This window comes from Melanerpes formicivorus, unplaced genomic scaffold (genome assembly GCF_026170545.1).
Source record: "Melanerpes formicivorus ecotype bairdi unplaced genomic scaffold, bMelFor1.0.p_v2 SCAF_147, whole genome shotgun sequence".
Lineage (NCBI taxonomy): Eukaryota > Metazoa > Chordata > Aves > Piciformes > Picidae > Melanerpes > Melanerpes formicivorus.
The window spans coordinates 133,468-276,920 of record NW_027142499.1 but is presented as its reverse complement, the minus strand read 5'-3'; positions in this window follow the sequence as shown (position 1 = coordinate 276,920).

Here is a 143,453-nt window from a genome sequence, read left to right as displayed (position 1 = left end):
AGCATTTCCTGGCCCATAGAGCACCTCATTATCCCTTGGTGCTGCATAAGCACAACACAGTGATGCTCCCTCTCCTGAGTCTACTACCTTCACAAAGCCCCAGATGTGGTAAAACAAACTATGTGTGGGATCACCTGGTAATCTGGTTAGGAGGAAGGCTGGGGACCAAGTTCCTTGGTTGTCCTGCACACTGGCCAAGGTCTTAAAATCACAGCAGAGCAGAGATTTCAGGGAGTCTGGAGAGGATTGTGTCTGAAAGTACAGGATGGAGTCATTTCCACTTTGGGTTGTCTTGCTTGACAGGTTAGCAAAACAGCTTGGTGCTTGCTCAACTTCATGGCACCAGGTTCCACTGCAAGTGTGGAGCCTCATCCCCTCCTGGCTGTCCTGAGCCTCTCCCTCCCTACTCATTCCTACACAGCTCCCTCTGTTCCCAAGGTTGCAGAGTCCTGGGACCTTGCTACTCCCTGAAGTCACACAGGGTTTTGCAGGCAAGGCCCGTTTCCCAAGGTAATTAAAATAATTAAGGTTACAAGGCCCCAGGACCTTCTCACACTGTTGTATCCCAAAGCCTTCCCTGAGCTCAGGTTTCTGTGTCCTGGCTGGTGAAGCAGCAGTGCTGAGCAGGTGGCACCAAAGTTGGCTATGCTTAGCAGTTGGTCCTGGCATGGCAGGGCTCAGTGCCACCCTTGCTATCTCCCCTGATACCTCAGCTCTTTCTCACCATTCTTCTGGGGTGTCCTATTCTAAGGCCCTTTTTGGCAGTGTCCTTTGCCACATCTGGGGAAGTTCCTCCGGCAAACATTGCAGGAAGGCAGGTGAAGGCTCAAGCAGAGCCCCAACAGCGTGTTCTCTTGCTGCCTCCCTCCAGCCCCTCAATGCTCATGCAAGAAATGGCATGAGAAAAATCAGAGATGGTCAAGCACCTTTGGCTTTGTGGGGTCATGGTCCCTCCCAGTGTCTCTGCAACTCATTGCTGGAGCTCAGAGCTCCCAAATCAGAAATAACTGGAAGGGTACTGGAGTTCTGGTAACAGTCCCTCAAAGTGCCACTGGAGATAGAATAGAATAAACCAAACCAGGTTGGAAGAGACCTTCAAGATCATCACGTCCAACCCATCAACCAATCCAACCCACCCAAACAGCTAACCCATGGCACCAAGCAACCCATCAAGTCTCCTCCTGAACACCTCCAATGATGGTGACTCCACCACCTCCTTGGGCAGCCCATTCCAATGAGCAATCACTCTCTCTGTATAGAACTTCTTCCTAACATCCAACCTGAACCTCCCCTGGCGCAGCCTGAGACTGTGTCCTCTTGTTCTGGTGCAGCCTGCCTGGGAGAAGAGACCAACATCTGCCTGCCTACAACCTCCCTTCAGGTAGTTGTAGAGAGTGATAAGGTCACTCCTGAGTCTCCTCTTCTCCAGGCTAAGCAACCCCAGCTCCCTCAGTCTTTCCTCATAGGGCTTGTGTTCCAAACCCCTCACCAACTTCGTTGCCCTTCTCTGGACTTGTTTCAGCAAGTCAACCTCCTTCCTAAACTGAGGAGCCCAGAACTGGACACAGTACTTGAGGTGTGGCCTAACCAGTGCAGTGTACAGGGGCAGAATGACCTCCCTGCTCCTCCTGGCCACACTGTTTCTGATGAGGGGAGCAATCTGCTCCCTGCCCATGCCAGTCAGATCAAGGGCAAATGGCCTGAAGGCATGGCCAGAAGAAAGGAGATTAATTGCTGGGAAAACCTTTCTAACAGCAAAGCTTGTTGGGGCAGGGTTGGGAGATGGCCACCATCCCTTCCCTCCAAGTGCAAAAGCCTTGGCAGTGAGGAGCAGGCATCACTCACTGATGGGCACAGCTGAAGGGGCATTACTGAGGGGCCCAAAATCTGAGGTTGTCCAAGCTGAAGGAGAAGATTTAAGATGCCATTTCTTTGGTGCTTCAAGGAGACATTAGGTTGGGCTGATCTGTACCTGCCCTTGACAGGTATAAGCATCACTGAAGGCTATGATTTTAAAAAATCAATGCAATTCTATCCCTGTTGTCTCTCCCACAGTCACATTTAGCCCAGTATAAAGCAGCTTTATAGCACCACAGATTGTTCTCCTGTTGGACCAGCTGTAGCAATGCCAAGCACCTTCAGACAGATGAGTTTCTACCACTGCCACCAGATCATTCTCATTGCATCAGCAAAGCTTTGTTGTGCACACAAGCTCAGCTAGCACGTGTGCCTTTAAAACCTCTTCCCAGCTCACTGAACTCAGCTCCACAGGCACTCTCACAGTATCACAGGGGAGTGGGCTTGGAAGGGACCTCTGGAGATCATCTAGTCCAACCCCCTGCTCAAGCAGGGCACCCACAGCAGTTTACCCAGGAGCACAATGCCCAGATGAAGTTGGAATCTCTCCAGACAAGGAGACTCCACAACCTCTCTGGGCAGCCTGCTCCAGGCCTCCAGCACCCTCACAACAAAGAACTTTCTCCTCATGTTCAAGTGAAACCTCCTGGGCTCCAGTTTGTGCCCATTGCCCCTTGTCCTGTCCCTGGGTAGCATTGAAAAGAGCCCAGCCCCAGCCTCTTGGCCCCCACAGGTCCTTTAACTCTTGCTGAGCATTGCTCAGCTCCCCTCTGGGGCTGCTTGTCTCCAGGCTCAACAGCCCCAAGGCTCTCAGCCTTTCCTCCTCACAGAGATGTTTCAGGCCCTGTAGTGGTTTGAGCCTTAACTGAGAGTTAAAAGCTCAAATGGGGAAAAGGCTGAGAATCTCTTCCCCACTCCCCAACCCCCCCCCCCCCCCCCAAACAGGGAGAGGGGTTAAAAAAAAGGGTAAGGAGCAAATCCACTAAACAACAATCTGGAGTCAGCTTGGAAGTAGAGAGGTGAATATTTTTTTTTCTTCAAATTATATATATGACAATAACAGGGAAAAAAAAAGGTTCACAAGGGCAAGGAACAAGAATGGATGGGAGTGGGACAGAAAAGAATAATACAAAACCAGTCTTTCTCTGAGGAGGTGCAGAGGCAGCAGGGAAAAGGATCAGGTCCGGCCACGTGGCTGAGGAGCAGGAGGGCAGCTGCAGTAGCTCTCATCCAGCAGAGGCAGGAGCCAAAAGGAGATCCAACAGCTATGATGTCCTGCTTTTTATACCCTAGCTGGGCAGGGAGGGGGGAGTGGAACAGGCTCAGCTTTCCCAGGGGAAATGCCCTGCAGGGCGGGTAAAGTACCCGCAAGCCCTCCCCCTGCTTTCTTCTTTTGTTTTCAGAAAAAGGCAGTAAACCACCACAGGCCCCTTAGCATCTTTGTAGATTCTGTTGGCCTGTCTCCAGTAGTTCCCTGTCCCTCTTCAACTGAGGAGCCCAGAACCAGACACAGGACTCCATCTGTGGCCTCACCATGGTAGAAAAGAGAGGAGGAGAACCTCCCTCGACCTGTTGGCCACAGTCTTGTTAATGCACCCCAGGAGACCATTGGCCTTCTTGGCCACAAGGGCATATTGATGACTGATGAGGAACTTGTCCACCAGCACTCCCAGGTCCTTCTCCATGGAGCTGCTTTCCAGCAGGCCACCTCTCACCTGCACTGCTACAGGGAGTTGTTCCTGCCCTTGTTGAACTTCACAAGGTTTCTTTCCCCTAAACCCTTCAATGTTTCACTTCCACCAGCTTCTGAGGGTTTGATTTCCTTGCTGCACACCCAGTGGAACTACAGTGGTGTCTCAGACTCTAATTTGATTCTTTTTTTGATCATAGCCATAAGTAGTTTTGAAAAATCCTTCCATGTATGAACAAAGGCTTTTAAAAGAGGCTATGCAATCAGGTTCCTTTGAACTGCTTTGAACTGCAGTGACATTGAAGCCTCTGAACTCTTCAGGGTCCTTTTAAAATCCAGACATGAAGCTTAAATTATTTTATCCTCAAGAAGAATGGGAAGTAAGCTATTGAAACTATTGAAATTATTCATCAGGAACAGTGTGGCCAGCAGGAGCAGGGAGGTCATTCTGCCCTGTGCTCAGCACTGGTTAGGCCACACCTTGAGTCCTGTGTCCAGTTCTGGGCCCCTCAGTTTAGGAAAGATGTTGAGATGCTGGAAGGTGTCCAGAGAAGGGCAACAAAGCTGGGGAGGGGTTTGGAGCACAGCCCTGTGAGGAGAGGCTGAGGGAGCTGGGGTTGCTCAGCCTGGAGAAGAGGAGGCTCAGGGGAGACCTTCTTGCTGTCTACATTGCCTGAAGGGAGGTTGTAGCCAGGAGGGTGTTGGTCTCTTTTCCCAGGCAAGCAGCACCAGAACAAGAGGACACAGTCTCAAGTTGCACCAGGGGAAGTTTAGGCTGGAGGTGAGGAGAAAGCTCTTCACAGAGAGAGTTGTTAGCCATTGCAATGTGCTGCCCAGGAAGGTGGTGGAGTCCCCATCCCTGGAGGTGTTCAAGAGGGGATTGGATGTGGCACTTGGAGCCATGGTTTAGTAGTCATGAGGTGTTGGGTGATAGGTTGGACTTGATGATCCTTGAGGTCTCTTCCAACCTTACTGATGCTATGAGTCTATGAAAACCTCATCCCTCCTAGCCCTCCGGTCCTGAGCATATGTGAGGGGACAGCAAAAGTCTCAATGAATAAAAAAGAAACTCTCTGCTAGGGGTTGAGTTATTCTTTTTTTTTTTTCTGAAGCAGAAAAAAGAAATCCACACAGCAATGATGAGAAACTAATTAAGTGCATTTAAATTCTTCTGCTTCCAACAATCCAATGTGCCATTAGGCACTGATGAACCTTGGGCTTATAAACCATGCAACATTTAGATGTGAGAACATTTGCTTTAGGAGGGGAAAAAAAAGCAACACACACACACACACACACAATGAATAGCAAAAACCCATGAAACATTCTGTTGAGTGCCAAATTCATCAGAAGGGAGGAAACTTTTCACACTGAGAGTGGTGAGACCTTGGCCATAGGGGTGGGTGATCCCTGGAACCATTGCAGCCAGGTTGGTTGGGGCTCTGAGCAACCTGCTCTAGTTGCAGATGTCCCTGCTGACTGAAGGGTTGGACCAGCTGAGCTTTAAAGGTCCCTTCCAACCCAACCCATCCTGTGATTCTATGACCTTGAAGCAGACAGACACATCTCCTTCAGCTCTCCATTTCAAGCACTGCCCAGGTACCTTTGATCTCAGGCAGCAGATCTCTGTGGGTCCATACAGCACCTTGCTCAGCCCAGCCCAAATAACAGGGCACCTGTCTCGGACCAGAGAGGGAAAAGAGACTCAGTTCTTGAGAATATTCCCATGTTATGAAATTAGAGGCACAAATGAGGCCAACATATCAACAGCTAGGCTATTTATTTCACAAATGTAGTGGATGGATCAGAAGGGGAGAGAGAGAAAATAGAGAGGGAGAAAGAGAAGAGGGAGAAAGAGAAGAGGAAAGGAATTATATTACCACACCACTCACCCCCCAAGAGAGTTTGGGTCTGTGGAGGAAGGGTGCTGCAGCTTTGGCATGGAGGAGATGTTGGGTCTGTAGAGGAAGGGTGCTGCAGCTTTGGAAGGGTGCTGCAGCTTTGGCATGGAGGAGATGTTGGGTCTGTAGAGGAAGGGTGCTGCAGCTTTGGAAAGGTGCTGCTGCTTTGGCATGGAGGAGATGTTGGGTCTGTAGAGGAAGGGTGCTGCAGCTTTGGAAGGGTGCTGCAGCTTTGGAAGGGTGCTGCAGCTTTGGCATGGAGGAGATGTTGGGTCTGTAGAGGAAGGGTGGTGCAGCTTTGGCTGTAGAGAAGAGGTCATCCTTGTTGCCTGCACTGTCCTCTGAGCAGCCTCTTCAGCTCCATGAGTTGCAGCAGGCCGAACTTAGGACACGGAGAGAGGGTTCCTCTTGGTCTGCTTCTTCCAGGCTCTATGGTGATGTCTCTGTCCTTTTCTCTCCTGGTATTCTCTCTGTTTTCCTTCAGAGCAGCATTGCCCAGGTCTTTTCCTTCTCTCCTGTTTTACTTCTCAGCAGCATTGTCCAGGTCTTTTCCTTCTCTCCTGTTTTCCTTCTCAGGAGCATTGCCCAGGTCTTTTCCTTCTCTTGAGCCAGTAGTTGCTCAGATCTTTTATACAGTTTTTAGGTATGTGTATTCCAGAGAGGATGGATAGCAGTGGCCTCTGTCCATTATTTCCAGGGCAGCTGCAGCCTGGTGAGCAATCTTTATCTATGCACCTTCCAGAGAGTCCTTCCAGTGGTGTCTGCCCCATACAGCTGTTGTTTGGGCAAGCAGCAAAGGTGATTTTATCTTTGTTGAGTCACCACAAGAAGAGAGACAAGATTTAGTCTCTCACAGCACCACAGCCTTGGTGTACACCAGGAGCTTTGAAGCAGGGGTGCTGAGCACAAATACTGCCCCCCAAAGTCTTCAAAACTCAGGTTTATCTCCACTGATGGGGACATGCTTTGGCACTGCCTTGGAGAGGCCCGTTCAGAAAAGCAGCTGAACCTGAGACATCCCCTTCAGCCAGGGAGCAGCCCAAGCCTGATCTCAGGGAACTTTGCACTGTGTTTCAACTGCCCACACCTGGAAAATTGCAGAGAAATGGGGATTTCTTCACCCCTTTGGCAAGACAAAGCCCAGCCCCTCTGCTGCTGCAATTTACACCACCCTCATTCCTGTAAGGGCAAGGAGCAGACTGCTGCAGCCACGCTGTAGTTTGAGATGACTCTGTGCTGTGGAGGATTTCTTCAGCTCCTAAGGAAATGCTGCCACCCAATAATCCATGCAGTTGAATGGGATATAAACACCAAGGTGGCAAGAACCTGCAGGAAGGCTGGGGAAGGACTTTTCCTAAAGATGCCTAGCAATAGGGCACAGGGGGAACGGTTTGAAGCTGAGGGAGAGAAGGTTTGGACTGGATCTGAGCAAGTTGTTCTTCAGTATGAGGGTGGTGAGACACTGAAATGGGTTCCCCAGGGAGGTTGTGGATACCTCCTCCCTGGAGGTGTTCCAGACCAGGTTAGATGAAGCCTTAAGCAGCAGAGCCTAGTTGAGAGGCATACATACCCATGGAAGAGAGGTTGGAGTAGGCAATGCCTTCCAACCTAAGCCATTCTATGGTTCCATGATGATTCTGTGAAGAGAAGTGTATGGGTCCTCTATGTGGTATTCAGGGTGGTCTTTGGGGTGCAGCTGCCCAGGAAGGTGGTGGAGTCACCATCACTGGAAGTGTTTAGGAAGAGGCTGGATGAGGCGCTCAGTGCCATGCTTTAGTTGATTAGATGGTGTTGGGTGATAGGTTGGAGTCCATGATGTCAAAGGTCTTTTCCAACCTGGTTAATTCTGTACTAGATTCTGTACTAAGTCAGATTTCCAGCAATGATGGGTCAGTCACTCCAAGAAGGACAGTGAGGTGCTGAATGTGTGTCCACAGACAGGCAACAAAGTGAAAAGTCTGCAAAGCAGGTCTGGTGAGGAGCAGTTGAGGCACCTGAGGCTGTTCAGCCTGGAGAAAAGGAGAAAATGAGGTTGAGAGAGGAGAAAAGGAGGTTCTGGCTCTCTATAACACCCTGAAAGAGGTTGGAGCCAGGTGGAGGTTGGCCTCTTCTCCAAAGAACAAGTGATAGGACAAGAGGAGAGAGGCTCACCAGGGAAGATTGATGTTGGACATGAGGAACAATTTCTTCCCCCAAAGGGCTGTCAAGCCCTGGAAGAAGCTGCCCAGTGGTGGATTCCCCATGCCTGGAGGGATTTCAAAGCAGTGTAGATGTTCTGTTGAGGGAGGTGGTCCAGTGGTGGACTTGGCAGTGCAGGGTTCATGGTTGGAGGTGATGATCTTAAAAAGCTCTTCCAACCAAAGCAGTTCTGTGGTTCTATGATCTGGCCATACCTACCCTGCTCTGAGTGATTTGGACTAACACATGGCCTCCTTGGTTCTCCCCCAGTCACACAAGCATCTAGCATGTTAGAGCTCCACATCAGGGGGGAAAAAAAGCCAATTAACATTGCCCTTTCCCTTAACCATTAAACCAACCTAATGGTTTCTGAGTTTTCTCTCCTCCCTCCCTTCCCTTCATTTGCTGGTACTGTCACCTCTCTCTCCCCCCCCTCCTTTGGTGCTATTTCAGCATGAACCAGGCTGATTTTCATTTCATTTAAGAATAGAAAAGCACACATTTAATAAAGTTTACGGGTACTGAGAGGCTGTGCTCTCTTTTTGCTGGCAGCAGCAACCTGGAAAGAGTGGGCTGGCTTCTGAAAGGAAAAAAAAGGGGGGAGAGGGGGAGCAGGGAGAAACACAGAATTCCCTGCTTGTGTCTGATTTTATGCTCCTAAAGCTAATGAACACATCCAAGTGCCGGGTTCTGCACACTGGCCACAGCAACCCCAGGCAGTGCTACAGGCTGGGGTCAGAGTGGCTGAGAGCAGCCAGGCAGAGAGGGATCTGGGGGTGCTGGTCGATGGTAGGCTGAACATGAGCCTGCAGTGTGCCCAGGTGGCCAAGAAGGCCAATGTCATCGTGGCCTGCATCAGCAATAGTGTGGCCAGCAGGAGCAGGGAAGTCATTGTGCCCTGTGCTCAGCACTGGTCAGGCCACACCTTGAGTCCTGTGTCCTTTTTCTGGGTCCCTCAGTTTAGGAAAGATGTTGAGTTGCTGGAAGGTGTCCAGAGAAGGGTAACAAAGCTGGGGAGGGGTCTGGAGCACAGCCCTGTGAGGAGAGGCTGAGGGAGCTGGGGTTGCTTAGCCTGGAGGAGGCTCAGGGGAGACCTTCTTGCTCTCTCCAACTCCCTGAAGGGAGGTTGTAGCCAGGTGGGGGTTGGTCTCTTCTCTCAGGCAAGCAGCACCAGAACAAGAGGAAACAATCTCAAGCTGCACCAGGGGAAGTTTAGGCTGGATGTTAGGAAGAAATTCTTCCCAGAAAGAGAGATTGTAATGTGCTGCCCAGGGAGGTGGTGGAGTCACCACCCCTGGAAGCTTTTAAAATAAGACTGGATGAGGCGCTTGGTGCCATGATTTAGTTGGTTAGATGGTGCTGGGTGATAGGTTGGACCGGATCATCTCTAAAGTCTTTTCCAACCTGGTTAATTCTGTATTCTATAACTCAAAGCTGGGGAGGCTCTGCCTGCTCTGTGGTCCCCAGCAGCATCGCTGGCACCACCTCCTATGCTCTACTTCATGTTTCCCCAGCCAGCCGAACTGCACATCCCTTTCTTTAGGCTGCATAAAAAAACACTCCTTCAGAATTCCAGCTTCCTACCATTCACTCCATCACCTTTGCTGCTCCTGCCACCTCCCCAGCACTTCACCACCAGCTCCATAAATCCCTGTTTCCTCCCAAGCTTGGACAGGACAGGAACAGAGCCAACTCAGGGTGCGCTGCATGAAACCCAAGGTGAAAGCAAGTGACCAAGAAATACACAGAGTGGAGCAGCGCTCCCCCCGCCCTGGCCTGTATCAGGTTTTCTGTGTGGCCAAGTAAAGTGATATTCCATTTATTTATTTATTTATTTCCCTCCTGGTGTATAAACAGATTGAGTCCCAGGGAAAATAGGCTCCCAAACTTCATAAGGTTTTATGAAACCACTGAAGTTTAATCAAATCTTTTGGCTTCCCCAGGAAGAAAAAATATATATATATATATATAGAATACAATCTTTTGGCTTCCCCATTTCTTTTCTGAGCCCCTTTTTGATTTTATTTTCTTTTAATTACCCTTATCCAGAGCTTTCTTTGCACTCCACCCAGCCAGGACTACCCAGATCAGCAGAGGGGAATGCTGCCGAAGCACAGAAACGCCGATGCGGGAATGGGAAGAGAAAGGCAGCGGCGCCTGGGCAGAAAAACTCCGGAGGAGCCAACGTGCAGAACAAATTCCCCTCCACCAGGCAATAACAAGGCTGCATTCCTCAATTCAGAGCAGTTTTATTACCTAAGCCATTGGCCAGCCGTGGCTTTTGAACAAAATTATACCTCCTTCATCTTCTGCCTGTCCGCGCTCGGCGCTGCCCCGGCTCGCTCCAGCCCGGAGGTAGCTCAGCTCATTGCTCCGTGGGGATTGTTCTCATTAATCCAGGTCCAGCTCTGCCCTCGGGCTCAGGACTGCACCATGTGAAAGCAGCTTTGGATGCAGACATCCACCTGGGTGTGAAGTTGCTAGCGAAGGCCAACGCTGTGCTCAGCCTTGAGCACGCTGCTTGGCTCGGGATCTTCCAAAAGTGATGACCAGCCCTGCAGACAGCCTGGCTCACTGTGAGGGCTGCTGAGAGCCAAGCAGAGCTCTTCAAGAGAGGCTTAGCACTTGCATTGCAGCATCATTAAATAGGAATCATGATGATAATCAACATCTCATGGTTCTTAAGACAATCCTGTAACTTCTGGATGTGTGAGTTGTGTGAGTGCTAGCCAGTGAGAAAGGAGCTTCAGACACAGCTGAGTGCTAGCCAGTGAGAAAGGAGCTTCAGATAGAGCTGAGTGCTACCCAGTGAGTAAGGAGCTTCAGACACAGCTGAGTGCTACCCAGTGAGTAAGGAGCTTCAGACACAGCTGAGTGCTAGCCAGTGAGTAAGGAGCTTCAGACACAGCTGAGTGCTAGCCAGTGAGTAAGGAGCTTCAGACACAGCTGAGTGCTAGCCAGTGAGTAAGGAGCTTCAGACACAGCTGAGTGCTACCCTGTGAGTAAGGAGCTTCAGATAGAGCTGAGTGCTAGCCAGTGAGTAAGGAGCTTCAGACACAGCTGAGTGCTACCCTGTGAGTAAGGAGCTTCAGACACAGCTGAGTGCTAGCCAGTGAGTAAGGAGCTTCAGACACAGCTGAGTGCTAGCCAGTGAGAAAGGAGCTTCAGACACAGCTGAGTGCTACCCTGTGAGTAAGGAGCTTCAGACACAGCTGAGTGCTAGCCAGTGAGTAAGGAGCTTCAGACACAGCTGAGTGCTACCCAGTGAGGAAGGAGCTTCAGACAGAGCTGAGTGCTATCCAGTGAGTAAGGAGCTTCAGACAGAGCTGAGTGCTAGCCTGTGAGTAAGGAGCTTCAGACACAGCTGAGTGCTACCCGGTGAGTAAGGAGCTTCAGACACAGCTGAGTGCTAGCCAGTGAGTAAGGAGCTTCAGACAGAGCTGAGTGCTAGCCAGTGAGTAAGGAGCTTCAGACACAGCTGAGTGCTACCCGGTGAGTAAGGAGCTTCAGACACAGCTGAGTGCTAGCCAGTGAGTAAGGAGCTTCAGACACAGCTGAGTGCTAGCCAGTGAGAAAGGAGCTTCAGACACAGCTGAGTGCTACCCGGTGAGTAAGGAGCTTCAGACACAGCTGAGTGCTAGCCAGTGAGTAAGGAGCTTCAGACACAGCTGAGTGCTAGCCAGTGAGTAAGGAGCTTCAGACACAGCTGAGTGCTACCCAGTGAGAAAGGAGCTTCAGATAGAGCTGAGTGCTAGCCAGTGAGTAAGGAGCTTCAGACACAGCTGAGTGCTACCCAGTGAGAAAGGAGCTTCAGACACAGCTGAGTGCTAGCCAGTGAGTAAGGAGCTTCAGACACAGCTGAGTGCTAGCCAGTGAGTAAGGAGCTTCAGACACAGCTGAGTGCTACCCTGTGAGTAAGGAGCTTCAGACACAGCTGAGTGCTACCCGGTGAGTAAAGAGCTTCAGATAGAGCTGAGTGCTACCCGGTGAGTAAGAAGCTTCAGACACAGCTGAGTGCTAGCCAGTGAGTAAGGAGCTTCAGACACAGCTGAGTGCTAGCCAGTGAGTAAGGAGCTTCAGACACAGCTGAGTGCTACCCAGTGAGAAAGGAGCTTCAGATAGAGCTGAGTGCTAGCCAGTGAGTAAGGAGCTTCAGACACAGCTGAGTGCTACCCAGTGAGAAAGGAGCTTCAGACACAGCTGAGTGCTAGCCAGTGAGAAAGGAGCTTCAGACACAGCTGAGTGCTAGCCAGTGAGTAAGGAGCTTCAGACACAGCTGAGTGCTACCCTGTGAGTAAGGAGCTTCAGACACAGCTGAGTGCTACCCGGTGAGTAAAGAGCTTCAGATAGAGCTGAGTGCTACCCGGTGAGTAAGGAGCTTCAGACACAGCTGAGTGCTAGCCAGTGAGTAAGGAGCTTCAGACACAGCTGAGTGCTAGCCAGTGAGTAAGGAGCTTCAGACACAGCTGAGTGCTACCCAGTGAGAAAGGAGCTTCAGATAGAGCTGAGTGCTAGCCAGTGAGTAAGGAGCTTCAGACACAGCTGAGTGCTACCCAGTGAGTAAGGAGCTTCAGACACAGCTGAGTGCTACCCAGTGAGAAAGGAGCTTCAGATAGAGCTGAGTGCTAGCCAGTGAGTAAGGAGCTTCAGACACAGCTGAGTGCTACCCAGTGAGAAAGGAGCTTCAGACACAGCTGAGTGCTACCCAGTGAGAAAGGAGCTTCAGATAGAGCTGAGTGCTAGCCAGTGAGTAAGGAGCTTCAGACACAGCTGAGTGCTACCCAGTGAGTAAGGAGCTTCAGACACAGCTGAGTGCTAGCCAGTGAGTAAGGAGCTTCAGACAGAGCTGAGTGCTAGCCAGTGAGTAAGGAGCTTCAGACACAGCTGAGTGCTAGCCAGTGAGTAAGGAGCTTCAGACACAGCTGAGTGCTAGCCAGTGAGTAAGGAGCTTCAGACACAGCTGAGTGCTACCCAGTGAGTAAGGAGCTTCAGACACAGCTGAGTGCTAGCCAGTGAGTAAGGAGCTTCAGACACAGCTGAGTGCTAGCCAGTGAGTAAGGAGCTTCAGACACAGCTTACCAGGCAAAGAACATCTCCCTTGACAAACTTCTTTGCTATTTCCCCTCCTGTAACTTGGAACAGTCACAGAATCACAGAATCAACCAGGTTGGAAGAAACCTCCAAGATCATCCTGGTAACAGAGGGTCCTTCTTCACAGACACTTCAGCATCTGGCCTGTGTGAGTCCCTCCACTAATGCTGGGGCAATGGTGATGCTGTAGACAGGATTAGTCCTGCTGAGCCCCAGTCCCTCCAGCTCATTTCTTTTGTTCTTTCACCAGCAGCTGTGATTTAGGGCATGTGAGCAACATCTGAAGGAAATGACTAGAGAGGTATTGGCTGGGGAGCACTTACCTTCTGTTGCACAGGGCTTATGGAACACAATCAATAGATTTCTGTACTGCTGGCTGCTGGAGACCCCCCATGGCTGGGCACAGAGGAGATGGCAGTGGAGTGGAAAAAAATTTCTCCTGAGAAGGACAAGTTTAAGAGTAGAGGAGAGCAGCCAAGTGCATCACACTGACAGGGCAAAGGCAGGCATGAATCTCATGACCTGTTTCTGCCCTCCTGCAGCTGCACCCTGCCTTGTCTGCAGCTCCCCAGGGCTCACCTGGTGCAGAACAGCCTCAACAGCTTCTTCAGGGTGGGCAGAAAGGTTTGTGTTTGCCCATGGGCTCCCTTCCAGAACTGGGGCAGGCTCCAGCAAGGCACAGGGATGGGAAGGGCTGGTGAAGGCAGAGCAGAGCATCCAGCTGAGGCTCTCCAAGCACATTCAACAAGTTCAGCAGTATCAAAGATTTCCTGGCTTGCCAGGAACTATTTCCTTACTGCTTTTTCAATCAGCTCTTCTGGCCAAAAGAGTGTATCTGCTAAACCCAGACGGGGTCTATCATCCAAAGTGGAGCCACAGCCCAAGAACCCCAGCACAGGGGCAGCTCCTACCCCACAGACAGGTCCCTAGCCACCTGCCATGGGAATTATCCCAGTATCACAGTACATTAGATGTTGGAAAGGACCTCCAGAGATCATCAGGTCCAACCCCTCTGTCAAAGCAGCATCACCCAGGGTAGTCCTCACAGGAATGCATCCAGGTGCGATTTGAAAGCCTCCAGAGAAGGAGACTCCACAGCCTCTCTGGGCAGCCTGATCCAGTACTCTGCTCCCCCTCACTGTAAAGAAGCTTCTGCTCATGTTGAAGTGAAATCTTCTATGTTCAAGCTTGAACCTGTTGTTCTTTGTCTTACCATTGCATACCCCTGAAAGGAGCTTGGCCCCCTCCACTTGACCCCTACCCCTCAGATATTTATACACATTGATGACATCCCCTCTCAGCCTTCTCTTCTCCAGACTATCAGACCTCCCTGGCCCACAGCTACCCTGGTGAGCACAAGCCTTGTCATCTGCAGCACATACTCATGTAACAAAATCTGGGAGATGATGCTGTAGTAATGGACATCTGCCATCAGGATCACATCTGGGCTTTCACAGTTTCAGAAAACCTTATCAATGGAAGGGCTGACTTGTGTCCAGCAGGACCCCAGGTGCAGATCTTGTCTGCATCAAACAAGCCAGGGCTCATTTTGCATGCAGTGTGAGAATCATAGAATCATAGAATCAATTAGGTTGGAAAAGACCTCAAAGATCATCAAGTCCAACCTGTCACCCAACACCTCATGGCTACTAAACCATGGCACCAAGTGCCACATACAATCCCTTTAGAACACCTGTAAGGACAGGGACACCACCACCTCCTGGGCAGCACATCCCAATGGCCAACAACTCTTTCTGTGAAGAAATTTCTCCTCGTGTCAGTCCCAAGTTTCATGTTTGAACCACCCAAACCCCTCTCAGATACAACACACCCAGAGCTGAGGAGCTTGTGGGGAGCTCACAGGGAGGGGTTCATGGAGCACATGGAAGCTGGAGGTGGGGAGATTCAGGCTGGATGTGAGGAGGAAGTTCTTCACCATGAGAGTGGTGAAACCCTGGAATGGGTTGTCCAGGGAGGTGGTTGAGGCCCTGTCCCTGGAGGTGTTTAAGCCCAGGCTGGATGAGGCTCTGGCCAGGCTGATCTAGTGTGGGGTGTCCCTGCCCATGGCAGGGGGGTTGGAACTGGATGATCCTTGTGGTCCCTTCCAACCCTGACTGATACTATGATACTATGATACTATGATACTATGATACATTGGACCTGAGCTCAGCACCAGCATTGCAGAGGGAAACGCTGCAGAGGAGCCTGCCTGGACACAACCACTGCCTGGACACAACCACTGCCCAGCCAGCCAAATTGGCTGGAGCAATTCATCCTGCTTTGACAGCCCATATTTTACCAGCTTTGCTGAAAAGAAAATTGTCATATGCTTCCATTCTTTTTTTTTTGTGGAGCTAAGTTGTCCTTTGCATAGCAGCTGCCAGCACAAATACACACGAGAAACAGGTCTGGAGTTCCTGAGAGATGCCTACAAATGGTAAACAATTCTCAAGGCAGCTGGGGAGAAAGAGCCAGAATTTCAATATTGTTTATACTTGGGGGGGAATAAAGCAAGCAAACAAACAAACCAACCAACCAACCCCCACCCCAACCAACAGTCACTGGAGTTCAGGCAAGCCAAGAGCTTTGGAGAGAGAATTTTTCAACATTTGGTTTCAATTCCCCCAACCCTTCAGGAAAGAAGCCCCATTCATGCTGCACTGAGCTGGCAATTCCACATGAGAAGTATTGATGGGCTAGAAAAGTGGGGGGAGGGGGATGCTACCTAGAAAAAAAAATAAGAAATGGACTCAGGCCCCCTCAGTTTAAGAAGGACATCAAGAGACTTAAAGGTGTCCAGAGAAGGGCAGTGAGGCTGGGGAGAGGCCTCAAGCACAAGCCCTACGAGGAGAGGCTGAGGGAGCTGGGGTTGCTTAGCCTGGAGAAGAGGAGGCTCAGGGGAGAGCTTCTTGCTCTCTCCAACTCCCTGAAGGGAGGTTGTAGCCAGGTGGGAGTTGGTCTCTTCTCCCAGGCACCCAGCACCAGAACAAGAGGACACAGTCTCAAGCTGTGCCAGGGGAAGCTTAGGCTGGAGGTTAGGAAGAAGTTCTACACAGAGAGAGTAATTGCCCATTGGAATGGGCTGCCTGAGGAGGTGGTGGAGTCACCATCATTGGAGGTGTTTAGGAGGAGACTTGATAGGGTCTTGATAGGGTTGCATGGTTTAGTTGATTAGGTGGTGTTGGATGATGGGTTGGACGTGATGATCTTGAAGGTCTCTTCCAACCTATTCTATTCTATTCTATTCTATTCTATTCTATTCTATTCTATTCTATTCTATTCTATTCTATTCTATTCTATTCTATTCTATTCTATTCTATTCTATTCTATTCTATGCTATTCTATGCTATTCCATTCCATTCCATTCCATTCCATTCTATTTGTTGGAATTTATTGTGTTGGAGGTGGTGGAGTCCCCATCCATGGAGCTGTTCAAGAGGGGATTGGATGTGGCACTTGGTGCCATGGTTTAGTTGTGAGGTCTGTGGTGACAGGTCGGACTTGAAGATCTCCTGAGGTCTCTTCCAACCTTGGTGATTCTGTGATTCTGTGAAAGAGTTCACAGATTACAGGATGTTAGGGGTTGGAAGGGACCTCAGGAGATCTTCAAGTTCAACCCCCCTGCCAGAGCAGGACCATAGAATCCAGCACAGGTCACACAGGAACACATCCAGACGGGGCTGGAAATTCTCCAGAGAATGAGACTGCACAGCTTCTCTGGGGAGCCTGTACCAGTGTTCTGTGACCCTTACAGTAAAGAAGTTCCTGCTCATGTTGAGGTGGAACTTCCTGTGCTGCATCCATTGCCCCTTGTCCTGTCGCAGGACACAAGTGAGGAAAGGCTGTCCCTGTCCCTTCCTTCCAGACCCCCAGCCCTCAGATATTTATAGACATTTAGTAGATCTCCTCTCAGTCTTCTTCTCTCCAGACTAACAGCCCCAGGGCTCTCAGCCTCTCCTCACCAGGCAGTGCTCCAGTCCCTTCAACATCCTTGTAGCCCTCCCTTGGACTCTCCAGCAGATCCCTGTCCCTCTTGAACTGGGGAGCCCAGAACTGGAGCCCAGTTCTCAAACTGGGAGAGGAGTGGTTGAATCCCCATCCCTGGAGGTGTTTCAAAGATGCAGAGATGAGGGGCATGGTTAAGCACCAGGCTTGGCAGAGTTAGACAATGGTTGGACTGGGTCTTAAAGGTCTTTTCCAAACAGAAAAAAAGATTCTGTGGACCCTCTTGGATGACCCTTTCTGAAACAGAAACTCCAAGAGCTCTTGCTCAAGAAGTTTCCCCAGGCTGATCACTTCCCGCTCGAAGCTTCGGTTCAGTAGATTTAGCTGTTTGCTTTGCTTAGCAAACAGAAATATTCTGTCATGACAAAACCCATCCTGGCAAGGACCATTTGGCAGCCTGAGAGCAGGAATGTTCCTCCTCAGCCTGGTCCTGCACCCACAGCTCTCCCCGAGCCTTCCTTCCTCCTCCCTGGCACCGGCCCCCCGCTCCCCGCGCAGAGGCTTTACAACTGGGCCGGGTGGAAGCCAGAGTTCTTTCATTTCCTCTTTGCATTAGAGCTCATTAGGAAAAATCCAGAGGCCCCCTCATTGAGCAAATGTCTGCATTTGCATCTCTTCTGTGCATGTTTAAATTATAATTTCCTGTAAGTACGGGGGGGGTGGGGGGTGGGGGGTTGGAGTTGGTTGGGCTTTTTTGTTGTTGTTTTTGTTTTGCTGCTTGTTCTTTCCCTTTTCTTCCTCCTTTCCTGCAGCACTGACCCTGGACTCGTTCTCTCCTCACAATTCATTACTGAAATAATTCCCCCCCCCTATTTCCTGTCACTGTCTCTCAGCTGGATGGCTCACAGGAACATCGTTTGCTGGGTCTGTTGTTAGGGAATTATCTATTTAAGTTGTTTGTTGGTTTTAGTGATTCCCCAGCCAAACTCCATGGCAGTACTCCCATTGCCAGGCTGGAGAAGATATCTCTACAAAAGAAAGGAGGAGAGGAGAGGCTTGAAGAGGAGAGGAGAAGTTTGGAGAGGTTCAGAAAGGAGAGGAGAGGTTCAAATAGGAGAGGTTCAGAGAGGTTCAGAGAGGAGAGGTTCAGAGAGGAGAGGTTCAGAGAGGAGAGGAGAGGTTCAGAGAGGAGAGAAGAGGAGAGGAGAGGAGAGAAGAAGAGAGGAGAGGAGAGGAGAAGTTCAGAGAGGAGAGGTTCAGAGAGGAGAGGAGAGGTTCAGAGAGGTTCGGAGAGGAGAGGAGAGGAGAGGAGAAGTTCGGAGAGGAGAGGAGAGGAGAGGAGAGGAGAGGAGAGGAGAGGAGAGGAGAGGAGAGGAGAGGAGAGGAGAGGAGAGGAGAGGAGAGGAGAGGAGAGGAGAGGAGAGGAGAGGAGAGGAGAGGAGAGGAGAGGAGAGGAGAGGAGAGGAGAGGAGAGGGGAGGGGAGGAGAGGAGAGGAGAGGAGAGGAGAGGAGAGGAGAGGAGAGGAGAGGAGAGGAGAGGAGAGGAGAGGAGAGGAGAGGAGAGGAGAGGAGAGGAGAGGAGAGGAGAGGAGAGGAGAGGAGAGGAGAGGAGAGGAGAGGAGAGGAGAGGAGAGGAGAGGAGAGGAGAGGAGAGGAGAGGAGAGGAGAGGATGGAATGGAATGGAATGGAATGGAATAGAATAGAATAGAATAGAATAGAATAGAATAGAATAGAATAGAATAGAATAGAATAGAATAGAATAGAATTGAATTGAATTGAATTGAATTGAATTGAATTGAATTGAATAGAATAGGTTGGTAGAGACCTTCAAGATCATCGAGTCCAACCTATCACCCAACACCATCTCATCAACTAAACCATGGCACCAAGCACCCCATCCAGTCTTTTCCTAAACACCTCCAGTGATGGAGACTCCACCACCTCCCTGGGCAGCACATCCCAATGGGCAGTCCCTCTTTCTATGAAGAACTTCTTCCTAACATCCAGCCTAAAGCTCCCCTGGTGCAGCTTGAGGCTAGTTACTAATGAATTTTCTCTGGGTGAATTTTGGATGCTTCAGTGGGATAAATAACAAAGGGAGGCCAGGAAGAGCACCAGTAAGAAATGTAGCCACCAAACCATGCAGCTGTGGGAGCTGAGGTTGTTCAGCCTGGAGATAATGAGGCTGAATGGAGACCTTCTGGCTTTCTGCAGCTCCCTGAAAGGAGTTTGGAGCTGGGTGGAGTCAGTCTCTTCTCCCAGTTATCAAATGATAGGACAAGAGGAAATTGCCTCAAGTTGCACCAGGGCAGGTTTAGGTTGGACATGAGGAACAATTTCTTCCCTCAAAGGCCTTAAGCAGGCTGTCCAGGGCTGGAGGGATTGAAAAGCTGTGTAGATGTGGTACTGAGAAACATGGTTTAGGTGACCTGCCAGTGCTGGGTTTATGGTTGGACTTGATGATCTTGAAGGTCTTTTCCAACCAAACCAGTTCCATGAGTCCATGACTCTGTGCAGGATCCAGCCAGAGGTTTCCCACTGTTTGCCTCACATCCACTCAGGAAGCCCATGGCTGTGGTTACCTGGTGGCAGAGGCTGCTAGCCATGGTTTCATGAGAGTAGAATTCAGTGACCATGACCAAAATCGAAGTCAGGGTTTCTCTGAGCTCATCTTTGCCACCAAACCTTGCACTCTGAATGCACAAACAAAGGATCCTGTGATGTTCTTCCTGAAAGTCCCAAAAGGCATCAAAACTGGGCACTGGCCATTCTGCAGACCACCAAGCAAACAGCAAGGGAGCCCTGAGTGAGGCAGTCCCACCCCTGCTTGGCTAAGGAAGGGTCCAGCAACATTCTCATCATCAGACCACCCTTTGGACCAGAAAGGAAGATTTAAAGCTCTTCTCCAAGCTTCTGGCTCTTAGTAAGGTATTTAATTTCAAGCCAGGACAAGTGGGAACTCGATCACCTCTCACTGCCATGTAGGGGGCAAATATGGCCCCAGTCAGGGGAATGGAGCTCTGTGGGCTCAGGAAGCCAACCTGTGGGTCTATCCCTGACCATGATGCCCAACACTCTTGCCCTAAATATGCTCAAAGTCTTGATCCTCCTTGGCTTTTTCCTTCCTTTCCCATCACCTCTTTTTCCATTTGTTTCCCAGCAGCAGCCTGCTTCTCTGCCTGAGCACTGGGTATGAGGAAGGCTTCTGCTCATCTCCATCCCTCCAAGGTTCTCCATAGCTCATATACACACCAGGAACACCCACCCTGAACAAGCTGCTACACTGCACAGCCCTTTCTCAGTGCTGACTGCTTCCAGACCAGAACCCTGCTGCTCACAGGGAGAGGAAGACTGCAGATTCCCAACCCTTCCAAAGCTGTCCACTGCCCAAGGCCATCCAGGATGAAGATGGGAAAGCAAATTAACTGTCAGTCTGATGAACAGCAAAGAAAGCCCATTTCCCCCTTGCCTGGACCAGTTTCCTTCTCACAGGACTGGTTGGGCTCATCTTCCTTCATCTACTAGCTGCAGCTTTAGACTCTTAGGGGAGGTTGCAGGAGAAACAGAAGGGAGAAAGAAAAGATCTCTGAATCAGTTGTCCCCAGCCCATTCTGCAGCAACACTGAGGCTGAACAGAGAAGAACCACACAGAATAGCCTACTGCTTGTTCTCCTGCCTCAGGGTCTCACAGGCAAGATACTACTTAGGACCATAATTGTTGCCCTCAGATCCAGGTTTCCTGGACAGACAGAGGCTTGTGTCTGAGCACACGCAGGGGTGTCCATGTGGAGACTGAAGCATTCTGAGCTTTGGCAAGCCCTAGGTGCACATCAGAGAGTTCCCACTCTGAAACACAGGGGAGGCAAGTGGGAAATGCAAAAAAAAAGGACTCCCAGATGTTGCACTTGACTTTCTATCAGGATCTTTGCTACCTGTGTGGCCCTGGCAGAGCACTGGGGCTGCTTGGATGTGAGCTGCTGTGCTCCTGCTGGATCCATCCTGAGATATGGAGCTGGCTGGTGGTCAGAGAGAAGCAGCCAAGCTGCAGCTATTCCTTCCCTCCCTCCCTCCTCTCTCAGCCTGTGGGCTGTGCTCCAGTATCTCTGCTGGGAGGAGGAAAGAAGGTTTTTGTTAATCAGATGAAATAAAGATTGAAGGGATGAAAGGGAAGGTTCAAGGCAGCTGCAGGTGGGCAGGCACTGAGTAACCAGAGCGCAGCAGCTGTTTTTATAAGGCTTACTCCAGCAGAAGTGTTGCTTGTCCTTTACACCCCTTCTGTGCTCCATGCACAGCTTGGCCTTGGAGCAATGTGGCTTTTTCACCCTCCTTTCTCCAGCCCTTCTCCCCACACACTCTCCTGATGTCTCTGGGCACTGGCAAGCACTAGCCATCACACTCAGAGCTGCCTACACAAACTGCTCAGTGAAGGGAAGTGAACAGTTCTGCCAGATTCAGGGGTTGGAGATACCCATGCTCAGCCCCTGGCCACCATCCCTTCCTGTGCCAGCCCCCCCAAACCCAGAGTTAGGCTCAAATCTGCAGAGCACAAGAATTAATCTCTGCCTTTGCAATCCCAGATCCCATTTATCAGCACAAACCCTACCAGTTTCCCTTGGCTGCTCCCTGTTGAAAACTCCTAAGCTCTCCTTCCTTTTCAGCACCACCACACCCATCTCCGAGCAGAAATGACACCAAGAACTCCTGCAAGCATCCATCCACAGTGGGTGTAGCTCCATCCTCAAGCCTAGCTGTAAGCACTTTGCACCATGGTCAATTGGAAACAGAGACACTCAATCATCTTCCTTTTCTTTTTCTACCACAGCCCACAAGCACTGAAATGCAGCCAAGTTTGGGAGGTACTGGTGGCTTGGTGGACAGCTGATCTCTGAAGCAATTACATGAGCCAGCTCAGGAGGATATTGCATTCCAAGGCAACTGAAGCATGCTTCTGGTTTTAAATCAAATTCTCTGCTACCTTTTGGCAGAAGGCTTCACTATACATGAGGTCTTGTTTGAAGATTCATGCACTTGGCATCCTTCTGCTCAGGTTAGGTGCTGCAGAGCTCTTCAGGTCTGCAAGGGTCTTTATTTGTGCATCATCCACACAAGCCCAGCATGGTGGAGAAGGGAAGAGACCTCTGGAGATCATTCAGGCCAACCCTCCTCTTAAAGCAGGGTCACCCACAGCAGCTTTCCCAGGTGCACAATGGCCAGCTGAGTTTGGAATCTCTCCAGACAAAGACTCCACAACCTCTCTGGGCAGCCTGCTCCAGCCCTCCAGCACCCTCACAACAAAGAAGTTTCTCCTCCTGTTCAGATGGAACCTCCTTGGTTCTAGAATTTGCCTGTTGCCTCTTGTCCTGTCACTGAGCATCACTGACAAGAGTCTGGTCCCAGCCTCTTGCCCCCCACAGGTCCTTCAGCTCTTGCTAAGCATTGCTCAGATCCCTTCTGGGGCTGCTCTGCTCCAGGCATGACAGCTCCAGGACTCTGAGCCTTTTCTTCTCTCAGAGATGTCCCAGGCCCCTCAGCATCTTCATAGCCTCTGCTGGGCTCTCTCCAGTAGTTCCCTGTTTTTCTTGAACTGGGGAGCCCAGAAGTGGACCCAGTCTTCCAGCTGTGGTCTCACTGGGACAGAGTAGACAGTGCTGAGAGTACATTCTGTGCCTTCATCCAGTTCACTGACTCTGATGTTGAACATGAAACTCACAAACTCACATCAAGCACGTTTAGGTCCTGGTGACGGATGCCCTCTCCATGCTGTCAAGCAAGAGTTGAGCTCTGGGTCCAGCCAGCCCTTTCATAGTCACTGGAGCAAGTTCAAGCTGAAAGGTTCAGACTCCAAAGAGCCAGAGGAGCCTGTGGGTGGAGCTGGCTGGGACTCAGGACTGCATTTCCATGTCGAGTCAGTTGTGATGGGAAATGACAGCCGATGAAAGCTGCTATTCATGGACTTCCAAACAGTTTGTAACCCACCTCCCAGCCCCAGCCCCTTGATGAGATTCTCTCTGGCATGAATACAAGCCCAGAGGCCAAAGTTCCTGGAGAACCCACCCCAGCCCATGGCTGGTAGTGTCACAGGGCAGGGATTGTACAGCTGTGCATCACAGGCTGGGTCCTGCCCCACCAAAGTCATGGCCCAGCCTTAGCTCCCCTTCCACACAGCTGAGACCATGCTTCAGGTGGGACACTGGCAGTCACCAAGTCCCCATCTGTGCATCTGTGAATGGCACTAGCGCCATGGAACACTAACAGGACATTCCCTGCAGAAACAATTGTGCTCCAGCCACTCTCATGACCTGAGGGGGATGTATCAAAGGAGTGTCATTAACTTCCCAAAGCCAAGTGCTAACACTTTGTCAGCCACCAACCTGAGAAGAATCACAGAATCACCAAGGTTGGAAGAGACCTCAAAGATCATCAAGTCCAACCTCTCACCACAGACCTCATGACTAGACCATGGCACCAAGTGCCACATCCAATCCCCTCTTGAACACTTCCAGGGATGGGGACTCCACCACCTCCCTGGGCAGCACATTCCAATGGCCAACAACTCTCTCAGTGGAGAAATTTCTCCCCACCTCCAGCCTAAACTTCCCCTGGCACAGCTTGAGACTGTGTCCTCTTGTTCTGGTGCTGCTTGCCTGGGAGAAGAGACCAACCCCCACCTGGCTACAACCTCCCTTCAGGGAGTTGGAGAGAGCAAGAAGGTCTCCCCTGAGCCTCCTCTTCTCCAGGCTAAACAACCCCAGCTCCCTCAGCCTCTCCTCACAGGGCTGTGCTCCAGACCCCTCCCCAGCTTTGTTGTCCTTCCCTGGACACCTTCAAGTCTCTCAATGTCCTTCTTAAATTGAGGGGCCCAGAACTGGACACAGGACTCAAGGTGTGGCCTGTTAAAAGGCACCTTGGGATAACAATCACAAGGCAGCACTGATCCACTCCCCAGGTCTTCAAGAACTCAGCAAAGCTTCTTTTTTGTGTCTGCTTGTGGCATAAGACAAATCCAACACCTGTGGCACACACTTATCATAGAATCACAGAATGGCTTAGATTGGAAGGGACCTTAGAGATCTTCTGTTCCAACCTCCCTGCCATGGGTGGGGATGCCTCTCAACTAGACTTGGCTGCTCAAGGGCCCAGGTTGGGAAAGACCTTGAAGATCCTCAAGTCCAAGCATAACCCAACTACCACAATTACTAGCACTCTGTCTTCCATCATGGGGTGAGAGGAATGGGGGCCCAAGCAACCATCCCTAGGCCAAATACTAGGCCAAATACTGTTTCATTGGTTTTGTGCCTGCTTGTATCCATCTGCCACCTATGTTCCCTTCAGCCTTTTGAGCTGAGTTTTAGTCATCACTGTTTATTGCTCTCGTAATATAAACATTCATGCCCTTATGAGCAAGATGTGGTGCAGCTGAGATTCACAGCAGGGCTGGTAGGACCATGAGCTGCTGCTGCCCAGCCTCAGAAGGAAGGAGCAGAAGATCTGTGTCTCCCTGGAAGGATTTTGGAGCACAAGCCCTGTGAGGAGGGGCTGAGGGAGCTGGGGTTTTTTAGCCTGGAGAAGAGGAGGCTCAGGGGAGACCTTCTTGCTGTCTACAACTCCCTGAAGGGAGGTTGTAGCCAGGAGGGGGTTGGTCTCTTCTCCCAGGCAACCAGCATCAGAACAAGAGGACACAGTCTTAAGCTGTGCCAGGGGAGGTTTATGCTGGAGGTGAGGAGAAAGTTCTTCACTGAGAGAGCTGTTAGCCATTGGAATGTGCTGCCCAGGGAGGTGGTGGAGTCACCGTGCCTGGAGGTGTTCAAGAGGGAATTGGATGTGGCATTTGGTGCCATGGTTTAGTAGTCATGAGGTGTTGGGTGACAGGTTGGACTTGATGATCTTTGAGGCCTTAGGAAGGTTAGGAAGAAGTTCTCCATAGAAAGAGTTATTTGCCATTGGAATGTGCTGCCATCACTGGAGGTGTTTAGGAAGAGACTGGATGGAGTGCTTGGTGCCATGGTTCAGTTGATTAGATGGTGTTGGGTGATAGGTTGGACTTCATGGTCTCCGAGGTCTCTTCCAACCTGGTTAATTCTATTCTATTCTATTCTATTCTATTCTATTCTATTCTATTCTATTCTATTCTATTCTATTCTATTCTATTCCTGTTTCCACAGCAGACTTTCCAGACATCACCAGCCACAGCCTAGGAACCCAAATGTCTATTTGTGGGTAATCAACCCAGACAGATGCCTCCTGCACGCAAACAGCCAGTGCCTCTGAGACAAGGGGCTCTAAATAAATAATGGACACGGCCTAGAGCTGAGCATGGCTGCTGTTTGCATCATGAATAAATGAGGAGGCTTTTATTTACTCCTTCTGGGGGCAGAGCACACAGCAGAGATGTTCCCACACGAGAAATTGTCATTACTTCAGCACAACCATTGGGTTCCCACCAGCTGTTTGCTCCTCAGGAGACCTGCACGGCTCGCCAGTGAGAAGGGACAACAAACATGAGATCTCCATCACCGTGGTCAGCTCGCTGCTGGTGAGGTGGGGACTGCACAGAGACAGTGCCCAGGGACACAGCTGAGCCACAGTTGTCTTGCTAGTCAGGGAGGATGGAGGATGGAGGCTCCATCACACCAGGAAAGTCTCTAGATAGAATCATAGAATTGTTTTGGTTGGAAAAGATCTCCAGGATCATCAAGGCCAACCATCAACCTAAGGCCACCATGGCCATTAAACCATGTCCCAAAGTGCCTTCCACCAAAAGACAGCCACATTTTTCAACATTTGAGAGCCAGAATCCATCTCTAAGCTTGAATAACTGGTTGCAGGACTTGCACACACAGCTGTGAGAAGACCATGAGTTTGTGCACCAAGCCTGCTGAGATGGTCTCCTCTGTTGGCTTTGCATAGGAGGCACCATGGCCCACAGTGGGAAAGGCCTATTGCCAGCCTCTGACTTGGTGCTAGGGTATTGCTACCTCTTTCCTACATGAGCTGCTCCAGGAACACAGAATCAGAGAATTGTCAGGGTTGGAAGGGATCTCAAGGATCAGCCAGTTCCAACCCCCCTGCCATGGCCAGGGACACCTCACACCACAGCAGGTTGCTCACAGCCACATCCAGCCTGGCTGCAAAAACCTCCAGGCAGGAGGCTTCCACCACCTCCCTGGGCAACCTGTGCCAGGCTCTCACCACCCTCCTGGGGAACAACTTCTTCCTAACGTCCAATCTCAATCTACCCATTTCTAATTTTCCTTCCATTCCCCCCAGTCCTATCACTCCCTGACACCTCCAAAAGTCCCTCCCCAGCTTTTTTGGAGCCCCTTCAAGATACTAGAAGGCCACAAGAAGGTCTCCTTGGAGTCTTCTCTTCTCCAGACTGAACAACCCCAACTCCCTCAGCCTGTCCTCATAGCAGAGCAGCTCCAGCCCTCTGCTCATCCTCGTGGCCCTTCTCTGGACACCTTCCAGCACCCCCAGATCCTTCCTGTAACAGAGGCTCCAGAACTGGACACAGAGCTCCAGGTGGGGTCTCACGAGAGTGTAGTAGAGGGGGAGAATCACCTCCCTCCACCTACTGCCTATGCTAAAGTATGAAACCATGCCCAGTATGGGAACCTGCTGTGGTGCTCACTATAGCAACTGACCTGGCAAAAGTCAGACAGGATGGGAGGAGAAGGGAACAGCCCCAGCTCTTTCAGTCTGATGAGCTGCTCCATCACTCCTCGAGCTGGCACCAAACTCCTACTAACACTACTCAGAACCAGGGCTGCTAGAAACATGTGTCAGAAAAATTTATTTTCAGAAGGAAAAGTTCATTTTTAGATTTTTTTTTTTCCTGGTGTTCCTTTTTTTAAAAAAACATTTTATTTCCTTAAGGTTTGTTTGATTTTTATTATTTTAAAGCAAGTTATTTCTTCATCCTTTCCCCCCCTCACCATTCAATCCTCCCCCACCCCACTGAAGTCATGTCTCATCTTGCAGAGGAAATTTTGATTTTTCATTGGGGGGAAAAAGAAAAGAAAGGAAGAAAGAGAGAAAGGAAGAAAGAGAGAAAGGAAGAAAGAGAGAAAGGAAGAAAGAGAGAAAGGAAGAAAGGAAGAAGGAAGGAAGGAAGGAAGGAAGGAAGGAAGGAAGGAAGGAAGGAAGGAAGGAAGGAAGGAAGGAAGGAAGGAAGGAAGGAAGGAAGGAAGGAAGGAAGGAAGGAAGGAAGGAAGGAAGGAAGGAAGGAAGGAAGGAAGGAAGGAAGGAAGGAAGGAAGGAAGGAAGGAAGAGAAAGAGAGAAAGAGAGAAAGAAAGAAGAGAGGAGAAAGAAAGAAAGAGAGAGATAAAATGAGAAAGAGAGAAAGAGAGAAAGAAAGAGAAAGGAAGAGAGAAAGGAAGAGAGAAAGAGAGAAAGAGAGAGAAAGAAAGAGAGAAAGAGAGAAAGAGAGAAAGAGAGAAAGAAAGAAAGAAAGAAAGAAAGAAAGAAAGAAAGAAAGAAAGAAAGAAAGAAAGAAAGAAAGAAAGAAAGAAAGAAAGAAAGAAAGAAAGAAAGAAAGAAAGAAAGAAAGAAAGAAAGAAAGAAAGAAAGAAAGAAAGAAAGAAAGAAAGAAAGAAAGAAAGAAAGAAAGAAAGAAAGAAAGAAAGAAAGAAAGAAAGAAAGAAAGAAAGAAAGAAAGAAAGAAAAAGAAAGTTAGTCAAACAAGCCTGAGTGAATGATTTTGGCATGAAGCCTCTGTGTTTCAGCTCCAACATATTGCCCCAACACCTCCATCATCGAGTACCCCAACCAGGGACCAGCAGCTGCCATGAGAAGAGGCAGCACAGCCAAAGCAAACTGCTTGGGTTTTTTTTTCCAGTCAAACCTGCCACTTTCCAGCTCAAAACAACAAAGGTTGGCCTCTCGTCCCTGCGTGTCAGCGCACAGCCCCTTGTTGCAGAGGATGGGCAGGGCTCCAACAGAAGCTTCCACAGGAGTTGGTGGGTTCTCTGCTGCCAGGGGTGAGCAGACAATTCCACATCATGGTGAGGATGAGCAGACAATTCACAGCATGGTGAAGATAAGATGCTGGTGGCTCCATGGGATGGGGTCCTGCTTCTGCCGCTGCATCCCGGGTTCTACACATTAGCCACAGCAACCCCAGGCAGGGCTACAGGCTGGGGTCAGAGTGGATGGAGAGCAGCCAGGCAGAAAGGGGCCTGGGGGTGCTGGTTGATAGTAGGCTGAACATGAGTCAGCAGTGTGCCCAGGGGCCAAGAAGGCCAATGGCATCCTGGCCTGAATCAGGAATAGTGTGGCCAGCAGGAGCAGGGAGGTCATTGTGCCCTGTGCTCAGCACTGGTTAGGTCACACCTTGAGTCCTGTGTCCAGTTCTGGGCCCCTCAGTTTAGGAAAGATGTTGAGTTGCTGGAATGTGTCCAGAGAAGGGCAACAAAGCTGGGGAGGGGTTTGGAGCACAGCCCTGTGAGGAGAGGCTGAGGGAGCTGGGGTTGCTTAGCCTGGAGAAGAGGAGGCTCAGGGGAGACCTTCTTGCTCTTTCCAACTCCCTGAAGGGAGGTTGTAGCCAGGTGGGGGTTGGTCTCTTCTCCCAGGCAACCAGCACCAGAACAAGAGGAGACAGTCTCAAGCTGCATCAGGGGAGGTTCAGGCTGGGTGTTAGGAAGAAATTATTCCCAGAAAGAGAGATTGGCCATTGGAATGTGCTGCCCAGGGAGGTGGTGGAGTCACCATCACTGGAGGTGCTTAGGAAAAGACTGGATGGGGTGCTGGGTGCCATGGTTTGTTTGATTAGATGGTGTTGGGTGATAGGTTGGACTCAATAATCTCCAAGGTCTTTTCCAACCTGGTTAATTCCATTCTATTCACCCCAGCATAGTTTCTGCCATGGCATCCTCAGGGGGAAGCTTAGGAAGTGTGGGGCAGATGAATGAGCAGTGAGGTGAGTTGAGAACTGGCTGGAGGACAGAGCTCAGAGAGCTGTGATCAGTAATGCAGAGTCTAGTTCAAGGCCTGCTGGTCATGGTGTTGCCCAGGGGTCAGGACTGGGTGCAGTCTTGGTCAACACCTTTGTGGATGACTTTAGCCAACAGGCAGAGTGCAGCATTAGCCAGAGGGCAAGGTTGGTTGTTTTGGCAGGACCAAAGCTGGGAACAGTGGCTGCCAGCCTGTCTGGCTGCGCTGCCTTTCAGTGGGACCTAGACAGAAGGGAACCTCCTGAAGTTCAACAAGGGCAAGAGCAGGGACCTGCCCCTGGGAGAAATAAACCTCTGCAGCAGCACAGGTGAGGGGTGGCCTGCTGCAAAGCAGCTCCAGTTGAGAGACCTGGGAGTGCTGGTGGGCAAGCAAGTTCCCCATGAGCCAGCCATATGCCCTCATGGCTAAGAAGGCCAATGGTCTCCCTGGGTGCATGAAGAAGAGTGTGGCCTCAAGGAAGTTTCTCCTCCTCCTCCTCTGCTTTGCCCCAGTGAGATCATAGCTGGAAGACTGGGTCCAGTCTTCCAGAATTTTTTTCCTCATGCTGAGCTGGAACTTCCTGGGTTTCAGTTGATATCCATTACCCTTTTCCCCACAACAGAACACCATTGAAAAGAGTCAGTTCTGGGTTCCAGTTTGTGCTGTTGCCCCTTGTCCTGTCACAGGGCACCATTGCAAAGAGCCTGGCCCCTTCTTCTTGGCATCCACCCTTCAGATATTTGTGAACATTAATGAGACCTCCTCTCAGTCTTCTCTTTTCCAGGCTAAATAACCCCAGGTCCCTCAGCCATTCCCTCATAAGAGAGATGTTCCAGTCCTTGGAGCCTTGCAGCCTCCAGTGGACTCTCTCCAGTATTTGTCAGACCCTTTTCAACTGGGGAGCCCAGAAGTGGCCACAAGAAGGTCTCCTTGGAGCCTTCTCCTCTCCAGACTGAACAGCCCCAATTCCCTCAGTCTGTCCTCACAGCAGAGCAGCTCCAGCTCTCTGCTCATCCTCGTGGCCCTTCTCTGGACACCTTCCAGCACCTCCAGATCCCTCCTGTAATAGAGGCTCCAGAACTGAACACAGTGCTCCAGGTGTGGTCTCACCAGGGCAGAGCAGAGGGGCAGAAACACCTCTCTAGACCACACTCTTCTTAATGCAGCCCAGGGACAAGCCTCTGCAGGGCTCAGGGCTGTTCTTTTACACACAGTACCTCTAAGCACAACCCAAGAAAGGCAAGGAAACCCTTCCCCAAACTTCTCAAACCAAAACCTAAACGAGGTGATTAATTACTCTGAAGAAGGCTGTTTATAGTTGGCCCTGCACAAAGCAGAATGCCTGATTTAATGCACTATCTGGGGGTGGGCTGGGTTTCATTTCAGCACAATCAGGACCTAAATCTGTGTCTCCCTCTCTCCCCTCATCCAAGCTGGAAAGGGTTTTATATTCCAGGGTGCTTTAAATTACACACAGCACGTTCAGGAGGGGACGTGGGCTATCCTGTTGCCAAAACCTGCTCTGGAAGATCATCTATTAAACTGTATTTATTTTTTATGACAAACAAGATAAATGACAAAAGAGCTACTGAGGGCCTGCTAATGAAGACCAAATGCCTCCCCAGGCACTGCTCCTATTACCAGCATCCACACAGGAGCTGCCTCAACCTCCTCCCAACCACCAGCGATGGCTGAAGGAAGGCAGGGGGCTGTGTAAACCCCAGTGTCAGCCCCCAGGGGATGATCACAGAGGCACAGCATCACAGAAACATTCAGGTTGGGAAAGACCCTCAGGATCACCAGTTCCAACCCCAAACCCTACTGTACAAGGTTCACCCCTAGACCATATCCCCAAGCACCACATCCAAACCACCTTTTAACACATCCAGGGTTGGGGACTCCACCACCTCCCTAGGCAGCACATTCCAGTCCCTGATCACTCTTGCTAGGAAAATGTTTTTACTACTGTCCAGTCTAAACCTATGCAGTGCCAGCTTGAGGCCATTCCCTGTTGTTCTGTCACTAATTACCTCTGAGAAGAGACCAGCACCAGCCTCTCCACAGTGTCCCTTCAGGTAGTTGCAGACAGCAATGAGGCCTCCCCTCAGCCTCCTCTTTTCCAAACTAACCATCCCCAGCTCCCTCAGTTGCTCCTCATGAGATTAATTTTCCAGGCCTTTCACAGCTTCCTTGCCCTCCTCTTCACTTGCTCCAGCACCTCCACATCTCTCTTGGACTGTCCACCCCTGGAGGTGTTCAAGAGGGGATTGGACGTGGCACTTGGTGCCATGATTTAGTCATGAGGTGTTGGGTGACAGGTTGGACTTGATGATCTTTGAGGTCTCTTCCAACCTTGGTGATTCTGTGATTCTGTGACTGAGGTGCATTATAGCTCCTGATGTCTGCATTTGGGTGTGAGATCAGGTTGGATGGTGCTCATTTGGGTATCAAGGTCAGGTTGGACAGGACTCTGAGCAACTTGACGTAGTTGAAGTGGTAACACTTGGAGAACAAGTTGCACGAGGAGCAGCTGTATAAATGAAGTTGTTCAGTCTGGAGATGAGGAGGCTGAGGGGAGATCCTCTCAATCTCTTCTACAACTCCCTGAAAGGAGGTTGGAGCCAGGCGGGGGTTGGTCTCTTCTCCCTAGTATCAGGTGATAGAACAAGAAGAAATGACCTCAGGTTGCACCAAGGGCGGTTTAGGTTGGATATAGGCAAAGTTTCTTTCCTGCAAGCATGGGTAGGTGTTGGAACAGGCTGCCCAGGGAGGTGGTGGTGGAGTTACCACCCCTGGAGGTGTTCAAAACACGTGTAGTCCTGGCACTCTGGTCCTTCAGACTATTCTAGCAGCACAGACTTCAGGAAATATCTCCTACCCAGAAAGTCCACCCAGGGTGCAATCAAGCCCTGGCCCATACATCTCTCAAGATGCAGATCTTCACCCAGCCAGCAGGATCTTTTGATCTGTAGACCAATAATTAAGTACAGAAAATAAAGGCACATAACAATGTCCAACCTGCCTTGGTGCCCTGAGGAAGAGCACTAGAATCCCTGGGAAGCAATGGAATCAGAGCTGAGCCCAGCACACCAAAACACCCTTCAGCTCATCATGCTCCAGAACAGTTTTATTTCTCTCTAAAAATGTGCTTGGACCCCTCCACTTGGGAGCAGCCTTCACCTCAGCTTCTTCTTAGCAGATGTGAATGGTCCCTCTCCACCTTCCTGCTCCTCCTCCATGCCAGTTGCTCCCTGTCCTCCTCAGGGCCTCAGCATCACTTCCCCAGCACCCCAGCAGCTTTGCATGCAACCACAGAGTGGAGAAGGGCCGTGGCCATCCCCACCAGGGTATTTCTTCTTTCCTTCCCCACCCTCTGCTTTGCATGGCAACGGAAGGAGAGGTAAGTGAATGCAAAGGCAGTGCTCCATCAGTGTGCTCCTCCATGGGTCACCACTACCAAGGATGTTGCTGATACAGAATCACAGAATCACAGGATCACCAAGGTTGGAAGAGACCTCAAAGATCATCAAGTCCAACCTGTCACCACAGACCTCATGACTATGGCACCAAGTGCCACATCCAATCCCCTCTTGAGCACCTCCAGGGATGGTGACTCCACCACCCTGGGTCTGAAAGAGGGTCTGGCCAGCAGGGTAGGCTCATGCACACCCATTTCCAAGGTCCATGTTGTGTTCCTGGAGATGATGACAAGAAGAATACATGACAAGAAGAATACCCTCCAGGGACCAGCATGAGCAGCCCCCCAGTAGCGTGAGGTGTGTTATATGTGTGCCAGGCTCCTCAGCTTTGAAGGGGAAAAAGCAAATGCTGTAGGGAGAGTAGAAGACCTCTTGGAGAGATCCCTTCAGCCTAGAGTTTCACCTTCTCTGCCAGACACCCAAAAAACAAAAAAAAAAAGTCCTGGGATTTTCCTTTGGAGGTTTCCCTTTAGCTCAATGATTGCTTATTATGGCACTAAGCAACCGTCCTACCTGGCCCTTCGCCACCACCACCACAGCGGTGGCCACATTCTGCAGTCCTTTGGGTTCCCCCCCTTAGAGCAGAGCAGGCCTGCCCATGTTTCCTTGGCAGGAAAGCAGGCTATGACATGAGCTCTGTGGCTGGAACTCACCATAAACCTAGAGCTATTTCAGTTTGAGTGGCAGCTCCATTTCCACTACAGTGGTAATGCAGGAAGCCCTTCTCCTCCCATCCTGTCTGACTTTTGCCAGGCCAGTTGCTATAGTGAGCACCACAGAAGGTTCTCATACTGGGTATGGTTTCATACTTTAGCATAGGCAGTAGGTGGAGGGAGGTGATTCTCCCCCTCTATTCCACTCTGGTGAGACCCCACCTGGAGCTCTGTGTCCAGTTCTGGAGCCTCTGTTACAGGAAGGATCTGGAGGTGCTCCAAGGTGTCCAGAAAAGGGCCATGAGGATGAGCAGAGGGCTGGAGCTGCTCTGCTAGGAGGACAGGCTGAGGGAGTTGGGGCTGTTCAGTCTGGAGAGGAGAAGGCTCTGAGGAGACCTTCTTGTGGCCTTCTAGTATCTTAAAGGGTCTACAAGAAAGCTGGGGAGGGACTTTTGAGGGTGTCAGGGAGTGATAGGACTGGGGGGAATGGAAAGAAAACTAGAAATGGGTAGGTTCAGATTAGTTGTTAGGAAGAAGTTCTTCCCCATGAGGGTGGTGAGAGACTGGCACAGGTTGCCTGGGGAGGTGGTGGAAGCCTCCTGCCTGGAGGTTTTTGCAGCCGGGCTGGGGTGTTGGAACTGGCTGAGCCTTGAGGTCCCTTCCAACCCTAACAGTTCTATGATTCTATGGGTACCCACCACAAGAAATTCCTCATGCATTGGATGAATAGCTAGCCATGAATAATTTAGCCATGGTTTAATCAACATTAAACTCATAGTTTAATCAAGACCAACTATGTCATCTTCCCCTGCAAGAGCAAGGCTCTGGCTCTGGTTTTGCAGCAGAGGAAGAGCACACATGTCCTCAGTGACACTTCAAACACATTACTCCTGAGTTTCTCCATGGTGCTGGCAAGGCGAGAGCTGGAGCACATTAACCATCTCTTCTCCTGCTCCACCCCAAAACTCTCTGCATCCCTTCTGCTGGAAACACAGAGGGAGGTGGATGTGATGGAAAGGAGGTCATGGAAGAAAAGTCTGTGTCAGTCTGCCAGAGCCATCCTGTGCACACACTGGCATGTGTGTGCACACGTGTCTGTCCATGTCTCCCTGTTCACTTGCATGTCCATGGACACCTCTACAACTACCTGAATGGGGCTTGGTCTCTTTTTCCAGGTAACAAGCAATAAGATGAGAGGAAACAGGCTAAGGGATCTGGGATTGTTTAGCTGTGAGGGCCCTAGAGTGAGAAAAACCTGGACTTGTTGGAACAGGTCCAGAGAAGGACCACAAAACCCCTCTGTTGTTGGGACTTGGTGAGAAAGTTGGAGTTGTCCAGCCTGGAGAAGAGAAGGGTTCAAGGAGACCTTCTGGTGGCCTTTCAGGTCTTAAAGGGGCTGATCAGAAAGCTGAAGACAGACTATTAAGCAGGACCTGTTGTGACAGGACAAGGGCTGATGGCTTGAAACTCAATGAGGGAGATTCAGACTGGAAAGAAGGAAGAAGTGTTTGATACTGAGGGTAGTGAGACCCTGACCCAGCTTGCCCAGACAGGTGTGAGCTGCCCCATGGCTGGAACCATTGCAGGTCAGGTTGTTTGGGCCTGTGAGCAATCTGCTGTAGTTGCAGATGTCCCCACTGACTGCAGGAGGGTTGGACTGGATGAGGTTTGAAAGCTCCTTACTGTGTCTAGTTCTGGGCCTCTTAGTTTAGGAAAGATGTTGACTGGCTGAAATGTGTCCAGAGAAGGGCAACAAAGCTGGGGAGGGGTCTGGAGCACAGCCCTGTGAGGAGAGGCTGAGGGAGATGGGGTTGCTTAGCCTGGACAAGAGGAGGCTCAGGGGTGACCTTATTGCTCTCTACAACTACCTGAAGGGAGGTTGTAGCCAGGTGGAGGCTGGTCTCTTCTCCCAGGCAAGCAGCACCAGAACAAGAGGACACAGTCTCAAGCTGTGCCAGGGGAGGTTCAGGCTGGATGTTAGGAAGAAGTTCTTCATAGAAAGAGAGATTGGCCATTGGGATGTGCTGCCCAGGGAGGTGGTGGAGTCACCATCCCTGGAGGTGTTTAGGAAGAGACTTGATGGGGTGGTTGGTGCCACGGTTTAGTTGATTAGATGGTGTTGGGTGATAGTTTGGACTCAATGATCTCAAATGTCCCTTCCAATCTATTTAATTCTATTCTATTCTATTCTATTCTATTCTATTCTATTCTATTCTATTCTATTCTATTCTATTCTATTCTATTCTATTCTATTCTATTCTACTCTACTCTACTCTACTCTACTCTACTCTACTCTACTCTACTCTACTCTGTTCTATCTTTGCTTTTTGAAGGAGTTACAAGCTCAACCTCACCGGCACCCAGTCGAATCCTCCTCTCTCTAGACCTTTCAAGACTCTTTCTAAAGCCTTTGTGGAGCCCAGATCTCCCTCTGCCTGTGTCCTCTGATTTATTAACTGTTTTCAAGCAGCTTGTGGCTGTTTCTGCAGCCAGAGATCCCTGCGAGCTCTCAGGCCGCGCTGCTGGCTCGGAGCTACGCATTCGTTCCTCTCCAACATTCAGAGCCAGGCTGACTTTATTCCAAGCAGCTAAGGGCATCCTACAGTCCAAGTGGTTCATTATCTCTGGCTTTCTTTAAAAGGTCAAGAAATGCTCTTTGCCTGGCAGATGGATGAGCTCAGGAGTCGCAAAGTCTCAGGGTCTGTAGCACAACAAAGTTCTTAAGCTGCAAGCTCTAACCCTCGGCACAGGCAGCACCGAGAGCTCGTCTGAAGTGTTTAGACAAAACAAGGCAAAAACAAGAAAAGGCAGTCAGATTTTGAGAAAATGATTTTTTTTTTGTTTCCTTTTCCTTGTGAAAAAAAAAAATAGCCCACATAAAAATCTGAGAGAAAAAAAAAACCAACCCCAACACAACCACCAAGTTGGAGCTCAAAGCAAATAACTCAGCTCTCCAAATAACTCCGTTTCTCGTTCTTCCGCTGTTTGTTTTCTAACCTGTTGCCCTCAGGCCCTTCCTCCATATTTTTAAACCATTTTTTTCCCCCCCTCTACTGCAGCTACTGGAGGAAAGAAAAAGGCAAGAAAAGAGGAAACCCTCCCTGCCTCAAATAAACAACCAGTTCAGCAGCCCTTCAATCATTTTGTGTTATCCTCCGGAATTCAAAGCACATCAGCATCAGATTTCATAGTATCATAGTATCAATCAGGGTTGGAAGGGACCACAAGCATCATCTAGTTCCAACCCCCCTGCCATGGGCAGGGACACCCCACACTAGATCAGCCTGGCCAGAGCCCCATCCAGCCTGATCTTAAACACCTCCAGGGATGGGGCCTCAACCACCACCCTGACCATGAGCTGCAAGGGAACTGCTGCTCGTGGTGCACCAAGTGAGCACCTTTTGGCCCACAGCTGTTCTGGGTGGGGTGGGTGCAGGTCAACACCCACAGCCTGTGTTCACACCCCAGCTGGGCATTGGGAGTGGGATTGCACAGGCAGCGACGACAGCACAGCATTAAAAATCCATCCCCTCTCTTCGTGTCCTCTGCTGCAGAGTCTTGCTGACCTTTTAAGCTAGAAGAAATCAAATGAAGACAAATGCTCCAAGCACTTAACAACGAGTCCCCAAAAGAGAAAACCCTTGGGAGTTTGCTGTCACAAAGCATGGACCTGGCTGGTGTGAAATCCTGCTGCTTGCCAGCGGCCAGGCTCCTTGGCTGGCACACAAGAAGGGTTGTGCCCATTTGGCCCTGACTTCCACATCAACCAGGGTGCTCAGGAGCTCTTCCCTCACAACCCTGAGTCCTCATTACCCTTTGCAGCCCCACAGCTCTCCGTGGAGTTTTGGACAGTGTTCATGAATGCCAGCCCCAAATTCCCAGCCTGGCAACACTCAGCAGAACTCAGACTTTAAGCTCTGCAGACCTTTATGGAGCCCCAAGCTGAGTTTTATTAACTCCAGTAGCTGCCTGGACAAAGCATCCTTTATAAAGCCCATTAAGTTCCTGCTTTTAGCAAATACTTTTCCTGTCAGTGCTGTAATTATCTGCCAACGAAGCAGAAACCCCCAGACTGGCAGGATCCACTCCCAGGGCTGTAAGACCCTTTCCTGTGTCATAGGTACAAGTGTCACAGCAGCAGAACCTGCCTATTTTGGGAGCCATGAGTAGAGGCACAGAGGAAAGATTGAGTGTAGGGGCAGCTTGCGAGCTGGAGGGAGAGGAGCAGGGGAGGAGATGCTCTTTGGGATGAGGTTTTCCACTCCAGTCCTGAATTTATCTGTGCTACCCCCAGCAGCAGAGCCTGGGAACCTCTGCTTTGCCTGCTCAAAGGGTGAAGGCAGTGCCTGCAGATCCCAAAGTGCTTCTGCCAGGCAGGGAAAGGAAAGAATGGATTTGCTAGTCTGGGGTGTAGTTGCTGTGTGTAGCTGTTTGGACATTATCAGCCCAGTGCCTGTCTGCAAAGGGCATTTGTGCCACAGACCCAGCTGCTATCTCAGCATGGAAATTCAGCCACAGGCTCCCAGTTCTCAAAGTGATGAGAGTTGGTGAGAGACAGCAACCATGGCTGGTGCATCTGCACATGGAGAACATGCAGCTTGCTGAGATTTGGGGCACATGGGGCTTTGAGTGGCTCTAAGAGTAGATGCTCCCTCTTGGACCAAGGAATGAATCTCCTTAGCATGCTTGAGCCCTGCTGCTCTGCCCTGTAGCCAAGCTCCCTGCATCCACATGAGCCCAGCTTATACCAGTGGAGGATGGATCCGCACCAGCCCCTCCAAGTCTGGTTCTGTTGGACCAAGGAATGAAGCTCCTTAGCATGCTTGAGCCCTGCTGCTCTGCCCTGTAGCCAAGCTCCTTGCATCCACATGAGCCAAGCTTATACCAATGGAGGATGGATCCCCCCCAGCCCCTCCAATCTGGTTCTGTTGGACCAAAGAACAAAGCTCCTTAGTATGCTCCAAAGGATGCCTGAACCCCACTGCTCTGTCCCATAGCCAAGTTCCCTCCATCCACATAAGCCTAAGTTACACCAGTGGAGGATGAATCCCCCCAGTCCCTCAGATGCTGTGGTTGTGACTCTGCTCTGTTTAATGCCCCCCCCCCCCCCCCCCGCCAACAAGGTACCTGAAGGCTCAGTACTGCTCAGCCCCATAAACCAAACCCTTGTAGCTTTAAGGCTGTGCTCCAGAAAGAAAAGGCCTTTGAGCACAGTGAATAGCATCACTTCTTCTCCACGCACCATCTGCTTGCCAAGATGAAAAGCTCTGGGCTGCTGGAGGCTTAGTCACTGGGACAAGAATAGGTCCCACTGTACTGACACTTCCCAGCTCCCAAAATAAAAACCCTGGCAAGTCATTGACTTCAGTTCCCCTGGAGTGAGCTGGTGTGAGGAAACACCTGACTCAGCTGTTACCTCCTCCTAATGCAGCAGCAAATGATGAACACAGCCCTAGGACCCCCCTGGTCAACGGCCCCTTTGAGCAGCCTTATCAAGGCTGATTATTTATCAGAGGGGGAAGGGGAATTGCTGCTTTAGAGCACCCTTACAAACATGCTTAGCCACATACAGACCCATGTCACCCCACTGAGTGGGGGAAAAATACAGGAGGGATCCCAGTGGCCAAGACTCTGTGTTGGGGTGCTCAGAGGTGGCAGCAGGTCCCTCTAAGCTCTCCGTGTCCCTGGGGACTGACACCTGGCCCTGTGCCCAGATTTCAGCGTTTGACTCCCCTGCTTCTCAACCAGCTCGAGAGATGATTTCAAACAGCTCATGTTTCTCCAAGCCAGGGTATCTGAGGAGAGAGAGGTGGGTTTGCCTTCTGCAAGAACTTGAAACCTCAGATGCCTCCTGTTTCCCTACCCCAGCAGGGTCTGGAACGCTGCTGCCTCGCTGCGAGGGCTTGGGCAGGGCTGCGTGACGCAGCCAACCCTCCTCACACCGCTTTGCTATTGTAGGGTTGTCCAAGGACACGGTGCTGTTCCCTACATGCATGGGAAGCCTGGACCACCTCCAGCACCCCACCAGGGCTTGGGATATGGCACAGTTCCACCTCTCCAGTGCTGGAGCAAAGCAGGCATCTGTGCAGTCCCAAAATCTGCTGTGCTACACAAAATTTCAGCGCTCTTACTCACCCCTCCCAAAGTCTGGGCAGCCAAGAGGAGACAGTGGGTGCAGGGATGCAGTTCATTTCCCACGTGGAAAACAGCTTTCCCCAGAGATCACACAATCCCAGCATGGTGGGGGTGGGAAGGGGCTTCTGGAGATGGGGCAGCATGAAATAGGGGCAAAGGTCTGGTTAGCAAAGTCCTGATGTCTCTAACAGCACGGCGGAGGTTTGAAGGGACCTCTGAGGATCATCCAGTCCAACCTCCTGCTAAAGCAGGGCACCCACAGCAGATTACCCAGGATCACAGTGTCCAGGAATGTCTGGAATTTCTCCAGAGAAGGAGACTCCACAACCTCTCTGAGCAGCCTGCTCCAGGGCTCCAGCACCCTCAGGGCACTTCCTTACAGTCCTGTTTCACTGCACCTTCAGCCACCTCCCTCTGGGACACGCTGGAAGAGCAGCTGGTGCCATCCAAACAGAGCAGGCAGCAGGTATTTGAGGCCACATCCCTGGAGACATTCAAGGTCAAACTTGCTGTGGCCCTGAGCAACCTGATCTAGTTGGAAGTGTCCCTGCTCACTTGCAGGGGGGGTGGGGAGGGGTGGGTGGGGTTAGACAAGACGACCACGGAGCATCCCTTCCAACCTGCTGCACTCTGTGATTCTTTAACCGGTGACCCAACCCAACCAATACATCAATCCTACCTTCTTCCTTCCTCCCTCCCTCCCTCCCTCCCTCCCTTTCTTTTTTTCCACTCCCTTTTTTTTTTTGCCTTTGTCACCTGCAAATTTAGATTAACAAGGAGGTTTGACAAAGTGCTCCTGTATATGTTAATAAACCCATTAGTGTCGGCTCGCCTGACATATAACCTGCAGAGCCTCCAATGTTTACTAATATGATTGTCACAGCAGAGGAACATTACTTTTTAATGACATTTCATATCACTTCACTTGAAGTAATATCCTGGGACACGATAATCAGAAAGCCATTTAGCCACAAAACCGTGCACTGAGGAGAGGCTGAGGCAGCGGGGGGGGAGGGGAGGGAGTGGGGTAGAGGGGGTAGGGAGGGGAAAGGGGGTAGGGGGGAGGATGAGAGCTGCTCATTTTTGTTCAGAATTAAAACATTTGTGTTTGCTTCAGAAGTTGGAAGGCCTCCCTCGTGGCGAGGAGGAACAGGTTGTGAAATATTTACGGGCAGCAGCTCGCTGCAGGTAAATGGGGCTGCAAAAACGAAGGGCTGGGGAGAGGCTGTGAGGATCTCTGCTGTGTTCTGGTTTATTCATTCATTTCTTGCTTGCTTTCTGTCTTTCTTTTTGCATGCCATAAGTCGCTTGACATTTCAGATGTAGGCTGGGCTTAATAAAGCAGCGAGGGCCTGAGAAGTTCTCCTCTTTTACAGTGGTACAACTGGTCATTACCAGCCCTCCTGAATTTATTGCTGCTCCCAGAGCAGGGGGAGAAAGCTGCAAGACAAAATGAGATGGAGTTTGGCTTTTATAGAGCACCTCTCATGCTCCAGGTGATTCCAAAGTGCTTTATAAAGCAATGAGCGTGGTACAAGGATAGTGGTGGCAGTGTGGCTGCAGACAGCCAGGCTGCCCTTATTAATAGCTCTCTGCATAGCTTGCCTGCCCAGGGCATTCTCTGAGCCTCACAACACCTCAAGATGCAGCTGATGGAGGAGCAGAGGATGCTCAGCCATGGGAGAGGGGACAGGGGATCTGTTAGAGGGTAGAAGGGCTCTCCAGACGGACCTTGCCAGGCTGGACAGATGGGCAGAGGCCAACAGGATGGCATTCAACAAGTCCAAGTGCCAGGTGCTGCACTTTGGCCACAACAACCCCATGCAGAGCTACAGGCTGGGGTCAGAATGGCTGGAGAGCAGCCAGACAGAAAGGGACCTGGGGGTAGTGGTTGACAGCAGTGGAACATGAGCCAGCAGTGTGCCCAGGCAGCCAAGAAGGTCAATGGCATCCTGGCCTGGATCAGGAGCAGTGTGGCCAGCAGGAGCAGGGAAGTCATTGTGCCCTGTGCTCAGCACTGGTTAGGCCACACCTTGAGTCCCTGTGTCCACTTCTGGCCCCCTCAATTTAAGAAGGACATTGAGATACTTGAAGGTGTCCAGAGAAGGGCAACGAGGCTGGGGAGAGGCCCTGAGCACAGCCCTGTGAGGAGAGGCTGAGGGAGCTGGGGTTGCTTAGCCTGGAGAAAAGGAGGCTCAGGGGAGACCTTCTTGCTCTCTCCAACTCCCTGAAGGGAGGTTGTAGCCAGGAAGGGGTTGGTCTCTTCTCCCAGGCACCCAGCACCAGAACAAGAGGACACAGTCTGAAGCTGTGCCAGGGGAAGTTTTAGGCTTGATGTGAGCAGAAAGTTCATCCCAGAGAGTTGTTAGCCATTGGGATGTGCTGCCCAGGGAGGTGGTGGAGTCCCCATCCCTGGAAGTGTTCAAGAGGGGATTGGGTGTGGTACTTGGAGCCATGGTTTAGTGGTCATGAGGTGTTGGGTGACAGGTTGGACTTGATGATCTTCGAGGTCTTTTCCAACCTTATTGATTCTATGATTCTGTGTGGTCAGGCACTGAAACAGATTGCCCAGGGTTGGTGCTGGGGTCACCATCCCTGGAGGTGTTTGAGAAACGTGTGGGCATGGCACCTTGGGACAGGGTTTAGTGGCCATGGTGATCTTAGACTCAATTGATCTTAGAGGTCTTCATCAACTGAAACAATTCTATGACTCTATGATCCCCCCACCCCGCCCAGGGCCTCAGAGCTGCGCTGGGGTAATTCAATAAGGCAAAGAAATTCTCTTGAGGCAGATAAAGATGCTGAAATTAATCATAAACTGATAATTTCTCCTTTTCTCTCTGGTTTTTTTTTTTTGCAATAAAGCATCAAGAGGATCCCCCACCCACCCAACCCCCCCTGTCAATCTGGTCAGAGCAACCTTCCTGCTAGAAGCTAGCAATTGATTTAGTGGAAGTCTCCCATCAGATGGTGGATGGAGCTGATTAAAGCTGTGCCTGCACTATTAATAGGAGCAGGGTGCTGTTCTGTCATTATTATTAATTATGCTACTGTGATTACTATCTGTTCAGCTATCCCCTCCCATCCTCCCTTCTGTAATCCCAGCACTGGCCAAGCACAGATGACTACCAATTCTTACTCTCTCTTTCTTCCCAGTTTTCCAGGGGAGGGGTGAAAACAAACAAACAAACAAACACCACCACCACCCCAAAACATAAGACCAAACCCCTTAATTTACAGAGTTTCTTATTAGTGTGTGCCTCTGTGTGAGGACATGAGTGAGGGAGTGGTGGGAGATGAGGGGCTGGTGGGAGATGAGTGGGTGGTGGGAGATGAGGGGGTGGTGGGAGATGAGGGGGTGTGAGGTATGTGGGGGAGCATTTGCCTGTGAAAAATGTACAAAGGGAAAGTTGAGCCCCCCCCCAAAAAAGGAAGACTTTGTGTTTCATGTTGAAGCCACCAGACTCCCACTCCATCCTCTCCTTCTGTGGGAGAAGGCCCACAGATGGGGTCAGACCCCCTGGAAAGCCCTCTCCCACACTCACAAGCATGGACCTACCTGGAATAAAATCATAGAATTGTCAGGGTTGGAAGGGACCTCAAGGCTCAGCCAGTTCCAACCCCTTACACTACAGCAGCTTGCTCACAGCCACATCCAGCCTGGCTGCAAAAATCTCCAGGGATGAGGCTTCCACCACCTCCCTGGGCACCCTGTGCCAGTGTCTCTCTGGAAGCTAGGTTCTCCCTGAACTCTTGGCCACTAGCCCCAAGATAGTCAGAATTTTTCCTTCACCAAATAATTAGAGTGTGATAAGAGGAAACAAATGGGCCCTGGGAGCAGTGAGGGCTGCAATAAGAGATGAATTATTAGTCCAAGATGGAAATCTCTCTTGATAAATGACTGGCCCCAAGCAAGGAAGGATTCAGCAAAACACAACAACGTCCTTGTTGTGGCACGAGGAAGGGGAAGGAACAGCCTTATAAGGGGCAACAAAGCCTCTGTGCTACCACCTTGACCAATTGATTAATCAAGGGTATCCCACAGCATCAATGTGTTTCCCTCTTTGCATTAACTACAGCGTGGAAATGGGGAGGACAGCGCTGACGTGTTCGGTTCAGGACCTGTTCTGAGACCAGGGCTGACAAACACTACCATCAGGAACGAGGGTAGAGCAGAGCAGAGCCTGCCAATACATCCCAAGGAGCAGTGTCAAAAGCCAATTGATCCATGCAGTGCTTCAAAGGCGACACAAACCAGCAGAGAGCCACTGTGATCTGGGAAGAGAGGAAAGCAAGGGAGAGGGAACCAGGTTTTCCCTTTTCTGCAAGGAGCCTGGCTCAGCATGTGAAAAGATGCCTCGTGCTCCAGGTGAAGGAGCTGCCATTTATTAGCACTGGCCCCATTCCTGCTATTTTAAAGCCTAGTTCAGAGAAGGGAAAAATATCCATTGGTGTCACTGAAAATAAACCTGACAATGAGGCACCAGGCAAGGCACTGAGATCAGCAGGTTTTATCATCACAGCTTCTCCTGGACCTTGATGGTGGAGGGTCATGCTGTCCAACTCCAAGCAAGGCAGAAGAATCACAGAATCATGGCTTGGAAGGAATCTGAAAGATCATCTAGTTCCAACCCCCCTGCCATGAGCAGGGTCATCTCCCACTAGACCAGGAGGTTCAAGACCCCATTCAGCCTGGCCTTGAACACCTTCCTGGACAACCTCTTCCAGTGTCTCCCCACCCTCACCAGAAAGAATTTCTTCCTAATCTCCAGCTCAAAGTCATAGAATCATAGAATCAATCAGGTTGGAAAAGACCTTAAGGATCATCCAGTCCAACCTGTCACCCAACACCTCATGACTACTAAACCATGGCTCCAAGTGCCACGTCCAATCTCCTCTTGAACACCTCCAGGGATGGGGACTCCACCACCTCCCTGGGCAGCACATTCCAATGGCCAACAACTCCCTCTGGGAAGAACTTTCTCCTCACCTCAAGCTTAAACTTCCACTGGCACAGCTTGAGACTGTGTCCCCTTGTTCTGGTGCTGATTGCCTGGGAGAAGAGACCAACCCCCACCTGGCTACAACCTCCCTTCAGGGAGTTGGAGAGAGCAATAAGGTCTCCCCTGAGCCTCCTCTTCTCCAGGCTAAGCAACCCCAGCTCCCTCAGCCTCTCCTCACAGGGCTGTGCTCCAGACCCCTCCCCAGCCTCATTGCCCTTCTCTGGACACCTTCAAGAGTCTCAATGTCCTTCTTAAATTGAGGGGCCCAGAACTGGACACAGGACTCAAGGTCATCACCCTTTGTCCTGTCACTGCAAGCCCTTGTAAAAAGTCCCTTCCCAGCCTTCTTCTAGGCCTCCTTCAGGTACTGAAAGGAGCCAAAGACCTCTGTGGATTGGTATCCAGCCACCAGCAAGGACACCACTGGAATTTCTAAGTCCCTGCAGCCTGGAATGCAGTTATCTCTGGGGACTGGTAATTGGGCCTTCAGGTACCACTATTTTTAGTGGGAGTTTTAAGTAGAAGCAGTTAGCAGAAATGTACATTATATATATATCTATATCTATATATATCTATATCTGTGCATATATATATATATATATACTTCTAAAAAATGTGACAGAAATGGCTTGAGCTGGAATTGCTGAATGTCTTTCTTTGTCCTCCCCCAGGAACCTCTACCAAAGCACACCTCTCCATCTAATGAGATTAGCAAGGTACCGTGCTAGATCTTTATTAGTTAAAGCTGACCACAGTGCAGAACTTGGCCTGAATTGTAAATGAGCTGCTGGCCAGGGCGAGGAGGGAGCCAGTTCGAAGATTTATTCCAAGCAGGTCTCTGCTCTTTGCCTCTGGGGATTATCCTTCCTTCTCTTTAACTCCCTGAAAGCTGGTAGCCAAAGTTTGGCTCCCCTTGCCCTCCCTGAAGCTGGTGGTGCCTCTGCTTCCCACTCACACCAGCTTTCTGCAGGCTTCATTCCACTAGTGGTGGTGATTTCCATGCCTGTGAGGTAAGGGAGGAACAAACTCCTGGACTCTCCTAGCACTGAGGACATTCATATAGGGCAGTTCCTGCCTTCTCTGCTTTCCTTGACTGGCAGCTTGAAGAGACTAAAATATCAAATACCAACAGTGCAGCCTGGATGTTGGTATCAGCAGGAGTTACTTTGCCAGCCATCTTCTGCCCTTAGAGAGGTCACTTTGATCCCAACATTTGATATGGTAAAATGGGGACAGAGAGAGACAAGTGAGGAAGATCTCTCATGAGCCAACCCTCACATGTAGTGGCTGATTGGAAGTCTTTCATGAGCTCTGCACATTCCTTTCCCAGGTCACACCCAGAACCTCCTTTTAAAGGCCTCAGGAGGAGCAGCACATGTCTTGGGGGAAGGAAGAGAGACCGAAGCATGACCATGTTGGAGCACTGCACTGCAGACAGGTTTCCTGCTTTGGAGTAGAAATGGGAAGCAAAAGCAGAGCAGAGCTGGTTTCCATCAGCCTGTTATTTATAGCACTGGTTTCACACCATAGGTTATACACACTCATGCTTGTTCTTCCAGGCTCTCTCAGGGCTCTGCCACACTTCCTTCTCACCTGAGCAATGAATCTGTGTGTTCCACCCTGCCATGGTCAGGCTCTTCATGTCTCATTTAGTTGTGCCTGAGCTAAATGCGCTCCACAGAGCTTGGCTGCTCGTGAAATGGGAGTCTGCAAGCAGAGCATCTCCAAACACATTTCTGAGCCTTGGGCTAAGGTGGTGAAGACAGACTAGTTTATCAACAGTGCCCAAGGGAGAGATCTCCTGGAGCTTTTGATTCACAGGCCCCAGAGGACTAACTACCTCTCTACGGCTGAATCAATTGAAAACAACTTTGGCACTAAGAAAAATATGGTCTCATGAAACAGCAAATTACTCTGCTCAGCTGCAGCGCTCTAACAGCTGCATGGTGGCAAAGACTTGATGTGAAGTCTCACCTTGGCCAGCTCATTGGAGACTGCACCAAGGACCTCCCATGTTACCATCCATTATAGAATAGGATTATAGAATCAATAAGGTTGGAAAAGACCTCAAGGATCATCCAGCCCAACCTGTCACCCAACACCTCATGCCTACTAAACCATGGCACCAAGTGCCACATCCAATCCCCTCTTGAACACCTCCAGGGATCGGGACTCTACCACCTCCCTGGGCAGCACATTCCAATGGCCAACAACTCTCTCTGTGAAGAACTTTATCCTCACCTCCAGCCTAAACTTCCCCTGGCACAGCTTGAGACTGTGTCATCTCATCCTGATGCTGGTTGCCTGGGAGAAGACACCAACCCCCTCCTGGCTACAACCTCCTTTCAGGTAGTTGTAGACAGCAAGTAGGTCTCCCCTGAGCCTCCTCTTCTCCAGGCTAAACAACCCCAGTTCCCTCAGCCTCTCCTCACAGGGCTGTGCTCCAGACCCCTCCCCAGCCTCATTGCCCTTCTCTGGACATGTTCAAGAGTCTCAATGTCCTTCTTAAATTGAGGGGCCCAGAACTGGACACAGTTCTCAAGGTATGGCCTAACCAGTGCTGAGCACAGGGCAGAATGACCTCCCTGCTCCTGCTGGCCACACTATTCTTGATGCAGAGCTCTCCAGCTGGGCCGGAAGCAAGTTCCTGCCCAGCACAGTTGAGAGGGAAATCTGCACCCCATCCACTTGCTGATTATCCAGACAGAGCAGAGTGAGGGTGGTAGGGTCCCATCTGGTGCATTTGGAGCCATCCAATGTTGTTCTAAGTAGTGAGGTTAAACAATGGCTGTTGAATGAGATTTGTTGTCCACAAAAACGCCCAAACTTCTGGCACGTGATCAGTCATTGATTGTAAACCCAAATCACACTAAGAAAAGCCAAGATGCTGTCAAACAGCTCCAAGACATCATTAAGACAGAGACTATCCCCAGTCAGTACATTTCAAAGCACTGTGAGAAAACTGGTGCTGTCCTTCAGGTTCCACTCAGATAGAGGTGAGGGTGGTGAACATGGCTGAGGGCTCTCCTTGGAAGTTCTCCACATCACAACACAGAGACTGGGGCAGTCTCTGCACAGACACAAGGCTCTGTCCCTGAAGCCACAATAATCAGCATCAACAACCTAACCTTGCTAAATTGTACTGGCAAAGGAGAGCTTGGGTCTACACCATGAGCAAAGCATCCTCCTCCACAACCTGCAGAAGTATCACAGTACATTAGAGGTAGGAAGGGAACTCACGAGATCATCCAATCCAACCTCCCTGCCAAAGCAGCACCACCCAGGGTAGTCCACACAGGAAGGCATCCAGGTGGGTTTTGAAAGCCTCCAGAGAAGGAGACTCCACCACCTATCTGGGCAGCCTGCTCCAGGGCTCTGTCACCCTCACTGTAATGAAGCTTCTCCTCATGTTGAGCTGAAATCTTCTATGTCCAAGCTTGAACCTGTGTTTTCTTGTCTTATTACCATGCACCACAGAAAAGAGCTTGGCCCCCTCCACTTGACCCCCCACCCCTCAGATATTTATACACATTGATGAGATCCCCTCTCAGTCTTCTCTTCTCAAGACTAATCAGCCCCAGGGATCTCAGTCCCTCTTCACAGGGGAGATGCTCAAGTCCCCTAAACATGGGATAATCCTCGTGGCTCTCTGTTGGATTCTCTCCAGCAGTTCTCTGTCTTTCTTGAAAAAAAAGTAAAATAGACAGTTGCTTAGATGGTCTCTTTTTGGAGGCATGAGCTTGCCAAGCTCTCCTCCAGTAGGACCTCACAGTCATAGCAGGGGCTCCAGAGCTGCTATGATGGGCAGCAGAACAGGCACGTTATGCCAGAGTCACCTTCTGGGCACCTGCAGCTTAGTGACCAGAAAAGCACAGAAGCACTTTGAGCTAAGCAAGATGTACTCAGGAAGCTGGGTGATAGGTTCAGTCCTACTACTAAACCTGGGGGTGGTCCAACTTAGATGAGATGGGTCTTGGACCCTTCTTCTGCAACATGAGGACTTGATTTGTGTGCCTGAATGCAGATACCTGCATCTAGTGCCACTGCAGAGGTGGCCAGGGCCACACAGATGTCTCAAAGGGCACGATGAGCTTACCAGGTAAGAGAATGGTACTTGAACAGGAACTCAGGAGGGAACTGCCATTTCAGTCTGAGGGCTGTGGGGTGGTAGGAGGCAGCTGCTCTCACTGAGGTATTTAAGATGCTTAATAATTGAGCTTATCAAAGAGAAGAGGAAGAAGTACCTTATTAGCAATGAAGAGCACTTACTGAAGAGGAGCTCTCTTCTAGCAGAAGTCTCTTTAATCCAACCAAGCCATATCACCATCCAATGGCTGGAAGCCAAAATTAGACAAATTCAAACTGCAGGGATGATGCCAGTTTGTAATTGAAAGAGTAATGAGCCATTGGAATTACTCACCCCAGGCTGTGATGGATTCTCCACCATCTGAGTGGATGCTGTTCTGAAAATAGGGCCACATTGCAGGCACATATTTCTGTGTTTGGGAATTGCTGGTGAAGGCTTTCCAGCTTGCAGGAGTTGCTTGTGCTCTAAAAAAAAACACCACCCCAAACAAACAACCAAACAAAAGAAGCATTGTGCTGCTCAGTTAAAGATGGAGAAGGGAGGCAGAGTGACCTTAAGCAGGCAGTGGCAGCCTTAAGGACAGGACTCTGATCATTTCAACGCTTCCTTGCCCGCTCTGGAGCTGCCCACAGCCCCCAGGCAGCCTGCATTTTCCTGGCAGCACCATCAGCTGGGTGACACCAGCACAAGGAAACTGAGAGTTACAAGGCCAGGTCCAGCTGAGAGCCAGAGAACAGACCAAGTACTCCTCCTGGGAACACCTCCAAAGCTGCTCCTTACAAGAAGTCTGAGAAGAACAGGACATGCAGGTGAAGCATGGTTTTGCTCAGTCTTCTGTGCTCCCAGGGAAAGCTTTCTCTATGCCTTTTGTCCAACTCAGTAGTACTCAAGAGCCCTCAAGCATATAGCCAGCTACTATGGATGGGTGCTCTGCAGATGACCTCTGCTCTTGGGAAACCCCACGTGGAGTACTGCATCCAGCTCTGGAGCCCCAAGCACAAGAAGGGCATGGATCTGCTGGAGAGGGTCCAGAGGAGGCATGAAGATGATCAGAGGGCTGGAACACCTCTCCTACAAGGACAGGCTGAGAGAGTTGGGGCTGCTCTGCCTGGAGAAGAGCAGGCTCCAGGGAGACCTTAGAGCAGATTCCCAGTACCTGAAGGGAGCTACAGGAGAGATGGAGATGGGCTTTTTATAAGGGCCTGTGATGATAGGTCAAGGGGCAATTGCTTGAAACTAGAGCAGGGTAGATTTAGATTGGACATTAGGAAGAAGTTCTTCACAGTGAGGGTGATGAGACACTGGAACGAGTTGCCCAGAGAAGCTGTGGATGCCTCATCCCTAGAAGTGTTTAAGGCCAGGCTGGATGAGGCTTTGAGTAACCTGCTCTGGTGGGAGGTGTCCCTGCCCATGTCAGATGAGTTGGAGCTAGATGATCTTGAAGGTCCCTTCCAACTCAAGACATTCTATGCTGCCTTTCTCTTCCCAAGGATAATTCCCATCTCTTGCATATGACATAGAACAAAGCACATGAGAGGAATATTTTCCTCTCATTTCCAGCAGGCAGGAAAAAGAGAAAACCACAGGGGAAACAGTCATCTGCCAAGTCATTTGTGCCAGACCCCTTGTATGGGAAACCCTGCTGCCAATCATCATGACAGAGCTATAAACACCCAGGCTCAGATACTCCCTCAGTGAGAAAGTCTCTGTTGGTGACTCAAGAGCATGCAATAAAAATTAGCAGGAAGGGCAAAGAGAGGTAAAAGCATTGAAGGTTGGACTGACTCACGGCTGGGCCCTGGGAAAGAGGTAAAGCCCAAAACCAGGGGAATAAATGATTCCTTTGCTCCTCTGGTGAATAGAATAGAATAGAATAGAATAGAATAGAATAGAATAGAATAATAGAATAGAATAGACCAGACCAGACCAGGTTGGAAGAGACCTTCAAGATCATCGAGTCCAACCTATCATCCAACACCACCTAATCAACTAAACCATGGCACCAAGCATCCCATCAAGTCTCTTCCTAAGCACTCCTCCAGTGATGGTGACTCCACCACCTCCCTGGGCAGCACATCCCAATGGCAAATCTCTCTTTCTATGAAGAACTTCTTCCTAACATCCAGCCTGAACCTTCCCAGCCTGGCACAGATTGAGACTGTGTCCTCTTGTTCTGGCGCTGGTTGCCTGGGAGAAGACACCAACCCCCACCTGGCTACAACCTCCCTTCAGGGAGTTGGAGAGAGCAATAAGGTCTCCCCTGAGCCTCCTCTTCTCCAGGCTAAGCAACCCCAGCTCCCTCAGCCTCTCCTCACAGGCCTGTGCTCAAGGCCTCTCCCCAGCCTTGTTGCCCTTCTCTGGACACCTTCAAGAGTCTCAATGTCCTTCTTAAACTGAGGAGTCCAGAACAGGACTCAAGGTGTGGCCTAACCAGTGCTGAGTACAGGGGCACAATGACTTCTCTGATCCTCACCAAAACCACCTTGTGCAACCCTTTGCATGGGGTGGCAGGTGGGCCCCATCCATTCATGGGCTGAGCTTCATAGCATGTCTTGCTATGAAGCTTTGCTGTTTCTGCAGAGCAGGTGCAACACCCTCATCCAAACTAAGACTTTAGCTTTCTCCTGCCCCGTGGGCCTGGCCCAGCTGGAAAAGTTGTTGTTTTCACTAGCAGAAGGAGGACTGCCACAGCAGCTTCTGCACATCTTTTTCATGCCATTCTGCATGAAACAGTTGGTTTCATGAGTACCTGCAAGAAATCTGAGCCCCTGGATCTTTACTGGCAAGACTTAGTTTGGCTTCTCTGCTAAGAAGAGCAGCAAGACTACTAAGACCTGCCTCCTGAACAGCAACAATCTGGGATTCAGACAGGAACAAAATATTTGGAGATCATAGTCACTGGTCTGTGGATCCTCCCTCCTCCCAGACTTCAAGGCTGGCTGTTTTCTGAAATGTCTGCCCAGGTTTGGATGAGCTCAGGGATCCTGGAGGCTGAATACACACAGCTACAGATACCCCTTCTCTTGGAGCAGCCAGTGTAACACTGTGGAAACCGCTGGAAAAGCAGGATGGATGAGAAATTCTTCCCTCACAACGGGAAACAGAGCAGTCAGGATACCAAGAGGGTGGTCTGCCTGTTAATTCAGGAGACAGGATTCAAACTGAAAGCTCCATGTGGAGCAAATTAGCAGAAACTAATTCTAATCCGTCCCACGCTGGCACAGAGGCACGTCAGCCCTGCTGAAAATTGCACCTCCCTTCAGATCTGGGCTGCCCCTTGTCTTACATGGAGAGAAGAAAGGATGGGGAGAGGCTGCAATCACAATTTGTGTGCAGATGGTCCACATTATTGAGCCTCTGTTGAGTATCAGCCACTTGCCCCTGTGCCCCATGATAAATCACAGTCTCCTTCAATGTTCTCAGGGAAGAGCAGCGTTGTCCCAGACTCTGATTGAGTTTAAACTCTGACTAGTTAAGGAGATGTAAATACTGAGCCCCTATCAGCCTGTAATTGTCATCATCATCCTGTTTAAGGAACTGCTGCCATCTCTGAGCAGCTCCTCCGTGTCTCCTCCACCCCAGGAGAAGGTCTGGACCACATTTCCGGCAGCCGGCAGTGAGCTGCTTTTCTTTAGTTGACGCAAACACAGTTTGTCAGCTTGTGCATCCTCGGTTTCTGCCTGGCTTAAAGCTGCTGCAGAGTCCTTGGGAGCAGCTGAGCAGCTGGAAACAGAGAACTCAAGAACCCTCCCTACAAAGGTGCCCATTCAGCAGCCACCAGTCCCCCAGGTCCTACCCAACAAGAGCATCCTCTGTGCGGCGGCCTTTGGGACAACGTCCTTGGTCCTTGCCTGAGAGAGGGGAAGTGACACTTCCAGTGGCTCTCATGGAAGGCAGAGCCAACACGTGTGCATTCACTTTCTCCTGCAGACAGAAAACTGGAGAAACACCCTGCTGGGCCAAAATAAATACATTTGGCATCTTTCCTGTGCCTGCACCAGCACGTTCTCAGTGCTGGAACTGAAAACAGCCCTGAACCTTATTTACACTAAAGTCTCTTTCCATCACTTTGGCAGTAGGAAGGGAGCTTAGGCTCTGTGCATGCTATATTTTCTTTCCAACCTGTGTAAACGAGGACCAAGCTTTTTGCATGGTTTAAAATAGTTGTAAATGACCCTTTATGCCATCAGAGAGGTGTCGAGAGGCCTCCTTCAGCCTCGTTCTGCTTTCATAGCATCCTCCATGCACTTAGTTGTAAGTTTCCCAAACCTGGGCAGTTCCCCTTGACCTTGGCAGTCTGTGCAGAGGTTTTACACTTCTGGCACTGAAGCCAGGGGCTGAAGAAGGTGTGTGAGCTCAGACAGGAATCCATAGAATCATAGAATGGTCCAGGGACCTCCAAAAGTCATTCAGTCCAACTTCCCGCAGTCAGCAGGGACATCTTCCACTGGATCAGGCTGCCCAGGGCCTCATCCAGCCTTACCTTATACATCTCCAGGGAAGCTGCCTCAACCACCTCCCTGGGCAACCTGTTCCAGTGTTCCACCACCCTCAAAGTAAAGAACTTGTTCTTAACATCCAGTCTAAATCTGCCCTTCTCTAGTTTGAAACCATTTCCCCTTGTCCTGTCCCTGCAGGCCTTTGTAAACAGCCTCTCTCCATCCTTCATATGGGCCCCTTTCAGGTACTGGAAGGCTGCTATTAGGTCTAAAAACATCAAAAACCTTCAATCTCAATGGGACTTGAAGACACTTGGAAGACTCCTCATCCCCCTTGGGTTCTAGACCACTTTTGATGGATTTAGTCTTTATATTAGTTGTTTTAAAGATTACCTTTTGGTATATTCCACAGTTTTGGGCTTGGTGATCTTAGAGGTCTTTTCCAACTGAAACAATTCTATGATTCCAAGCCCTCTTCACAAAACCATGAAAGGGAGAAAAAAGAGGCAGAGAGCAAAAATAGCAACACATGCTGGATTGCCATCAGGGTTTTGATGCCTCACAGATGGACTTGCCATGCCTCCTGCTCAGGCCCAGGGGAAGCCACCATGACATATCCTTGCCCAAGGCACTGGCTTTGCTCAGTTGCCAGTTTGCTCTGTGCACACTGAAGGAGAGCCTCACAAGAAAGGAGTTGACATTCCCTGGATTTCTACTATTAAATATACACTGAGGTTGGTCAGACAGTGGCTTAGGTTGCCCAGAGAGGTGGTAGATGTCCCATTCCTGGAACCACTCCATGTCAGATTGCTTGAGGCTCTAAACAATCTGCTCTAGTCAGAGATGTCTCTGCTGACTGCAGGGGGTTGGACTAGATGACCTTTAAAGGTCCTTTCTAACCCAAACCAGTCTATGATTCTATGAAATGCATTAGTTTTCCTTGAAGAGGTCTCTGAGCACTGATCACACAGGCAGATGAACAAATGGCTCTATGAGCTACCCAGGATTCCGGTGGTGAAGGTTGGTGAGGTGATCCCCATCCCTTCTGCTTGATTAATACAGAGGAGACTCATTAGCCAGCAAGAGCTGACCAAGGAGCAAACTAGGTCCAGAAAACACAGCAGCCCAGGGGAAGATCTCTCTGGCTAAGCAGCCTGTGCCCTTAGGCTCAGACCTCCGAGATGCAGAGCCCTGCTTTTCCACCTTCCTGTTGCTCTGTACAGCAAGTCAGTAAATTACTGGAGCCCTTAAAAGGAGGCGATGTATTTCCACATTGGTGTCTTTTGCCAGTGAGTAAGCTGTAGAGCCAAGAAGGGCCTGGCTGTTACCTTGATTAATTTCTGCTGGTGCTCCTTGCTGCCCAAACTGCCTTCTCCCCTCGCAGCTCCTCCTTGTGCTGTGGGCTACTGAAAGGGAAAGGCTTTCATTCCACCCTCCGGGCTACTAAATCCAGATCCCATCCACACACATGCAGCCCCAATCTCTTTCATTCTGCCAATTAAGCTCCTTTGGAGCCACCATCACGTGCAGAGACACCCTGACAGGTCATCAATACCATCCCCCCCCCCAGGAACTGGAGCAAGTGATACCCAACCCAGCTCGGAGTTACTGGAATCTGCTGAAGCTGTGTCAGCCCAGCCCATCCCCAGAGCCACTCTGTGGGCACTGCCTGGCCCAGCACAGCAGCGAGGCCTCAGGATAAGCCAGCTGAAGGGTAGAACATTTACGGTAACCATCATTTTCTTTCCCTTTCAGAAGAATGCACCAGGGATCCTCAACACTTCCCTTCCTCCCTCCCTCCCTCCTCTTTTCCCCCTGTTAAACGACCCTCTCCCCGGCTCTGCCAGCTGAACGCTGCTTCACGGCTTTTCTCCAGGAGCACTTGCAGTTGGAAACACCCAGACAAATCTCATCCAAGAGTTTATGAGGGGGTGGGAGGGAGGAAGAAAAAAAAAATCACAACTCAGAGGCACCCTGAAACCTGCACCACGCTGCCTGAAGTGCTGCAGATTGTTAGGACTCTTTTAAATCTCAAGTGTAGTTCTGGGTAAGGTTTTAATTGGGCATTGTATTTCAAAGCCAGGGAGTGGGATCTATGCAAAGCACTGGAGAGTTTCTGCATTAATTGACCATCAAATCCTTCCCCTTTGCATCTGCATTCTATTATTAGAGAATGTAAAGCAGTTTATAGGGCTTTTAACCTCTTCAAGCAAACACTCCGTGGAAGTTACGCTGCTGCAGGGACCGTATTAGCTTTATAGACTTCATGTTGAATCTGAGGAGAGAGGGGGGGGAAATGGAGAAGAGACAGAGCAAATGAATGATTTCTGATGGTGTAAGTTCAGCTGGTGTAAATCAGCACAACTCCATTAACTTTGCTAGAGTTATGCTGATTTATGCCAGCAAAAGATCAAACACGCGAGCTGCAATGAGGTCCTCGTTCCCAGAAGACCAAAATGGTACCAGACAAATCTTCACAGACCATTTCTCAGCTTTCTCAGCTACATTCTTCCCTGGTGCGTGGAAAAGCCCTGATCAGATGCCAAGGAAGCATCTGGCAACCTGGGTACCACGGCAAGCACGCACACTGTGTGCTCAGTCACTTGGAGGAAACCCACCTTCTGGCAAGTCGCTTTGATGACCTCTGTGACCACCAGCCTAGCCCCAGGACTCCCATGATGATGGAGGTCAGAGAAAGGCAGAACCATGATGTGGACTGGGAGACCAAATGCAGTCTTTCAGTCTAACTGAGGCTGCTAAGCTCCACTTTCTTCGAGGCCTTGTCATCAGGCTCCTTAGGGAGTAAGCACCACTCCCAAGTCAGGAGAACCAAGCTGGTGAAAGCCCAAACTGTCATGGGTTCCTGTGTGCCAGGAAGATGTGGAGGTCAGGTGCTATCACCAAGGCAGGAAAACAAGCACAAGGAAGTGTTGTGGTGGCCTGGGCTGACAGCCCCTCCCACACATAGGGCACCGGTTCCAAGCAGCACCAGACCAAGCCTGTGGGTCTCATGGAACCTGCAGCAACTCACCCTGATGGCCCCGACCATGCTGGGCAGCCACAGCTTCCAGTCAAAACAACATGAATGCTCAGTATCTCACCCTATTGCAGGATGACAGTCAGTATCCACCTCTTCAACTCAAGCTAAGATCAGAAGGATGACCAAACTGTACATTGAAGGTCTGCCTAGTTCATCCTCTATCCAAGACAATGAAGAGCCTAGAGAAGACATCATCAGCATCACACATACCAGAGAACTATAGACTGCTTTGGATTGGAAGGGACATGCAAAGGCCAGTCCAACTCCCCTGCAGTCAGAAGGGACATTTGCAACTAGGGCAGGTTGATCAGAGCCCTGTCCAACCTCACCTGAAGTGTTTCCAGTGATGGGGCTTCTACCACCTCTCTGGGCCACCTGGGCCAGCATCCCACCATCCTCAGTGTCCAACATTTCTTCCTTCTCTCCACTCTTTCATTTTCAGACCATCACCTCTTGTCCTGTCACAACAACCCCTGCTCAAAAGTCTATCCCCATCTTTCTTGTCAACCCCTCTGAACCCACTGAATAAGGTCTCCCTAGAGCCTTTTCTTACCCTTCCAAGGATCTGCAGTCCCCTAACAGATGAGCTTGACACCTTCAGACCTAAATAACTGTTGTAGGAAGAGCAGGAAGCATGTCTGCAGGACAGAAAATAGGCAGTGGTGTGTTGTCTCCTTCAGAAGAGTCATCTGAAGGGTCAGGTTGAAATCTATCCTTACAAAGCCAGCAGGAGGCTGAGGGAGCTGGGGTTGTTTAGCTTGGAGAAGAGGAGGCTCAGGGGACCTCATTGCCTTCTACAACTACCTGAAGGGAGGTTGAAGCCAGGAGGGGGTTGGTCTCTTCTCCCAGGTAACCAGCACCAGAACAAGAGGACACAGTCTCAAGCTGTGCCAGGGGAAGTTTAGGCTGGAGGTGAGGAGAAAGTTCTTCCCAGAGAGAGTTGTTAGCCATTGGAATGTGCTGCCCAGGGAGGTGGTGGAGTCCCCATCCCTGGAGGTGTTCAAGAGGGGATTGGATGTGGCACTTGGTGCCATGGTCTAGTCATGAGGTCTGTGGTGACAGGTTGGACTTGGTGATCTTTGAGGTCTCTTCCAACCTTGGTGATTCTGTGATTCTGTGTGACAAGCAATGTTTGATCTCCTAGCTCTGTGCAGTGGGCTGAGAAGGGAAACTCACCACCTTCCTTGCTGCCTTTGCCTGTTTTCTTCACACAACTGTGTGAAGAAAACACACACCCTCAGCAGGTGGGATTCCCATTTTGCAATCCCTATCCTATTTGCCTCGTAGTAACCCCAAATATCACTAGACAGAGCCCAGGACAGTGATCATGAGCATGCAAACAGCAGTGTGAGGGCCAGTGCAATTATCTTGTTCCTAAGCACTCGACAGTGCTTCCAAGTATCTTGTATTGAGTTACTTGGTAAGGTCCTGAGCGTCTGGCTCTCAGGCACTACGGTTTTATTGCTGCAGAATGAGCCAAAAAACCATTCAAAAGCTTTAAAAGGTCTTTTTTAAATAGTCAGAATGAATTTACAGTGTTGGCTGCCTGGCAAAGGCAGCAGGCATTTCAAGTGGAAAGGAACAGTCCTTTATTGCATCTGCTGCTGGCATTTAGGGCACCCTGATCGCTAACAACTCCTCGGCTCCGGCACTTGGGATCCTGCAGGCTGCTGGCTGGGCAGAGCCAAGGGGAGCAACAGGCTGAGAAGAAAGGGTCTAGTTGAAAGCAAAGCCCAGCTTTAGAGCTGCTTGGAAAATTTCATTACAGCTCGTCAGAAAATGATCAGTTTTCACTCCGAGGGCCGCAGAAATGCCTTGGGTTTGGTCACCTGCTAGTGAAACATAAGCTGGGCTCCACCACCAACCTCTGCCTGCCCTGAAACATGCCCCACCTGCCTCTCTACGTGCCACCTCACCTCAGCTCTCCAGGTTTGCCACCCTGGCCTTTATAGAAACCAGGGCATTTGAAAAGCCCTCTGGAGCTGACTTCTGAATAGTGCGTGGTGTCCTTCAGCAGCACTGTGAGACTCAGACAGACCTTGAACCATGTGCAACCCACCCTCCACCCAAGTTCATGGCTACTGACACTGCATCTCAGCCACTTCTTGACACCATCATCATTAACCCAGCTGGTGGGAAGCTATTTATCCTCAAGCAGCCTGGGACAAGGGAAGAACTGCAGATGCCTTTTTGATGGTTTGAAAGGCCCAGAAAGGTTTTCCATTTCTTGTGACTGGGACAGATGAGAGGGACGTAGGAGCAATGGGTTCCTAGGCCAGTTTACATCTGGGTTAAAAAGCCATTGGTGAGCATCTGGAACAGCCACTGTGTGTGAGGAGTTGAATGGGGATTCATATATATTGGGGGCTACAGGAAAGGACTGCTCCAAATTCTCCATCTTGGCTAAGAATGAAGCTCACAGCACCCCTCACCATTCCCATGCTCCTATTCCTCTGGCTCGGTATCCACCAGTGCTCCTCCACCCACACCTGCAGGTTCCAACCATCCCGAGCCCAAAAGAAGTCTTTTCACTCTCATGTGCCTGTGCAATGCCCAGCCTTGGCAGTTAGGGCTCCAAAGCACAGTAAAGTGCAATTATGTGGGGAATCCTCCATCACCTTCTACCCCTCAGTTTAGGAAGGATGTTGACTTGCTGGAACATGTCCAGAGAAGGGCCACAAAGTTAGTGAGGGGTTTGGAGCACAAACCCTATGAGGAAAGGCTGAGGGAGCTGGGGTTGCTTAGCCTGGAGAAGAGGAGGCTCAGGGGAGACCTTATTGCTCTCTACAACTACCTGAAGGGAGGTTGTAGCCAGGTGGGGGTTGGTCTCTTCTGCCAGGCAAGCAGGACCAGAACAAGAGGACACAGTCTCAAGCTATGCCAGGGGAGGTTTAGGCTGGATGTTAGAAAGAAGTGCTACACAGAGAGAGTGATTGCCCATTGGAATGTGCTGCCCAGGGAGGTGGTGGAGTCACCATCATTGGAGGTGTTTAGGAGGAGATTTGATAGGGTGCTTGGTGCCATGGTTTAGTTGATTAGGTTGTTTTGGATGATAGGTTGGACTCGATGATCTCGAAGGTCTCTTCCAACCTGGTTTATTCTATTCTATTCTATTCTATTCTATTCTATTCTATTCTATTCTATTCTATTCTATTCTACCTCTTTCTCTATGAGTAAGTGTGAGTCATAGGCTGACTTACACCAGGAGCTGTCTCCAGTCTCCCAGCTCAGACTAGATATTTCCTGACTTGGTCAGTTACTGGTGTTCTGGGATCTTTATCTCCCCAAGCTGGGAACAAGAAGACCCATCAAAACTGTGTCTTTTCCCCACCACTTGGTAAAGGCTGCTTAGGGAAAATGTTTAGAAACCAGACCCAACTCCTCTGCTCTTCCTTGGCATAGCTTCTAGAAAATGCAAGGTTCCTTGGGACACTGAAGGAAGGCAATTAGCAAAGATAGTCAGGAAAGCATTTGAGAAAGGCTGACTAGAGTAAGGTGAAGGTATCATTATTAATGATGCAATTACACTACTAGAAAGCTCAGTGGTTTTTCACACAGGACTGACAAAGGAAGAGGAACAAAACAAGGCAACCTCTAGGAGAATGCAAGAGAGGCAGAAATGAGCTGTGGAAATCAAACAAGATCGGTCTCACAGCAAGCAAGCCAGGCCCTTCAGTGAACTAGTAGAGGTCCCCTGGAGTTCAGGGGCTGAGGAAGAATCAAGGCTACCTCCCCCTGACCAGGGCAGAGGATATTAAAGCTCAGCTTTCCAAAGACATTTTGGGAAGCCGGCTCAAACTCACCACAATTAAATGAGCCAAGGAATTCCCCTGAGGCTGTGCAAGAACCTCTGCTCCATTCTGCAGGGCCACCGTCCAGGCAGTCACCAAATCAAATGTCACCCACCCCTCACCCCCCTACATGCACTTTCCTATGGGCTGTCAAGCTGTCATCTTGGGACACTTCCTGAGGACCATGCAAAGGCCATGAAGGCCACTGGTCATTAATTCTTGGGAAGCACCTACTGCCTCCTCGGTAATTACTTAAATAAACTTCCCTTCCACGGTGCCTGAGCCAAGGCCTTTCTTTCTGGCATGTCCCAGCACCGTTTTATTGAAGGTAAGATAACATGAGGGCCGTGCACACGAGCTGGGCTGCACCTGACTAAACACAGAGCCCATCAGCGATGGCTAGATGGCTCCAGCAGGACTTCACCGCCCTGCTCCCCTCTCCTCTCCTCCGTGGCCGGGACAGCCCCTTCCAGCTCACAGCAGAGCAGCCTGTGTGTGATTTCCCCTTCTCCGTACAGCGCAGATCCTTCATGCAAATCTGTCTCATAAATCATTGCATCCCAGGTGCACCGCGGAGTAATTTGCTAGGAAAATACTGTTCCAGGCAGAGGACCCAGCATACCACAGTGGTCTTTATGAGGGGTAATATTCAGGATAGGGGTGACTTGGAAGCCTGCCAGGCTCCAAAAATGATTCGTCCTGCCTGACCTTAAATCTTGGATGCTGACTGCTGCAGCCGGAGCTGCCTTCACAGGCAGGAAGCATCAGTCACGGCCACGTTCACATCCCCTCCCTGCCCCTGGCTGCAGGGCCCCAGGGGGACACAGAATCAGAGAATGGTTTGGGTTGGAAGGGACCTTAAAGATCATCTAGTTCCGACCCCTCTGCCATGGGCAGGGACACCTTCCTCCAGATCAGGTTGCTCGAGGCTCTGTCCAGCTTGGGAGGGGGCATGGACAACCTCCCTGGGCAACCTGGTCTCCCCACCCTCACTGGAAAGAATTTCTTCCTAATCTCCCCTCTTCCAGCTTAAAGCCATTGCCCTTCATCCTATCACTACAAGCCCTTGTGAAAAAAAGGGCCTTGTGCCTCGAGCACAGCCCTGTGAGGGGAGGCTGAGGGAGCTGGGGTTGCTTAGCCTGGAGAAGAGGAGGCTCAGGGGAGACCTCATTGCTCTCTACAACTACCTGAAGGGAGGCTGTAGCCAGGAGGGGATTGGTCTCTTCTCCCAGGCAATCAGGACCAGAACAAGAGGACACAGTCTCAAGCTGTGCCAGGGGAGGTTTAGGATGGATGTTAGGAAGAAGTTCTTCATAGAAAAAGAGATTGGCCATTGGGATGTGCTGCCCAGGGAGGTGGTGGAGTCACCATCACTGGAGGTGTTTAAGAGGGGACTGGATGTGGCACTTGGTGCCATGGTTTAGTAGTCATGAGGTGTTGGGTGACAGGTTGAACTTGATGATCTCTGAGGTCTTTTCCAACCTTATTGATTCTATGATTCAAAACAAAACATGAGAACCCCCAGCCTGAGAACCGGGGCTCTGGGTGATGAACTACCCCAAAGCAACCCAAATGAGGGGCTCCAGAAGTGTCATTTAGCAGTGTGTGCAGAACCAGCTCTTGCATTTTGCTTCCTGCACTTCAGTAAAAGCTGCAGCCTGTGTCTGTCACACCTGCATGGTCCTAAGAAAGAGCTTACTGGTCTCAGTGCTTTATGCTTCTATCAGCTGAGATCTGGGTCCAAAACCTCCAAGAGTTTCCAACATTTTAACACTTGTGATCATTGTATCTCTGGTGCAGAATTCTACCCAGGCATCTCAGTTTGTTGCACTGAATCCAGCAATAGTCTCCAGCTCTCATATTTCACAGTGTCCAGTATGCTCCCAAACAACTTATTCCCATGTACTCTTGTGGTCAAGAAGGCCAACGGTCTCTCATGACCAGCAGATCAAGGGAGGTTCTCCTCCCTCTCCACACTGAGGCAACAGATAGAGTCCTGGGCCCAGTTCTGGGCACCCCAGTTCAAGAGAGACCAGGAACTGAAGATGTTGAGGGGCCTGGAGCATCTCTGTGAGGAGGAAAGACTGAGAGCTGTGGGACTGTTAAGCCTGGAGAAGAGCAGCCCCAGAGGGGATCTGAGCAATGCTCAGCAAGAGCTAAAGGGTTGGGGGCAAGAGGGTGAGGCCAGACTCTTGTCAGTGGTGCCCAGGGACAGGAGGAGGGGCAATGGGCACAAACTGGAACCCAGGAGGTTCCATCTGAATAGAAGGAGAAACTTGTTTGATGTGAGGATGCTCAAGGCCAGGAGCAGGCTGCCCAGAGAGGCTGTGGAGTCTCCTTCTGTTCAGAGACTCCAGACCTGCCTGGACATTGTGGTCCTGGGCAAGCGGCTGAGAGTGACCCTGCATTAACAGGGGCATTGGACTAGATGTTCCCCAGAGGTCCCTTCCAACCTCCACCATGCAGGGATTCTGGGATTTATAGATGTCAGGACTTTTCCTGCCAGCCCTTTGCCTCTCTTCCATGTTTACCCATGGGATCCTCTAGAGCTGTTTGCAAGCCTAGGACTCATTTTTCAGAGTAGGCAGCATTAAGTTACCAAAGTAAAGATCCATTTAAGTCAGAAGTTTAATGGTTTTGCTGTAGCAAGAGAAAAATCTCAGGACATCAAAGAATCAAGGGAGGAATATTGCACTCAGCTGAGAAAATGGACAAGCACTCAGACACAAAAGCCTTTCTGCAGCTGTGACAAAGAAACAATAAACTCAAGCTCCTGTAGAGCTTAGCTTAAACCCAAAGGATAGAAAAAGGAGACAAAATATGGAATTAAGGTATTTCCCCTCAATTGATATTAACTACAGTAATGGGGTGACAGATAATGGTAGGAAAAAATCTTAATGTTCATCGGGGGGAGAAAAAGAAACTAGAAAAGCATTCAGGTTGGGGGATTCATAACATTCCAGACATGGACATTGTAGAGCCTTTAGACCCCACCACAGGTAGCCAAGACTCAATCCACACTCACCACAGCCAGCACAAGCTGTGAGACACCAGCAGCAGGGATCAGGAGCCCAGAGCAGGTCTGGGTGGGTCTCTGACCCCACAGCACTGCCCACAATTATTTATAACCCTGAGGACAAAGGTGCAAGGAGAAACTGCATCGTGAGGGGGTTGGTCTCTTCTCCCAGGCAATCAGCACCAGAGCAAGAGGACACAGAACAAACTGCACCAAGGGAAGTTTAGGCTTGAGCTGAGGAGAAAGTTCTTCACAGAGAGAGCTGTTAGCCAGTTTTGGGCTCCTCAATTGAAGAAGGACATTGAGACTCTTGAACATGTCCAGAGAAGGGCAACGAGGCTGGGGAGGGGTCTGGAGCACAGCCCTGTGAGGAGAGGCTGAGGGAGCTGGGGTTATTTAGCCTGGAGAAGAGGAGGCTCAGGGGAGACCTTCTTGCTACTACTACCTGAATGGAGGTTGTAGCCAGGTGGGGGTTGGTCTCTTTTCCCAGGCAACCAGCACCAGAACAAGAGGACACAGTCTCAAACTGCACCAGGGGAAGTTTAGGCTTAAGGAAAGTTAGGCTTTTAGAATGTGCTGCCCAGGGAGGTGGTGGAGTCACCATCCCTGGAGGTGTTCAAGAGGGGATTGGATGTGGCACTTGGAGCCATGGTTCAGTAGTCATGAGGTGTTGGGTGACCTGTTGGACTTGATGATCTTTGAGGTCTTTTCCAACCTTATTGATTCTATGATATCTATTCTATGATGCTGCTCAAACACAACCAACTGCTGTCTGCTTTCCTAGCAAGCAAACCTTCTGCAGATAACTGAAGGATGGTGGCACACGTGGCCTCCCAAGCAGCTCCTGGTTGGCACGTGATGCCAGCCAGGAGGGTTTCTGTTCCTCAGTGTGTTCATTGTTGTACCTCTCAATGCTACAGGGCAGTTGATGTCCACCAGACACCAATCTTGGGGCTAGCATTCTCCAGAATGTGTGTGGTGCACACAAATAGGCAGGGCCTTGAGCAGCCTGATTTAGTAGGAGGAGTCCCTGCCCATGGTAGGGTGGTGGAACTAGACAATCTTGAAGGTCCCTTCCAACCCAAACTATTCTGGGATTCTATGATTCCAAATGTCTAGCCCACAGGTAACCCAGGAGGGAGCAGCCTTGTCCAGACACATGCTGAGGACAGGGCTCCCTGCCATTCACCAAAATGCTTTGACCCCTGCCCTGCTGGAATGAAACCAGCTCCTCGAAACTCCCCACACGAGGAACAGAAAATTGCAAATGACTTAAAGAGGGATGGAAAGCTCCAAGTTGGAGGATCACAGGCTCAGGCCTCTAATCTTCTTGTCATGGGAGCAGACTCACCCAGCAGAAGGGAATTCCTGCCTTTGACTGGACTAATTAAAGGCATCGAACTCTGCACCCATTATGGCTTGATGTGCCCTAATCCAATGTGACACTCAGCAGGCACAAGGAGCGCAGAGGCACACACGGTTCTCATTGCTCACAGGGGCTTGGCATCCGTGGGGGTGGAGCAGAGCTGCAGGCTTTCTCCACCCTGCTGGGCAAGCTGTGTGGGGTGGCCAAGTGGGACATGATTGCTTGCCCCACCTCAGAGTCTCTAACAGCCCTGGTGGCAAAGACACTCTGCAGAAGGTGCCACTTAGGAGTGGTCTGACCCTGCATTGAGAGGTTGCTTGAGAGGTGGTGATGGGACTGAGGTTTGAAGCTTTCCTCAAGTGAAATGAAAGTGGAAGGTGATGGATGAGCAGTGTCCATTCCTCTCCCATGCAGGGATGACTGGTTGCTCTGCCTTGGGGATGCAGAATGTTTCTAAGCATGATGGTACAGATCTCAAATCAGAGCAGATTTAAGATGCAAGATGAACCAGGTGGCTATTTGGATAGCCTGATGTGAATCATGCACACTATGCTTGTGCTCCTCACCTCCTGCCCAGGGCTGACCTCTTGAAGTCCAGGGATATGTCACCACACTCAACCACACTCAGGATCCAGAACCAGCCCTGAGAAGACACTGATGGGAAGGAGTCAAACCTCCTCATTCTTCAAAAGCCAAAGCTCCACTGGAGCAGTGCAGTGAGGGAAGCAGCATAGTATGGCTGGGCCCTCTCTCCATCCCCCTCCCCAACCCAGCTGAGCACTCACAGCACAATGCTGGGAGCAGCACTGGAAGGTCACCAGAGGCAGGTGAGCTGAGGTGTCTATGCCATGGAAGCTCCAGGCTCTGAAGACCTGGATTGAGACACAGGCCCTGAAAACCAATAAAGCTTTCTCAATGGCACTGCAAGAAATCAGCTTTCCTCTTCAGTTACTGGGTTTTCTGCCAAAGGGGAGAGTCCCACACCACTGTTACTTGTATTGTCATCCACAAGTGCTGGTCTGCTCAGTTGTGCAGCAGCAGGAGGTTTGTTTACATCCAAGGGTCCCAAGTTCATTTCCAGTTAATGATCCATGAGAGGAACTGCAGTACTTCTCCAAGGAAGAGTGTTTGGAGGCAACTGACAGACTGCTCAGGCTAGGGTGGAAACAAAGCACTGAAATACTGTCATGAGTTATAAACCAGGCAAAGTCAGCCATGCTCTGTGAGGAGCAGCAATGTCTGCTGCACACTGCTACCAGTAACTGCTCACTGAGAGCTCATCCAGAGTGGAAGACAAAACAAAAAAACAACCAAAATTCAGACAGTGATTTTATTTCAGAGCTGTGTAGATGTGGTTCTCAGTAGAGTGGGGTTAATGGTTGGACTCAGTCATCCTCTACTCTGCTCTGACAAGGCCCCAGCTGGAGTACTGCATCCAGGTCTGGTGACTCCAGCATAAGAAGGACATGGAATTGCTGGAGTGGGTCCAGAGAAGTGCCACAAAATGATCAGAGGGCTGGAGCAACTCCCCTGTGGGAACAAGCAAGGAGAGTTGAGGCTGTTCAGCCTGGAGAAGGGAAGGCTCTGGGGAGACCTTAGAGCAGACTTCCAACACCTGAAAGGGGTTACAGGAGAGCTGAGAAGAGACTTTTTACAAGGGTTTGTAGTGATAGGATGAGGGGAAATGGATTGAAGCTTGAGGAGGGCAGATTTAGACTGGAGTTAGGAAGAAATTCTTTCCAGTGAGGGTGGGGAGACACTGGCACAGGTTGCCCAGGGAGGTTGTGGATGTCCCCTCCCTGGAGGTGCTCAAGGCCAGGTTGGATGAGACCTTGAGCAGCCTGGGCTGGTGGAAAATGTCCCTGCCCATGGCAGGGGGGTTGGAACTGGATGATCTTTAAGAACCTTTCCAATCCCAAACCGTTCTGTGAATCTATGAATCTTGGAGGTCTTTTTCAGTTTAAATGCCTCCATGCTTCCACTGTGACTGAACTGCAGAACACCTTTGGATTCATACTTAATGCAGCAATTATTGTTTATTATTGAAGTACCAATTGATTATTAAAAACACATTTACTGAGGCTGGGCCACAAGGTAACAGATCCATACCTCTGGCAGAGCTGTGAAACCTCAGTAAATAGCAATGATTAGAACCAGACCCATCGAGGCCAACACCCTGTAAGATGTGTATCAGTTACAGAGCTCTTCAAACCCCACCAGCATGTTCTTAAGCCATTTCTGCTGAGGGTTTATAGCTCAGCAGTAGGGCTACATGTCTTCATTTAGGGTTGTTAAGCCACATGGAATATCATCTTAATGCTCATTTGATACTTAATTAAGGTGGTGTTTGCAGGGGAAAGACGGCACCAAGCAAGCAGAGGCAGGGAAAGACACAATCCTCCTGCTGCTTCCAAACACATGGATCAGAGCTGCGAGCTGACCTGGTGTTGAGCCCTTTCATTAACCCCTGAACCTTTCTTTAGGTGGAACATATGGATCCTGGCTGATCTGAGGATATGAGCACTGCATCCATCTCGCTGCCTGATGCCACAAGCAGAGTGCATCACAGAGTCATAGAATGTTAGGGGTTGGAAGGGACCTCTGGAGATCATTGAGTCCAACCCTCCCTGCCAAAGCAGGGTCACCTAGGGCAGGTCACACAGGAACACATCCAGACTGGTCTTGAAAGTGTCCAGAGAAGAAGACTGCACAACCTCTCTGGGCAGCCTGCTCAAGGGCTCCATTACCCTCACAGGACAGAAATTTCTCCCCATGTTGAGGTGGAACTTCCTGGATTCCAGGAACCACTGAAAAGAGTCTGGCCCCTTCTTGGCACCCACCCCTCCAGTATTTATGAACATTACAAATATCTCCTCTCAGTCTTCTCTTTTCCAGGCTAAAGGGATCCAGGTCTCTCAGCCTTTCCTCACAAGACAGATGTTTCAGTCCCTCCATCATCCTTGTAGCCTCCACTGGACTCGTTCCTGTATTTGTCTGTCCCTCTTGAACTGAGGAGCCCCAAAGTGAACACAATACTCCAGATGTGGTCTCACTGGGGTAGGGCACATCTGCCCTTGGCCATGCAGCTCAAAGTTCCATGAGGATTCTAGCAGCTGCGCTCCACAAGCCCTCGTGCTCCCTGAGAGCCTTCCCTGAGCCTCTCTGTGGTGGTGCTGCTGTGGTAAATCAGCTGTAATCAAAACTGCAACGACACAAAAACCGGACAGAGAGCAAATGCTGCCCAGGAGGAGAGAGCTGAGCTGAGATTGGTGCAGGTCACAGACCACGAGTGCAGCAGGCAGAGGGTACCCCGGATGTGCAGTCCTTGCTTATTCACGAAGAGCAAATCCCCTCCCCTCTCTCACTCCATAAATGCTTAAACTCTTGCCCAGTAAAGCCACCCATCCTCCCACCCTTCCCTGCCAGCCCCCCACCCCCCCAGCACCTGCTTCTGCTGCCAGATCTGACGTCTTCATCCCACACGCGTGGGGCACCAGACGGCAGCAGCGCCGCTGGAGGCTCCCCAGCGCCGCCGGAGCCTTCCCCCTGTCTCGGGATGGATACAGGAGGCCACGTCCCCAGGGACGCAGCCAGCAGCACAAAGAGGCTGTATGGAAGCTGCAGGCGGAGTGAAGGCAGCGATTTTGCCCAGATCATGCAGAACGGCTGGGGCAAAGCCCAGGGGAGCAGGAGGTCTGCTCCTTTTCTTTCGCCATGCCTGAAGACCTCCCGGCCTCCCCCCACCCCACCCCCCCCCCGGAGGAGGAGGAGGAGGGGAGAAAGGAGGCTGGATTACTGAAGAACTCCCTTAGCTCCAGTCTCCTCTGTTCAAATTTATATATTCCACTACAGGTGACATCATGATTGCTGGAGTCTGACAGGTGATGCTGTAAAATGCATGAAACCATAAAAATTTCAACAGCAGCAAGCTCCATTGCCGCTCCATCTGACAGCACTTAGCTGCCCAGCTAACACAAATATCATAAAAGCACTCGGGAAAGAAACCCAACCTGCCTGACCTCAGGTTTGGACTAATAAACAGTGCAGCACCACCAGATCTCACCCACACAGAATAAACAGACAGCTTTTGCAGAAACCGAAGCAGGGTGTGGGGAAGGTGTCAAGAACTAAGGGAAGAGAGGAGCTCAAGGTGGGCAAAGCCCCTGCTGAACGCGGAGGGCTCAACCCCCCAGCCCCGCTCTGCTTTCTGCCGCCCCATCTCCCTCCAAGGAGGAGATCTGTCTTCAGAACCGAGTAACTGAAGCTGCAGAAAGCTGCTCACTGGTGTCACACAGCCAGAGCAGGGCTGGGTAATTGCCTGAACTGTGTCAGAGCATCTGATGTTCATTTCTGCCCTCTCCACAGGGACAGAGTGAGTAATCCTGTCTCCAAAAGTTGGACAGTAAGTGAATCGAAGAGAATTATTGCCCCTTTTTCATCACCCTCAGCACGAAGATTTAAGAGGTCAAGGATCTGCTTTCTATTTCTTTCTGCTGTGAGGTGCCTCTGGTCTCCCCAGAGAAGGAGAGCACCTTACCTTGGCTCTCTCTGAAGGAGGGGAAGGAGGACGCCCGTGTGGGCGACAGCCTCCCAAAAGCCCGGAGGTGAGTCAGGCAGATGCAGGCTGATGACTCCAGCCAGGGCAGGGATTTTCAACCCAGACATGCTGAAATGGATCTTCAGCTTCTCCAGGGAGAATCAGTTTCCATGGGCTATTTTGGGATTAGTCAGACAGACAGATGGGCAGAATCACAGAACTGTTGTGGTTGGAAGAGCCCTCTGAGATCATCCAGTCCAGCCATCAACCCAACACCACCATGGCCACATAACCACACCCCCGAGTGCCATGGCCACACGTTTCTCAAACACCTCCAGGGAAGGGGACTCCACCATCTCCCTGTTCCAAGAAACAGCTCCTTCCAAGAAGGAACTTGTCATCTTCCAACTGGCCACCTCAAAAGCTTTCTGAGCAGAGGAGGGGCCCCAACGCTGGCTGTTCTTAGTCACCTCTCAGAGACCCTCTGGATAACCCACAGGGCCGAGTTTCCGACCCACCCTGCGCCAGCCACCTTCACTACAGCTCAGCCCAGGGATTGTCCCAGCATCCAGAGCCACCAGAGTCTGGGTCCAGGAAACAAAGGAGCATCCAATCCGATTGACAGCTGTGCCCAGAAGTGCACCTGGAGCCTGATTTGCTCTTAGACAGCAGCGACAGTGTAGTGAGAGACAGGCAAGCAACAGAAGTTGCTATAAATACCTGGATAGCTCCATTCAGGCCCCTTTATTCAGAGATTGGAGAGCTGTCTGAGCTTGCCTGCTCTCAGGGGTGCATGCAGAGGAGGAGGAGCAAGCAGAGAACCAGGCACCAATGGGGCTGCCCCGCTCTGGAGCTGTGTTACCAGGCAAAGCCATCATCATCATCATCATCATCAAAATCACATTACTACCCACCCAGGGATGGCCAACCTTCTAAGTACAGCTTTTGATATTAAAGATTGGCACATTTAAATGGCCTTTTTTTTTTTCCAACCAAAGAGAAAATGTTATTGCAACACTCTGCAGAGTATTTTAATCACAGGTTTCACCAAGCACTTCAGTGGAAAGTGGATGATGATCATTTCCTCTCCCCCCTCCCCCCCCCCAGAATCATTGCTGTTTTCTTACCATTGCAGATCTCTCCCCCCCCCACCACTAAACTAACCCAGGGATAGATCCAGCAGCTTTGCCAAACAGTTTTTTAGTTCTATGGAGAATGCAAGGAATGAGAAGTGAGCTCACTGGAGTGAGTTTAAATCCTTTTTCACATAAATGGTTTCCTGTTCTGCAGTCAAAATTTATCAGAATTGAGTGATGGAGACATGGTGGCTACAGGCAGCGAGCAAAACCAATGTGGGACAGCAGTTCCTTCATGAGGACCATCAGCTCTCTCCATACTGGGGGAGCACAGCCCTGTGAGGAGAGGCTGAGGGAGCTGGGGTTGCTTAGCCTGGAGAAGAGGAAGCTCAGGGGAGATCTTATTGCTCTCTACAGCTACCTGAAGGGAGATTGTAGCCAGGTGGGGCTTGGTGTCTTCTGCCTGGCAACCAGCACCAGAACAAGAGGACACAGTCTCGAGCTGTGCCAGGGGAAGTTTAGGGTCAATGTGAGGAGAAAGTTCTTCCCAGAAAGAGTAATTTGCCATTGGGATGTGCTGCCCAGGGAGGCGGTGGAGTCACCATCCTTGGAGGTGTTCAAAAGAGGATTGGACATGGCACTTGGTGCCATGGTTTAGTTAGTCATGAGGTGTTGGGTGACAGGCTGGACTTGATGGTCTCTGAGGTCTTTTCCAACCGTATTGATTCTATGATTCTGTGACAGGACGAACTGCTACAGTGCAGGACTTCACCTTCCCTGCTCCAGTTGCTCTAAATCTCCAGTTCAGCAGCCAGATTCAGCTACAAAACCCCCAAATCACATGTTTTCACAAACACAGGCTGACACTTAGATGATTTAAGTGTGGTCTTTCCAGTCACCTTCGTGCACAGAAAGAGATTTAGGTACCGAATTTCAGCTAATAGAAAGTGGATGTCCTGGTGCCCATGGGAACCCTGCTGCCTAATCTCTCCCTGGATCACATCCCACACACCTCCCTGCTGCTCCTTCACTGCAAAACAGAGTGGAAGATGCTAACAGAACTTCCCAGTGGTACCACTTCCAGCTCGGGCTGCTGAAGTCTCAGCTACTCTCATTAACACAAAGCCATTAGTGGGAAATGAGCTCTCCCCACCTAGCACAGGGGAGTAGCTCTGGAGTAAGTGCTCCCATCTCCTGTTGTTCTCAACCTCTCTGAATAATACCCTGAGCAGGACACCAGCCCAAAGGGAGCTGCAGCAGCTGCCTCAGGCTCCCTGTGGGCACACAGAGCTCTGGGAGCCTGGGCTCCCAGTTAATTCCTATCGAGCCAGGAGATGGCACTCCACAACATGCAGAGTGACTCCTGGGCTTTGCATGCCCCCCAAACCTCCCTTTTGTGCCTGCCAAGCAATTTCTTCCACCCGTCAGCATTTAGGTTGAGTCATCAGCTGCAGCCTGTCTCTCCCATGCCCCCAGGGAGGTGACGTCCAGCAGTGACAAGGCGGGGGGGGGGGGGGAGGGCGGAACAAACCACCAACCACTGGCAGGCAGATGTGCAGCAGCGCTGCCCTCCATCTGCAGCTGTCCTAAGGCACCACCTGGCTCCCAGCAGTTCCAGTTTGGGACCTGGGGGTCTCTTTAATGCAATCCCCCCCCCCCCCCCCCTCCTTTTTCCCCCCCTCTTTTCTTTATATATATATATATAAAACAGGGCCAAAAAAAAAATGAAGTCATAATAACTGATCATAAAAAATCCAAATCGTTTACCTTTCAGGAGGCAACTCGGCTCAGGCTATTACAAGGCAATTTGGTACATCATAAAGTCTCCTATTAGGACAGAAAATAGGGCTCCTTGCAGGAGCTGCCAATTGGAAATAAAATAGGAGCAGGGTCATGATCATTAGCAGTGCTTTTTCTGTTAGCTCTCCTTTCCATCAGGGTGGGAAGGGCAGGGGAGACTGAGATGCAGGTGAAAGCAGAGGAGACAGGTCTGGAAGACAGGAGGGAAGAAGAGAAGGAGGCTTTCATAGAATCATAGAATCAATAAGGTTGGAAAAGACCTCAAGGATCATCAAGTCCAACCTGTCACCACAGACCTCATGACTACAAAACCAGGGCACCAAGTGCCACATCCAATCCCCTCTTGAACACCTCCAGGGATGGGGACTCCACCACCTCCCTGGGCAGCACATCCCAATGGCTAATAACTCTCTCTGGGAAGAACTTTCTCCTCACCTCCAGCCTAAGAGCTTTAGAAGGCTATCAGAAAGAAAGTTTTTACAGTGAGGGTGGTGGGACACTGGAACAGGTTGTGGATACCCCCCAGACCAGGCTGAATGGGGCCTTGAGCATGCTGGTCTAGTGGGAGGTGTCCCTGCCCATGGCAGGGGGGTTGGAACTAGAAAATCTTTAAGGTCCCTTCCAACCCAAAGCATTCTAGGACTTTTTTATGAAGGGTCTCTTTATTCACCTGTTGCATTTACAGTGGAGAGCCCCACAGGGTGATGGTGGCTGTAGGATGAGCCCCAGACCTGTCCTGTCCCGAGGTACAGGACACCACAGTGAGAGCAGCAGCGAGAGCAGCTTGGAGGAGAGGCAGCTTGGGTTTGCTACTGAGAACACAACATGTCTTTTGGGGGGGAGGGGGGGGAAACAGCCAACCAAACAACAAACAAACAAAACACCAAACACCCCAAATTACTGAAATCAAGATAAAGCCAGACCAGAAATGCCTTCTTACCAAGACTGGTCATAAAGTTCTGGCATTCACACACATTTCTCACCACATTTCCATCTTGATGGGAGCCCTGGGGACAGGCTGGTGGTCACAGGGGCTACCAAAGTGACTCGCTAGAAGGAAGAGTCTTGACACTGATCCTGTCCCTGTTATGCTTCTCCTAGTAGCTCTGAAGCATGTGCAAAGCGCCCAGCAAAGCACAGTCTCCTCCCAGCTGCATTACAATGGTCAGAAACAACTTCCCTGGGCTTCTCTGCTCTGCCACATGTCACATTGGTGAAGTAACATGACCAAGGCCACAAAGGAGAGCAGTGGCAGGAATGATGTCTGGCCTTTTGAGGTTGCATTCCTTAGGGGACAGTGGCACAGGAAGCATTTTGCTTCAGGAAAGCACCAGCAGAACTGAAAGCAGCACCAATTATGCTTTAATTTCTGTGAAGGAGGGGAAAAAAAACCTCTTCCCTCCTTTAGGAGTTTCCTGCTGCTGATGCTCACACTACCAATGTGCTTCCCTGGATGAGGGGGAAGGATCAGCTCACCTCCACACTGTAGCACAGCAATGGATTCCCACCACATAAACCATGCAAACCATGAAAGAAACTGGTCCGTGGGGATCAGAGAGCATCAGCTGAGAGTTTGGAGCACAGAGGCCATGAAGGGCCATTGAGTCCGGGTCACGCACCAAGAGTAAGCACTAACGACATGATCTGTTTGTTAACATTCATCCCATGGTCCCCATAAAATCCCTGATGTCCTCTGGAGAGCTCTGTCCTCTTGCATTAGTCCTCACAATTTATGAAGACAAATTGTTCCTGCACCACAGCTGGAAAGCAACTGAAACCAGCAGCACTGTCTCCATCTCGTGGGGAACTGAATCCCAGCCAACACCAAGTCACTGCTTGCTAAACAGACCTATGGCTGCACCACCTCCCTGCTTCTCACCTTGGCTTTGGGGTGGCTTGCCTCTCAGTTGCTTCAGGCATCCCATTCCCTCCTGTCCTTGCATTACAAGCCCTGCTGCAGTCACCTCACACCTTCCTGCTCCACCCCTGCTGCAGGTGCTCCTCTGCTATGGGGACAGCTACCCACAGCAGAGAGAGACCACAGGAAGGGGGAAGCTACCCAAAGCTGCATGTGGGAAACCTCTTCTGCCAGTGACAGCAGCATCTGCACGAGGAGCTGTGCTGCAGCCATCCCCAAAGGCCTCTTCCAGCCTTGGAAAGCCCCAACAGACCTCACAGAACCACAGCAAAGAGCACACTTAGTGCTTCCACAGCAGAGAAAGGGAGAGGACATTTGTGCAGGGGCAGCACCATAGCTCCTGGTGCTCCTGCAGCTGCTGGCCGACTTGGCTGTCATTTGCCTTCACCTCTTGGTGGAAAATAAGTGAGTGCTGGGTTCCCTGCCAAGGCAAAATGTGTCTCACACAGGCATCACCTCCTCCATCCCCTGGCACTCTGCTAACTGGCACCTCACAGGGACATCCCAACACTTGTGACTGCTCAGACATGGGGAACATGAGCTGAGCTCACACCCAGGCACACACTCAGTGTTTCCAACAAGCAAAGTGTCATGAAAATGAGTTGAGTTGCATGGGGAGATTTTTGGTAACTTCCTGGCAGAATAATGTGGAGATTCCTTGACAAGGACTCCTGCAGCCCCACAGCCACACTGCTCTCACCAGGACCTGTGAAAATCCATCCCATGCCAACAGTGTCACCTTATGCCAACTATGTCACCTTATGCCAGCAATTTTAGGCCCCCCCACTACAAGAAAGACATCAAGAAGCCTGTCCAGAGAAGGGCAGTAAAGCTGGTGAAGAGTCTAGAGCACAAGTCTTGTGAGGAGCAGCTGAAGGAACTGGGGTTGCTCAGCCTGGAGAAAAGGAGGCTGAGGGAAGATTGTTTCACTCTACAACTCCCTGAAAGGAGGTTGGAGCCAGGTGGGGATCAGTCTCTTCAGAAGGAAAGGAAATAGAAATGAAAGGAAATAGCCTCAGGAAGGGCTTAGTTGCACCAGGAAGGATTTAGGTTGGACATGAGAAATAATTTCTTCCCTGAAAGGTTTGCTAAGCCTTGGACAGTCCAGTGCAGTGCTGGAGTCCTCATCCCTGGAGAGATTTCAGAGCCATGTAGATGTGGTGCTGAGGGATATGGTTTAGCAGCAGGCTTGGTAGTGTTGGGTTAGTGGTTGGACTTGGTGATCTTAAAGGTATTTTCCAACATAAACCATTCAAATCTGCATGGCTCAAAGGATGAAAAGACCCAGATTCCATCACATCTGCTCTCCCTTGCCTCTGCAAACCCCATTAGATGATCACAAGAGCAAAGTGCTGGGAAGCATCAGATAGAACTCATCCTGCAGCTGTGGCAGCCAAGGAGCTGGTCCCTGAGTGCTCATCCTACACACACAGAGCTCTGCATGCCAGAGCAGATCCACTCTCCAAAGCCCAGCTGGCTGTGACACTCAGCTGGGCTGATCTGTTGACACTGAAGCCAGAAAGGTCAGCAGAGAGGTTGAGCACTGAGATGAGGCTTTGATTAAAGCCTGTGGGTGAGGGCATTCCAGGGGTCTGTTGGGGATGGAAGTGAAAGCTTTATGGAGTGCTGGAGGGCGGGGATGCTTCTGACAGCCCTGGAGGCAACACAGCTTTGGCTTGGGCTGCAGCAGTAGGCTCTCCCCTCACCATGTAATCTGCAAGCTCCAAAGGCCTTGGGGTGACCACTGAACCTTTGCCACACCATGTTTTGCCTTCCTATTCCATCATATCACACTGAGCCTTGACTCTTGTTCCAGGCAAGGGGCTTTTCACCTTTTTTCCCCCCAACATTTCCCTCAAAGGTTTTGCTACCCTGCAATTCCCCACCCTCCCCTCATGGCTTTGATAGCCCCTAACAGAATTATTAGACAACAGCAGGTACTCCATGCTGCACCTTTCAGTCATAGACATCTTTAATGACCAGGACTCATGCCTGAAACCTTTTCTTTTCCTTCTTTATTGCTTCAATTTTGCCTCTTTCATTTTTTTCCCCCCCTTATTAATTAAATGGCAACTTTCAGTAGCCTCAGATTGAATTATGAGGCTTGTTTAGAGCAAGCAGAATGATCAGAGCAAAGGGTGGAAGCTATATATGTAATATATATATGTACTTAAGACCCAGAACTATGCTTCCAGACGTTTGGAACGAATTAAATAGGGGATCAAATTAACTAGTGATTGAATTAAGTGGAAAGCATCTCATTACCTAAAAGATGGAAACATGTGTCATTTAAAAGGGGCTAAAAATAAAGCAAGAATGGGGCCAGATGAAAAGCAGGAACCTTGCAAATGTCAGCCAAGCTTGGGCTCTGTTGAGCCCTCCAAATGTGAAGGCTGTAAATAAAGGTGGAGGTTTGCTGCATGGTGGGAAGCTTGGCAAACAGATGTCCTGAAAAGAATCATAGAAGCACAGAATCATTCTGGTTGGAAAAGGACCTTTAAGGCCATTGGGTCCATCCATTAACCCAGTGCTGCCAGGTCACCACTAAACCATGGCCCTCAGCACCACATCACCACAGAGGGACCTTGCCAGGCTGGACAGATGGGCAGAGTTCAAGAGCATGAGATTTAACACAGCTAGGTGACAGGTTCTACACATTGACCACAACAACCCCAGGCAGGGCTACAGGCTGGGGTCAGAGTGGCTGAGAGCAGCCAGGCAGAGAGGGACCTGGGGGTGCTGGTTGACAGTGGGCTGAACATGAGCCAGCAGTGTGCCCAGGTGGCCAAGAAGGCCAATGGCATCCTGGCCTGCATCAGGAACAGTGTGGCCAGCAGGAGCAGGGAGGTCATTTTGCCCTGTGCTCAGCACTGGTTAGGCCACACCTTGAGTCCTGTGTCCAGTTCTGGGCTCCTCAACTTAAGAAGGACATTGAGACCCTTGAATGTGTCCAGAGGAGGGCAACAAAGCTGGGGAGGGGTCTGGAGTACAGCCCTGTGAGGAGTGGCTGAGGGAGCTGGGGTTGCTTAGCCTGGAGAAGAGGAGGCTCAGGGGAGACCTTCTTGCTCTCTACAACTCCCTGAAGGGAGGTTGTAGCCAGATGGGGGTTGGTCCCTTCCCCCCAGGCAACCAGCACCAGAACAAGAGGACACAGTCTCAAGCTGTGCCAGGGGAAGTTTAGGCTGGATGTTAGGGAGAAATTCTTCATAGAGAGATTGGCCATTGGGATGTGCTGCCCAGGTGGTGGAGTCACCATCACTGGAGGTGTTTAGGAAGAGACTGGATGGGGTGCTTGGTGCCATGGTTTAGTTGACTAGATGGTGTTGGGTGATAGGTTGGACTCGATGATCTCAAAGGTCTCTTCCAACCTGGTTAATTCTATTCTATTCTATTCTATTCTATTCTATTCTATTCTATTCTATTCTATTCTATTCTATTCTATTCTATTCTACACAGCTTTTAAGCCCTTCCAGGGATAGGGACACCACTCCTACCCTGGGCAGCCCTTTAATCCCTTTGTGGGGATTAAATTGTTTCTAAAATACAACATGGAATCATAAAATCATAGAATGGCTTGGGTGGGAAGGGACCCCCCAAAGGTCCTCTAGTCCAACCCCCATGCATTCAGCAGGGACATCCTCCACTAAATCAGATTGCTCAGAGCCTTGTCAAGTCTGACCTTGAATACCTCCAAGAATGAGACCTCAACTACCTCCCTGGGCAACCTGTTCCAGTTTTCCACTATCCTCATGGTAAAGAACTTCCTCCTACCATCCAATCTAAATCTCCTCTTCTCTAATTTCAAACCACTGCCCCTTGTCCTATCACTGGGACCTAAACAGTCCCTCTCCAGCCTTCTTGTAGGCCTCCTTCAGGTATTGGAAGGCTGCTATCAGGTCTCCCTAGAGCCTTCTCTTTTCCAGGCTACACAACCCCAGCTCCCTCAGCCTGTCCTCATAGGAAAGGTGTTCCAATCCCTTGATCATTTTTGTGGCCCTCTGGGACCTGTTCCATCAGCTCATCAGAGGAACTGCTGCACATCACATTTCCTATGTCTGCAATCAAAAGATGTGTGCAGGGTGAAGGTCTCATCCACAGACCACATCTTAGCAGGAAGGGTTGGGAGGCCCAGGACATCATCTTCACCCACAGGCAGAGACACCCTGGGCTTTAGCTCTCCTACTCAGTTGAAAATGCAGAGTATCTCTGCTAGCTCTGTCAGCTGGATGAACAGTTTGCTGTCAGTCAATGGCTTTAATTTGCTCTTGCTGCTGGCTGCCCAGAGAGCTATTCCAGCAGATTGAATTTCAAGTGTTCCACAAAGAGGGCCCAACCTGCTGATACAAATGACTCTTTTAACCCAAGATTAAGACATCTGTTGCTGCCTTAATTCAGCCCCTTTATTCAAGGGCCCACTCTTCTGTTTTCCAGACTTTTGATTTCCCTTGAAATGGATGTGAAAAGCAGAGAGGACTCTTCAGATCCACTCTTTTGTTTCACGATGAAGGAACCGAGATCATTTCACATGTTGCTCCCCTCCTGTGATTTTGATGCTCATCTTCCTTCCTGCTCATCTGGAGCTTACAAATTCCAGTCACTTCTCTCCCTGACACCACATTTCACTTTGAGATGCATCAGATGGAAATTGTCCTGAGCTGCCACAGAGCACAAGAAATCAGTTTGGCACTCCAGCAAGCTCCAGTCCCAAATTCAGCGTGAGGAACAAGTGCTTTGCCCTTTCCTATCTCTATCTACCTCTACACTGCTCTCCTGAGACCCTACATGGAGCACTCTGTACAGTTCTGGTGCCTCTGTTACAAGAAAAATATGGACATGCTGGAAGGTGTCCAGAGAAGGGCCACAAGGATGAGCAGAGGGCTGGAGCTGCTCTGATGTGAGGACAAACTGGGGTTGTTCAGTCTGGAGAAGAGAAGGCTCCCAGAAGACCTAACTGTGGCCTTCCAGTATCTGAAGGGGGCTACAAGAAAGCTGGGGAGGGATTTTTTAGGGTGTTGGGTGGTGATAGGACTGGGGGGAATGGATCCAAGCTAAAGGTAGACTTAGATTAGACATTAGGAAGTTGTTCCCCATGAGTATGGTGAGAGACTGGCACAGGTTGCCCAGGGAGGTGGTGGAAGCCTCATGCCTGGAGGTTTTTGCAGCCAGGGACCTGGACAGGCTGGAGAGGTGAGCCCATGACAACCTCATGAGGTTCAACAAGACCAAATGCAAGATCCTGCAGCTGGGTCGGAGCAATCCCAAGCACTGATATAGGCTAAGCAGGGACTGGTTTGGGAGCAGCCCTGAAGAAAAGGACTTGGGGGTGCTGGTGGAAGCTCAACATGAGCCAGCAGTGTGCACTGGCAGCCCAGAAAGTCAACCACATCCTGTGCTGTGTCAAGAGAAGCATAGCCAGCAGGTCAAGGGAGGTGATTCACCCCCTCTATTCCGCTCTGGTGAGACCCCGCCTGGAGCTCTGTGTCCAGTTCTGGAGCCTCTATTACAGGAAGGATCTGGAGGTGCTGAAAGGTGTCCAGAGAAGGGCCATGAGGATGAGCAGAGGGCTGGAGCTGCTCTGCTGTGAGGACAGACTGAGAGAGTTGTGACTATTCCAACTGCAGAAGAGAAGGCTCCCAGGAGACCTCATTGTGGCCTTCCAGTATCTGAAGGGGGCTCCAAGAAAGCTGGGGAGGGACTTTTGAGGGTGTCAGGGAGTGATAGGACTGGGGGGAATGGAACAAAACTAGAAATGGGTAGATTCAGATTGGGTGTGAGGAAGAAGTTGTTCCCCAGGAGGGTGGTGAGAGCCTGGCACAGGTTGCCCAGGGAGGTGGTGGAAACCTCATACCTGGAGGTGTTTGCAGCCAGGCTGGATGTGGCTGTGAGCAACCTGCTGTAGTGTGAGGTGTCCCTGCCCAAGGCAGGGGGGTTGGAACTGGCTGAGCCTTGAGGTCCCTTCCAACCCTGACAATTCTCTGATGATTCTACCTTGTGGTTCTTTCCCTTTTGCTCCTTCCGTAGATCCCATTTTGCCACACGCAAGTGGAACTCCCCCAAGATAAACAGCGTTATCTTTGCAGACCTCTGTGCACCCCTTGGCAACTCATTATTTCTCAATTAAACTTACTCTTCCCTGGCAGTTGCTGTGCTTTAATTCGCTGCCATTTGTTTACCCGAGAAGGAGATGCACAATACAAAGCCCTATAAAAGCCAGGCTAAGTTAATTAAATGTGAAGCTGGGAAGCCCTAACTTTGCCTCCAGAGCAATTTTATCACGAGATCTCCTTTAAATAAATAAAAAAAAGTCCCTTTTTGGTTGTTTGTTTTTTTTTTTTTGCAGGAGTTTCTCTAGACATATGCAACCAACTATTAATTAAAGACGTGGTGTCCCTTCACAGCTCTCTCCAAAAGGCACTTGGCAGTGTTTTGTAAACCACTGATGGGAGAAACAGGAGTTCACAAGAGTCACAAAGCCACACAAAGGAACTGTGAGGGTTTGTTGTTTTTTTTTCACTCAGACCAATATTTTTAGCCTCCTTCCATGTCTTTGACTTATTTCAGCTGAATGCAGGATACTTAAGCACCGATTTGGAAGCCACACAATGTATTGTGATGGCGACTCCACCACCTCCCTGGGCAGGCCATTACAGTGGGCAATCGCTCTCTCAATGAAGAATTTCTTCCTAACATCCAGCCTAAACCTCCCCTGGTGCAGCTTGAGACTGTGTCCTCTTGTTCTGGTGCTGGTTGCCTGGGAGAAGAGAAAAAGACCAGCCCCTGCCTGTCTGGATGTTGGTCTCTTCTCCCAGGCAGCCAGTACCAAAACAAGAGGACACAGTCTCAGGCTGCGCCGGGGAGGTTTAGGTTGGATATTAGGAAGAAGTTCTATACAGAGAGAGTGATTGCCCATTGGAATGGGCTGCCCAGGGAGGTGGTAGAGTCACCATCACTGGGGATGTTTAGGAGGAGACTTGACAGGCTGCTTGGTTGCATGGTTTAGTTGATTAGGTGGTGTTGGATTGGTTGATAGGTTGGACACAATGATCTTGAAGGTATCTTCCAACCTGGTCTATTCTATTCTATTCTATTCTATTCTATTCTATTCTATTCTATTCTATTCTATTCTATTCTATTCTATTCTATTCTATTCTATTCTATTCTATTCTATTCTACCTCCCTTCAGTTGTAGAGAGCAATAAGGTCTCCCCTGAGCCTCCTCTTCTCCAGGCTAAGCACTCCCAGCTCCCTCAGCCTCTCCTCACAGGGCTGTGCTCCAAACCCCTCACCAACTTTGTTGCCCTTCTCTGGACACATTCCAGCAAGTCAACATCTTTCCTAAACTGAGGGGCCCAGGATGATAGGTTGGACGTGATGATCTTGAAGGGCTCTTCCAACCTGATCTGGTCTATTCTATTCTATTCTATTCCATTCCATTCCATTCCATTCCATTCCATTCCATTCCATTCCATTCCATTCCATTCCATTCCATTCCATTTAGTTCTGTTCCGTTCCATTCCATTCCATTCCATTCCATTCCATTCCATTCCATTCCATTCCATTCCATTCCATTCCATTCAGTTCTGTTCCATTCCATTCCATTCTATTTTCCTCCCATTGTCAAGAAGAACTGATTTCATTCCTGTGATAGAACCACAGCTCTGATGGATTGCAGAGCTGAGGAGGACACAGGCTCTTATCAGTCTTTTTACATACCAACAGAAGTCCCCTGATTCAGGCCTGCCACTGGCTGCACACTGCATGTCACATGGATCAAGAAATGACTGCACAAGAGGTGTCAAAAATCAATCAAGACACAAACCTTGGCTGATGATACCTCTAGACAATGTCAGAAGCAATTTTGCTGCAGGAGCATTCAATATTTGCATGCCCCTCTCCATCTGACAGTCCAGATAAATCACACCTTTCAAGTACCTATTTCTCTGCATGGCTAATAGAGAGCTGGATAACTCCTCAGATATCACAGAATCCCAATGTGGTGGCAGATGGAAAGGACATCTGGGGATGTCCAACCCACCTGCTGCAGCAGGGGCACCCACAGCAGCTTGCCCAGGGGCACAATGCCCAGCTGGGGCTGGAAGCTCTCCAAAGAAGGAGACTCTACAACCTCTCCGGGCAGCCTGCTCCAGGCCTCCAGCACCCTCACGACAAAGAAGTTTCTCTTCCTGTCCTGGATGGAATCTCCTGGGTTCCATTTTGTGCCCACTGCCCCTTGTCCTGTCACTGACAAGAGTCTGGCCCCATCCTCTTGCTCCCCACTCTTTTGCTCTTGCTAATGCTCACATTGAGAAGAACCCCAGAGATTCAGATTGGATGTTAGGAAGAAGTTGTTCCCCAGGAGGGTGGTGAGAGCCTGGCACAGGTTGCCCAGGGAGGTGGTCCAAGCCTCATCCATGCAGGTGTTTGCAGCCAGGCTGGATGTGGCTGTGAGCAACCTGCTGTAGTGTGAGGTGTCCCTGCCCATGGCAGAGGGTTTGGAACTGGCTGGTGCTTGAGGTCCCTTCCAACCCTAACAGTTCTGTGGTTCTGTAGTTTGACTCGATGATCTTAAGGTCTTTTCCAACCAGGCAATTCTCTGTGTGTGATCCTGTGTGTGTGAAAACCAAGATCCTAAAGTCTCCTTCATTTCATCATTTTCAGCTGTATTCAAAAGAGTTTTTAAAGGATTTTCCTTAAAAATAGTTTAATAATCAGGAAGGGTAAGAGGATAAAGGACATGAATCACTGCTATGCCTCCCTGAGGCAATTCCTGAGACTTCAACTTGGCAGGCACAAGGTTTCCTTCTTAGGTGCAGACACCAAGCTCTCTCTCTGGCTGTAAAGGGATTTCTCATGCAAAGTGGGTGTGACTGCACCACCCAGACTCAGACCAAGCACCTGATAGGCTGGTCAGCATTTTGAATAGCATAGAATAGAAGAGAATGGAATGGAATGGAATGGAATAGCATAGCATAGCATAGCATAGCATAGCATAGCATAGCATAGCATAGCATAGAATTAACCAGGTTGGAAGAGACCTTTGAGATCATTGACTCCAACCTATCATCCAATACCATCTAATCAACTAAACCATGGCACCAAGCACCCCATCCAGTCTCTTCCTAAACACTTCCAGTCATGGTGACTCCAGCACCTCCCTGGGCAGCACATTCCAATGACCAATCTCTCTTTCTATGAGGAACTTCTTCCTAACATCCAGCCTAAACCTCCCCTGGCACAGGTTGAGGCACTGTGTCCTCTTGTTCTGGTGCTGCAGATGACAATCAGCCCTTACATTTAAAAATTAGCTGCTCAGTCCCTTGCCATAGATCAAAACACACATCTGGAAGAAGCCCCATTCCTCTCCTGCTGAGGACTTCTCTTAGCAGCACCAAATCCTGGCAGGTTTCTATCCTGCCTCCAAGGCCCATGGCAGGGGGGCTGCAACTAGGTGATTCTTGAAGTCCTTTCCAACCCTAACAATTCTATTCTTCTATGACTGCTTGTGCTTATGAAGGTTTGGCCAAGGTCTTTATTTCAAGCCTAGACTCTAGCTTGATGAAATGAAGGTTTGTCCTTTCAGGAGCAACACACAGAGGTCTCTTATGCACTTGATCTCTCTGCTACTGATCCCCTGGGAGGCACATAGCAGTGCCTGAGATGGCAGCGCCTTGAGTCAGGTGCAGGCAAAAGGTGCTGTGAGGGCGTGGAGGTGAGCTTCACATCTTGGGCAAGGTGAGAGGAGCACAGTGTCAGCAGCTAATAACTTTATAACGGGGTTTCTTCCCCAAGCCAAACTCAGCCCAGATTTACAACCCCCCTCTACCACTCTGAACTTTCCAACTGAAACATTTCATTATTGCTCAATTACTGTCATGTTCTTTTAAGGACCTGGAGAAGGGGAAGGGGTGGAAAGGGGGATGGGGGTGGGAGGGGGGAAGGTCTCCATTTGGAGACCAGATGCCATTTCTATAGATACTCACAAAACTGCACTGGGCAATAAATAATCCCTCCACCCTTCAGAAACAGGCTTTGAGGATGTGATAAGTTAAAGAAAAGGACGGGGGGAGGAAAGTGAAAGCTGTGCCATGCTCTGTGTGTCAAGGAAACTAACCAGAACCTGGTGTTAAATTGGTGGCAGGACACCTCGGGCTTGTCGCGGGGCCAGACTGTCTGTCTGACTTAGGGGCAACAGAAGCAGAAGCTCTCCACAGCCTGAGCACAGCACTGATGTTGGAACAAGGCTGAACACCAGGGCTGTCAACCCACCACCAGGAGACGTGCCCCAAACAGGTCTACAGCAACAATTTGCAATCAGCTTGCTCCAGGCACTCGTGGTGGGCTGGCCCCAGAATGGGAGTGATGCTCCCTGCAGAGCGTTAACAGTGAGAGCATGAACCGCAGCCCCCTGGGACACGCTTAGCACCTACACACATGCAGGCACTCAGCACCCACCTAAGCTGAGCTCTGGCAACTGAAACTTGTCTGGAAACCTGCCCGTGGAGGTGGTGGAGTCCTCATCCCTGGAGGCATTTAAAACCTGTCCAGATGTGGTGCTTAGGGATATGGTTTAGTCAAGGGCTCATGATTGGATTCGGTGATCTTGAATGAATGTTGGATTCGATGATCTTGTATCAGGACTAGTGTGGCCAGCAGGACTGGGGATGCAATTCTGCCCCTGTACTCAGCACTGGTGACGTCTCACCTCAAGCACTGTGTGCAGTTCTGGGCTCCTCACTTCAGGAAGGATCTTGAGGTGCTGGAGCAGGTCCAGAGGAGAGTGATAAGACTGGGGAAGGGGACTGGAGGGAAAGTCCTATGGGTAAAGGCTGAGGGAGTTGGGCTTGTTCAGCCTGGAGAAGAGGAGACTTAGAGGGGACCTTATCACTCTCTACAACTACCTAAAAGGAAGTTGTAGTCAGGTGGGTGTCAGGCCCTTCTCCCAGGCAACCAGTGACAGGACAAGAGCTCATGGCATGAAGCTGTGCCAGGGAAGGGTTAGGTTGGATATTAGGAAGCACTTCCTCACAGGAAGAGACTAGGCACTGGGATGCACTGCCCAGGGAGGTGGTAGAGTCATCATCCCTGCAGGTCTTGAAGAAAAGCTTGGATGTGGCACTTGGTGGCTGGGTTTAGCTGATGTGGTGGGGTTAGGCCATAGGCTGGTGTTAGGTCATAGACTGGTGTTAGGTCATAGATTGGTGTTAGGCCATAGGCTGGTGTTAGGCTATAGGCTGGTGTTAGGTCATAGACTGGTGTCAGGTCATAGGTTGGTGTTAGGCCATAGGCTGGTCTTTTCCAGCCTCAATAATTCAGTGAAGGTCTTTTCCAGGCATTTTCATTCCATTGCATCCTAGGCAGTTCTGGGATGCTGTGAGTAACCAAGTCTTTTCCAGATCTAAAACTGGGTTTGGCCACTTGTTTCGTAAGGCAGAGCAGAGTGCAGGCATTGCAGCCCACTCCAGCACTGGCTGTCTTAACTTCAGCACCCTTTCACCAGAAGACACCAGGTTCACAGATCCTTTTGTGCTCAAACCCCACCCTTGAGCTAGGTCTGGCTTTGGACTTGCGAATCAGCTGACAGCTCTCACGGGCAGGCTCTTCCACAGCACATTATCATCCCAAACCTTCTTTCTGCTTTGGAACTTGTAAAGAGAGGGGGGAAAAAAAAAAAAAAAGGCTCTGTTTGTACATATGGAAACCACATTCCATATTCCAGATGGAAATTCATGCTCTGCCTCAGAGAAGGAAACGAGAGCTATTTCATACGAGCTGCATAATTTGTTGTGTGCCTATGAAATACGTGACTGCCTCACATGTTATGTTGTAAGCTAATCATAAAAAATTATAATGAAAAAGGGTCCCATCTGTCTCCAAATCCTATAATCCAACTGTTCTCAGCTAGCCCAGCTCTGCCAGTACCTGGTATCCATACAGCAAGGGGAGTTTCCTGTGCCAGGGCAATGCTGCGAACCAGAAGAGCTTGTGCAGAGCTGCAGCTGAAGTCTCATCCCAAGCAGTGGGAAATGTCTTGGGGGGAATAGAGACCTTGTGACACCTCTTCACCTGACTGAACTAGTTCCTCAACTCTTCACATTGTTCTTCACCTCCCTTTTTATCCAGGTTACCCCAGAATAGGACAGGACAGGACAGGACAGGACAAGACAGGATAGGATAGGATAGGATAGGATAGGATAGGATAGGATAGGATAGGATAGGATAGGATAGGATAGAATGGAATGGAATGGAGTAGAATAGAATAGAATAGAATAGAATAGAATAGAATAGAATAGAATAGAATAGAATAGAATAGAATAGAATAGAATAGAATAGAATAGAATAGAATAGAATAGAATAGAATAGAATTAACCAGTTTGGAAGAGACCTTTGAGATCATTGACTCCAACCTATCATCCAACACCATCTAATCAACTAAACCATGGCACCAAGCACCCCATCAAGTCTCTTCCTAAACACCTCCAGTAATGGGGACTCCACCACCTCCCTGGGCAGCACATTCCAATCTCTCTTTCTATGAAGAACCTCTTCCTCACCTCCAGCCTAAACCTCCCCTGGCACAGCTTCAGACTGTGTCCTCTTGTTCTGGTGTTGGTTGCCTGGGAGAAGAGACCAGCCCCCACCTTGCTACAACCTCCCTTCAGGTAGTTGTAGACAGCCCTTTGCCTGTTCTGTAGACATCACTTTGTCACCTTCTGCAGCATCTGACCTGCTGTGCTGCAGCCCCAGCAGCATGGCTGTGCTCAACCAGTCACAGAGGATTTGCAGCCTTCTTAGTGCTGGCTGGGGACAGTGGCAAGGTGAAGGAGACCTGTCACTCATGAAGCGTGGTGGCATTCCACAGCTGCATTGCTGGATCTCTGCTCCCAAGGCCCATGGATTTCCATGCCAGATGGTGCAGCTCACTCTAAAGGGCTCTTTTGATTTGCTTTTCTTTTTTTACCTCAAAGAAACTGTTTTCAAACAAGAGCCCTTTTATTGCTGTGCCAATTTCAAGCCATTCTGAAGTTCTTAAACATCTGGGGCTGGGCCACTGCCTTTTAAACTGAACCATCAGCAATTGAATTCCAGCAGTATGAGTTGTGTCTGTCTCTCCCCAAGCCTGCACTCCATTTCCCCTTCCAAACAGGACTTATTTGCCACCACCTCCTTACATCTCTTTCCCTATCTTCCATGTGGAGCCTGGCAGAAATGGTGTGGCAGAGGCTCTCTTCCCTGTGGGCTCCTCCTCAGAGCAAGGAAACACACAGAGGGAAAGAGAGAAGAGAAGAGAAGAGAAGAGAAGAGAAGAGAAGAGAAGAGAAGAGAAGAGAAGAGAAGAGAAGAGAAGAGAAGAGAAGAGAAGAGAAGAGAAGAGAAGAGAAGAGAAGAGAAGAGAAGAGAAGAGAAGAGAAGAGAAGAGAAGAGAAGAGAAGAGAAGAGAAGAGAAGAGAAGAGAAGAGAAGAGAAGAGAAGAGAAGAGAAGAGAAGAGAAGAGAAGAGAAGAGAAGAGAAGAGAAGAGAAGAGAAGAGAAGAGAAGAGAAGAGAAGAGAAGAGAAGAGAAGAGAAGAGAAGAGAAGAGAAGAGAAGAGAAGAGAAGAGAAGAGAAGAGAAGAGAAGAGAAGAGAAGAGAAGAGAAGAGATGAGACGAGACCAGGTTGGAAGAAACCTTTGAGATCATCAAGTCCAACCTATCACCCAACACCATCTAATCAATTAAACCATGGCACCAAGCACCCCATCAAGTCTCTTCTTGAACACCTCCAGTGGTGACTCCACCACCTCGCTGGGCAGCACAAGGGCCAATCACTCTGTCTATGAAGGACTTCTTCCTAACATCCAACCTAAACTTCCCCTGGCACAGCTTGAGACTGTGTCCTCTTGTTCTGATGCTGGTTGCCTGGGAGAAGAGACCAACCCCCACCTGGCTACAACCTCCCTTCAGGGAGTTGTAGAGAGCAATGAGGTCTGTCCTGAGCCTCCTCTTCTCCAGGCTAAGCAACCCCAGCTCCCTCAGCCTCTCCTCACAGGGCTGTGCTCCAGACCCCTCCCCAGCTTTGTTGCCCTTCTTTGGACACCTTCCAGCAACTCAACATTGGCCAACTCTCCCTTAGACCAGGCAGAGAAAAAGCAGCCACCAAAGCAGCAGGACCACGAAAATCCAGATCATCCTCTGCTCGTTCCTCTCTCTGCCTCCACTCTTGAGGGCAATGACCCTCTGCTTTAGATGCCACAGCTAAGTCCCCAAGTTTAAAGGGGCTGAATCTTTGCCATCCTACAAGTTTAACCCACTTACAGGATTACACAAAAGCAGTTGCCTGGATGGAGATAATTTTGCTGGCTTGACTCCATTTAACTAAGCAATGCAGATCCCTGTGACCTAACCTCTCCTCCTGGGGGATTTATCACCCCATCACCTTTGTCCAACCTGTATTTTACCAGCACAGCACTTACACCACCCCTTTAGAGGGCTCCAAATTAACAGCTACTTCAAGGCTTGCTCCAGAGCCTACTGCAGTCAATTAAAGCCTTAGGTACACTTCAGCAGGCTTTAGATCTGGCCCTCTGGGATCTTTTTTACTTACAAACCATGTAAATGTTTTAATCAAGAGGTCATGCACTAATGAATTAAGAATTACTCTGTGTGTTGGCCAACCAGACCACATGGAAGTGTTTCTGACAGGATCTGTCTTCCATCATACCAGTGACTGACAGCCATGGATTTGGAGAGAAAGGCAAATTAACCATGATGGCAATTTACACCTCTCTAGCTCCCTGAGATCTCTCCAAACCCATTTGCCTCCTGCTCCCTCTGCCTCCATGCCTGGAAACCTCCCCACACTGGGATGTATCTGTCTTACTAGTGACAGCAAAAGTGGGGTGAGGAAACAGCCAGAACAAGGTGGAGCATGGAAGGAGAGGGGGTTGGTGAAGGTGCAGGGCTGGTCTAAAGTGTCACACAGGCCTTTGGGAAATTCCTTAAGTCTGCTCTTCAGGTTTAGTTGAGCTTTTAAGGTCCACAAGAGGACAGCTGTTGCCTCCTGTGTGTTTTGCAAGCCTCCCCCCCAATTTCACCATCATTCAGGTGGAACCATTAGATGTAGAGAGCAAGAAGGTCTCCCCTGAGCCTCCTCTTCTCCAGGCTAAGCAACCCCAGCTCCCTCAGCCTCTCCTCACAGGGCTGTGCTCCAGACCCCTCCCCAGCTTTGTTGCCCTTCTCTGGACAACTTCCAGCAGCTCAACATCTTTCCTAAACTGAGGGGCCCAGAACTGGACACAGGACTCATGGTGTGACCTAACCAGTGCTGAGCACAGGGCACAATGACCTCCCTGCTCCTGCTGGCCACACTGTTCCTGATGCAGGCCAGGATGCCACTGGCCTTCTTGGCCACCTGGGCACACTGCTGGCTCATGTTCAGCTGCTGTCAACCAGTACCCCCAGGTCCCTCTCTGCCTGGCTGCTCTCAGCCACTCTGACCCCAGCCTGTAGCTCTGCATGGGGTTGCTGTGGCCAATGCGTAGAACCCGGCACTTAGATGTGTTAAATCTCATGCCCTTGGACTCTGCCCATCCATCCAGCCTGGCAAGGTCCCTCTGCAGAGTTCTCCTGCCCTCTAACAGATCAACACCTGCCCCAGCTTGGTGTCATCTGCAAATTGACTGATCCAGATCATCAGTAAAGATATTGAACAGGCTGGGGCCCAGCACTGATCCCTGGGGCACACCACTGGTGCCTGGCTGCCAGCTGGATGTGGCACCATTCACCACCACTCTGTGGGCTCAGCCCTCCAGCCAGTTCCTAACCCAGCACAGAGTACTGCTGTCCAAGCCAGGGGCTGACAGCTTGGCCAGCAGTTTGCTGCAGCCCTGCAAATTGTTGAAAATGAACCAGAGCATCAGTGTCCTGAGAGCATCACTGCCTGGCCTGCATGGAGGTCTTCAGCAGCAGTCACAACCAGGCTTCAACACAGAGACAGCCTAGAGAGAGAGAGAGGAGGTGACCCCTGACATCCAGAGCATTGTGCCAGTTTTCAGACCCAGGCTGGCCACTGCTTTGTTTCAAAGTGCCATTTTGGTTTGCTTGTCTAAAAGCCAAGAGGAATGGTTGGATTCAGGAATAACCCCAAAATGAAAGCAAGTGTTGGGGGGGTAGAATCAACCCATCGCTTGTCCCAGTAGCATTTTGCTTTCCATGACAAAGAAAAAGAAGGGATTTTTCTGTTTAGAGTGAGCACTCTGCCTTTGCCTCATGATTTTGGAATTGGCCAGCAGCATATCTACAGCTCCCACCCCTATCCCTTAACATGTTGGAAAGAGGCCAAATCTGCCTTACTGAGAGCATCAATCTGATGTGCCTTACTTAGAGCATCAATCTGAAGTGCTCTCCATTGTCCCTGTGGCAACTCCCTCCGGTCAAGGAGTGCAGACCCAGCCTCCTGCATTTAAAGTGAACTTCTGAAAGGTGCAGAGCCCAGAGCAGCTCCTGCCTTTCAGTGGGGAAATAACTGTTCCTGCAGTGAGCTCAGTGACACAAGGGAAAGCTGCCCAGTGTGTGAAAAGATCCAGGACACCGTCTTGCAGTTTGTTTTTCCCATCAGTGTGTAACTTTATCCAGCTCACACACAGCTGAACTGGAGCATCCCTCCAGGAAGGCATCCAGCTTCAAGGTGAAGCATCCAAGCTAGAATGAATTTCCACCCCCCTCTGCCTTGGTCAGCTGCTCCGCTGGGTAATTGTTGTGTTGCTCCACAGCTGTGTTGTTTCCAACCTCATTTTGACATCCATCTCCTGGATCTTCTTGTATCTGTTACACAGCAGAAATCTTCTCCTGGTGCAGGGAATTAACTATCATGATCATATTCCCTCCAAACCTTCTGCTCACTCCAAACCTTGGCTTACCTCTTGGCTGTTGAGGTACCCTCCCACATGTCCCCAAGAGGAGAACAAAAGCCACCCTGCCATTAGTAGGCTGATAATCTGTGTGCTTTTGACAGCAAGGGTTACCCACTGGAACTGCCCCAGGTGCAAACACTGAGCTCCTATAAACTGTTTGTGTCAGAAGGAGCAAGTCCTGGGCTCCAGAGCTCCTCAAAGGCTTTCACAAGGAGCCAGTTGTGGACATTTCCTGATCACAATTATCCATCAGGATAATTAGGGGACTGGAGCACTGCCTGGTGAGGAGAGGCTGAGGGACTTGGGGCTTTTTAGTGTGGAAAAGAGAAGACTGAGAGGGGATTTAATAAGTGTTTCTAAAAATCTGAGGGCTGGGGGTCAGGAGGGAGGGGACAGGCTCTGCTCACTTGCTCCCTGGGATAGGACAAGGAGCAAGGGATGTAAGCTGCAGCACAGGAGGTTCCACCTCAACACAAGGGAGAGCTTCTTTATTGTAAGGGTCACAGAGTACTGGAACAGGCTCCCCAGAGAGGTTGTGGAGCCTCCTTCTCTGGAGATTTCAAGGCCCATCTGAATGCTTTCCTCTGTGACCTGAGTGTTTCTCTGTGAGTCTATGGTCTTGCTCTGGCAGGGGGCTTGAACTCAATGATTTTTGGGGTCCTTTCCAACCCCTGACATCCTGTGATCAGCCCATGAAAAGCTGGCAAGCTCCTCTCAGTGAACTCTGGAGTCTGTTGTTTGCCATGGTGCTGTGCAACAGGCACGGGAGCTTGTGTGCTGCCTGAGATGGTTTCACTCAACGTGGCACCTGGCCACAGGGAAGACAAAACCCCTTCAAACAAATGGCTCATTCTTTTACCACTTGCATGGGAGAGGTCCAAGGAATGGTTTTCATCAACAAAACTCTCTCTGGGTACCATTGACAACCACAGCATGTCCAGTCAAGGCATGCTGAGGTGAATGTCCAAGGAATGCTGCTCCTTCTTGGAGCTAACTCCTGCGCTGTCAAACTGCCATCCAAAGAAAACACCTTGAAATCAATGCCCTTAGGTATGACAAGCTCTGCAAAAGCACGCTCTGCAAACAGAAACTGGCAGTCCAAAGCTGGTCAGGAGGCAACCTCCAGCTTCCAGGCTGCCTGTCACAACACTCACCCCCAGTTTTCCCCCAGTGAAATGTTGTTCACCTTCCTGGAGCCAGCGAGCTGCTGCCTGTTGCTTGGGCAGTGCCACAGAAGCGTGGAACAGATGGCCCTGGTTGCATTTGTTGAGTCCAGAGAAAGGCAAAGCCATCCCTTGACTCAAGCAGTTGCCCTGCAGAAAGCACACCCCAGCTTGGAGGAGGCTTCATGCCTCCTTGAGGGCTGTGCTGGTGGTCTCCTGAGCCACGTTTTGCTGTCTCAGCAGCAGCCCTCATTATGGGGCCCGAGGAAGCAGATAAACAAGGAGCTGAACAATGTCATGAGTGAATATAGAACTTGTGATAACAGAGACAGGAAAGCACTGCAGCCAGGCCAGGCATGGGGGAACATTCAGGTTTTTCATCTAGTTTGACCAAGGCAACCCAGCAGGAACCTGCTGAATCAGCCCTGATGCTGAGCTCAGCTGAAGCAGGGAGCAGACAGCTGCTGCAGGGCTCCAGCAATTCACAGTATCACACAGTATTCCTCAGGATTACATCCAGCTCTGCTGACACCCCTGGAACAGTAGCACCAATCCTGGCCTGAGCCTTCAGTGAGCCACCAATAAACCCCAGTGCTAAGGGCTGCCCCTCAAAATGTGTTACATTTCTCACACCTGACCCTGACACCTCAGACTTCTTCTGGACAGTCCTCTCTACCCAAACCATCTTCCTCCTAACCTCCTGCTGTAGCCCTGACCTTCACCAGTGCAAAGAACCATAGATCAGCCACACAAGAGGAGCAGTAGGGATGGTTACTGGTTTAAATGGAGAGGCAGTCTGGCTGTTCAAAGCAGCTGTTAAGGCAAATGCTGGATCATCCACCACATGGTGTCCTCAGGTCAGGAGGGGATGAGATTCTTCAGTCAGAAATGAGTTAGTGGACTCCACAGTGAGGGTAATGGAGACAGTTTTACAGCCTGCACTCCAGCAGGTCAGGCTAGGCAAGACTTCAGATGTTTCCAGCACTTGTATATCCATATCTCTGAACAAAATGGGTGAGGGAATAGTAAAGAGTCTCTTCCAGGCCTCTCCAGTCCTCAGTTCAGCTATGGTGAGTTTGGGACAAGTCCCTAAACAGTAGCATTTTCTCCTGTGTTTGACAGGGAAGGAAGCCAGATCTGATCTTTCATGTTCCACATCCTGTATCACATTTCAGCTCTTTCTGGATCAGGTTACCAGCACTGCCCTTCTGGTCTCACTCATGCTACTGCAGAGAACAAAAGTGTCCATCACAAGGATCCTTGTGATCATCAGCATCTGAAGATGGCCTGGGCTGCTCTCAGGGGTACTAGCATGGGCAAAAGAAATATTGCTTGACAACATTTCTTTGCAGAAAAGGTTTCAAAGCATAGGTATGGGCTGCCTGGGGAAGTGATGGAGTCACCATCCCTGGAGGGGTTTAAAAGATGCATGGATGTGGTGCTGAGGGATGTGGGTTAGTGCTAGTGGCTTAGCAGTAGTGGTGGCATTGTGAGCCCCAGGTGAGTGGTTGGACTTGATCTGAAAGATATCCTTCAGCGGGTCAGAGTGGCTGGAGAATGGCCATGTAGAAAGGGACCTGGGGGTACTGGTCAACAGTAGGCTGAACATGAGCCAGCAGTGTGCCCAGGTGGCCAAGAAGGCCAATGGTGTCCTGGCCTGCATCAGGAACAGTGTGGCCAGCAGGAGCAGGGAGATCATTGTGCCCTGTGCTCAGCACTGGTTAGGCCACACCTTGAGTCCTGTGTGCAGTTCTGGGCCCCTCAATTTAAGAAGGACATTGAGACACTTGAACATGTTCAGAGAAGGGCAATGAGGCTGGGGAGGGGTCTGGAGCACAGCCCTGTGAGGAGAGGCTGAGGGAGCTGGGTTTAGCTGATTAGATGGTGTTGGGTGATAGGTTGACTCAAACATCTTGAAGGTCTTTTCCAACCTGGTTAATTCTAATTCTATTCTATTCTATTCTATTCTATTCTATTCTATTCTATTCTATTCTATTCTATTCTATTCTATTCTATTCTTCTATAGTTCTGTAGTTCTGTAGCAGTTCTGTAGCTCTATAGCAATTTAGAGGAGTTAAGTTGGTGTAAGCAAATATCTGCTGCTTGAACCAATGAATCATAGAATTATAGAATCAACAAGGTTGGAAAAGACCTCAAAGATCATCAAGTCCAACCTGTCACCCAACACCTCATGACTAAACCATGGCACCAAGTGCCATGTCCAATCCCCTCTTGAACACCTTCAGGGATGGTGATTCTACCACCTCCTTGGGCAGCACATCCCAATGGCCAATGACTCTTTCTGGGAAGAACTTTCTCCTCACCTCCAGCCTAAACTTCCCCTGGTACAGCTTGAGACTGTGTCCTCCAAGGGCCACGTTCTGAGCAAGCAGCAGCAGCTTCCTCTGCTCCCTGTGCTCACTCCACTGCCAGCTCCTGCAGCAATAACCCAAAGCACAGGATGCTGCAGCTGGTGGCTTGCAGAGAACCAGCATCTTCCTACTCCATCGTTTGAGCACCGAGAGCTCCTGTTTCAGCAAATCTCCGATGCCTGCAAAGTAATTAGCAGTAGCTCTTCCCACTCCTCCAATGGAAGACTCTTCCCAGTCCTCCAATGGAAGATGGCCTCATTAATTACATTACACTGAGTCAGCTTAGCAGGCTGAGAGATAATAAAAACACTGTTAGCCCTTCTTCCAAAACAAGCAGCAAACTCCCAGTTTTACAGGCACTGACACAAAGATCCCACGATAAAAACACGACACCTTGTGTTTAAACACTCTCCATCGTGCCTTGGCTGTCTGAATGTGTAAATATTTCCTACAGGCAGCAGCTCACCCACTCCTCTACTGCCTGCACCAGACAAAACACTACGTGGGATCTTAGGGGAGCCTGCAGAAACAGCTCAACCGGTCTCTGTTAAGAGGGTGGAAGGACCCAGTTCTGCATCAGGAAGAGTGTGGCCAGCAGGAGCAGGGAAGTCATTGTGCCCTGTACTCAGCACTGGTTAGGCCACACCTTGAGTCCTGTGTCCAGTTCTGGGCTCCTCAGTTTAAGAAGGACATTGAGACTCTTGAACATGTCCAGAGACAGGCAATGAGGCTGGGGAGAGGTCTGGAGCACAGCCCTGTGAGGAGAAGCTGAGGGAGCTGGGGCTATTTAGCCTGGAGAAGAGGAGGCTCAGGGGAGACCTTCTTGCTCTCTCCAACTCCCTGAAGGGAGGTTGTAGCCAGGTGGGGGTTGGTCTCTTCTCCCAGGTAACCAGCACCAGAACAAGAGGAGACAGTCTCAAGCTGCACCAGGGGAAGTTTAGGCTGGAGGTGAGGAGAAAGTTCTTCCCAGAAAGAGTAATTGGCCATTGGGATGTGCTGCCCAGGGAGGTTCCTTCACCTTCCCTGGAGGTGTTCAAGAGGGGATTGGATGTGACACTTGGAGCCATGGTCTAGTGGTCATGAGGTGTTGGGTGACAGGTTGGACTTGATGATCTCTGAGGTCTTTTCCAACCTTATTGATTCTATGGCCATGCTTAGACTTCAAGGAAGCACAGGTGTTAATCACACCTGCATCACCCTAATGAGAAGCATCCAGGGCTCTTAACAATAAGACTTCATTCCACAGTATGACCTCTCCTGTCCCCAAGCAAGCTCAAAGGTACAACACTCACTCCATGGAGGAAACCCTCTGCTGATTCATCTAAATGAACGTGGTTGTTAATACTGACTAATTTGCATCTTGTGGAGGTGTTCGAGTGGGGCTTGACAACACTTCTGGGCAAAAAATCGTTTCTCATGTCTAATCTAAACTTCCCCTGATGCATTTTGAGGCCATTTCCTCTTGTCCTTGCCATGGTCAGGGACTCTTTCCACTACGTCAGGTTGCCCAGAGCCACATTCAGCCTGGCCTCAAAAACCTTCAAGGATGAGGCTGCCACCACCTCCCTGGGCAACCTGTGCTAGTGTCTCATCACCCTCACGGGGAAGAATTTCTTCCTAACATCCTGTCTGAATCTACCCATTTCTAGGTTTTTTTTCACTCCCCCTAGTCCTATTATTACCTAACACCTTTGAAGTCCCCCACCTGCCCCATTTTCCCCTTTTTCCCCTCAAATCCCAGAGCACCTGGGCTCTGTTGGAGTCGTCTCCCACTCCAGGTGTGGCCACTTTGCCCTCCCCACCCACTCCCCTTTTTAATCCCCACCAGGAAAGGCAGGAGCCCTAAGCTGAGCCCATCTGGGCTGAGGGATCCTCCTCTCATCACTGGTGAGTACCCATGGTGCACACTGGGTGATGGTGGTGGTGACAACAAAGGCCGGGGGGCCTAGTGGCCCCCCGGTTGTTAGGGCAATGATTGATGACTCCTCCAATATCATCCACAGGTGCTGGCTGGGCCTCCTTGCTGGGGCTGAGCTCTTCTGTGTGGTATCTTGGTTGGTGAGGGATGGGTGCAAAAATAGAGACAAAGCCAGAAGGCTTGAAGCAGCTTCCAGGGGCAGGTCTTTTTATGTGCTGAATTTGTAGTGTTTACAGTAGCCAGGCACAGGAACCAGCCCATGGTAACTACTGCATGGTAAGTAAGCCTGGAGAAGAGGAGGCTCAGGGGAGACCTTATTGCTCTCTACACTTCCCTGAAGGGAGGTTGTAGACAGGCAGGGGCTGGTCTCTTCTCCCAGGCACCCAGCACCAGAACAAGAGGACACAGTCTCAAGCTGCACCAGGGGAAGTTTAGGCTGGATGTTAGGAAGAAATTCTTCATAGAGTGATTGGCCTTTGGAATGTGCTGCCCAGGGAGGTGGTGGAGTCACCATCCCTGGAGGTGTTTAGGACGCTTGATGGGGTGCTTGGTGCCATGGTTTAGTTGATTAGATGGTGTTGGATGATGGGTTGGCCATGATGATCTCAAAGGTCTCTTCCAACCTGGCCTATTCTATTCTAAGAGAGAGGCCGTAAGTTCTTTATGGGAGACAAAAAAAAATGGGTCTATTGGGAAAAGAGGGAAAAAAAAATGATTCTACTTAGCATTTTGAAGATGTTTTGAAATGTTTAAAGCTTCTCTTCTTAAGTACATTTGTTTCCAAAAGCCCTCTCCCCATTCAATTATTAAAGAGGGATGTAAATGGTTGCAGAGGCCACAGCTGAAGGAAAATGAATCAAGCTAAGCATCCAGGCTACTCTATTTATTTTGCCAAGCAATCTTCCCCTCAGTGTGATCAGAAAGAAATTAAGAAACATTTTTTTCCGAGCTTATCAACCAAAACCAACCCAACTAAAAATAAAAATAATCAATTATTCAGAGCTCTACTTCTGAGCTCTTCTGGAAAAAAAAAAAAAAAGAATAAATTGCCTTTATGATGTGCCTGAGGATTATTTAAAGGTATTAAGCAATATGGCTGCCTGCATCAAGTTAAATGGAGCAGCAACACGTTAGAGGCAAAATGAAGGTGCTGAGGAAATAATCTCCATACAAAGCAGGGAAAGCATTTGACAGCTCTTTAGGTTTCCAGTGGAACAGGGGATTTTATTTATTTCAGTTAAAATACAGATAGAATCATAGAGTCATAGAAATGTCAGGCTTGGAAGGGACCTCAAGGCTCAGCCAGTTCCAAGCCCCCTGCCATGGGCAGGGACACCTCACACCACAGCAGGTTGCTCACAGCCACATCCAGCCTGGCTGCAAACACCTCCAGGCAGGAGGCTTCCACCACCTCCCTGGGCAACCTGTGCCAGGCTCTCACCACCCTCCTGGGGAACAACTTCTTCCTAACATCCAATCTTAATCTACCCATTTCTAGTCTTGCTCCAACCCCCCCCAGTCCTATCACTCCCTGACACCCTCAAAAGTCCCTCTCCAGCTTTCTTGTAGCCCCCTTCAGACCCTGGAAGGACACAATTAGGTCTCTTTGGAGCCTTCTCTTCTGCAGTCTGAATAGTCCCAACTCCCTCAGTCTGTCCTCATAGCTCATCTTCATGGACCTTCTCTGGACACCTTCCAACACCTCCAGATCCTTCCTGTAACAGAGGCTCCAGAACTTGACACAGAGCTCCAGGTGGGGTCTCACCAGAGCAGAGGGGGTGAATCACCTCCCTCAACCTGCTGGCTATGCTTCTCCTGATGCAGCCCAGGACGTGATTGGCTTTCTGGGCTGCAAGTGCACACTGCTGGCTCATGTTAAGCTTCTCATCCACCAGCACCCCCAAGGCCTTTTCTTCAGGGCTGCTCCCAAGCCAGTCCCTGCTCAGCCTATATCGGTGGTTGGGATTGCTCTGACCTGGCTGCAGGACCTTGCACTTGGTCTTGTTGAACCTCATGAGGTTGTCATGGGCTCACCTCTCCAGCCTGTCAAGGTCCCTCTGGATGGATCCCTTCCCTCCAACATGTCTGCTGCACCACACAGCTTGGTGTCACCAACAAACCTGTGCTGAGGGTGCACTCAATGCCACTGTCCATGGCGCCAACAGAGGTACAATCCAGCTTCAACGTAATGCGAATGCAAAGAGTCAGTGCCAGATAAATTAGGCTTGGAAACTACATATATTCCAGGAAAGAAAAAAAAAGGGGGGGGTGGGGGGGGGAAGGTTGTGTTGCCCTAAGTGAATTAGGGAAGGAAATGTGGAAAATTAAAAGCAAAAAAGGCAAAACCAACTGAAGTTCCTGTTTCTCAACAGCCTCCTTTTTGAGAAGCTCACCCTTGGAGTTTTCTGTGCAAACACTGAATCAACAAGGAAAAGGGCACTGGGATCTGACCTCCCTTTCAGAACACCCTGGCAGTTTCTCCTTTGGATGGAAAAACATTCAGTAAGAGGCAAGACAAATAATCCCAACTAGATTAATAAATTGGCTAACGGAGAGAGAGAGAGCTGAAAAAAGGAAGCACCACAAGCCAGGACAGGCTTTCTGGTTTTATTTTAGGACCTCTTCTCTCTCTCTCTCTCTCTCTCTTTTTGAAATAAAAAGTAGAAATGGATAAAATAATATTTGGAATACCACAGGGTGTTAAGGAAAACAGAGCCTGCCCAGAGCTGCCAGGAGGAGCTCAGCCCTGCTGGGCAGCTGAAGAATGAAGCACTGGAGAGGCAGATGGGGTGGGGAGAAAAATCCACTCTTTCCCTCCCATTCTTGTTTTCTCTCCTGTCTCAGAGGTCAGCAGTTTATTTAATTAACTAAGTGATGTCTCCCAGGACTGTGGGGCTGATCCTGCTCTTGATTATCCCATAGGAGAAGTGTTTCAATGATTGTTTAGCCTGGAGAAGAGGAGGCTCAGGGGAGACCTTCTTGCTCTCTCCAACTCCCTGAAGGGAGGTTGTAGCCAGGTGGGGGTTGGTCTCTTCTCCCAGGCAACCAGCACCAGAACAAGAGGACACAGTCTCAAGCTGTGCCAGGGGAGGTTTAGGTTTGAGGTGAGAATAAAGTTCTTCAGAGAGAGTTGTTGGCTGGTGGAATGTGCTGCCCAGGGAGGTGGTTGAGTCGCAGTTCCTGGAGGTGTTCAAGAGAGGATTGGATGTGGCACTTGGTGCCATGGTTTAGTAGTCATTAGGTGTTGGGTGACAGGTTGGACTTGATGATCTCTGGGGTCTTTTCAAACCTTATTGATTCTGTTTTGTAAGATCACAGAATGGTTTGGGTTGGAAGGGATCATTAAAGGCCACCAAGATCAACTCCCCTGCAGTCAGCAAGGGACATCTGCAACTAGAGCTGGTTGCTCACAGCCCCAAACAACCTGACCTGCAGTGATTCCAGGGATAGGGCATTTACCACCTCTCTGGGCAACCTGGGCCAGGGTCTCACCACCTTCAGTGCAAGAAATTCCTCCTAATATTCAGTCTAAATCTCCATCTTTTAGTTTAAGCCCATACCCTTTCCAGGGTGTTGAAGGCATGGTGTGTCAGCCCATCTCCTGGGTTTCTGGCAGGACCAAGTTAAAAGATACCATCAAGGCTTCAGGTACCCTGGACTGAAGGAGCAGAAATGTTAGGGAAGGAAAAGTGCAGGTCAAAGATCAGTGTTGCTCTCAGATGTGTTAGATATCCTTAACACAAGGGTCGGTCTTCAGGGCAGACACAGTGGAGCCCTCAGCCACACACAATTTCTCCATGTGAGCAGGGGATGTCATCTGTCTGTACCCTGCAAGATCAACCTAGCAACAGTCTGAAGGAGACAACAGGCAAGACTTCCCTTGGGTGTTTAAAACATTAACAATACCTTCTGTGCATGAGGAGCTGGACTGTCTTCCAGCAGTAGATTCAATCCTCAGGGGGCTTTTGGCCCCAGCAAGGTCCACCCTGAAATATGCCAAGAGCAAGAGGAGATAATCAAACCCTCCAGGTTCAAGGCATAAGGTTTAGCCCCAGCATGGAGCAGCAGTTCTCTTTGAATCTGGCACAAAACTCCAAGGGACAAAGTTATAACCTGGCCCAAGAAGAGGAGCTGGTGTCATCCTGAGCTGCAGTCTGATCACACGCACAGAATCACCAAGATTGGAAAAGACCTCAGAGTCCAACCTGTCACCCAACACCTCATGACTACTAAACCATGGCTTCAAGTGTCACCTCCAATCCCTTCTTGAACACCTCCAGGGATGGTGACTCCACCACCTCCCTGGGCAGCCCGTTCCAAAGGCTAACAACTCTCTCAGTGAAGAACTTTCTCCTTTCACCTTTACCTTGATGCCTCCCTCACGCACTCGTTCCTTTTGTACCCTTGCTCATTTCATGCTTCAGAAACAAAATATCCCCAACCAACCAAAGCACAGAACTGAAATCCTTGCCACAATTCTTCTCATGATTACTGTGTAAATAATAATCCAGGAGAATGAGTGATACGAATCTTCTTTAATGACTCTCTCACCAGATCTCTGCCCTTGCCTTTCACACCCTCAGCATCAGCAGCACAGGGTTTTGTCTTCTACCCATCAATTGGTACTTAAATAATGCATACAACTGTCTTATTAGATGCATGTTGAATATTTATTTGGAAGCTCATCACAAGTTGAAAGATAACCTTCATTTTCAATTCCCTTTGGGATAATCAGCTAATTGGGGATCAGTCAAAGCTCAGCCTCTTCAGTCTGTATCTAGTCGGTGTTGGAGACCCTTCTAACAATGCCTTCAGCACACACCAAGAAGCTCAGAGCCTCCTCCTGTTTTGTCCAACCTGAGCTAATCCACGAGATGGACATACAAGGAAAGATAATTAAAGTGGTTGCAGTCACTCACTGCTGCTTCAGCCTCATTTGTGCTTCTGGATTTGGGCCAGACACAGGCAGGAAAGAGCCAGCTGCTTCCTGGAGATAACTGCTTAAACCAAGTCCTGGCAACTCAAGAGCTACCTGGGACCTCCCAGCAGCACTGCAGCAAGGTCTCACACTTACTTGTTCCTAATACAGTTCACGTTAAAGCATCTTGTGAGAAGCTGAGTTCTCAGAATGCCAGGATCTGTAATACAGCCTGAGTGGTGTCTGACTGGCTGAGGTGTTTCCTATCATCACAAGCAGGTAGCTTGTAGTGAAGTCAGGTCACTGATCATGCCAGTGTTGAAGAATCATAGAATCACACAGCTGTTGTGGTGGCAAAAGACCTCTGAGATCACCAAGTCTAACTGATCACAGCCCTGCCACTACCACTAAACCATGTCCCTCAGCACCACATCCATGAGTCCTGTAAATACCTCCAGGCACAATGACTCCCCCACCTCCCTGTGCAGCCCAGTCCAGTGCCTGAGAACCCTTTCTGGGAAGAATTTTTCCTACTGTCCAAGCTGGACCTCACCTGCCACAACCTGAGGCTGTTTCTTCTTGTACTGTTGCTTTTTGCAACCCCTGCCTGGCTCTAACCTCCTTCCAGGGAGTCATAGAGGGTGATGAAGTCTCCCTTCAGCCTCCTCTTCTCCACACTAAACAAGCCCAGTTCCCTCAGCCATTCTTCACAAGCTGTGTTCAAGGCCCCTCACCAGCTTGGTTGCTCTTCTTTGGACGGGCTCTAGCACCTTGATGTCCTTCTTCTAGTGAGTGGCCCAAAACTGAACTGAATCCAAGTTGTGGTGTCACCAATGCCAAGAAGAGGGGGACAATCCCATCCCTAGACCTGCTGGCTGCACTGTTCTTGATGAAAGCCAGGATGCCATTTGCCTTGTTGTCTACCTGGGCACACTGCTGGCTCATCTTCAGCTGACTATTAATCAACACCCCCATGTCCTCCTCCACCAAGCAGCTCTTCAGCTGCTCTTCCCCAAGGCTGTAGTGCTGCATGGGGCTGTCGTGGCCCAAGTGCAGGACACAGCACTTCACCTCGCTGAACCTCCTCTTTCAAGGGCACACCAGCTCTGTTTTGGAGCATTGCTTCAGACCCTCAGAATGCAACAGCTCAACCCTGGAAGGCTGTGGGTAAATTGTCATTTATTCTGGGCTGCTATTTTCTTTCTAAAGAACCACAACTCTGTCCCTGAACTGGGGGGGTGTAGGAGTGGGGTGGTGTTTAATTGACCTGCTGAAAAACTAGAAAGCAGTGGTAGGATGAGAGGCCAGTCCAGACACCTCCTTTCTGAGAGCAGGACACTGAAAGCCTGCTGGCTGCACAGGAGCTACCGAACCCCTTTCACTGATGGGCAGTTGCCAGTGTCTGACATGTTCTGCGGTATGAGACCTGACAAATCAGCACATGGAAGAAATTTACCCGTGCCCAGAGCTCGTGGGGCCTTTGGCAGCTGCTGCAAATCACTGCAGAGGGAGCAAACAGAAGCACTGGTGTGTAATATCGTCCTCTAGGCTTGTCAAACTCACTTGGAGAGCAAATTCAGCTTAACAAGGCTTGCACTGCAAACGCCTACTAGTTTTCATACACTTGATTATTGCAAGCTTAATGTTTCCCTTCTCCTCCTCCTCCTCCTCCCATCCTTGCTCTGACTGTGGAGTGCTCCTGCAGTACGTGGTGAGGCATCCCTTGGGATACAGGAGTGGTGCTGCTTCACATGAACTGCCTCTTTGTGTTCAGGACATATTTTCAATCACATCCTTTTTCTCCCCAGACACCTGCATTGGTTCCAGCTGGATACTTCTTACCTGGGATCAACAGGGAAATGTAGAAAGAGCTCCAGAACTTCCTAATAAACCTAGCCTCAGCTTTTCACCATCTATGGGTTTTCTCCTGTGCAGAAAGCAACAGCCCAGGTGAAAATCCCAGTGTGTGCTGCCCAGACTTCACAAGTTGTAGAGCACAGCATGGGTTCTCCAAGAGTCTAAAGAGACAAATTAGTTTATGGTTTCAAACTATTTGGCAACCAGGTCCTGGAAGAAAGATCTAACTTGTGGCATTTGTATCCAAATCAAGTCTAATAATGACAAATGAGAGGGTTTTGCACACTTTGGAAAGGAGACCCCAGTAGCTTTGCAGAGAGCCAAGGACTCAGCCTGCCCTGAAATCGAACCTTGCAGCGTGATGTGTGGAGGAGAAAATAAACTGGCCACAAGACACAGCCTGGAAGAAAAAAGGAAACACAAAGCAGAGTGAAATAGGCACTTTGAGAGCTAATATCTGCTTGCTTTAGGCAAGTGCCTTAGGAGGTGAGGAACCACAGGGAGGATCGGTTTGTGACTGCAGGGAGCTGGGGCTCATTCATTCACCTGGTGACATCTATGCTCAGACAGAAGAGTCTGGCTCTGGTGAACAAGGTAAGATCCTTTCTCATCAGGTACCTCTTACTCTGCTCTCCACATCTCATTTCCCAGCAGGATTCTGCCATCCCCTATTAAAAGGCAGGCTTTGTTTTTACCAAGCCACACGTGGACAGCAGAGGTGAGGTGAAGGGCCCACACATGTCTGTCTGCTGGGACTCAAACCACAGTGTGGTGGGTTGCAAATTCCCATTCTCCAATGGGATGGTTTAGAACTATCATTATCTTCCTTTTTGCACCCAGTGATGATTTATTTACATCTTACCACTTTCTAGTCAAGATCTGTGCAAAAAAACATGTTTAAAGGCATAGCCTAAAACTACCACACGGAGGGAAAGGAGCTACCACACAGAGGGAAAGGAGCTGCCCCACTCTGCACAGCAGCTCTTCCTTCCTCCTAGCCATGAGGACACAAGTTGGATAAACTATGCCATGGAGCCTGAGGGCCCCTTCTTGCCTCTCTGCATGGAAGAATAAAGGTTCTCACTGGAGCCTTAAATATTTTGACAATCAATCATCTCTAGATGAACATCCAACACGTGTTGGCTTTCTGAGAAAGCCAGCCCTACATCTGGCTGAGCCCCATTACAATCAGATGAAGAAACACAAAGGCCTCCAAGGTGCATCCAGTAGCCACATCAGGCTGCTCCATCACGTCAGGACCCTCCACCACATCCACCTCCAGGAAAGCACAGGTTCACTGGGCTGGAAACGCTGCACGAATCAGTCCTGAGTTTCCAGATGGTTTGCATTTTCTGTGTATTTGGGGGGTGGAAAAAAAAAAAGAAGCACATGAAAATGGTTCTTTAATACTGAGAACAGGGATATTGAATTTGGAGTGTGAGTGTGTGTATATGTGGGGGGATGCAGCCAAAGGGAAACCTCTGGTGGATCTCTCACCGGTATTTTACATCTGCAGAGAGGGAAATAAAAAATGTGGCAACTGTTATTTTTGTGGCATATTTAGTTCCTCCAGTTAATTTTGCGTGGATCTGGCTTTAGTTTTGATTTCCTGCTCCTTTTCTGCTTTGCTTTGATTTTAGAAGCCTTCCCCATCTTCTTTTCCTTCTTGGAAAAAGGAGAGGAAATGAGAAATGAAAAACTCGGCCTTCCCCATCCCTTGACTTTTTTTCACACTGCTTTGTCAACATAAATAATGTCTTAAAATATAAATGATAAAAAGAGACTTTTTCTCCAGGTAGGCCCCAGGTAACCTTTGGACGTGCCTTAAAAACTCAATGCTTACGGTAAGGTTCCTGCTTCATAGTTGCATAGATTCATAGTATCAGTCAGGGCAGGGACACCCCACACTAGATCAGGCTGTCCAGAGCCTCATCCAGCCTGGGCTTAAACACCTCCAGGGATGGGGCCTCAATCACCTCCCTGGACAACCCATTCCAGGGCTTCACCACTCTCATGGGGAAGAATTTTCTCCTCACATCCAGCCTGGATCTCCCCACCTCCAGCTTCATTCCATTCCCCCTAGTCCTATCACTCCCTGAGATCCTGAGCAGTCCCTCCCCAGCCTTCCTGTAGCCCCCTTCAGATACTGGAAGGCCACAATGAGGTCACCTGGGAGCCTTCTCTTCTCCAGACTGAACAGCCCCAACTCCTTCAGTCTGTCCTCATAGGAGAGGTGCTCCAGCCCTCTGCTTATCCTCCTGGCCCTTCTCTGGACACCTTCCAGCACCTCCAGATCCCTCTTGTAACAGGGCTCCAGAACTGGATGCAGTACTCCAGGTGGGGTCTCACCAGAATGCTTTGGGTTTGGAAGGGACCTTAAAGCTCACCAAGGGCAGGGATGCCTTCCACCACACCAGCTTGCTCAAGCCCTCATCCAACCTGGCCTTGCACACCTTCAGGGAGGGGGCATCCATGACCTCCCTGGGCAACCTGCTCCAGTGTCTCCCCACCCTCACTGTGAGGAGTTGCTTTTACACAATGCAGAGCACACAGCAACTGCCAATAAACTCCACACCCCTGCAAGGGTCCTGTTGTCAGAAGCCATTTTCATCCTTCTGTTTGCAGGTTGCCTTCATTACTTCCCTTCCTTGGGTCACCAAAAGGCTGCTTGTGACATCATTCTTTTGCCAGGAGCCGCAGCATGGGCTCAGAATAACTCCTCTGGACTTCTCGTGCTTACTGCAGACGCTGGCCTTGCATTGTGGCAGATGAGATCAGAGTTTGTCCCAGCCACAGGAGCCAGAAGGAGGTCAAATGCTTTCCATACATTACCCCCTCTTCAGCAGGATAATGAAAGCAATTTTCAAATGCTTTTCCCCAGACACTGCAGTTCCAGGAAGGGCACTAAAAGCACTGAAAGGATACCAGGCAGACTCCACCACCGGAGCAGGCGTTCGACCAGTGGAGCTACCAGCTTGCCGCGGTGAACCGGAGAGGAACAGGTTGGGCAGCATCCAAATGAGATCCACAAACCCACACTTGATGATGGTTTGGGCTGGAAGGGACCTTTTAATATCGTCTAGTCCAACTTCCCTGCAGTCAGCAGGGACACCTCCAGGACATCAGGCTGCTCAGAGCCCCATTTGACCTGGAGTGTTTCCAGGGATGGGGAATCCACCTCTCTGGACTATCCCAGGCACTGACTATGTGATGCCCTTCTCCACTGCCAGGAAAACTCAGTGCCAGCCACTCTGTCAGTCAGAAGCCACACTGGCCACAGAATCAGAGAATCATTTTGATTGGGAGACACTTAAGATCATCAAGTCCAACCATTAACCCAGCACTACCAGGTCACCACTAAACCATGGTCATCAGTCTGCATTACACAGCTTTGAAATCACAGAATCACCAAAGTTGGAAGAGACCTCAAAGATCATCAAGTCCAACCTGTCACCACAGACCCCATGACTAAACCATAATGCCAAGTGCCACGTTTACACAAGCCCTATGAGGAAAGACTGTGGGAGCTGGGGGTCCTCAGCCTGGAGAAGAGGAGACTCAGGGGTGACCTTATTGCTGTCTACAACTACCTGAAGGGAGGTTGTAGACAGGCGGATGATGGTCTCTTCTCCCAAGCAGCCAGTACCAGAACAAGAGGACACAGTCTCAGGCTGCGCCAGGGGAGGTTCAGGTTGGATGTTAGGAAGAAGTTCTATACAGAAAGAGTGATTGCCCATTGGAATGTGCTGCCCAGGGAGGTGGTGGAGTCACTGTCATTGGAGGTGTTCAGGAGGAGACTTGATGGGGTGCTTGGTGCCATGGGTTAGCTGTTTGGGTGGGTTGCATTGGTTGATGGGTTGGACATGATGATCTTGAAGGTCTCTTCCAACCTGGTTTGGTTTATTCTAAATAAAGGTCCAATCCCCTCTTGAACACCTCCAGGGATGGTGACTCCCCTCCAGAGATGGAGGCTCCGTGAGCACCTTCCTCCACTAGCCAAGGACCTGAGCATAGAGGGGAGTCTGTGATAGCATATGGACACGAGTGGGAGACACTCCCCTCCCCAGGGCACTGCATCCCAAGGCACTGGGACACAGCTCCTGCAGCAGTCTTAAATCCCAGCCGCTGCTCTGGCTTCCGCTCTGCTCAACGTGGACAAACGCCTTGCCTGGGCTTCGGTTCAGCCATGTCCTGCCATCTGCTGATGGTTTTCCTGAGGTTACCTGTGCAGCTCTGGCATCTCAACGTGGGCTGAAGCACATGTGGTTTTAAGCTGGTTGTTAATTAGAAACATTTAGTTTGTCAAACCCATGATGAATGCAGAGTTTCATCTGAAACAAACCAGAGCCAGATCCGCTTGCCTTCCCCACTGCAAGACTTGTTTTGGGAGAGGGGACAGGAGGGGAAAGAGTCTTTTTAAAACAAAACCAGGCCAGAGGCTTGGGCAGTGTAAAGCAGCTTGTTTATATTGGAGGCAATGGAGAGTATTTGCTCCATCCTGAAGCCTGGCCCCCAGACTGCTGATTACAATAAAAATAATAGGAGAACTGTCACAACAGGACTCTGCTTTGCTTTCTTATTAACCAACACCACTGTAAGGCATGATTAGGGGTTGCTCATCATGGCCCATTGCAGTTATGGGGTATTTTTGTAATGCCACTTTAAATTTGCCTCTCACTAACCCACTGAAGAAAATCTGAAGTCAGTTCACTTTGTTGTTATGGGTTTGGTGTCAGAAGAAGAGAGACCTGCTTTGCTTTGACCAGCAGAACAGGCCCAGCTTTCACAGGGCAAAAAGGATTGCAATGACTGAAAAAAAAACAACCAAAAGAAACTGAACAAAAAAACCCAACCAAAACAAAAGAGCAAAAAACAATGAAGTGCCTTGGAATTCATCAGGTCCAATACTTTAAAAAGCACAGACCCTTGAGCATGAGCCCTGTGAGGAGAGGCTGAGGGAGCTGGGATTGTTTAGCCTGGACAAGAGGAGGCTCAGGGGAGACCTTATTGCTCTCTACAAATACCTGAAGGGAGGTTGTAGCCAGGAGGGGGCTGCTCTCTTCTCCCAGGCAACCAGCACCAGAACAAGAGGACACAGTCTCAAACTGCACCAGGGGAAGTTTAGGCTTGAGGGAAGTTAGGCCGTTAGAATGTGCTGCCCAGGGAGGTGGTGGAGTCACCATCCCTGGAGGTGTTCAAAAAGGGATTAGATGTGGCACTTGAAGCCATGGTTTAGTAGTCATGAGGTGTTGGGTGACAGGTTGGACTTGATGATCTTTGAGGTCTTTTCCAACCGTATTGATTCTATGACCCTTCAGCAGATGAAAGCTGACTCTCACCCCTGCCACTCTGAACTTCCAGGACTACACCAAAACGTGCAAGGAGTTTCTTCAGGTCAATTCTGGGACAGCTTTGCTTTGGCAGTGAAATGCAGAGCTGCAGATCACAGCCCTCCAATCCCAAATATGTTTTCAATTTGGCCTTACTACATTCCTGATAAAGAGCTCCAAGATACCACTGTCAGTGAACGATGGAGTGCTCCTCAGGAGCACTATAAACATCTGAGAGCACATCCTCTACACCCAGGCTCTTCGCCTCTTGCCGCCGAACGCTTGACAATATCCTGATAGGGTATCTGAAAAAGAGAGTGGGTGACCAAGAAATGGAAGGCAATTGTATCTACATCTACACAAGGCAGAGGAACTTAAATACTGGCCTGTACTAATCATAAATCTTCTTACCATTTGCTCAAAAGTTGTTGCTTTGATGTAATTGCCCCTGAACATTTGCAATGTGCTATCGAATCGGAGAGCTGCCGAGCGCTCCTCGCCCTCCCTTGTTTACACAACTTGGCCAAGCTTTAATGATTTGAGATGAGATTTTTACAGGTGAACAATCTGCCTCCAGCAATATTTGCTCTTTAATTTCTATCTAAACTGACCTGCCTCCTTTCTGGGATGAGGATAGAAGCCAAAACAACACCCCCAAAAACCTTTCTTCAGCAAAGTTAAACAGTTCAAGCAACTTTTTACTTCAAAATTCCTCTCTGCCTTTCCCACTTTGCAGCAGACTTTTTTATTGAGGGTGTCCCTGAGGCTGTCCTTGAGAAAATGTGGGCAATTTACAAGCTTTTGTGAAGTCAGAATTTATACAAGCTCAGAAAAAAACCCTACATTTGTAGAAACCTCAACCTGTCTCGGGCACGTTTCAGACCAGAGCACAGGAACAGAGTTGGCCTTCCTCCAGCTGCAGCCTAGAACAGGTTGAGCAGCTGGAGAAGGGGTCTCTTGTTATCACTCTTTGGGTCTTCACTCACTGTCCCTCAGCAGAGAACAACAAAACCACCTTTGTACCCTGCTACCACAACACTGATGAGCAGAAAACATTAGAGAGATTCTTGTGAGTAGGTCCTACTCTGTATGGCACAAAGATCAAGTAGAAGCAAGGTCAATGCATCCCCATTCAGATACAGCAAACAAAGGTGTTTAATCCCTACAAATAAGCCCCTCCCAAACAAATCCTCCTTGCTGGCATTCATGAGAAAAATCAGGACATGATCTCCAATGAACTGGAATGAGGACCCACAGTGTGGAGCTTTGGGCTCAGCAGCCAGGCATAGGTCTGCAAATGTGATCTGTGATGGCCTCATTTTGAGTGGTCTACCTCACTCATGTGAGAGGAGATCAATAGCTCCAAGCCAGGCAAGGCCAGGCACTTCCCAAACTGCCATGCTGACTGTATCAAGAGTTTAGCTCAGACACATCCAGCTCAGCACAGTCAAAAAGAAGAGAGTGACCCATTAAAGCTTCTGCAAACAGCGCTGCAAGAAGCTTTCTGCTCTCTGAACCTTCAGCAGCCTCCAGCAAGCATTCAGGTCAGGCTGATTTCTAGAAGCTGGCAAAATTGTGAGGCCTCTTTCCTGCTTTAAGCTGGCTGGTGTCCTCCAGCTGTGCACACACACACACACAGTATAAAGGACTTCTGGTATCTGAGACTGTGGGCACTAAAAGCCAAGCAGGCAACAGGAGCTAATGGACTGCAAACACAAGCTGCTTCTAGGTTGCAAGCGAAGGTACTGAAGTGTTTTGTCTTCCTTTTTCTGCCTTCCTTCTGCTTTTTTTTTTTTTTTCCCTTCCCCAATTCCCTGTTTTCTTAACCCAAATCCCTTAATCTCAGTGCTGATAATTGTGATCACTCTAATACGTTGCCACCCGAGCAGCTCAGCGATGTCCATCTTGGCCCAGTCTCTCCTGGTGAGAAAGAATAAATATGAAAAGCACATGGACTCCTCCAGAATGTTAATTTAAAGCAAATATGGAGTCAAGTGAGGATTAATCACATCTCCACCCGAGGCTGCCTTTTGTTGGGGGTTTCCAATTCCATGCTGCTTTTTAATCGAAGGAGGAAAGCGATGATGGGGGCCACAGAGGGAAGAGCTGATGGATACGAGCTGGATTTTCTCCAGACTCTACTGTTCTGACCCACAACCAAAACTGTGGCTAACGTATCAGAGAGATGATTCCCTCCTTCACCTCCTGGTTTTTGGAAAAGGATCCAAGGATTGTAGGAGGTCTGAGCAGAAATACACTGTACAGCAAGTGCATTTGCCAGAGAGGAATGGCAGAGGAGGAGGCAGGCTGACCACACGGCAGGGCCAAAGGTGACCATGAGAGCAGTGGCTGTGCTGTGTGGACTTCTTCCCCTGTTGTAAACATAGCAGAGTGATGATGTGGCTCAGGGAGAGCTGAGGAGCTCATCCATGCTTGCAGTGGGTCAAAACTTTGAAACCTTTGAGGGACAAGTCAAGATGAGACTTAGAAAGTGCCTGAAACTACCTGGAAGGAGGTTGTGGAGAGGTGGATGAATGTTGGTCTTTTCTCACAAGTCACAACCGATGGGACAAGAGGAAAGGTTTAGGTTGAACTGGAGGGATATTAGGATGGGATGGGATGGGATAGGATAGGATAGGATAGGATAGGATAGGATAGGATAGGATAGGATAGAGTAGAAGTAGAAGTAGAAGTAGAAGTAGAAGTAAATAGAATAGGAATAGAATAGAATAGAATAGAATAGAATAGAATAGAATAGAATAGAATAGAATAGAATAGAATAGAATAGAATAGAATAGAATAGAATAGAATAGAATTAACCAGGTTGGAAAAGACCTAAAATCTTCTATTCCAGAAGAGTTATCAGAGACTGAAACAAGCTGCCCAGGGAAGTTGTTGAATCCCCATCCCTGGAGGTGTTAGAAAGCCAGCTAGATGTGGTGCTCAAGCATATGGTGTAGTAGTGGCCCTGGTAGAGCTAGATAATGGTTGGACTTGATGATCTTGGAAATCTTTTCCAGCCATCATGACTCTGTGGTTGTGTGAAATCTGCATTTGTACTGCTCGATGCCTGAGGTACACAGGGCATTGGCTTTCTAGTCATGTACCCAATTAGAGATTACAAGTTTTAATTAACTTCCTTAGCAGCCCTTGAAGGATCACAAATTTCTCTAACAAGACAACCCACTTACTATACAGGCTGGGATGCCTTCAGCATGGCAGATCTTCAGGGCTGGCTCCCTTTGCCTGTCTCCACAGTGGTGGCTCTTAGTCAAGTGTAGGACAGGTGAGAGAGCAGAAATGTCAGACCCACGAGTGAGTCTGGTCCATGAAAGGGCAGATTTTCTTCCTGATGAGTGTATCAGGCCAAGAAAGCAGGTATCAATGATATCAGGAGCGGGTTGAGCACTCCTGGCAGGAGCTTCTGCACATCTACTGCCCACCACGGTGGAGGCATCAAGCCGTGAGCTACCACACACATGAAGGCAAGAAGCAGGCCTGAGAGCACAAAAATGCTCCAATCTGGAAATCCAAAGCACAAGAAAATCTGTAGCCTGGAATGGTGACCTATTCCAAGGACACTCCAAGGACAAAGTGACTCACTCCAAGGACAAGGTGACCCATTCCAAGGACAAAGGTAACCCACTTTAAGGGCAAAGTGACTGACTCCAAGGACAAGGTGACCCCATTCCAAGGATAAAGGTGACCCACTTTAAGGGCAAAGTGACTCACTCCAAGGATAAGGTGACCCATTCCAAGGACAAGGTAACTCACTGTAAGGACAAAGTGGCTCATTCCAAGGACAAAGGTGACCCACTCCAAGGACAAAGTGACTCATTCTAAAGACAAGGTGACTCATTCTAAAGACAAGGTGACTCTCTCCAAGAATCAGGTGACTCTCTCCAAGGACAAGGTGACCCATTCCAAAGACAAAGTGACTCATTCTAAGGACAAGGTGCCCCACTCCAAGGACAAAGTGCCCTGGTTTTCCCCATTTTTGATGGATCTGATCCTCCCATGCAGTTCCCATGCACTGTGAAATCCATTTGAAACATCAGAGAGAGAGATTGTGCAGCAAACCAAAAGAAATTCTTCTGCCCTCCCAGCCTCCTTTGTAGGCCAACAAAAGCCACCCCTCCCACACCCCCCTCCTCTCCACTCCTTTCTGCTACATCCATTTCACTGCCCTTTGGCTCAGCAGCTCAAGCACTTCATGGAAATCAAGCTTGCACACTTGATTCCCTTGAAAAATCCGCACTGAGATGCTCGACTTGATTCCATTCCATTTTCTTAAGCCCAAACAGAAGCAATCGGTTTAGCCACAGAAATAAATAAATAAGCAGCTGCCACTAAAATCCTGTTCAGGCAATTAGCTCAGCACCAGGCTCGGTGCTAATGTGCTCACATTCCTTTGTTTGGCCCACTTGATGCTGCTTTTTAAAGTTCATTAACATCACTGCTGCTATCTCACGCAGAACAACTGCTCAAAACATCAGCGTCACGCAGGCAGGGAACTGACGCTTTGAAGTTCCCTCCTTGATTCGTTTTTATCAGGTTTTGCTTTCCTCCTTTTCTTTTTTTTCCCCCTTCCTTTTTCTATTTCCCCCATACACCCCTCCTTGATGACTAAACCAGTTTTATGCTCCTCACAGCCATTCCAAAATCTCTTCTTCCTGACACGGAGCTGATACATCATCCCTCGCTCGTAACCCGTCTTCTCGTTTTCCTCGGCTCTCTCCTCCCTTCCTTTGGCCCTCTGCTAAGTCCATCACTGCTTTGTTTTCATATCCTCGTGGCAGGATTTTACAGCCCAGTAAAACCTAGAAAGCTGCAGCAGAGAGCACAGCCACAGCAGCTCCTTTGATGCTTGTGTGGCAGCTTGCTGGAGCGGGTTGGCACCGCGCGGAGACAAAGCCCCCCACAACGCGCTGGCTGCTGGAGTCTCCCTGCCAGGGATGGGGCTGTGGGCAGTGGAGACAGGGCAGGCACAATGAAGGGGGGGCAGGTGCATCTGGGTCGAGGCAATCCCAGGCACAAATACAGGCTGGGCAGTGACTGGCTGGAGGGTAGCCCTGAGGAGAGAGATTTGGGGGTGCTGGTGGACAAAAAGCTCAACATGAGCTCTCAGTGTGCACTTGCAGCCCGCAAAGCCAATCAGATCCTGGGCTGCATCAGGAGAAGTGTGGCTAGCAGGTCGAGGGAGGTGATCCTCCCCCTCTACTCAGCCCTGGTGAGACCCCACCTGGAGTACTGTGTCCAGTTCTGGAGCCCCTATTACAAGAGGGATGTGAAGGTGCTGGAACGTGTCCAGAGAAGGGCCACGAGGATGATCAGAGGGCTGGAGCACCTCTCCTATGAGGACAGACTGAAGGAGTTGGGGCTGTACAGTCTGCAGAAGAGAAGGCTCCGAGGAGACCTAATTGTCGCCTTCCAGTATCTGAAGGGGGCCTACAGGAAGGCTGGGGAAGGACTTCTCAGGATATCAGGTAGTGATAGGACTAGGGGGAATGGAATGAAGCTGGAGGTGGGGAGATTCAGGCTGGATGTGAGGAGGAGGTTCTTCACCATGAGAGTGGTGAAACCCTGGAATGGGTTGTCCAGGGAGGTAGTCGAGGCCCTGTCCCTGGGGGTGTTTAAGAGCAGGCTGGATGAGGCTCTGTCCAGCCTGATCTAGTGTGGGGTGTCCCTGCCCATGGCAGGGGGGTTGGAACTAGATGATCCTTGTGGTCCCTTCCAACCCTGAATGAAACTATGAAACTATGAATGTCTTCCTCTCCAACCCCATCAAGATAAATTGTTTTTTTTTACCCCAGTCCCACACACAACACTGAACTGCTGCTGCTTTTCCAGTGCTGCAGAATCACAGGCAGGTTTGGGATGGAAGGGACCTTCAGAGGATGTCTAGTCCAGGGATGGCTGCAACTAGAGCAGATGGTTCAGAGCCCCAAACAATCTGGTTCCAGGGGTGAAGCATCTCCCACCTCTCTGGGCAACCTTGGTCGGGGTCTCACCAGCCTCAGGGTCAAATATTTCTTCCTTCTCTGCAGTCTGAATCTCCCTCTTTTAGCTTCAAACTATCACAACTTGTCCTGTCACAACAGGCTCTGCCTACAAGTCAGTCCCTGTAGTACTGAAAGGCCACCAGAAGCTCTCCCTGGAGCCTTCTCTTCTCCAAGCCTGGCTGCAAAAACCTCCAGACATGAGGCTTCCACTACCTCCCTGGGCAACCTGTGCCAGTCTCTCACCACCCTCATGGGGACAACTTCTTCTTCACATCCAATCTGAATCTACCCATTTCCCCCCAGTCCTATCACTCCCTGACGCCCTCAGAAGTCCCTCCCCAGCTTTCTTGTAGCCTCCTTCAGATACTGGAAGGCCACAATAATGTCTCCTCACAGCCTTCTCTTCTCCAGACTGAACAGCCCCAGCTCCCTCAGTCAGTCTGTCTTGGTAGGAGTGTCTAAGCAAGAGCAGCACCACAGGGCACTGCCTGACCTGGAGTTCAGAACAGAGCAGTTTTAATCAACATTACAAATAGAAATGTTTTCAGAGTGGAGCTGCATCTGCCAGCTAACACTCCCTCTCCTGGGTACCTGCAAAATGCCCAGAGGGCTGGGAGGGGAAATGTGGGTGGATCCAGGATGTGTCCAGCAGTGAAGTCCAGAGCACTATCACAGAATCACCAAGGTTGGAAGAGACCTCAAAGATCATCAAGTCCAACCTGTCACAGAGCCCATGACTAAACCATGGCACCAAGTGCCACATCCAATCCCCTTTTTGACAGCTCCAGGAATGGGGACTCCACCACCTCCCTGGGCAGCACATCCCAATGGCTAACAACTCTTTCAGTGAAGAACTTTCTCCTCACCTCCAACCTAAACTTCCCCTGGCACAGCTTGAGACTGTGTCCTCTTGTTCTGAGGCTGGTCACCTGGGAGAAGAGACCAACCCCCTCCTGGCTACAACTTCCTTTCAGGGAGTTGGAGAGAGCAAGAAGGTCTCCCCTGAGCCTCCTCTTCTCCAGGCTAAACAACCCCAGCTCCCTCAGCCTCTCCTCACAGGGCTGTGCTCCAGACCCCTCCCCAGCTTTGTTGCCCTTCTCTGGACACCTTCAAGTCTCTCAATGTCCTTCCTAAACTGAGGGGCCCAGAACTGGACACAGGACTCAAGGTGTGGCCTAACCAGTGCAGAGTACAGGGGCACAATGACTTCCCTGCTCCTGCTGGCCACACTATTCTTGATGCAGGCCAGGATGCCCTTGGCCTTCTTGGCCACCTGGGCACACTGCTGGCTCAGGTTTAAGCAGCTGTCAATCAGCACTCCCAGGTCCCTCTCTGTTTGGCTGCTCTCAGCCACTCTGACCCCAGCCTGTAGCTCTGCATGGGGTTGCTGTGGCCAAAGTGCAGAACCTGGCACTTGGACTTGTTGAATGCCATCCTGTTGGACTCTGTCCATCTCTCCAGTTGGTTGAGGTCCCTCTGCAGAGCCCTTCTACCTCTAACAGATCAACATCTGCTCCCAACTTGGTGTCATCTGCAAATTTGCTGATCACATGTTTTAAACCAGCAGCCTGCTCTCATCTGCTGCCTTTCAGCAGATTCGAGTTTAGAGCTTATAAAGACCAAGTTACCTACATGAGTGTTCCTGAAGAGATTTGCAGATCATTTTAGGTGCAGATACTCAAAGTTTGGGTTGAATAAACCAGTCCAAAACGCTGTTCAGCTTCTATCACTCTGTCATTCTGTACCTGTGCCATTTAGAAAGTGGTATTTCCTCCTCACCCAGAAGAGCTGGAGAAAATTCTGTGCTGAGAATGAGCAGAAGACCTCTGCCTGGAGCCAGAACTGTTTTCCAGCCTGCAGTAATTAACGAGTGCTGTAGACCATCACTTAATATGATACCTAGAGCACTGTCAAATCTCAGGATTATATCTGGAGCTTTACTCTCAAGTCCCCTGTGTCTGGAAACATGTGAGTTTAAGAAAGCCTCAGCCTGAAGTGTTTTAAATGCTCTTCAAAATTTTATGGCTGTGGAGGAAAGCTCAAAACTATGAGGAGCAAAAAGGCTATCAAGAGCAGGACAAAGAGTTCAGTGTTAATGGATTGGGTTTTTTTCCCCCTCCCCCCACTTTTTTGTTCTAAGCTCTCTGTAGTTGAGGGCCTGACCCCTGCTATTTTGGCCACCAGCAGCTGGTGGTGCTCAGTCAGTCACCGTAAGTAACAGATGCTGTGAGTCATCTCCTAGTGAAGATAGCTCTGGCTCAGATACAAAGGGGTCAGTTGATGGCTGGGACATGTTTTCACCACCATGTTAGCATCTTCCACAGAGGAGACACCACCCCATCTCTTCCAGGACTTTGGGAACAACAACCCCATGCAGTGCTACAGGCTAGGGTTGGAGGGGCTGGAGAGCAGCCAAACAGAAAGGGACCTGGGGATACTGATTGACAGCAGCTAAACATGAGCCAGCAGTGTGCCCAGGTGGCCAAGAAGGCCAACAACATCCTGCGCCTGCATCAGGAACAGTGTGGCCAGCAGGAGCAGGGAAGTCATTGTGCCCTGTGCTCAGCACTGGTTAGGCCACACCTTGAGTCCTGTGTCCAGTTCTGGGCTCCTCAGTTTAAGAAGGACATCGAGACTCTTGAATGTGTCCAGAGAAGGGCAATGAGGCTGGGGAGGGGTCTGGAGCACAGCCCTGTGAGGAGAGGCTGAGGGAGCTGGGGTTGCTTAGCCTGGAGAAGAAGAGGCTCAGAGGAGACCTTCTTGCTCTCTACAACTACCTGAAGGGAGGTTGTAGCCAGGAGGGGGTTGGTCTCTTCTCCCAGGCACCCAGCACCAGAACAAGAGGACACAGTCCAAAGCTGTGCCAGGGGAAGTGTGGTGGGATGGAAGGTAAGGCCGAGAAGCCTCCTCCCTTCCCCCTTGTAAAGTAAAAGGGAAAAAAAATTGAAGGGAAAAGAAAAAAAACTCGCAAGCTGAATTAGCAAAGCAGTGGAGCTATATTTACAAAGCGATGTAGGGTTTGCAGGGGATTATTTACAAATTTACAATATCTACAATATATACAAAGATATACAACAGAGTAACACAGAAATGAGAGTGACCCCCCTCTGGACAGAGGGGGTTCCCCACCTCCGCTCTCCCCTCTCTCCCCCCTTTCCCCAGAGTGGGATAGGAAGAGAGAGAAAAGAGAGGAAAGAAAAAAAAATGTTAGAAGCAGTTTGTGTTAATTGGAAAAGAGTTAATACAGGCCTGTTATCTGTTTTTCTCTCAAGGCCGGAGCCTTGGCAGAAAGCCCAGGACAGAAAGCTGTTGCCTGAAGAAGAGGCGGAAGCAAGACTGACTGAGAAGTGCTGGAAATGTCCAGTATAGTCCCAGCTCAGAAGTGCTTCCTCCCACTCATCCAATGAAATTAGTTTAGACTATTCCTTCCGTTTACCAACTTCCGTCCACCATATTCTCTTTCTTAAGGGGGCAACGTCAACCGGCCACAGTCCACCCCTTCTAAACAATTTCATTGGCTGCTCATAGTCCATTCCGGCTATGCTCAGATGTAGATGATTCAAAAGTCCAAGAAAATCAGAAAATGAGAAAAAATGGAAAACAGTTCATTTCTTCACTGATGAAGCGAAGAAAAGGGAAACAGGGATTCTCAGGGTCTCTTAGTTGACTCAGGGCTCTCAGGGATCTCAGGGTTCGTGCACCGTAGATTCCTTGTTGATTCTTCCTCTGGACGCGATGTAGCTGTACAGCAGTTCAAAATTAACCTCTTTCAGCTAAAGTTAAATTTCTTTGTGGAATACACTGAATTTCACCATTCTCTTGCATTACCCAATAAGTGTGACCCGGACCTTCAGCTGAAACCACCCCTCGGACAGGTTTAGCCTCTCCTGAGGGTGAAAATACCCAAACAGTTTTACCTAACAGATTCTTTTCTCTAACCACAGGAACTCTGTCACCTTCTACTTTCCGTAGCAAATCTGAATGTGCAGGTCCAGCTCGGTTCACTGAACCTCTACTATTTACCAGCCAGGTTGCTTGTGCTAAATGTTTTTCCCAGTTTTTCAAAGATCCACCTCCCATGGCTTTGAGAGTGGTCTTCAACAAACCATTGTAGCGTTCAATCTTCCCTGAAGCTGGTGCATAGTAGGGAATGTGAAATATCCACTCGATACCGTGCTCTTTTGCCCAGTTCTTTACAAGGTTGTTCTTGAAATGAGTTCCATTGTCTGACTCAATCCTTTCTGGAGTTCCGTGTCTCCACAGGATTTGTCTCTCCAGACCGAGAATGGTGTTGCGTGCAGTTGCATGTGGAACTGGATAAGTTTCCAACCATCCAGTGTTTGCCTCTACCATAGTAAGCACGTATTGCTTACCAGAACGAGAACGTGGTAGAGTGATGTAGTCAATCTGCCAAGCTTCACCATACTTGTACTTGGACCATCTGTCACCATACCACAAGGGCTTAAGTCGTTTTGCCTGCTTAATAGCAGCACAAATGTCACAGTCATGGATGACTTGCGTGATAGCATCCATGGAAATGTCTATGGATCTGTCACGAGCCCATTGGTATGTTGCATCTCTACCTTGATGTCCTGACGAATCGTGAGCCCACCGAGCTAAGAATATCTCACCTCGGTGTTTCCAGTCGAGATCAAGATTAGAGTCCATGTCTACTTGAGAAACTCTTGCAGCTAGATCTGCCTGATGGTTGTGTTGTTGTTCCTCAGTAGCTTTGCTCTTAGGAATGTGAGCATCGATGTGTCTCACTTTCACTGGAATTCTCTCGATTCGATCAGCAATGTCCTGCCATAGGTTGGCTGCCCAAATGGGTTTTCCTTTTCTCTGCCAACCACTCTTCTTCCAGTTCTTTAGCCAACCCCATAGAGCATTGGCTACCATCCATGAGTCGGTGTAGAGATAAAGCTTTGGCCATCTCTCACGTTCAGCTACGTCGAGAGCTAGCTGGACAGCTTTTACCTCTGCGAACTGACTGGATTCTCCTTCTCCATCTTTCGCCTCTGCAACTCGGCGTGTTGGACTCCACACAGCAGACTTCCACCTTCGCTTGTTCCCAACAAGACGACAGGAACCGTCTGTGAACAAAGCATATTTCTTTTCATCATCAGAAAGGTCATTGTAAGGAGGAGCTTCCTCAGCACGAGTTACTTTCTCCTCTGGAGGTTTAGCACAGTTGATACCTTCGGGCCAACTTGAGATCACCTCCACTAGGCCAGGTCTTTCAAGATTTCCCATTCGAGCTCTCTGTGTTATCAGAGCCATCCACTTAGACCAGGTTGAGTCTGTGGCATGATGTGGTGTGGATCCTTTGCCTTTGAACATCCAATTCAAAACTGGTAATCTGGGAGCTAAGAGAAGTTGTGATTCAGTTCCAATCACTTCAGAAGATGCTTTCACTCCTTCATAGGCAGCTAAAATTTCTTTCTCTGTTGGAGTATAGTTAGCCTCTGAACCTCTGTAACCTCGACTCCAGAAACCAAGAGGCCGTCCACGTGTCTCCCCTGGAGCTTTTTGCCACAAGCACCAGGTTGGACCATTGTCACTTGCAGCCGTGTACAAAATGTTCTTAATGTCTGGACCATCTCGGACAGGTCCCAGACCCATTGCTTGAATTACCTCTTGCTTTATCTGGTCAAAGGCTGCTTGTTGTTCAGGTCCCCAGTGGAAATGGTTTCTCTTTCGAGTTACATCATACAGAGGTTTCACAATCTGACTGTATCCAGGAATGTGCAGTCTCCAAAATCCCACTATCCCCAAGAAACGTAGGGTCTCTTGCTTGTTTGTGGGACTTGCCATGGTAGAGACTCTATTTACTACATCCACTGGAATGTGTCGGCGTCCATCCTGCCACTTCACTCCCAGAAACTGAATCTCTTTGGTAGGTCCTTTCACCTTGTCTCGTTTGATGGCAAAACCTGCATTCAGAAGAATGTCAATGATTTTGTTACCTTTCTTGAAGACTTCCTCAGCAGTTTTACCCCAGACGATGATATCATCGATGAACTGGATGTGTTCTGGAGCACCTCCTTTCTCCAGAGCATCGTGGATCACTGCATGACAGATGCTTGAGCTGTGGATCCAGCCCATTGGCAGCCTGTTGAAAGTGTACTGGATTCCTCTCCAGGTGAAAGCAAACTGAGGCCTGCATTCCTCTGCTATGGGAATAGAGAAAAATGCATTAGCAATGTCTATGGTAGCATACCATTTGGCCTCTTTGGATTCCAGCTCATACTGTAGTTCCATCATGTCTGGTACTGCTGCACTCATAGGTGGTGTCACTTCATTTAGGGCTCGGTAGTCTACTGTCAGACGCCAGTCTCCATTCTGCTTCCGCACAGGCCACACTGGACTGTTGAAAGGTGAATGAGTTTTGCTGATGACTTTCTGACTTTCCAACTGACGAATCAGATTCTGAATGGGCAACAAAGAGTCACGGTTGGTTCTGTATTGTCTGTGATGCACAGTCTGAGAAGCAACCGGCAATTTAATGTCCTGTATCGTATGTTGTCCCACAACTGCAGATTCATCAGAAAGTTCAGGTCTGGCAGATAGCTTCAATTTTTGTCCATCAATTTCTATTGAAGCTACTCCAAAAGCCCATTTGTAACCTCTAGGGTCCTTGAAACGCCCTTCTCTCAGAAAATCAATTCCCAAAATACAAGGTGCGTCAGGTCCGGTCACAACTGTATGCTTCCTCCATTGTTTACCAGTTAAACTTATATTAACCTCTACCTTACTTAACTCTTGAGATCCACCAGTGACTCCCAGAATAGTTATAGACTCTGATCCCTGATAATTTGATGGTATTATGGTGCACTGAGCTCCTGTGTCAACCAAGGCCCTGTACTTCCGAAATTGTGAAGTGCCAGGCCACTGGATGTACACATCCCAATAGATTCTATTATCTCTGTTATCCCTCTCCTCCCCCTGGCGGGAGGCAGGGCACCCCTAGTTATGGGGAACATGCGCACATGTGCATTGCACATATTGTGCAGGGTTATAACTTTGCATGTTATAACTGGAGCCACTGTTGGAGCCATAAGAGTTGTTCTGGGGAACTGTGGAAGTAACAGCTACCCTTCTGGTATTGCTACCTTGGGTTCTGCCACTTTGCAATTCCCTCAGTCTCCTGAAAAGATTAGAAGTTGGTTGGCCATCCCAGCGGTTCATGTTCTCACCAAACTGATCACGCAGAGTTATCCAAATAGTTCTACGTGATTGCCTTGGTGGTCTGTTTTGGAATGACCTATTTTGGAATGTCCTGTTTTGGAATGACCTCCTTGGAGGACGTGTATTCCTCACAGATGAAACTTGTACCCATCTGGAGGAAGAATTGAAATTATCCTTCTGTGCCAATTGGTATATGGAATCTTTTAACTCTCTTATGCAATTCTGAATATCACCAGACATAGTTTTGATGGCTGAAACCAAAGAACCACGTGTCATGCTATCCTCCAATTGTCTCATTTGATCACTGAATTGGCCAACCGTAGGAGAAGCTCCACCATAACTTCTTGACACAATTCTGCTTGCCAGAATGTTCGCATAATTAGAAGGAGCAAGTTTGATGATCTTTTTAGCAAGACCAATACCCACAGGAATGTCATCAGGATTCAGAGTTTCATGTTCACCATAGAGTAGCTCTCTAACAGCAAATTCTCTCAAGCGCTTAATTCCCTCATCTATGGTAGTCCAGGGTTTAGGATTCCATGGGAGATCATCTCGGGAAGGGTATCTCAGGGCAACCGCTATTAAAAGGCGTATCCACAGATTAACCTTACCGAGAGCTTCGCCTAGATGTCTATCTATTCCATTGTCCCTTGAGAGAGTTCCTAACTGAGCTGCTGACTTGTCTCCAACTGTTAGAGCTGAAGCACCTGTATCATAACACCTACTAAGCCAAGCTAGAACTGGCTCCTTGTCTGCCCTGGTGAAATCTTTACGGACATTTCTCAATTCCTCCCGTGGTGACGAACAGTCCGTAATATCATCTTCCTCCTCATCTCCCTGAATTCTTTGCCCATAAAATCCTGCTGTCATTCTCCTAAGGATCTCTTTAAGCTGAGAACCACCTTTGCCAGCTGCTTTCCTAGCTTCATCTCTATCCTGCTTTGATCTCACTAGGTTAGCTAGATCTTTAAAACAAACCTTCTCTTCCTCCTGAGCAGGATCTTTTAGAGCAGAGGGCCCCTCACCAGGATCAGTCTCCTCCTCTTCTTCTCCATCTTTGCCCTTTCCAGCTCTAGTCTTTAAAGGAGCCACCTTAACTGGAGCTGTGTTCGAATTTACAGCCACCTTAATGGAAGCTGACAGGTCCTGAGATAAATCAGCTGCTGGGGCAGTGACTTCCGGTCCCACCGAGGGAGTGGGTGGAAGTGACGTTGCTCCATTACTGGCCGACGGAGAAGAAGAAGAAGAAGGAGTGGAAGAAGGAGTAGGTGCCATGTTGATACCAGCCGATGCCCTTGGCAGCTTGCCAGAATCAGCAAAGTCATTTAGAGCTGCTTTACCAATTAACTTTTTAGCCTTCTTTTTAACTGACACGGGTTCTCCACAGTCCTCGTCACTAGATGACTCTGGGACTGATCGAGAGCCACGGCGTTTTCTTTTTGATCTAGTTTTAATAACAAAACACGCCCTGGACACCTTTTTCTCTCGCCGTAAAGAAATCAGGAGATACACGTTAATTATCACTGAGAGCAGGATTATACACATGAAATAAATCACTTTTGGATCCCAGGCATCACCTAAAGTTACTGTCTCCTCAGGCGAAATCTTAAAACTCTTTATCTCAATTGGGAGAGTAGTGGAGGTAACATTCCTGTATCTCACTGGCCATAATAAATTAATACATTTTCCATACCATAATTTAACTTTATACATGACCCACATATAAATTGTCCGCACCAAATATTTACCCAGGTAATCCAAAATCAAACCCAAACAATACCTGTAAACCAGAGCCCCAAAAATTGAAAAGAACAATCGCTCCACAAACCACAATACCTTCATGTTTGCTAATTCAGCTGGAAAACACTAAATCAATCAAATAATAAATTAAACTAATTATCTGCCCCACGTTGGGCGCCAATAAAAAAAATGTGGTGGGATGGAAGGTAAGGCCGAGAAGCCTCCTCCCTTCCCCCTTGTAAAGTAAAAGGGAAAAAAAATTGAAGGGAAAAGAAAAAAAACTCGCAAGCTGAATTAGCAAAGCAGTGGAGCTATATTTACAAAGCGATGTAGGGTTTGCAGGGGATTATTTACAAATTTACAATATCTACAATATATACAAAGATATACAACAGAGTAACACAGAAATGAGAGTGACCCCCCTCTGGACAGAGGGGGTTCCCCACCTCCGCTCTCCCCTCTCTCCCCCCTTTCCCCAGAGTGGGATAGGAAGAGAGAGAAAAGAGAGGAAAGAAAAAAAAATGTTAGAAGCAGTTTGTGTTAATTGGAAAAGAGTTAATACAGGCCTGTTATCTGTTTTTCTCTCAAGGCCGGAGCCTTGGCAGAAAGCCCAGGACAGAAAGCTGTTGCCTGAAGAAGAGGCGGAAGCAAGACTGACTGAGAAGTGCTGGAAATGTCCAGTATAGTCCCAGCTCAGAAGTGCTTCCTCCCACTCATCCAATGAAATTAGTTTAGACTATTCCTTCCGTTTACCAACTTCCGTCCACCATATTCTCTTTCTTAAGGGGGCAACGTCAACCGGCCACAGGAAGTTTAGGCTGGAGGTGAGGACAAAGTTCTTCACTGAGAAAGTTGTTAGCCATTGGAATGTGCTGCCCAGGGAGGTAGTGGAGTCACCGTCCCTAGAGGTGTTCAAGAGGGGATTGGATGTGGCACTTGGTGCCATGGTTTAGTAGTCATGAGGTGTTGGGTGACAGGTTGGACTAGATGATCTTTGAGGTCTTTTCCAACCTTGGTGATTCTATGATTCTATGAAGAGGAGAACGAAAACACAATCAGTGCAAGCTGAAGGTGATCTCACTTGGCTTAGCTGAACGCAGCAGACTTAAACAGTTCCTAGTGCCCAGTTTTCAGTCCACAGCTCTCTCAGCAAATCCATCACAAATCAAGTGAGAATTTGAAGGACAAACTTGTTTTTCTAGGGAGGCAAGGAAACCCTGCCCTGCTCCTTGATGGGCAGACAATCTCACAGCTCAGCTCTCCCCTCAGACCGCTGCTGTCCTGCTCTTCTGATGACAGCTCAGGAGCAGCACAGAAATCTCATTTCTCAGCATTCTCAGAGTTAGGGCTGATGTGGGCACATCTGACAAGGGAAGGCATTGTGCTTGTTCAACCTGAGAGCAATTTCTATGGAAAAGAGCTCTGCTTTAACAGACAGGACTCAACAGTGAACCCACAAGTTGCTCAGGGCTTCAGATGAGCAAAGCACAGGAAGGATTTGATTTTCTGCTGTGGCCTTTCTTCTCTTCTCAAACCCTCTCTAAACAGCCCCTACAAACCCATGAACCTCTGCCCAGACCTCTGCACTCTTTGTATCATTCACACAAAGATGGTGACAGCCACCTGCAGCTCGATCTAGCTTGCATGCCCGCCAGGGAACAGCAAATGTCTTCAACACAAACCCAATGCCACTACTGTAACAGCCCACCGTGGCAAGAAGGCAGCAGGTAGTGAACCACATCTCCAGGAGCCCATTTGGGCCAGCACCCATCTTACCAGCACTGGAGCCCAAGGGCGTTCCAAAAACCCTGTGGTGCTGTGTGAGGCTCGGGGTTTGTCCTCAGTACAGCACAACAAAGGTTAACACCAGGGTGCAATAAATGCACTGTCCATTCAGTCCAGTTTTTACAAGGCTAAGCTGTCTGCCTTTGAGAGAGATTCTCCACCAGGGTCTTGAACTGAAGGAGGGCTTGGATGGAGGCTGAGAGCATGAGCAGAGTTTTATGGGGTGAAGTGAAGGGCCATGAGCAGACACCAGCCTCTCACTAACTCCAGAGAGAAATTCTGGGTTGAAATACCTAAACCGAGCTTGACCTGCAATGGGATGGAAAGGTTTCTGCTCTGGTTATTTTTAGCCTGAGTTTGGGTCCTAAATGTTTACCTCTCTGGTTGAAAGCCCAAGCTTCAGCCTCTCCAATGGTGCAGGTGCTGATGGACATATGGAGAATTTCCAGACAGCACAGGAATCCAGGCCCAGCACAGCCCTGCTCTGCCTTACAGAGCTGTGCAATGGGCAGGCACAGACCCCATCCCTCCCTCTGCTCATGCTGTTACCCCTTGCTGGCCTCCAGCAATGCTGTGTCTCACCCAAAGGTGCTGTGTCTCACCCAAAGGTGCTGCCTCCAAGCATACATCCAAAAGCCAACAGAACTCTTGAGCTGCAAAAGCTGCTCCCAATTCATTGCCTTCCACACTCCACTCACCAGTGCAGAGTGAGATCTTTTCTGTGCCAGCTCCACACTGATCCTGGCAGTGCTCAGCAACTGTACCACAAGGTGTCCTTGGGTGGACATTCAGAGGGTTCCCCATGTCCTTCAAACACAGAATCATAGAATCATTAAGGTTGAAAAAGACCTCTGAGATCAAGTCCAGCTGTCAACCCACCACCACCATCCTCACTAAACCATGTCCTGAAGTGCTATATCTGCACATTTTTCTAGCACCTCCAGGGATGGGTACTCCACCACCTCCCTGGGCAGCCTCTTCCAATTGCTGACCACCCTTGCAGGAAAGAATTTTTTCCTAACATCCAACCTAAACCTTCCCTGGTGCAGCTCGAGACCATTTCCTTTCAACCTCTCTCTTTTTACGTGGGAGAAGAGACCAACACTCACCCCACTACAAACTCCTTTCAGGGAGCTGAACCCTTCTGGAGGACTCCCTCAGCAGCATAGCTCCCCCATGACCCTGTACTCTGGGATATGGAGAGTTGCACCCATTTTCAGCGCTCTACCAACGAGGATTTGGGGGCTATGCCACCACCAGGTCAGACCCCAGGCAGGCTTTGGTAAGTGAGCCTGGACATGAGCTGTGCAGTGGAAAATGAGTAACCAGAGCTAAGGCTGTGATAAAATCTCTGAGCATAATCATGCACTGAGCTCTTACCACGTTGTTTATAAATACAAAGCAGGCAGCAGTCCAGACAGAGCCACTCGGGAACGGCACAGGAATGAGCACACGAGGCCCCTGGCTTGCACAGGCAGGACATAAACCAGAAACACACAGTTTATTCCACTCTGGACTGGGCTGCACTGGAGTTTCTCCTCCCTCTGCTCTGTGGATCAGCAGTCACTAACAATGCCTCTCATGACAACTCTCAGATTTGTTTCCAGCAGGTTTGTGCTGCTTGTAATTTCTCATACCTGCTAAGCTCTCCTGGAAGTCCTTGGCTGCTCCAGAGCAAGGGTCAGGCTGAGCCACATGCCACAAGGCTGCCCAAGTCCTTCCTCCCCTCCTGCCTGCCCAAGTCCTTCCTCCCCTCCTGCCTGCACAAGTCCTTCCTCATCTCATGCCTGCCCAAGTCCTTTCTTCCCTCCTGCCTGCCCAAGTCCTTCCTCCCCTCCTGCCTGCCCAAGTCCTTTCTTCCCTCCTGCCTGCCCAAGTCCTTCCTCCCCTCCTGCCTGCACAAGTCCTTCCTCATCTCATGCCTGCCCAAGTCCTTTCTTCCCTCCTGCCTGCCCAAGTCCTTCCTCGCCTCCTGCCTGCCCAAGTCCTTCCTCTCCTCCTGCCTTTCCAAATCCTTCTTCCCCTCCTGCTGCCCAAGTCCTTCCTCACCTTCTGCCTTTCCAAATCCTTCTTCCCCTCCTGCCCGCCCAAGTCCTTCCTTCCTTCCCTCCTGCCTGCCCATCGTCATTGCTTATGGAGGCAATGCACAGAGAGTGGATGCATTCTGATGCTCAGCCCCAGAGCTTCTTCCTGTAGGAAAGAAAAGCAGTGGGAATTGTGAGAGAATGTTGGATGCAAGCTCAGATGGTTAAGTCAATGTCAGCTCCTCCAGAGGGCTCATGTGTGCCTACAGCCCTGCCTCAGGCATCTCCAAAGGCCCCAACTGTTCATCTGTGCAGCTTGGAAGACCTTTCAAAGTCACTTTTGCAATCTCATGACTGCTTCCAGAGTCCCTATGCTCCTCCTTCCCAATTAAAAACTCCAATGATCCTTCTAAACAGCAAAGCCAGTGCTCAGAAGCAACCCAACACAAACCAAGGAGCAGCTGCAGGCGACTCTGGGAAGAAGGCAGAATATGGACATGTGAAGGCATCACAGAATCAGTCAGGGTTGGAAAGGACCACAAGGATCATCTAGTTCCAACCCCCCTGCCATGGGCAGGGACACCCCACACTACATCAGGCTGGACAGAGCCTCATCCAGCCTGGGCTTAAACATCTCCATGGCTGGGGCCTCAACCACCTCCCTGGACAGCCCATTCCAGGGCTTCACCACTCTCATGGGGAAGAACTTCCTCCTCACATCCAGCCTGAATCTCCCCACCTCCAGCTTCATTCCATTCCCCCTAGTCCTATCACTAACTGAGATCCTGAAAAGTCCCTCCCCAGCCTTCTTGTAGCCCCCTTCAGATACTGGAAGGCCTCCTGTTCCCAGCACAGGAAGGTTCCTATGCAGATAAGTAAACCCAGTGGCCACATCTTTTTGGTCCTGCTGATAACAGCTTCCTCAGCTCCTGAGCTCTCTTTCAGAAGACCCAGCAGGTACAGAATATAGAATTAACCAGGTTGGAAAAGACCTTTGAGATCATGAAGTCCAACCTATCACCCAACACCATCTAATCGACTAAACCATGGCACCAAGTGCCTCATCCAGGCTCTTTTTAAGCACTTCCAAGCATGGTGACTCCACCACCTCCCTGGGCAGCACATTCCAATGGCCAATCTCTCTTCCTGGGAAGGTTATCCTTACAAAGCTTGTCCCACCTCATACTTCAGGCTGCTCCTCAGCCACACACCTGATGTAACACAAGAGTCACAGAAGAAACCACACAGCTTCTGATGGCCAAAACTCATGCTCTGACAGAGCATGGACCTAGGTGCTTTGTGGCAGTCTGGAGTACCAGAGCCTCCAAATGCTCCTCATAAAAGGAAGATGAAGAGCTGCTTTTCAACACCATTCTCCTATTTTTTTTTAAACCTTTTTTCTTTACATGTCAAAGGGTGAAGAACTTCAACTCCAGAGGAAAAATGGGGAGAAGGACACCAGGAATTATTTATAGAATAGAATAGAATCACAGAATCAACAAGCTTGGAAAAGATCTCAAAGATCATCAAGTCCAACCTGTGACCCAACACCTCATGACTACTAAACCATGGCACCAAGTGCCACATCCAATCCCCTCTTGAACACCTCCAGGGATGGGGACTCCACCACCTCCCTGGGCAGCACATCCCAATGGCCAATTACTCAGTGAAGAACTTTCTCCTCACCTCCAGCCTAAACTTCCCCTGGTGCAGCTTGAGACTGTGTCCTCTTGTTCTGGTGCTGCTTGCCTGGGAGAAGAGATCACCCCCCACCTGGCTACAGCCTCCCTTCAGGTAGTTGTAGAGAGCAAGAAGGTCTCCCCTGAGCCTCCTTTTCTCCAGGCTAAGCAACCCCAGCTCCCTCAGCCTCTCCTCACAGGGCTGTGCTCCAGACCCCTCCCCAGCCTCATTGCCCTTCTCTGGACACATTCAAGAGTCTCAATGTCCTTCTTAAATTGAGGGGCCCAGAACTGGACACAGGACTCAAGGTGTGGCCTAACCAGTGCAGAGTACAGGGGCACAATGACTTCCCTGCTCCTGCTGGCCACACTATTCTTGATGCTGCTCTTTTTTCCACCATGATTTCCCTCCCTTTAGGACTTGGCCCTGGCTGGTTTCCCAAGCAAGAGCTGACAGTTCATCCATCTCTATTGAAATTACTTTTTGGACTGCATTGAATAATTGTGCCTCCATTTCACTCCAGGGCTAAAGGTGAGGGACTTAAAGGTGATTATCTTTTGTTAATAGCCTGCATTAGCGAGCAAGATCTCAGAATTACCTTGGTAATCCTTCCCCACACTTTAATGTTGCCATTATTATTAATATTGCTCTTTACAACATACTTTTGTCCTGTCATCTGGAGGCACAGCAACTGCTGCTGGTGGTGAAAAGGCTGCCTGATGTCATCAAGCAGAAGAATCCCGTGCATCAGGCTGCTTTTTATCTTAAAGGTGGTGGGGATTCAAGTCCAGCCATGAACAAGAGGCATTTGATTAAATCAAATGTCACAGAATCACAGATCAGAGAATCAGAGACCACAGGATGCACTGGGTTGGAAGGGACCCTCTAAGGTCATCTTGTCCAACTCCCCCTTCAGTGAGCAGAGCATCTCCAACTAAATCAGGTTGCTTAGAGCCACATTAAGTTTGACCTCATATGTCTCCTGGAATGAGAATGGGATAGAACAGAACAGAACAGAGCAGAGCAGAGCAGAGCAGAGCAGAGCAGAATAGAATAGAATAGAATAGAATAGAATAGAATAGAATAGAATAGAATAGAATAGAATAGAATAGAATAGAATAGAGCAGAGCCTGCAGTGAGCAGCAGTGTCCTCCCTCCTCTAGTCATGAGGTCTGTGGTGACAGGTTAGACTCCATGATCTTTGAGGTCCCTTCCAGCCTTAGGAATACTGAATCTATTATAGAATAGAATAGAATAGAATAGAATAGAATAGAATAGAATAGAATAGAATAGAATAGAATAGAATAGAATAGAATAGAATAGAATAGAATAGCATAGCATAGCATAGCATAGCATAGCATAGCATAGCATAGCACAGCACAGCTTGAGACTGTCCTCTTGTTCTGGTGCTGCTTGCCTGGGAGAAGAGACCAAGCCCCTCCTGGCTACAACCTTCCTTTAGGTAGTTGTAGATAGCCTCTCCTCACAGGGCTGTGCTCCAGACCCCTCCCCAGCCTCATTGCCCTTCTCTGGACATGTTCAAGAGTCTCAATGTCCTTCTTAAACTGAGGGGCCCAGAACTGGACATGAAGGAAGTCTGTCCTAAGGACACCCCAGAGCCTTCTCTTCTCCATGCTGAACAGCCCCAACTCTTTCAGCCTGTCCCCATAGCAGAGGTGCTCCAACCTTCTGATCATCTTTGTGATCACCTCTGGAGCAGCTCCAGCAGTTCACTGTCCTTCTTGTGTTGGGGGCCCCGGCTTTGGAAGCAGTACTGCAGTTGGGGTCTCACCATCAGGAATTTCAGATTTGTTTTTTCTTCCTTCTGAGGATTGAGAGGAGCTCATCCACACTGCTTCAGGAAGGCCTTTAACAAATCTGGCGCTGCAATACCCCGTCAGGAAATCCCAGCACACCATAAATAATTGGTATTAGGATTCTATTTTTCACAGCCCAGGCTTTCTGCCCTGTCTGCTCTAACAAATCACGTTTGCCAAGCTTTCCCCACATTGTCTGCTCAGCCCTGAGCACAGCATGAGGGGTGTTTGCTCAGCACTCAGAGGATGAGTTCTGGAAGGACTCCATGCCCAGCACCACTACTGCAGCTTGAACACACAGGATTTCACACACACTTGCACGCTGTGCTACTTCCACTGTCTTCTATCTGTTCTGTTTTCTTTTCCTTCTGTAGCTTATCACAGAATGCAAATGTAGAACAGAATAATTTAAGTTGGAATAGATCTTTAAGATCATCAAGTCCAACCCTGAGCCCAGTGTTGTGAGGTCATCACTGAACCATGTCACAGAGTTGTCAGGGTTGGAAGGGACGCCAAGGATCACCCAGTTCCAACCCCTCTGCCATGGGCAGGGACACTTTCCACTAGATCAGGTTGTACAGAGCCTCATCCAGCCTGGCCTTATAAACCTCCAGGGCTGCCACCACTTCCCTGGGCAACCTGTGCTAGTGTCTCACCACACTCATGGGGAGCAACTTCCTAACATCTAATCTAAATCTCCCCTTTTCTAGCTTGGCTCCATTCCCCCCAATCCTATCACTACCTGACACCCTCAAAAGTCCCTCCCCAGCTTTCTTGTAGCCCCCTTCAGATACTGGAAGGCTACAAGAAGGTCTCCTTACAGCCTTCTCCAAACTGCACCGCCCCAACTCCCTCAGCCTGTACACATAGCAGAGGGTCTCCAGCCCTCTGATCATCCTCATGACCCTTCTCTAGACATCTTCCCTTAGCACCACATCTGCTTTGAGAGCCCTGCAGGGATGGAGACTCAGCTACTGCCCTGGGCAGCCTGTTCCAGAGCTTGATAACCCTTTAGGGGAAGAAACTTTCTCAGGTCCAGTCTAAACCTTTCCTGGAACAACTTGAGGACATTTCCTCTTCTCCTGTGCATTGTTACATGGGAGAAGGGACCAACCCCCACCTCACTCAAACCTCCTTTCAGCTATTTCTTCTCTTATTTGCTGCTTCCCATGCAGAGGAAACGAGCTGAAGCCTTGTGGAGAAGGGCATCATTTAGTTGAAGCCAGGCCAACATTTTCTATCATCAGCATCATCAGTGTTGCACTCAGGTATGTAATGTGGAAACTCACCAGTTCATTGCAGGCAAAAGGTAAATGTCTTGCTATTAAATACACAATGTTATGAACTTTTAATGCTAACTATTATTATTAAACAGTTATACATCCAGGGGTGGAAAGAGGAAATACTTTCCCTAGACTGAGCTTTAAGCTGCGAGGTGCATAAACAATTGCTGTATTCCTTTCACATAAAATGCACATTAGAATGTTGCTAGCAAGCTCAAAGCCATCTTTTCAAGGTAAGGAAACAGCCATGGCATCTTTTCAGTGAATTTCATACTGGTTTTCCTGCCACACTGGATGTGAGCTGATGCCTACATGACCCTAAATGGTTGGACTTGATGAGCAAGGAGCTGGAGCACCTCTGCTATAAGGACAGTCTGAGGGAGCTGGGGTTGGTCAGTCTGGAGAAAAGAAGGCTCCAAGGAGACCTAATAACAGCCTTACAGTACCTGAAAGGGGCCTACAAGAAGGCTGGAAAGGGACTGTTTCCAAAGGCCTGTAGTGACAAGATGGGAGGCAGTGATTTGAAATTAGAGAAGAGCAGATTTACACACAGCATCACACAGAGAATTAGCCAGGTTGGAAATGACCTCCAAGATCATCAAGTCCAACCTATTACCTTACACCATCCAATCTACTAAACCATGTCACTAAGTGCCTCATCCAGTCTTTAAACACCTCCAGGGAGGGTGACCCCACCACCTCCCTGGGCAGCACTTTCCAGTGGCCACTCTTTGGGTGAAGAATTTCTTCCTAACATCCAACCTAACATCCAGCTTCCTAACATCCAGTCCTCTTGTTCTGCCACTGGTTACCTGGGAGAAGAGACCAACCCCCACCTGGCTACAAACTCCTTCAGGTAGTTGTAGACAGCAATAAGGTCTCCCCTGAGCCTCCTCTTCTCCAGGCTAAACAATCCCAGCTCCCTCAGCCTCTCCTCACAGGGCTGTGTTCCAGACCTCTCCCCAGCCTCATTGCCCCTCTCTGGACACCTTCAAGTATCTCAATGTCCTTCTTAAATTGAGAAGCCCAGAACTATTCTTTCTAGCAAGTCACTTTGGTGGCCTCTGTGACCACCAGCCTGTCCCCAGGGGTCCCATCAAGATGGAAATGTGGTGGGAAATGTGTGTGAATGCCAGAACTTTATGTTCAGCTGTGACCAGTCCTGGTAAGAAGACATTTCTGGTCTGGTTCCATCTTGGTTTCAGTAATTTTTGGTGGGATTTTTGTTGTTGTTGGGGTTTTGTTTTTCCCAGGGAGGTGGTGGAAGCCTCACCCCTGGAGGGTTTTGCAGCCAGGCTGGATGGGCTGTGAGCAACCTGCTGTAGTGTGAGGTGTCCCTGCCCATGGCAGGGGGGTTGGAACTGGCTGATCCTTGAGGTCCCTTCCAACCCTAACAATTCTATGATTCTAAGTCAAGGGAAACTGTCTGGGCAGCAAGAGGGTAGAAAAAGATATGAGGGGGGGGGAAAAATAAGTGTAGCAATGTCTGTTGGAGAAAACAGTCCTTGGCTTGGGAGAGGAAAAAAGCTTACTAGTCAGAATAGACCTTCCCCAAAGCAGAAATTTTCCAAGGTTCCCATAAAAATGAAAGCCATAAACCAGGCTTTTCGATTCCAAAACACACACATTTTCAGCTGCAAGGCTTTCAAGTGCAAATAGCTGTGTTCAGCCACGATGGCCTGGCTCCGAGCTCCCGATCAAGCACGGATGCTTTCAGAGAGCAGCAGATACATTCCCCAGAAAGGTCTATTTAATTAAAATGCTCTTCCCTTTTTTGTTGTTTTCTTTTTCTTCTTCTTCTTCTTCTTTTTTTTTTCTTTTTAATCAAAGAAAAATTTTGGCAGGAAAAGTTCCAACAGGCTTAGCTGTGGTTAGGACTTTTGGATGTGGCCAGCGCTGACTTAACTTCACCCCTGAATGACATCTGCCCTTTGGCTTCCGCAGGACCTTGCCCTTCACCAGAGCTGAATTAAAGGAGGGTTTCATCCACACACAAAAAAAAAGAGACAGTCCCACATTTGAAGCCCAAATACATTGTTAGTGACAGGAAATGTTCAAGAAGTTCACTAATTCAGCATCTACACGTTGATAACTTGTCTAAAGCTGCAAGAGCGGGGGAAACGAGACTGAAAATCCCCCAAAGCCAGGCCCTCCAGAGCTGTTCTCTGTGTCTTTACTCTGAGGCATGCAGAAAACCCACAAGAGCAGCCTTTCCTCAAGGTATTTTGAAACCTCAGCTCCTGCTTGGAGTGGGGAAGGGCACAGGCAGATGGAAATGAAAATCATCTGGGGAAATGTTCACAAGGCAGCTTAAGACCTTGTGGAAGCCTCTGTCTCGATTGGGATGAACGACGGAGACAAGGGCAGCTTCGGGGAATGAAGGAGATTAGAGGCCAAGAGGCTGTTTGCATTTCAGCAGGGAACTTCAGCAATCTTGAATTTCAAAATGGCTGAGAAAAGTGAAATTAGATCAGACACTCTCCCACCAGCAGCTGTGATGATCTGAACTGGAAAAACCCTCTAAGGGTTCCCACATTTAGAGGTGGATGCAGGAGGAGACCCAGCAGTGTTCTTCACCTGCACAGCTAGTCTTTAACCTATGAATGTGTTCTGGTCTACCTACCTTCAAACTGAACAGCTGAGCAAAATTCACTCTGAACAGGGTGAAAAAAAACAAAGGAGATCTGAGTATTTTTACATAAGCCTCTCAAATTATTGGATGCATGAAAACTATATACAAAGGAGGCTTCAGTTACCTCATCAGCCCCTTTCCTGGCACCAGGAAGCTGGCTGTCCAACATCTACATGGTGTTTCTGGCGCCTCTGATAGCTTCTCTGTGCTACTGATGGATACCAACACCAGCCACAAAGCTTTTAGGGCCTCATCTTTAGTTTCCCAGCAGCCTATTGGCTTAAGATAATGTGAACTATGGGCCAAAGGTAGAGCAAAAGTTTTGATTCACAGGGTTGGGCTGTGGCAAGAGTGCCTGTGCAGGTGGGGATGGAGCAGTTATAAGCGGGAGGTTCCTTCCTCAGCTAATTCCATATGGGAAAACACTGAAGAAGTCATTCAATGTCAGGTGAAGCAGGCTGGGAAGGATAGGATAGGTAAGATAGGATAGGATAGGATAGGATAGGATAGGATAGGATAGGATGGGATGGGATGGGATGGGATGGGATGGGATGGGATGGGATGGGATGGGATGGAATAGAATAGAATAGAATAGAATAGAATAGAATAGAATAGAATAGAATAGAATAGAATAGAATAGAATAGAATAGAATAGAACTGAATTGAATTGAATTGAATTGAACTGAATTGAATTGAATTGAATTGAATTGAATTGAATTGAATTGAATTGAATTGAATTGAATTAACCAGGTTGGAAAAGACCTTCGAGATCATCAAGTCCAACCTATCATCCAACACCATCTAATCAACTAAACCATGGCACCAAGTACCTCACCCAGTCTCTTCCTAAACACCTCCAGGGATGGTGACTCCACCACTTCCCTGGGCAGCACATTCCAATGGCCAGTCACTCTCTCTATGAAGAATTTCTCCCTAACATCCAGCCTAAACCTCCCCTGGTGCAGCCTGAGACTGTATCCTCTTGTTCTGGTGCTGGTTACCTGGGAGAAAAGACCAACCCCCACCTGGCTACTAGCTCCCTTCAGGTAGTTGTAGAGAGCAATAAGGTCTCCTCTGAGCCTCCTCTTCTCCAGGCTAAACAATTTCAGCTCCCTCAGCCTCTTCTCACAGGACTTGTGCTCTCATGTCACTGAGAAGAGCCATGGCTTTGCACAGCCTAGTGTGTTTCCCTCCACAACTGAACCATGAATTCACAAGAGGAACCTCATCAGCCTAGGCTCAGTCACTTGCTCACAGGCAGTCACTGGCCAGAAGAGCTCTAGATCTTGCCACAGACCTCAGCATACACATCCCCACTGCAGGAAGGACAGAGCACCAACATCGTTCCTCATGTCTCCCAATGATGACAGGAGGCAATGCGTTGTCCTCAGGAGGGCTGATAGACCATCATCTCCCACGGAACAACACCACTTTACATTGGGCCAGGCCTAACTCTGCTTCCACACCAGACAGAGTATAAAAATATTCAAGCCTTGTTCATAAATCACTGTCAGCCTGTGATGGGGGTTGTCCAAGCTACAAGGAGATTAATAGCTCAAGTCGTGGTTCCCTCTCCGTTCCCCTCCCTGCATGCTCCAGAAGGTGGAGAATCTGGAAACCATAATCCAACAAACGTGGCTTTTCTTTGCCTCTAACCTGATGGGATTTCAGATGGATCAGCTGCAAAAACACTTCAAACCCACACACACAATCTTTCAGAAAACTGGGAAAGGGCCACTGGGGCTCCCGGGGCAAGCAAGTGCCTAATCACGCAGGCAAAGATGCCGTGCGGGGCTAGCACCAACTAACTCTTAGGTGGCAGATACCCCTCACAAATCACTCCTGCTGCTTATTTTTGTATTTGTCTCTGTCTAGTCACCACATGCAGCCATAAATAGATAAATGTGTGAAAAGAAACTCCCTGCTCTGGAGCAGGGCTGAGAAAGACTCATCTCACCGGGGCAGGAAGCCACGCTGAGAACAGAGACGACACAGGAGAGTGCATCAATGGCACAATCACCCCACCAGGAGTATTACTGACTGCAAATTGCTTGAAATATATCTTAACCTTCTACAGCCACATCCAGCTGATGCAATAGGAAGGGAAGGGCTGAGGTTTCACCTGTGTACAATACCACTGCTCCTTTTACTGCTCTCCAGAAGAGAGAAACCAGCACTGAACTGCATCTACCACTGTCTTCGACAGTAAGAGACAAGAAAATGGATGCAACTCAAATTTGTCTCAGTAAATGAAGATCTGGTTCACTACTCAGTGGAGTACTGGGTTCAGTCCTGGGCTCCCCAGTTCAAGAGAGACAAGGAAATACTGGAGAGAGTCCCATGGAGGCTATGAAGATGCTGATGGGACTGGAGCATCTCTGAGGAGGAAAGGGTGAAAGCCTGGAGAAGAGCAGCCCCAGAGGGAATTTGAGCAATGCTCAGTAAGAGCTAAAGGGTGGAAGTCAAGAGGATGAGGCAAGACTCTTGTCAGCAGTGCCCAGTGACAGAACAAGGGATGAGAGTCACAAACTGGGACCCAGGAGGTTCCATCTGAACAGGAGAAGAAATTTCTTTGTTGCAAGGGTGCTGGAGGGCTGGAGCAGGCTGCCCAGAGAGGTTGTGGAGTCTGCTTCTCTGAAGAGATTCCAAACCTACCTGGACATTGTGATCCTGGGCAGCTTGCTGTGGGTGACCCTGCTGTAGCTGGTGGGTTGGACTGGATGATCCCCAGAGGGCTCTTCCAAATCCCAGCATGCTGGCATTCTATATGCTACAAAGTTTGGGGTAGAAACTAGGGTGAGGTTTTAAACTCTCTGGATGATGTGCATCAGTGCTACCACAGGCACAGTAACTTGTGAAGTGCCACAGTCCTGCCTCTGCACAGAAGACACCAACTCCCAGACCAAAACTGTCTTGGGATCCAAGCTCAAAGCAGCCTTTCCTCAGCTGGGCTTGGATCCCAAGTATGAACCCCTGCTGGCCTTGCTGCAGCCACTCCAAAACAATTACAGAGCATTTAAGGACACAGAATGTATTTAGCCTGTGAACTGGCCAGAACAGATGATGCTACCTGTGTGTCCTGCATGAAACACAACGAATCTCCCCTCCTTCTTGGAAGTATTACACAGGTGATGACACAGCAGAATTTCCTACAAGCATTGCTCAAGCTTTCCCATTCCCAGACACCACTGCTTCTCCTCAGCTTCCAGCCTTTCCCAAGACAGAAAGTGGCAACAGGTCAGTGTGGTTCGGCACCTTCCTTGCTGTTGACCTCCTCATCTGATGTGAACACAAAACCTGGCCCACTCCCACCTCCACATCACCAGAACCTCATGCTCTGCAACCTGAGCCCTTTCTGCAGGCCCTCAGCCCAGCCCTGACTGCTCTCAGTAGGAACCACACAGGCTCCATTAATCATCTTTTTCTCCAAGTCTCCAGTTTTCCGCTCCAGCTCCCACCCAGCGCTCTGGCATCCTGTCCTCCACGCCAGCCTCGTGCTCCCAAGCCCCACTCCTCTGCACCACACACATCTGCCACCACTTACTGAGCAGCACCACTCACTGAGCTGCAACACGCTGGGCTAGCACCAGAGCTCTTGTCCTACTGGGATATAATTCTAGGAACAATCTAGATGAGCTCATGCAGAGAGGAAACGACACTTCTCGCCAGCACTGAGCACCAAATGGCAGTGCTGCACAGGGAAGTGCCACAGGGGTTTGACACAGATGTATTTTTAGCCATAGGACAAGAGGAAAGAGAGGAAGCAGCCTCAGGTTTTGCCAGAGGAGGTTTAGGTTGTATTTTAGGAAAAAATTTCTTCTTCCCCAAAAGGGTTGTCAAGCCCTGGAAAAGGCTGACGAGGGAAGAGGTGGACTCACCATCCCTGGAGGGGTTTAAAAGCCATGGAGATGTGGTGCTGAGGGGCCACTGTGGTTTAGTGATGACTTGGCAGTGCTGGGTTTGCCATTGAAGGTCTCTTGAAGGTCTCTTCCAACTAAAACCATTGTCCCTTCCCAGGACAATCTGAGCGACTGCTTTCTGAGTGACTTCTGCCACACAATGTCTGCTAGGCTGCAACTAGAAACACCTTCTCCTGAAATGAAAGGTCTGGAAAGCCCAAATGCAGACCAGCACAGCTGACTTGAACACTCCTATCACCCACACTGGCATCATTCACTGTCCTCCTGGCCAAGAAAGAAGACACCAACAACTTCTCTCCATTTGGGAGCGAGGTTTCAGCTCCTCCAAGGCCTCGGGTTTGTGCAGGGTGTTTCACAGCTCCCCTGCCTTCTCCACAGCCACGCAAAAACTTGTGGCAGGCAGGCAGACAAAACACCTAACCCAACAGAAAATGTGATCCTCTCTGGGGAAAATCTCCACTTTTCAGCCAGAAAGAGCAAACTGTGTCCCAGAGTGCTTTGAACTTAATGAGGCCTGTTATTTTTAGCTTTTATAGATGAAAATGTCATTAAAAGCAAACATGTTTCTGAGGTGGGGTGGGGGGAAGAAGAAAGCTAAATTCCCTGTAGTTTGGACTCTTTCAAAGGCCACCTCTACTTTCAACAGAAGACCATGGCTTATAATAGTCATAGGATAGTTTAAGTTGGAAAAGACCCTTTGAGATCATTGAATCCAACCATTCACCCAACACTGCCAGGTCCAGCATGAAACCAATAATGACAAACACATTGGGCACCTTCTTCCTTTCTACACAGGGCACTGCAAACCTCCCTTCCAAGGGCACTGCAAACCTCCCTTCCAGGGCACTGCCAAGTTCCCTCCCAAACAGATAACAACATCATTTCCCTCTCGTTAACCATCTATTCCATTGCTACCATGTAACTGAGAACCTGGCCTTCTCCTGCCAGAACAACCATCTGAAGTCTGGCTGGAGAGGCAGTGCGTGGAAAGCTAACAGAAGGCAGATGGCTCTGTACCCAGTCAGGCACAATAAGCATCAGTCAAAATCCAGGCTCATAAATCGAAGCGAACGGAAAGCTGTGCATGGGCGAGGAAGCTGGGTCGTGTGGGGGTTAGCTTTATGTTAAGGGCTACTGGCACAGAGGATAAGTAGGAGGGTAACTTGAAGTCAATCTTGCTAGAGAGCTTTCAGCCCAGTGCAAACATCCACAAGCAAAGCAGTTTTGTGGAAAACCCATCCTCTAGTGCCTGGGTTTGGATTCTAAGAGCCCAGAGTTAGGCTCTGACTCCATCTCTGGGCATTCAGGCTCCCTGCAGCAGAAACGTTTCCAATTCAAAGATGCAGTTCTTCAGTGTCAGTAGAAACCAGGATTCTTTTCATACAGGATCTAAAGCTGGATTTAGGAACCTTTCTGGGAACATTGTTGTGAACATTTTTACCCAAATCCTCTGTCTGTCTGGTAATCTTCCACCAATCTTCAAGAGGTTACCTGCCAAAGGAGCCATTTAATGACTTTATCCACGTGGATTTTGCCACCTCCTCACTCTCCCCAGCCCCTAACACTGGTAAATGTGGCTCCCCAGAACTCACAATGTGAGGAATGTGAAATTTTCTCCAGGAAAAACACATCCATCTCCCAGGTCAGGGAAATCTGACTCAGTTGTAACATTAGCAAAGCCTCTCCTGGACAGATGTGAAGGAGGAGGACATTATCAACATTCTTCTCTTGGTCTAATCTGCTGCTGCACCGGTGCTGATCCCAGAATCCATCTGAGCAACACCATTACCATGTCTCCAAAGAGGTGTAGCTGGAGGTTTCACAAACCTTTCAACTACAAAGGCAAATGCCCATGCTGAAACTCTGCACTTCCAAAAGCTTCCAGACATCCTTTCCTTTCAGTCCCTGCAGTGCCAGAGGCACAGGGCTAGCATTCAGGGTAGCATCAGTGGGAAATGCTTAAACCAAGCACACACTGCATTTGCAGATGTTTACAGGGAGAACTCCATGACCTGCTCTCTGTTTGCACCCTTTCCTGAAGAGCAATCTGTAACCACACCTGTGCCATCATCCAGACAAGCTGGAGGACACAGCAAGACCCAAAGCATAGGTGGGAAAAGAGCAAAGGTCTTGGATAAGAGAGCGCCCAGGGCCTGCCAACATCTGCTGGGCAGTGAAGACCATCCTGAGGAAAGGAGGTGTTTGTGAGACTCTTGGCCATCAGTCAGCCAGTAACTGGAATAAGACTCTCAGTTCCTGGACTCTCCAGGATCCAGGATCCAAACAGGATGTGACAAATCAAAGGGCCTGAATGAACAGCAACTCCAAAATTGTGTACCAAGCCCAGCACCTGTACTGCTGGGTCCTTAGGGAGCATGGAAAACCTTAGGGCAGTTTTTGCTTTCTTCTGAAACAGACACAAAATGAATTCTTGCTCAACAGCAGCTCAGGAAAAGAGAATTTCTGTCATGAGTGGGCTCCAAACCAGAGCTTTAACACTATTGACTTTAATCTCTGCCTCTCTGGAGTAATTCTGGATGGATTTATTCTAAGCACCAGGTTAGAGTCCCAAATGGTGCCAACCAGCTTTTTTGTGGAGGCCAGTGGAGCTTTGCCAATCTGCACTAACTCTGTATTTAAAAGGATTTCTGATAGGCAGGATTCAGAGATTTTGACAGCTCAGGATTATAAGGAGCAGCACTAAATCAGGAAGGTGAAAAACAGGGCAAAGGGGGGGGGTGGGGGGAGACAGATTTTAAGAGACCCTTCACGAGCCTTTGCTTTAGAAGAACACAGGCCACAGCCAACACAAAACACTCATTTAAGGCCCCCACACCCTAATTCCAAGAAACCAGAGGGTGCATTGATATCCATCTTATCACTGTCCTGAGGAGTTGAAAAAATCCAGTGAAAACTTCAAGAGAGAACCCCCCTGATGTTAAGCCCTCAACTACCACCCACTGTGGATCAGGCTTGCAAACAAACAAAACCACACCAAAAGGTTAAAAGATCAATTAGTTATAAATTCTGAGGTAAGGAGCAAGCAGGTCATCAGTTCAAGCAGCTTTGTGTCTGCAGGTTAGGTGGGCAGCTGTGAGAATCCCTTCCCTCCCCAGTACGTTCCCAGGGAGCAGGTTCAGCCAGCAAACAGCCCCAGAGCACCCAGCCATGACCCTGATGGAATCCAAGCCACAGAATCACAGAATCCCAGCACAGTGGGACTTGGAAAAGACCTCTGGGGGTCATTTTGTCCAACCCACCTGCAATAGCAGGGCCACCCACAGCAGCTTGCCCAGTATCACAATGGCCTGACTGGTTTGGAATCTTTCTACAGGAGATGACTCCATAACCTCTCTGGACAGCCTGCTCCAGGGCTTCAGCACCCTCACACCAAAGAAGTCTTCATATTCAGGTGGAACCTCTTGGGTTCCAGTTTGTGCCACTTATCCTGTCACTGAAAAGAGCATGGCCACATCCTGCCCTCCATCCATCCCTTAGCCCTTACTGAGCATTGCTCAGATCCTCTCTGGGGCTGCTCTTCTCCAGGCTTAGCAGCCCCAGGGCTCTCAGCCTTTCCTCCTCACAGAGATGCTCCAGGCCCCTCAGCATCTCCACACCCTCCACTGGACTCTCTCCAGCAGTTCCCTATCTCACTTTAACTGGGGAGTCCAGCACTGGACCCAGAACTCCAGCTATGGCCTCACTAGGGCAGAGCTGAGGGTGAGGAGAACATTTACAAATACTTTACAAACCATCACCTCCACCACAGCAAAGGGAGAGCCATCTCCAGTCCTGGGCAGTCTTTTTTGTCCACACAAACGAGACATGAGACATTCCAGTCCCTAAATTTCTTGCCCCCAGTTCAGCACAACTAGTTTAACTGGTGAGTCCCCTCAGCTCAAGGACTGGGAACTGCTTGAAAGAGTCCATCACAGAGCTACAAAAATGATGAAGGGAGTAGAACATCTCCCTTACAAGGAGAGACTGAGGGAGCTGAGAACCATTAGCTTGGAGAAAAGGAGCCCGAGGGGGTGACCTCATTCATGTTTATAAGTGTGTAAATGGTGAGTGCCCAGAGGCTGGAGCCAGGCTCTGCTGGGTGATGCCCAATGACAGCACAGGAGGCAATGGTGGAAGTTGAGGCATAGGAAGTTCCATGGAAAGAGGAGGAGAAATTTTTTCACTGTGAGGGTGCCAGAGCCCTGGAGCAGGCTGCCTGAGGGGGTTTTGGAGTCTCCCTCTCTGGAGATATTCAAAACCCACCTGGATGTGTTCCTGTGTGATCTGCTCTAGGTGCTCCTGCTCTGGCAGGGGGGTTGGACTGGATGAGCTTTTGAGGTCCCTTCCAGCCCCTAACATTCTGTGATTCTGTGAATTCTGCCTCTGAGCACCCCAGCACTCACCAAGCCTCAGTGCAGGCAGAAGCAAGCTCAGCTCTGTGTGTTTTTGCAGAAGGGGGGAGTGTGTGTGTGTGTGGGGGGGGGGAAGCCATTTGAAGGGTTGCATTCTTTTTCAAAAGGGGTCAACAATAGGTCAACAATAGAAGAAAATAGGTCATGTCATCTTAATTGGGGAATCATGAATTCAGGGCTGTCTCCATCCTGGTAACACAGCAAGGACCTTTGTTCCAGGCGTTAGGCACAAGCCAGCACCTTTAGCCAAAATAACTTTGCAAGCAAGCTCTCCTTGAATAAATCTTTTACACTGAAGGGAACATTTTTCAGCCCTCTGGTTTTTAACACCATTAACTTTAACTGTCAAGCCTGACAAGTATGGAAAACTGTTTTCTTACAAAAGTTAACACAAAAAACATTTTCCACTAAGAGGAGGTTTTGCTGGCTGCACATTAACTCTCCATTTGGCCATTTAACTCTAATTGCTATTTTTCTCCCAAATCTCTCTTTTTTTTTCCTCCCCCTCTCCAAGATCTGGGCTTTAAAAGGGTTTGAGCAGACAGAAGTGAATGCTTGTTTATAGAAGTTCTCTAACATGGATGTATTGTAATGAACTAATTACATTTAAGAGAAGGAGCTGGGAATAGCCATGACCTGTTAATCACATTCATTCACATGCTCCTGTTCTTTTTTGACTCCCTCCCCCCCCCCCCGCCGCTCTTTCCATGGGTCTAGCTGAATTCAGGAGGCTAAAAACATCTGGGGAATTTCAGAGCCAGGTCACAGCAGGAATTTTTGGGGATCTCTTCAATGCTGATCAATACCTAAAGGGTAAGAGTCCGGAGGATGGGGTTAGACTCTTGTCAGAGGTGCCCAGTGACAACACAAGGGGCAATGGACACAAATTGAAACCCAGGAGGTTTCAGCTGAACAAGAGGAGAAATTTCATTGCTGTGAGGGTGCTGGAGGCCTGGAGCTGACTGCCCACACTGGTTGTGGAGCTTCCTTCTCTGGAGAGATTCCAATCCCAGCTGGGCATTGTGATCCCGGGCAAGCTGCTGTGGGTGCTCTGCTTTAGCAGAGGTGTTGGACTGGATGATCTCCAGAGCTGCCTTCCAACCCCACCATTCTGTGACTCTATAAATTAACAGCCACATGGGGTGGACAGGGAAATGGAGCTCTGGTCCATGAGCAGGCAAGTGGGGACAGGCTGGCTGAGCAACACACAGGCACGTGTCTTGGGAGGGGTTTATCTCTCCTTGTGGCAGCTTGGGCTGGATGCCCCCTGCTGCAGCCACATAAGATACACCTCCGGTGTCCCGAGGGTCCAGCCCAGTGGATGGACACAGGAAGCTGCATATTTCATTCCCATAATGTCCTGCTCTCTATAAAAACCACCAGCAAGGTCTCACGCTTCCTCTTTCTTCCCTGGCTGCCCCATGGGAGTTGCTCCCCATCTGGTAATGGAGGGGAAGTTATCTCGTGGCCTCTTGGGCATGGATAGGCCTAATGCCAGGAGGAGAAGGGGGAAAGGCAATCTCAGATCTGGCCAACTGAGATTAGCCTAACAGTAGAGGGGGGAAAGAAAGAGCTCTGGGGGTTTGGGG